The sequence below is a fragment of the Prionailurus viverrinus genome, chromosome A2, assembly GCF_022837055.1.
Source record: "Prionailurus viverrinus isolate Anna chromosome A2, UM_Priviv_1.0, whole genome shotgun sequence".
NCBI lineage: Eukaryota > Metazoa > Chordata > Mammalia > Carnivora > Felidae > Prionailurus > Prionailurus viverrinus.
Window position 1 is genome coordinate 60,867,507 of NC_062562.1, and position 130,375 is coordinate 60,997,881.

General features: G+C 57.3%; 2 protein-coding genes across 3 annotated transcripts; one reads left to right on the forward strand and one right to left on the reverse strand.

Annotated features, from left to right (window-relative positions):
- The first annotated feature begins 12,060 nt into the window (after positions 1–12,060).
- On the forward strand, positions 12,061–22,597 carry YKT6 (YKT6 v-SNARE homolog). The gene is made up of 7 exons (XM_047850138.1): positions 12,061–12,324; positions 14,482–14,564; positions 16,657–16,757; positions 17,710–17,814; positions 18,101–18,166; positions 20,258–20,359; positions 20,994–22,597. Exons 1-7 carry the CDS (start codon positions 12,221–12,223, stop codon positions 21,027–21,029), a joined length of 597 nt encoding a protein of 198 aa, XP_047706094.1. The 5' UTR covers positions 12,061–12,220; the 3' UTR covers positions 21,030–22,597.
- A 1,595-nt stretch (positions 22,598–24,192) lies between these two features.
- CAMK2B (calcium/calmodulin dependent protein kinase II beta) lies at positions 24,193–105,620 on the reverse strand. 2 transcript variants are annotated; one of them, XM_047849385.1, is made up of 23 exons: positions 105,556–105,620; positions 76,291–76,385; positions 60,690–60,749; positions 55,935–55,989; positions 52,781–52,846; positions 47,095–47,167; positions 44,381–44,483; positions 44,207–44,290; positions 42,801–42,895; positions 42,521–42,643; positions 42,053–42,136; positions 41,408–41,450; positions 40,397–40,471; positions 36,212–36,249; positions 36,011–36,082; positions 34,748–34,792; positions 33,326–33,374; positions 31,674–31,754; positions 30,759–30,872; positions 26,643–26,718; positions 26,444–26,538; positions 26,009–26,243; positions 24,193–25,917 (listed from the first exon to the last, which is right to left on the reverse strand). In XM_047849385.1, the coding sequence occupies exons 1-22, from the start codon at positions 105,618–105,620 to the stop codon at positions 26,011–26,013; spliced, it is 1,824 nt and encodes a 607-aa protein (XP_047705341.1). In that variant the 3' UTR covers positions 24,193–25,917; positions 26,009–26,010. The 2 variants fall into 2 exon arrangements, with proteins under 2 accessions (XP_047705341.1, XP_047705340.1); XM_047849384.1 differs by lacking the exons at positions 30,759–30,872; positions 31,674–31,754; positions 76,291–76,385; positions 105,556–105,620 and adding an exon at positions 64,002–64,061.
- Between the last annotated feature and the right edge of the window lie 24,755 nt (positions 105,621–130,375).

The following is a 130,375-nucleotide window of genomic DNA, read 5'->3' on the forward strand; positions in this document are numbered from 1 at the left end:
CAGCATGTGTGCAGGGGCCAGCCCGTGGGAGCTGGGACCCCCCGGTGCCCCCCAACACCTTCCGGAGCAGAAATACCCCCAGGCCTCTGCCTGCCGGGGAAGAATCCGAAGGGAGGATGCGGGCCACCTTTCAGCGGGTTCTGGCTCAAGGATCAGGCACAGAGTTTCCTCCTTCTCATTGCTGTGCAGCCTTCCCCTCGGGGCTGCAGCCCGGAACCTTCCCTGTAGAGGCCCGCCAGGCCATTGCGGGAGGTGATGCCAGCGCCAGGCAGCTTCCTCTGCAGGCCGTGCTGAGCTGAGGTGCCCTCCAGACACGCTTGGCAGCGGGGCGCTCCCCTCGTGTGGCCGGAGGACAGCCCTCCAGCAATTAGGCTCTAGGTGACCGTGTCCCCCTCACACCCCAACCTGCTTTCGGCCCGTACTTCCTGCTCCACCAGGTGTGGAGTGGGGAGTCCCCCCACGGGGCCTTCTGTGCTCCCCGAGAGGGCCCGCACTGCCATGGCAACCAGGAGCAGCTCGCGCCCTCGGCCTCCGCTGGGCTGACAGTCCTGTCATTAGACCTGCCATGCAGAAAACTGGGGCCGATGGCAACAGGCCTCCATCCCCATCACCATGGTGACGGCCCAGCCACACTTGGCCACCTGTGCAGTTCCCAGGGCAGGCTCGAGGGGTCTTCTAAGCCCACATCCTAAGGAGCAGAGGGGACGGACGGGGAGCAGTCAGCGTGGCCATCAGCACCGCCACCCGCCCGGCCACGGAGCTCTGTGACCGCTTCCCCTGCCTACAGTGAAATGGCCTGAGCGGCGGGCCCAGCCACAAGGAGGCCACGGACCCTGGGCGCTCAGCTGGGATGCACGCATCCCCACCCCCACCCCCACCACAGGAGTCAGCCCTGGGATGGGAGCAGGAGGCCAGAGCGCTGGAGCTGCCCCTGCTGCTGGCTCAGGGCACTCACCTAACCACCAGGGCCAACTGTGCAACACCAGGGACACCCAGCTGGCATTTCTGGCCTCAGCCTCCGAGGTCTGGTGTGTTTTACACTCGCAGTGTTCCTCAGTTAGGACTGGCACACTTCCAGGACTCACGTGGCTGGTGGCTACGGGGTGGGACAATGGGAACAGAGCAAAGAGGGGCCAGGACCCAGCCCTGGGCCGCTGGCACTGGAGTCCAGCAAAGGGAGCGAGGAGGAGTGGCCAGTGGTGCTCTCCAGATGGGTGTGTGGCTGTAACGATTTAAACCAGCGCCTCTCCGTCATCATCTGGGCAGTTTCGGTTTTTCCTGATGTGGGTGTTTGTACTGCACCAGGGTCAACACATGCACATACTTCTTCAGGGTGGTTCCGGGAGGCTGAACTGCTAGGTCCAATGCTGTGCGCACTTTACATTTGGGTACATGAGACAGCACTGCCCCCCAATGGCCTCACCAATCCCTTAACCCTTCTACAGTCATTAGGAGTTTGGCTACACACTGGCCCATCCTTGAGATGATAAGCCTCGATAATTTTGTGCTGATCTGTTATCTCCTTGTCATTTAAACTGCCAAGTTTAATGTCTTATTAGTGGTTATTTGCCTTATTTTTTTGTCTTATTAGCGGTTATATGCATGTCTTTCTCTAAGGATGATTTGTTTATATTTTTAAACTATTTTGTTATCGAATTATCTTTTACCTTTCAATTTCTATAAAAGATTTTTATGTTCTATCTGTAATACCTACTAATCCTTTGTTAGATGTGCTGTGCTATCTCCCACAATGTATTGCTAGGTTTAGACTTGGTCAATGGTGTCTTCTGTTACACATAAGTGTTTCCTTTTTATGAATTTCAGTCTTTGCTTTCTTGTTCTGAGGTCCGTGTCTTGTTAAAAAAGACAAGGCGGGGCGCCTGGGTGGCTCAGTCGGTTGAGCGTCCGACTTCAGCTCAGGTCATGATCTTGGGGTTCGTGGGTTCGAGCCCCACATCGGGCTCTGCGCTGACTGCTCAGAGACTGGATCTTGCTTCGGATTCTATGTCTCCCTCTCTCTCTGCCCCTCCCATGCTTGCACTCTGTCTCCCCGAAATAAATGAACACTGTGGGAGATGTAGGAGAAAAACATTGAAGGAAGAGACTTCAAAAGGGAAAGGCTGGAGCAGGTGCAAGGCCTTAGGACACGTTTACACAGCAGCTGCAGCTCGGAAGTTCTTGAGCCATTAATTAGCATTGTCCAGGGCGGGATTCTCCTTCAGCCCAGCCCTGCCTGGAGTCAGAACAATTATCTAGAAATTCAACCTTGAAAAGCAAAACCATTAAGTTGATTACTACACTTGCTTAGCTGACTTTATGCACGTAGTCTTTAGCAATTTCCCTAATAAAAGAGGCTTCATTCTCAGTCGGGGCCTCCTTCTGAGGACCTTCACTTAACTCCATTTTGCTTGCGGACTCTTATTTTGCGATCCTGGCCACATCCCTCCAACATCTGGCACAGCGGGCAGGGTACAGCTTGGCAAAGTCTTTGAGACTACTTTCAGTTTTACAGTCTCGAAGGACCAAAGCGGAGCAGTAGGACAGGTAAGTCCTGGCTTTGAGATAGTGAAGTATGGGAAACTCCCAGTCTCATGATCATGAAGCTTCCTCTAAATTACTTTGTACTTTATTACAAAGTTCAGGAGTAAAAGTAAAAAGGGGAACTTCTGATGAGCTCTGGTACCTGGTTAAAAAACATTGCTATCGGTTTACCCCTTCTGGAAAAAAATCTTTTAAACCTTAAACAATGGAGATTGACTATAAAAACGCTTAGACGCGCTCATCAAAATGGAGACATCATTTCCTTAAAAGTCTGGTCTTTATGCTCCTTAATTGAGATGGCTTTACAGACTTCACAGTCTGACTCAGAACAAGATGCAAGTTCACCTAAATTAAAAACTCATCAAGAAGGAGATGAGTCAGATTTTATATCCGACAGTTTTGAGGACCAGCCTCCTGCTGAGGGAATCAAGATTATAGCACCTGAGGAAAATACTTTGCCAGAATGGCCTCTGCCGCCACCCACAAATGATAATTTGGAGGCTACTGTCCCCCCTTATAATAAAGTATACCCTCCCCCTCCTTTACCTGAGGATACAAGAATTCCTACTCATATTAAACAAAAAACTGCCTGTCTGTCCAGTTACTTTCAATCCTTTTTCTAATAACCGGCCCCACATATTAGTTCTTTCCAAGGAGCACTAGGGCCCTATCATTACACCTCTGGTTCGAGGGTTGATGAAGGCTAAAGAGGAAGGAGATTTAGAATTGATACAACCGGCATCAGAAATATTTCTGGTTACTCTGAACGCTTTCCCACCAAAATGCATAATATCCTAATGGAGGCTATAATGCTGAATGTTCTCAGATCCCCATAAAAATCCTGACAGATCTTAAAATGGCTCGTGCCCAGTATGGCACTGACTCTCCTTATAGGCAGGCCTTACTTTCAGTGTTTGCTGACACCGAACGCTTGATCCCTAAAGATTGGGAAATGTTGGCTAGAACTGTTTTATCCTGTGCTGAATATTTACAATTTATGACTTGGTGGGAAGATCAAGCTAAGATTCAAGGGGAAGGAAACCTTCACGATAATATTCCTATCGACAAAGAACAACTTTTCGGGCAAGGAGAATATTCTCAACTAAGAGATCAATGTGGTATGAGCGATCAAGGGATACTACAACAAGTACAAAATTGTTGTAAGATGGCCCGGCCACGTATAGCCACTCCAGGCAAGGTTACCCCCTCATTTGTAGATGTTAAACAGGGAAATACTGAGCCTTATGCTGACTTTGTAGCAAAATTAAGAGATCTTTTGGCTAAAACAATTCCTCAAGAGGGCCTAAGGGATTTGTCGCTTCCCATTGTGGCCTACGATAATGCTAATTCTGAATGCCAACAAGCTCTTCGTCCTGTAAGAGCGGCTGCTGGGTCCATAGCTGACTATGTGAACACATGTGCTGATATTGGTACCCCACTTTACAATATGAACCTCCTTGCCACCGCTATAAACGGGACAGGCCCTTTTAAACCTAGTATCAAATGCTTTGGTGGTGGAAAAATTGGCCCTATGAAAAAAGACTGTCGAAAAATGAAGGACAAATTTAAAAATGACAGGCATAATGATAATACCAGTACTAATAATCTACCCAAATCAATACCTCCCACTGCTTTATGCCCTCGTAAAAAAGGATATCATCAGGCCAATCGGTGCCGTTCCAAATATCACAAAGATGGGCATCCTCTTCCATCTCCTGATATTGATCAAAATCAGGAAAACTTCTCCCCGGGCCTAGCTCAGGGCCCAACAAACAAAATAAGCCTTTATCAGCAATGTGTCTCAACATCGCACCCGACAGTTTGTGGCTTTACTGGTAACTGCTGTACTTGGGATTGTAGCTATTACAGCTACAGCAGCAACAGCCGGTTTTGCACTGCATCAGACTGTACAAACCACCCACTTTGTACAAAACTGGCGTCAAGATTCAGAAAGGCTGTGAAACAGCCAACGGCTGATTGATAGCCGAATAGAGAGCCAATTATCTCACTTGCAACAAGCTGTTCTTTTTCTAGATCAATTGATTAGTTTACAACGACAGGTAAATCTTCAACGTGATTGGAACATAACCACCTTTTGTGTCACCCCCCACGTATATAATCAGTCTAAGATATCATGGGACCTGATGCGTCGACACCTTCTTACTCAAGGCAACACCTCTGCTGATATAGCTCATTTGCAAAAGTACATCTATGAAACATTCAAAAATAAACTTGAGATGATTTCTGAGATCCTTCTCTGAGATAACTAATTGAATCTTGGAATTGAATCCAACGCATTATATAAAACCTTTAAGCTTTTATGCGATTGGTATTTTTATATTAATCTTTGTCTTATTACTTTGCATATACCTAGTCCGGAGAAGAGGACAGCAAGGAAGCCGAGACTATGCCTCACGAGCCTCCCATCTTTGCCCTCCAGCTTCACCAAAGGAAAGAAAAAGGGGGAGATGTGGGAAGTGCGGGAGAGAAGCATCAAAGGGCTTCAAAAGTGAATGGCTGGAGAAGGTGCAGGCCTTAGGACATGTTTATACAGCTGAACACGGCTGAGGCTCTGAGGCCGCCTAGAGACCTTAACGTTGTCTAGATGGATCCTCCTTCAAACCTGACCCTTCCTAGTGTTATAGAAACCAATTAACTCGAAATTCAACCTTGAAGAGCAAAACCATTAAGTTGATTACTACACTTGCTTAGCTGACTTTATGCACGCAGTCTTTAGCAATTATCCTAATAAAAGAGGCTTCAGTCTGGAGCCCAGGCCTAATTCCAACTCCTGTATGAGAACCTTCACTTAATTGCATTTTGCTTGTGGACTCTTCTTTTGCGACTCCGGCCAGACTCCTTCCAACAAAACATTAAAAAAAAAAATTTTTTTAAGAGCGTTTCCCCAAAGCTTTATCAAAAGATGTTCACTGTATCATTACTTAGGATAGGAAAAGGAAAGGGGAGAGGGAGGGAGAGGGGGAGGGGAGGGGAGCGAAGAAAATTGCTACAAACAGCTTAAGTGTTCAGGAAAGGTACCAATTCAGTAGATTATGATACAGCTGTGAAGTAATCTACAAAGTAGTTTTTAAAAACTGTGTGCATAAAGTGTTTGTAACATTGCAAATGCTTGGAATAAGGTTAAATGAGAAATATCCTCAGTAAACTTGTATCTTAAGCAGGACCTAAATCACCTCGGCTAAGCCCTGGAGTGCAGGCCATTCCTACTGTTCTCTTCCGTGGGTCCCTTATCCAGTGACCTTTCCAGCTGACCACAGCTGGGCTATGGGCAGAAAGCTGCCCAGGGAAAGCCAGTTTATCTACAGAATGGCCAGCAGGGAAGACAGTGATGAACTGAATCATGCAGAACTTTCCTTGGCGGAATTGAGGAGCAGAGAGAAAAGAGCAGTTGGACACAGGGGAGAGGTTAAAAGGGCGTTGAGTCCCCAATGCCATGAAGCGGTGCATCAGTTGTCTATCGTGGTATAACACACCATCCCCAAACTTGGTGTCTTAAAACAGCAATAAAAATTTACCTTGTTCACACATGAAAAAAGAAAAATGTTTCCATCCAAAATTGGAAAAATGTTTTCTCACATTTCCTACTAATATTTTTCCTTTTCTTTCTTTTTTTTTTTTTTCATGTTTAGTGCTTTGTTCCTTCTGGAATTTATGCATGGTGTGAAGTAGGTGTCTAGTATCTATCGGGTAGGCGATCGTTTTCCCACTGATCCGTAATGTTGACGGCACCCCGCTGGCACACTCTGTCATATTTCTCTTCTGTAAGGGAATGGCTTGGCTCTGGCCACCGTGCAGGTGCACCCCTAGGCCACGAGGCCACGTGTGGAACCACAGCTAACCTGAGCCTGGCAGATAGACTTTGTGCTCCTCCGGAACTGAGGACGGACGAGTGAGGACCTGCTCAGAGGCCACTCCCCGCTCTCTTCTCCATCTGCCTGGGAGGTGGTCAGGAGGGTTTCCCCCAGTCTCTGGTTCTGAGACGTGAGGCTTTCTGCCCATGTCCCTCAGGTGTGGCTGCTGTCTAGCTAGCATGGCCCGCAGGGGAGACGCCATGACTTGAGGTGCAGACACCTGTTCCCTTTAGTTTGGATGTTGTCCTTTCTAGTGCACAGGACAAGAATGGGGAGTGGCATCTTGGGGTGCTTTTTTCTGTGCCAGTAACAAATTGTCTGAATGTAAAAGTGGCTCTGGGGACCCTGCCTGATGTGGCCTCAGCTCTGTCAGTCCGCCCACCTGGCAATCAGTCTGTGGTCTGTGGTCACAACATCCCGGCAGAGGAAGGGTTAAGTCTCTGGTGCTGGTTGCCCTTGGGCAGAGAGCAGCCCTTTGTCCTTACCTGACCTGTGTGTCTAGAACAGAAACAGAGTTGCGGTTTCCTACCCCTTGCAGGCATTTTGAATACTTCTTGAGAAATGAAGTGGGGAGTTGGCTAATTAATATATGATCCAAGCCAGGCACGCCAGTGTGACCCTAGGACCCGCCCAAAAGAAACAATTGATAGAAGCCTACACTCGGACGTTTCTGGGACCTCAGGCTCCTGGCGCCCACTCCTCCCTGAGAGAGTACTCCCGGGTGGCCACTCCTCCCCGGCGCCCAATCCTCCCCTGAGAGAGTCCTCCCCGGCGCCCGCTCCTTCCCAGGAGGGTCCTCCCAGGAGCATACTCCTCCCCGAGAGAATCCTCCCTGGGAGAGTCCTCCCTGGCGCACTATCCTCCCCAAGAAAGTCCTCCCTGCAGGCAATCCTCCCGAAAGAGTCCTCCCAGGCGCCCGCTCCTCCCCAGTTTCCCTTTTGCTGCCCCCAGACCTCTATCCTCCCGTCTCACTCGCCCTAACACAGGTCATCATGCTCCCCGCACGAGGCTTTCCTGGCTGCTGTAACTTTAATCTCTCGACGTCCGGTAGGGCAAGTATCCCTTTGCCCTACATTTCACAGCCCTTTCAAATTGAGCACAAACCTTCCGAATCTATTCATGCTACATCATAAAACAATGCGCTGAGTTTGTGGATCCGGGGACTCATTTTAGAGAGGAGACATCTCTGTCCCCAAGGGGAGGCTCCTCGTTCGGAAACACAGTGGGCTCCAGGTCCACTCTGTGCCCTTCAGGAGGTTGTTTTCCTCATCAGATCTCACCCATTTCCTGCTAGATTTATTGCAAAAGAAAAGCGATGTATTTATTAGAAGGGTAATTATTTCACTACTACCGGTTAAAGCGTGTGCTATGCACAAAGCACTGCTGTGTTCAGTGTGCCATCTGGGGAGCCGACCTGGGGACAGCAGGCAGGGCTGACATCATTGCCACTTTCAAATGAAGTCACTGAGGCTGGGGAGGTTGAGGGATGGGGTGCAAAGGGGCAGGACCTGCCCGCTTGTTCGCGGGCTCCTGCTGCTCTCTCTCACACGCACGCGCATTTCTCTTCCAAGCTCAACCGTAAGTTTGCTTAGAAACTACTCTGGGCTCTGGGACTTTCTACAAACCCCAGGCCTTCTCCTGAGGGTCTCAGTCATGGGCTTTGTTCTGATTGGACGGCCTACCCCTGGAAGGCCTGCACTGATTGGCTGAGGCCTCGGTCACGTGGCCATCTGTAAGCCAATTGCTGAGGAAACACGGATGGACTTGTATTGATTGGCTGGGCGCCCACGTGTCACAGTGGAAGGGCTGGGGGGGCGGTTCAGAGGGGGCTGGGGGGTGCTCAGCGTGGGGGGAGGGCTGAGAGGCAGTCAGAGGGGGACTCAGGGGGAGGAGTTGCTCCCTGGGGGTAGGGGGCTGGGGGACACGCTAATGGGAGCTCAGGGGAGGGGGTACTCAACGGGGGCGGGGCGGGGAGAGCTTGTGGGAGCACTCAGAGGGTTGCTCAGGAAGGAGGCGAGCTGGGGGGCTCAAGGGTGCCCAGCGGGAGCAGGGAGGGTGGTTAGCAGTGGGGGCAGCGGGGGGAGCCAAGAGCCAGGTCTGGTGAGGAGGGCTGGGCCTGGTAGTCAGGAGGGGCTCAGGGGGACTGTGGGACAGGGCTTGGGGTCTTGGTGCACCACCCAAAAGGGGGTTCTAGGAGCTCAGTGAGGGACTCACATGGGGCCTCTGGAGGGCTAAATGGAATGGGGCTTCAGTGGGGGCCGGGGCTAGAGGGTGGGGTTCAGGAGGGACTCAGTGGGGGAGGTGGGCCAGGATAGGGTCTCAGGGGCCCCTCAGGAGGTTGGGGTCAGCATCAACCTCACCCCAGCTTTCAGATTCTACCTCATGACGTTTCCTTTGTGATGACTCCCATTCTGCTTTTTGCACTTGGGAGTCCTGCAGACCAGGCTGCTGTGGGGCCCACACTCCCCTCTTGCAGGGCTCCCCCTCCACCTCTCCTTATTACAGATTTTCTTCTACATTCCACACAGGGAGGCCTCACGGTGGTCAGGGCGCCATCCTCAGGAGGTCAAGCCCCCAGCCTAAATGGCCATGTGTCCAGCGTGGGCTACACACCCATTCCTGGCCCCTGAGCTGGGGAGGGGTGTCTCCAGGTACAAATAGAGCTCCTGGGAAGCCCCTGCAAGGGGGGCAGTTCTAAGGGCGCCTGTCCCCCTCCTGATACAGAGGGGGCACCTTTCACGTGGGTTAGTCTCCCACTTAGAAGAGTAAAAAGGCGGGGGACAGTGGGCTTGCATCTGCTGTCTCTCAAGTGCTACTGGCTCAAAATGGTCGTCAGTTGGCACATTTAGGAGTGACACACCCTGAAGGCCATAGGCGGCCTGATCACACCTGTGGCCCCTTCAGGGCTCCTTTCCTGTGTGGGCTGCAGAGGCTCACCTTACATGCACAGTGAAGACAGCCTGGACAAGGCGGTCCGGAGGCCAAGGCTGCTGCCTGGCCAGGATCATGCGCCTGGCTGGCTTTTATCCAGCTTCGTGGGGGTTTCACTGTGCAGCTAAACCGGGTAACTTATGGGAAGGTGGGTGGGCACCTGCCTGCCCAGCAGGAACTCAGGCCCTGGCCTCTTGCCATGGGCACATTGCTCCAGTTCTGTTTGCAGGGAGCTCTTCTTCTAGGGCCCAGTGCATGAGGGAGAGTCTGGACTTCAGAGAGCTTTACTCCCTGCAGGTGCTCAGGGACATCAGCATCCCTTCCCTGTATCTATCCCTGAGGTTTTAGATTTACAGAGCAGTACAAAGAATTCCTGGATACCTTCATCCTGACTCCTTAAATTTACCTTGTGTGCTTTACCCTTCATTATATATATATATATATATATATATATATATATATACTAAACCTTTCAAGACTAAAGTGCAGACATGATGTCCCTTTACCCTAAGGACTTGTGTGTATTTCCCCCAAACCAAGAATTCTCTTACACAACCACAATGATCAAAATCAGGGAATTAAAACAGATACAATAGTATTCTCCAATCTAATGACCTCACTCAGATTTCAGCCTGGCAAATCTCTGCATCCTACAGTCTGCAGGATGCCTTGAACCCATGATAGTCACTCCTGTTTGTCATAAGTGATAACAATACACATAACCATCAAGGTTGTCACTCGTTAAACATCTGTGGCTAGAGTTTGGCATATAAACCTCGCCATTCCCAGCAACATACCTATGGAAAGGGATATGTTCCCAGTTTTACAAATTAAAACAAGAGAGAGACTCAGAGAGGTTAAGGGTTTGGTGGCAGAGCCGGGGTGAATCCAAGTTGGGTGACAGCTGGGGTTGACGCAGTGGAAGGTGGGCTTGCTTTTCAGTGAGACAGATGATGAGGTTGGGGGGCTTGGGAGCCAGGCCTCCTGGGGGGAGAGGGGCTGGGCTGTGTTTGTTGTATGTTTAGTGTTGACATGTGCCTAGAGATTTCCTTAACCCAAGTCATTCTGTGTCTGCAAGGCGATAGTAACGTCTTCCTCTGTTTCGTGAGGATAGAACAAGGGAGTGCGCGGAGAGCACTTGGTATGAGGCCAGCTGTGGGACACCTGCTGTTATGTGTCAAGTGAATACATGTAAGCCTGTGCCAACCAAGAACTGTCCTCCTGGTCCTTTTGAACAACTTTCAGTGTCAAAGAAAAGGGGAGCCAGGGTTTTCTTCAGAAACAGCTGTCACTGTGCCCCCTAGAGGACCACAGTGTCAGCACAGCATCTTGAGACTGTCGTGTGCCCGCATCAGCGGGTGACTGGCCTGGTGTTGGGCAATGTCTGTCCTTGGTATTTTGTACCCAGACGGGGGGATGGGGAAGAGCCCCTTCCACGATCTGCATAGGGAAGAGAGCCAGTGAGGAAGGTGCTGAGTGAGGGGCAGGTGGTGAGACCTTCCTTTAGACACAGAGACAGCCTTCTCCACTGCTTGCCAGGGCACATTTGCCAATGGCTGGAGACATTTGGGGTTGCCAAGTGATGGGTGGAGTGCTACCGATCTCTAGTGGGTCCGAGGCCTGACATGCTACCTACGCTGCACAGGATGGCCCCTGACACCTAGGAAAAGCCCCCAGCATCCAACCACAATATGAATACTGCTGAGCATGTGTAGAGTGATGCTGTCGCTTTGTCACAAGTGCCGTCTCTGTCCCATCATCTCAGACCCAGCTGCTTGTAGCGTAGCGATGATGTAAGTTTGCCATCAGCTTCCAAAGACCAAGGGCCTTTTAGGTGGCCTGCAAGATGCTGATTACAAAATACCATTTAATAAACAAGAAACTGGCCCATGTGGCACCCTCGTGGAACCGCGCCTCACCCATCCCCACCCATCCACAAAGCGTTATGTCGACAACTCAAGCAAAACGAGGTCTTCTAAGTCACTGCACCACACTGCTCCCTAAGTGTGGGGCGGATTTTCTGCTCTTTTGACGTTTCCTCTCTGTCAACGGTCTGCGGCCTATATCAGTGCCCAGACAGAGAGTGGGCAGGCCCGAGGAGCACGTAGCCCTGCAGGTTTGTGGTGACGGGTCCTGTGTGACCAGGGGCAGGAGGAAAACGTGGCAAGGACGTGTTCAGAACCAATCCTCTGAAATGAGAGGCGTGCCTTCACATCCCTGCAGGAGCCTCGAGAAGAAAAGTTTCCTGCCCTTCACTCGAAAGGAGGTTGGATTTACACACTGACAGGAAGGCAGTCCTCCCGTAAATCACAGTCCTTTCTAGGGTCCACAGAGCACTGGCTGCGGGTGCCGTTCCCAGGAGCTGCCCAGGAAGGCTCAGCACAGTCTGGGAGGGAGGGAGAGAGGACCTGTGTATGGGAGGACTCAGGACACCCAGGACTGAAAGGACAAGCTGGAGGGGGCACGACACTTCATGAGAGAAGGGGAGGCCCACGAGGGACAGGGCGGCCCGGGAGGGGACGGGGCACGCCCACAGGGAGAGGGCAGGACACCCCCACAGGGAGAGGGTGGCCCTACACAGGCCGGAGGGGGCGGGGCAGAAGTTCTGCGCTTGCGCCTGGCCCGCACCGCCTGCCTGCACCCTCATCCTTCAGCCTTCGTGTTTCCGTCCGTGCTTATCTGGATCCGGGGCACGAAATCCCTCCGCCGGGACTGGGGCGGCGGCACCCGACCGGAACCGGAAGCGAACCCTGCGCCAGGCGGGGAAGCCGGCGTCGGACCCGTCAGCAGCCGGCGGCGGTCGTCGGGGGCGGGGGCCGCGCTGCTCGGTGCGAGCCGGTCCCGCGGCCGGGCGGGCCGTCCGAGGGCGCGGCGCCATGAAGCTGTACAGCCTCAGCGTCCTGTACAAAGGCGAGCCCAAGGCGGTGCTGCTCAAAGCCGCGTACGACGTGTCCTCCTTCAGCTTCTTCCAGAGGTCCAGGTGAGCGGCCCGGGCGGGGAGGCCAAGGGGGCGGGGTGGGGGGGGAGGCCTGGGGGACGGGGAGAGGGGTGGGGGAGGACGGCGGGGGGGGGGTGGGGAGGCCCGGAGGGCGGGGCTGGGCGGCGGGCCCCGGCCTCCTTGCGAGGAGCGCGACGATGGCCTCTTCCTCGGTCTGGGGACTGTGCCTTCGAGGAATCATCTTCGTTTCGCTGGATAAAAGACTTATGCTATTCTAGAACATTATTCCCGTACTCGCTGTTTTACGTATTCTTGTCGTTATAAAATTATCAGGGGCCTTGGAAAAAGTGCAGATTCCCAGGTTCACACCCAGACGTCCCGAACTAGAGGGTTGGGGCCCAGAGGTCTGTATTCCAACCTAGGCAGCTTGGGCGCCACACCTTGGGAGCCGCTTAGGCTATCTGATGGGCTTTCCCAGCGATTCCGTGGGAAGGTTATTGGTATAATCTGCGTACTCCGTTTTGCCAACGGAGTCACTGAGGCCACGAGAAACCAGCCAGGACTCACTGTGTGCTGCTTCCAGTGGAGCCCTGATGGGGCCAAAGGGTCTGCGCTGAGGATTTGGAAGGAAGCGTGGGATGTGTAGGCCTATAGGCTTCTCCTGTTTCTGGACGCTTTAGTAGCAGGAAACTGTGTTGAAGACACAGCAGACACTTGCGGCCCATCGTGGGCGGGCTGGGTGACTCAGGCACAGAAGGGGAAGGACCCTCCAGGGTCCATGTCTGTGGCCACACGGTCCCCGGGGCTAGTGGACGCTGTTGTCTGGACTCAGAATTCAACAGTTCCTGTTCCTGATGAGAGGGCTTTGCTGGCAGAATCTAAAACCGTTTCTGTTGTTGTTTTGTAAAATGTTCGGCTTGTTTTGGGTCCTTAGTGAAGCACCTTCTTGATACTTGGTTTCCTTTACCGTGGTCTCCATTCTCTGCTTGTCTGTGATGTTCGGTGCCGGCTTCGCCAAGTGGTTCCTTTTCTTTCTCCCGGCCCTTGTCTACGGAGGGTACTCAGAGATTTCAGTGTGGGACTGTGACCTCACTGGTGAGGGCTCCCGGACCGGTTTCTGGTGGCGAGCACAGCTGCGGCACTCTAGGCACATCCTCTTAAGGCAGTGGATGATCTAGCTTTTTCCCATCCTTCCTGCCTCACGATGACCAGACCCCAGGTTGTGAAACCTTCAGATGGTTCCCCTGTTTTTCTGCCTCTGTGTGCAGACTTTTGCGAGAGTGTAACTTCTCCTCTGTCTGGTGACAGTCCTGCTATGAGCTCTGTCTCTGGTTGGTTTTATTGCAAGGACTTCCTTGTTTGGAGACGTCTTTTCTGTGGGATTGTTTCCATCCTATCACTCTCTCAGGGTGATGGAGCAAGTGCTGCTGTGCGCCAGGCATGGTGCTGTGCACTCATGTGACCATCCTAGCGAATCTGGATTTCCTAGTTGAGGCACAGTGCCGCAGGTAACTTGCTTGGAGGTCACACATCTCGAACATGGTGGAGCTGGGGTCCCAGCCGAGGACGTCCACCGCAGGGTCAGAGATCCTCACGCCACATGGCCCCCTGCATGGCAGTCCCAGTCACAGGCTTCCTGTTGGCCCCTGTCCCTCTGGCTGCACTGTTGTCACCTGTGATTCTTCCATTCCGGCCACATCTCTCTGTCCGACGGCCCTGGTACAAATCATTTCCTGGTCTCGGCCAAGCCGTTGTCTCCCAGTAGCCTGGATGACATACCTCGGATGAGCCAGCGCACCCTAGGCCGGGTTCTGTGCCCTCGGCCACATCCACGGTGTGTGTGCATCCTGCCTCAGTGTCTGGCGTGTGCGGCAGCCCACCTGGTTGCATGTCTGCTGCCTCCTGCTTCTCCCTGTGTCCGAGGGCCTCTGCTGACCACAGCGTCAGCATCCTGGAAGCCTGCAGTAGGTGCCCCAGAGGTCTGGAAGTGGGTTGTCTGGCGCGCTAGGAGCAGCAGGTGTGGTGTGAACGGTCGGAGCAATTAGTAACAAAACCACGTTTATCACTTGTAGCCGAGGCCCGGAAGGCAACGAGTGAAGTCAAGAAACACTAGCTCCTTAGTGTCCAAGCTCGGAGGTCACCTTCTGTTGTGCCGGTGACAAGGTGACAGGAGTAGGTAATCTGTGTTATGTTTCTTAGTGTTCAGGAGTTCATGACCTTCACGAGTCAGCTGATCGTGGAGCGCTCGGCCAAGGGCAGCAGAGCTTCAGTCAAAGAACAAGGTAAGAGGACTGCCCCCTCCCTGGTGTGCACCCCATCACGCCTCAGGCAGCCCGTGGCTCTCTGCACACTGCCGGCCTGCCCCTCTTCCCTCCTCTTCCTTCTGCTTGCACACGATGCTGAGCCCACTGCTGCCATCTGAGCCTCCCAAGTCAGTGTGCCCCTGTACCTCACACCTGCTTCAGGTGAGGGTCTGACTCTTGGAGCTGTACGCAGCCTTCCTGAATCCTTCTCTTTCCCTCCAGAGCTGGACACATCTCAAAAAAGGATTTGCAACCAGCCCTGTTGAGGTAATACCGTGTCCTGTGCTCCTTAGGTTTTGGACCAGGAATCCGAAAACTCATCCTGTTTTTCTCTCGGCCAGTATTTTTACTTGTTCACAATTCAGGTTTCCCATGAGAGTCTTCAGGCTTTTATCGTAGAGGCATATGTTGTACAGACCGATAAGGAAAGACAGACGTGTCGTATAGACACATCACGTGAACCTCACTGGGCGGAGACGCCCGTCGCACGGTGCTGCCCTGGTCTTGTGACCTGGAGGCCCAGTCACCATCCTGGTGGTGCGTCTGTTCTGCATAAGATCCTGGTACCCTTCACGACGCAGGAGTGAAATTGGATCATGAACATGGAAATAGTCTGGTTTCCTCAGGCCATGTCTGCCTTCCCAGGTTTCTTAGAGATGTTCCATTTGCACTGGTCCAGCGTCTCCAGTTCTGCGGATGCATGCATTTCAGTTCGCGTTTGAACCTTTCTTATATGGGAGTGCAGACAAAGCCTGGAGAGTGTCGGTGATGGTCCTGTCCCCCACCCCGCTCTCCTTTATCTCTGCCCTTTCTTGATTGCGGAGCTCACGATCTCTCCTTCTCCCCTTTCGTTGTTTTTGTTTGTTTGTGCCAGGGTCTGGTGCTTGAGCGTCTTAAGGACAAGAAGCTTCTTATTTGTCAGCTGTTGCCCTCACATCCCTTTTACTGCGGGGTGTGGTTAGCTGCATCGTCTTTGAATCCTTTGTAAAATGACAAAAATTCATATCCTAGTTAATGAATGTTTTGCAGAAGCTCTTGTACAGACTGTACCTTTGGATAACTTGATGGCTTTGGCACAGGAATCCATAGGCAGCAGGGACTCATGTTTTTGTAGATGGACCTTCCCTCCACTGTCCTCCCCTCTCCTCTCCCTCCCTTACGCCCTCCAGTCCAGCACAGAACACAACAGGCCAGGATTCCCGTAACGAGGAACCTGAGGCCCCGAGAGGTGATATCCTGATTCGGGGACACTTTTATAGGAATGTTTAAATTTTTTTTATATTTATTTTTGAGAGAGAGCAAGAGAGCGTGTGCACGAGTGTGGGAGGGGCAGAGAGAGAGGGAGACACAGGGTCTGAAGCAGGCTCCAGGCTCTGAGCTGTCAGCACAGAGCCCAACAGGGGGATTGAACCCACAAACCGCGAGATTATGACCTGAATGAAGTCACATGCTTAACCGACTGAGCCACCCAGGTGCCTCTCTTTTTTTTTTTTTTTTTTTAAGTTTATTTATTTTAAGAGCAAGAGGGAGAGCAGGGGATAGGCAGAGGGAGACACAGAATCTGAAGCAGTCTCCAGGCTCTAAGCTGTCAGCACACAGCCGGACATGGGGCTCAAACCCACAAGCTGTGAGATCATGACCTGAGCCGAAGTCTGACACTCAATTGACTGAGCACCCCAGGCAAGCGCATTGGGATTTTTTTAAGAAATTGGATGGTATTTGTCTCTTCCGGGGTCTCTTCAGCTTGGAAACAGAATGGAGCCTGAGACATGCATTCCCTGAGTTGCAGGCAGGCCTGATCTAGAGCTCAGGATGGAACTTAGAAACACACCTGGGACCGTGTTGCCTGGGATGTTTTCTGCTCCCCTGGCTTTGCACACTGGGCCCCTGGGCCTTGGCTCGTCCTAAAGCAGACATTGGGTCATGCTGGTGGCAGAGCTCCGTTATGCACTGTTTGTGCAAGCTTCATTGATCCAGAAGGCAAGGGCTCAGCATTGTGATGCTTTGATGATCAGGGCTGAAAACATCTAAGGGCCTCAAGTCACCACATGCGTGTCTGACTTCTCCTCAGAATATTTGTGCCACGTCTACGTGCGAAACGACAGCCTTGCAGGGGTGGTCATTGCTGACAGTGAATATCCGTCCCGGGTGGCCTTTACCTTGCTGGAGAAGGTGAGTTTGCAGTGTGGCTGGACTGGGCTCGGATCGACAAGTGGGGTCAGTGCCCGAGTTACAGGGAATGAAGTAGTGTGTCCCAAATCAACCCATTTTCAGCCGTTTTTTCTTGGCCCTAAACCAAGAGACAGTCTGGCATCCCTTCCCAGTTCTTTCCCTGGCACTGATTTCTGCCTGTCATCCCTCCTGTGTCTGGGCTCATGTCCCCAAGTGCCACCTTGACTCACCCTATCTGCCTCAGCATCACAGCCTACTCCTGGGATGGGCTCTAGGGCCAGCTCTGGCTGTGTTCTTGCCCCTGCCAGTCCTCTGGCCACTCTCTTCCTGCCTCTGCCCTCAGCAATGGTGATCGTGGCTCCTCTGAGCCACACTGGACTCTGTGCCCTGCTCTGTGGCTGCCTCCCCTCCGTCAGGCTGTCCCTGCACACAGTGGGCCCTCCCACCTCCGTGCTTCTGCCCGTGCTGCAGTGATGGGCACTCCTTCCCCACATGGGTCCAGCACCTGTGTGTCCATCAGTCCTTTAAGCAACACTTACCGTAAACCCCTGTTTATGGGCTCTGGCCCCTAGCCTCCCACAGTACAGTGCACTTACAAGCCTGTGAAATCTGGTGGTCACTTAAATCGGAAGGATCCAGTTCCCTTTTGAAGAACTGTTTTAGAAAATGAGAGGGCCAGTACCTTTTCTTCTAGAATTTTATGGCCGCGTCAAAGCAGAAATCTTTAGTTTAAAATTCAGATGCTTTTATCATTCTCCAGATGAAGTTCATCTCAGGCTAGGTACAGTTCGTATTTAATTACCAGAATACTTAAAATTCGAGCTTCAATGTGCCCCTGGCCACTAGCTGTCCTCCTCTTCCTTCCTCCCAGGCCTGCCAGCCTCTCTTGGGTGAGGCTGTCCATTGAAGCCCTGTAGCTGTGGCGGTGCTGATGCACTCTTCTGTCTTGCAGGTACTAGATGAATTCTCCAAGCAGGTGGACAGGATAGAGTGGCCAGTCGGATCCCCTGCTACAATTCACTACACGGCCCTAGATGGCCACCTCAGTCGATACCAGGTAGGGTGTCTAATCGCCTCAAGGAGAGGCCGTGTGGCACAGGAAGGCCGGCAGCCCTGATGGCCGTGGCTGTAGGTGACTCCAGGCAGCCTTGGTGTCGACATCCCTCTGAAACATCCAGGGGCCCACGTTAAGACCTGGAACCTGAGCCCCGCAGCAGGCTTCCATTTCTCTGTCCTGTGTTTCAGCAGCCTGAGGGTTTTTAACTTGGGAAAGTGTTTCTAGCTCAGTTGGGTTGAGCTTTGTTTCCAAATGGTCCTGATGTTATTCTTGGCTCTTCCCCTAGAACCCCCGAGAAGCTGACCCCATGAGTAAGGTGCAGGCTGAGCTGGATGAGACCAAAATCATTCTGGTAAGCAGAGCGGGGGCCAGCATGTCCCAAAGCTGGGGGCAGAAAGCCTGGTGGCCACCGTGCACACCATCAAGGCTTGTTGGGAGTCCTAGTCCAAGCGCTTTCCTTTCTTTTTTTTTTTTTTTCTCCTAATATTTATTTTTGAGAGGGGGAGAGAGAGAGAGGTAGAGCACAAGTGGGGGAGGGGCAGAGAGAGAGGGAGACACAGCATCCGAAGCAGGATCCAGGCTCCAAGCTGTTCGCACGGAACCTGATATGAGGCTCAAACCCACGAACCGCGAGATCAGGACCTGAGCTGAAGTCTGACGCTTCACCAACTGAGCATCCCAGGTGCCTCCCCAAGCTCTTTTCTGAAGGGGGTGTTTGCCCTCCTCTCCCCGTGCGTCCAAGGCCTCGAAGCCAGACTGGCTTAGGCAAGGCCAGGCCTAGCCCTCCTGCCTGTTGTGAGGGGTCCATGTGGAGCACCAGTGTGGTCCCCCACCCCCCCAACGCTCCCCTCTGGCAGTTACTGGTTGTGATGGCCTGAGTTCTGTGGCTCTCCTTCCCTGTGCTGGTGCCTTCGGTACTTTGTCTCCAAGCCCAGCGGGTGCCTCCCTTAAGGGGTGTGGGCTGTGGGGACAGCTGCCGGTGCTGACTAAAGACAGATGTAGGGTCGTCAGGCCCCAGCCAGGAGACCAGGAATTTGCATCCTGCCTGAGACCTCCTGGTTTATAACCTTAGCTTCAGCTTCTCCCGGCACTTTTTTTGTTTGTCTGTTTGTTTTTTTAAGCTTTGATCTGTCTTCGGCTCTTGAGGCATCTGTTTTCACTTCAAGTTTGGTCTTGTGGCCTCTGCCTCACACCTGGTCCCTTGCTTCCTGCCTGCCACCAGTCTGTCCAGCAGACGGTGACCATCGCTATGTCACCCTCTGCTCATAGCTCCTCAGTGGGTCTCAGGACAGCTGTGGGGCCACCTGTAGGCTCCCTGGCACGGCCCCACAGTCTCATGGCCTTCCTTTCCTGCCTGGCACCCCTGCAGGTGCCCCTGTGCACAGGCCTCCAGGATGCCACCGCGTGGTCACTACTTGTTCGTGTGTCTCCTTGACTAGCGTGTGAGCTGTCATGACTGGGGGCTTTTCCCTCGTCCTTATCTCTATACCCCTGACCCCAGTGCAGCGCCATGCTTAGGCCACCAATGCCCAGCGGCTCATGATCCCTGACTGAGTGGATGCAAAGCCCAGAAAAGGTACCCGGGGAAAACCCTGCCCAGACATAAAACTCCTGCCAACACCAGCTCAGCTTTCGTGCACACAGGTGTCCCCTGGGGCTGGACTCGGGTCTGGGCAGGACCCAAGTGTTTGGGACCACGCTTCAAGTAATGTGGTTCTGAGGCTCGGGAAGGAAAGCAAGACATGGCAGTCTTGAGGTGTGTGCATCCTGTACCGCCTGCTCCCCCACGGCTTCTAACCGAGCCCCGGCCCTATTCTGGCTACAAAAATCAGGTCTCTGGTCCTGCCATTCTTCCCTTCCGTGTCTTCATCTGGTTAACTTCCGTGGTGAGAACCTAAGCTGTTCAGCTGCACATAGAGATGAAGCACATTGTTGCTTATTCTTGGGTCTGCGTGTTTCATGCTCGTGTGCCTGGGTTCCTGCCGCTCCCGTTGAAGAGGTCTCCGGGGGCCCTGTGGCCGCTCCAGCAATGGCCATCCGGGCTGGAAGCGAGCCGACCACTTCCTGGTGGCCCCAGGGCAGGGGGCTCTTGTGAGGGCCTTGTTCCTTCACCCCGAGATCAGGTCTGTGGGTGCGGCCGCTCCCTGAGTGCTCACACGTAAACACAGGTCCCTTCAGGAAGGTGAGGCGCAGTCTGTCTGGTGGGAATACATGTGTGTGAGGGCGGGTGTAAGTGACTTCTGGAGCATGCTTGTCTCAGCCTGTGCTGTGGGCACCCCGTGGGACAGTCACTAGGTCCTGTTCCATCCGCAAGTCTGGGACACAGCTGACACATGATAGGGAGGAGCCCAAGGGAGACGCACTCCCCGTGGTTGAGCTTCAGGAGGGACTCACGTCCACCTGCTCTATGAACATCAGAGTGTTCTCTTCTCTGACCCTGCAGCACAACACCATGGAGTCTCTGCTGGAGCGGGGGGAGAAACTAGATGACCTGGTGTCCAAGTCTGAAGTGCTGGGGACACAGTCTAAAGCCTTCTATAAAACGGTGAGCACCGGCCCTGGCTCTGGGCACCCCTCCCTCGGGCTCTATACTGCATGAGCCTTCGGGACGTTCAGTGACACGTGGGGAGAGCACAGGAGGTGGCCGAGGCCTGGCAGCAGCGGCAGGCAGGCTCATCAGGCTCCGCAGGAGGGTGGGTCTGCTCAGCTCCTGGTCCCGCCACTCGCGGAGCATATCGGTGCTCAGTCTTCCCAAAGAGGCTCTTTTGCCTCCATTGTCTCCCTGCAACAGAGGTGCTTTGCTGTCTGGACGGCGGTGGGGCTGAGTTTACACATGGGCTTTCCTGTGAGCTTGGGAGGGGCCTGGCCTGTGGAGTCTGGGGGCAAGAGAGGGGATCTATCCGGTCCTCTGAAGACATTCTCGGTACCACCTCCACACATGTTGTCCAATAGCACCTGGGGACACAGACTGGGCCAAAGTCAGACACTCAGGCTGCCTCACACGGCCTCGCTCTCCCTCCCCCCCACCGACGGAGGCCCACCTCTCTGAGGTGCCCCCAGGTCCTCCAGCCGGCTCAGCAGTCCGATTCCTGGAGCCCCACGGGGCCCCCCGCCGCGTGTGCCCTGGTGGGGCTGCTGGCGACCTCCATCCTCTCCAGCTCCTGTTTGTTTCTTTCAAGGCCCGGAAGCAGAACTCATGCTGTGCAGTAATGTGATAGCAGCGCGCAGAGGCCCCTGGGCCAAACGCCAGTCATTCGCATCAGAACCACAGTCCCTGGAGAAGCAGAGCCACCACGGGAAGACTCTGCACCCCTGGAGCCCTTGGCAGGGACCGAGGGGTCGCAGAACGGCCTGGGGGTGGGGAACATTCAAATTTACATGCCTGGTGATTTTTGGAAAGATGGTTTGAGGCCCCCAGGGATGTATTACTGGGCCAGATGAAACCATAAACTCTTGAGTGACTCACACGGATGCTGACGGGCTCGTCTCTCACCCCTGGGAAGACCCGTGGGCCCCTGACCTGGGCGAGGCCCCCAGCAGGTCGGAGCCAACCTTGTCGGGCCTTAGTCTGCCTTTGGGTTGTATCTGTGCCCGGATTGTTTTAACTCTGTAGTAAGCCGAGGGGAGGCCTGACTGCAGGGCTGGGGGCACAGACCTGGGGCTCGGATCTTGGGAAACCCACTGTGGGTGGGCATGAGGGGTTGGGGCGAGCAGGGTGTAGGCCAGTGCTTTGGGCCAAGGTCCACGGTGGGAGGTGACGGTCACCAGGCTTCACGGATTCTGGGGTACCTTTGCACTTCTGCTGAATTGACCTTTTGCTGAGGGCACTGCCTATCCATCACATTGCACGGAAATGCCTGTGGGGGCGCAGGGCATGGGGGGTCATCTGCCCTGAACTTCAGATGGGCTCTGACCACCAGGTCACAGCAGTATGTGTGGTCTCTTAACCCGTGTTCCTTTGCCTCGCTGGCAACAAGACCGTCCCAGCAACCACCTGGGGCCTGTGTGCCTTAGCAAGTGGCCTTTCCTGTGGCTGCTGTTCCTGGGCACCAACACCAGGTACTGGCCATCCCGAGCCTCCCAATGCCCCATGGGTGTGGTCTGAGCCAGCGCCTCCCCAGCCCGACCCCCGCAGGACCACTGCCTGAGAGCCCGCCCCATCCAGAGGCACAAGCCCCTGCTGTGAGACCTGCCAGCCCCCTCAGGCCCTGCTGCCTCCCCCTGTCCTAAGTACTTCCAGAGGATGCCAGCTCACGATGCACCCTTGGGACCCACTCCCCACAAAGCCCTTCCTGGGGTGGTGTCAAAACAAGATCCCGTCCCAGGGGGTCCTTCCCTGAGCTGGTTCTTGCCCTACCCAGGAGGTCCCACCCACTGCCCTGGCAGCAAGTGCCAGCCCCTGAATTCCCTTGCTTGGGCTAGAAGGTGGGACTTCATGGCTTCTTGACGACCCTGCCCTAATGGGTGTACCTGCCAGCTGCCCTTTTGGCTCTGGGCACTGCGTCGGCCTCTAACATAGCCTGCCCTGTGCAACCCTGAGCGAGGTGCGAACCCACCTGCTGACTGGTGCCCAGGGTGCTCTGACTTCCCCTTAAGGACAGCGTGGTGTCTGACACCTCCAGCTTTGGAGGTGGCTGAGGAGGAGGGGGTGGGGGTGGGTGGGGCCGGCTCACACCTGTGCAGGCGAAGAGCACTTGGCAAAGAGTGTATTTTATAGTAACTGCTACCTAACTGTTCTGTTTGAAAGGTTCTTATCTGGATAAACTTGTCTTCTGAAATTCCACAATAGTCCTCTGCTTTGTTCAAGCCTCAGGGGCCCCTTTCCTCGGGAAGCCGGGTGCAGGGTCCTGGGGCAGTTCCTGTCCTTAACCCCCAGGCCTAAGCTGTAACTCCCTTCACCTAGACCTGTCTAGCAGGAGACAGGGGAGGGGGGCCTGGAGCAGAGGCTAGCCCTGCCGGGACTCCTGGATTAGGGGGACTGGCCTGGGGGGTTGCCCTGCAGCCACAGCCAGGGCCACACACGTGGAAAGTCCTCAAGAGCTGGAGGCGGGCTCTGCAGGCGTGGGGGGGCGTCTGGTGCCTCCCTGGGCACTTGTGGGCCCAGGAGCCTCAAGTCTGGTCCCAGGTTAGGGAATGACCTCAGTGGCTGGTGGTTAGAGGGTCTGAGGATTGTGCAGCCTTGTTTCATTGGTGGCCCTGAGCCTTGCCTTCAATCTCACTTGTGATTGTGGAAATGAGAAGTGGCCTTGGGTTTTGGGGCTGGACTGAGGGCATCAGCTTCTGCTTGCAGTACCTGCTGGGTCACAGGGTCTCCCTGAGGCCCAAGGAGCCTTGACCAAAGCAGGTACCATTTAAAAGTGATGAACCCAAGACTGTCTCACTGACCTCACTTTGTAGTTCCCTGCCCACCCCATACGGGGCGCCCAGCCTGCTGGTCCTGCTCCGCACCCCAGGGCTCAGGGTCCTCAGGGCTGGGCAGGGCCGTGTGAGTGCCCCCAGGGAGGCCTGGCCTGGAAAGCCTCCTCGGATTACAGCTGATAGGTGAGTGGAGCCCTAGATACCGAGTCGGGGACTGGAGTGACTGCCGCTCGCTCCGGGGCCGTGTCCTAGATTCTCTGAGCCCCACTCTTGGAGCCTCTGTGTGTTCTCTGGCACAAACCTTCCTCCTGAGAACACCTGCCGGGCACCAGGAGCTGAAGTCAAGGGCCTCCTGTCCTAGTGGGCAGGTCTGGGGTAGCCAGAGGGGACCCCCTGGGGCGTCCTTCTTACCAGAAGACACACGAGTGGGGAATGTTTGGTGTCCAGAATTGTGAGGCCTACATTTCTGTCCCAGAAAAGCATGAGGCATACAGTACAGACAGGCATTGGCAGGGCCTGGAGACATGGTGTGGAGGGGGGACTGCCCACGTTCGTTTGAGGGTGCACGTGGGCTCCAGCAAGGGGTCTGTCTGGGAGGGCAGAGGGCCAGGAGGCCTGCAGCAGAACCAGTGGAGCACAGACCACAGCAGCCCCAGCCTGCCTGAGCCCAAGCGCATGTGGCCACGCGCTGCTCAAGTGTCCTCAGGCCATGTGGCCATGTGGTCACGCATTCAGACAGCCCTGGGGCCATGTGGTCCTGCTGCCTTGTGCTCAATGCTTACTCAGCCAGCACAGGCCGAGGGCGGGCGTTCCTGGGGGAGGCCCCACGTGGCTTTGCATCCTCACACCACAGGGGAATGGTGGGCAGCTGGTGACGTGTCCCTCCTGAGTGACAGGCCGGGGTCACAGATGATGGGGTAGAGCCCAAGAAGAGCGGGAGTCGGGGGAGGGCACAAGGAAAGGGAAGGAGGGCCCTGGGATAAAGCCCCCAGCTGCAAGTGAAGCCATTGGTCCTGTTTTTCTTTTATTTGCAGTTTCCCGAGACAGAACAAAATAATGATTTTTTTACACTTACAAGGCTCAGAAAGAAAAGACAATGAAACTCAGCAAAAGAGAGAAGAGGAAGGGCCGGCCGGCACTGCGGGCAGCCGGCCCTCCACAGAGCGGGCCGGCCGACGCCACCACACCTCGGACGCCTAGCTAGAGGAGCAGGTGTGGCTTGCTCGAAAGGGGTCATGCAAAAGAACTATCCCCCAGAAAAAATCCCCAAATTATCCCAGACAGGCAGCTCCGTGGAGATGACAGGTGAAGGGAGAAGGGAGGAGGCCCCCAGAGGGGAGGATGGCCGGGCCCCACGCTGTCCACGGCGAGCACTGCCGCTGCCTGAGGCCCAGGGAGCCCAGCGGATGTTTACCCTGTGTCCATGGGTGGGGACAGCTGTCCTGAGCACAGCCGTGGACGGGCAGGTGAGTGTCCATTCTGAGTGTCGCTCCCCACTCTGTGCCCCTCCCTTGGCTTGATTTGTGGGGGAAGATAAAGAAAACCCTTGCTGAAAATGTGAATTAAGGGGGTAGGTGTTGGGGCGCCAGGTCCTGCGTCTCTTCCATCACAGCCCCTGACCCGGCCGGCTGCCCCGGGACCCCGGTACTGCCACCTTACCACGCGGCCCGAGCCCGAGCTGCACCTCAGTGCCCACCAGCACGAAGGGCACCTCAAGATAGGCCCAGCCCGTGCTCTCCTCATCCCTGGGTCCCCATCACACACACGGCATCCTCCCTCAGGCCTGGCCAGGGGTTCACTGTGCCCTGCCCCTTAGGCCCAGGACGGCCCTCCCTCCCTCTCTCCCTCCCTCGGCTCCAGACCCAGACTCCAAAAACACTGCCTGGAAACATCTGCCTGGACCAGTCTCGACCTGGGAGCCCAGAGAGCCATGCACCTGCCTTCTGACCCCTCTCCCCTTCCTGCCTCTTGACCAAGTCCAGAGCCCCTCGTGGACGTGCCAGCAGGGGGAAGGTCGGCAGAGGAAGAGGTGACCCTCAATGGGAGGGAGGCCAGCCCAGGGGCTCTCCTCCCGACAGGGCTGCAGCCAACAGTGTCCTCTCCACAAGTCTGCCAGGCGTGAGGTCTGACATTAAGGGGTGCCTCCCCCGCCCACCAAACCTCCTCGGCCCTGGAGGAACCAGAACTGGAGCCTTGGGCCTGAGGGGGCTTCTTGGATGGCTTGTCGGGCGCCCGGGGGCCGGCCCGGCCTCTGCACTGCTCATCCATGCTGGGGGCATGAGAGGAAAGGAGGGGGACAGCCGTGCTCAGGTTCCCTGGGCCCCAGGTGGCCGACACTCCTGACAGCAGCCATGCACGGCAGGGAATGCAGACACCTGGGGAGGGGCGTCACCTAACACACACCGTTCCTCGGCCCGGCCCCTGTGGACACGTTCACTGCCCCATGGTCCCCAGGGGCCAGGAGCGGACAGACACATGGAGCGTGGGTGGGGGGGTGCCCGTCGGTCCGAAGCCCCACAAATGCCAGTGATTTTTACAGCTTTTTCCTTTTTTTTTTCCCGTTTCATCCAACATCAATTGTTTCTGTGGTTGTTGTCTTGTTAAAAAGAAATCACATCCGGTCTTGGTTTTCTGCAGACACAGGCACCAGGGGAGGAACGAGGCAGACACAAACATGCGACAGGCAGGCCACCTTGGCGGCCGGGCTCCAAACACCGAGTCTGTCCCGCGACGCTGGCCGCGGCTCTGAAAGGGGGTGAGAGTGGGTGGTCAGCCCTGCCCCCAGGGGGGCATGCCCCACCCCCTCGCCCGCAAGGCCAACGCCAGGGACACCCACCTTCACTGCAGCGGGGCCACGGGCGCGCCCGAGCAGTGGAAGTGCACGTTCTGCCACTTGCCGTCACGGCGATGCCACACGCGTGTCTCCTCGGACTGGCTGGTGCGGGGCCGGCCCTGCCCGTCGATGTACTGCGTGAGGCGGATGTAGGCGATGCATGCAGCGTCCTCCCCGATGACGTGCACGTGCGGGTTCAGTATGGTCGTGTGGATGGGCTTGCTGTTCTTGGCGAGCACTATGGCAGGGGGCGGGGACGGGGGGGGGTGCCGCTGGGCTCGGCGCCCTGTGCGCCCCGCCCACCTCCCGTATCTGCCCCACCCGCATCCCTACCACAACGCCCCGCCCAAGGCCTTGTTTCCGCCCGCGCCCCGCCCACCGCCCGTCTCCGCCCGTCTCCTGTATCTGCCCCGCCCACCGCTCGACCCCCTCGCTCACGGTTCTCGAAGTAGAATCTGTGGAAATCCATCCCTTCCACCAGATTGCCCAGGGCTTCAGGCTCGAACGAGGTCAGGCCTGGGTCACAGATTTTCCTGGGGGGCAGACCCAGGTGAGGAGGGGCCCCGGCCACGCCCCGCCCCTCCCTCTCGCCGCGGGGAAACCCACCACCCCCCCCCAGCCCAGACGCCCGGCTCACGCGTAGGCTTCGAAGTCCCCGCTGTTGACCGCCTCGATGAGCTGCTCCGTGATTTTGATCACCTCCTGCTTCCGCGCTGCGGGGACACAGCCGCCCAGTGACCGAGGGCCGCCCCAAGCAGCCCAGCTGCGGGCCTAGAGAAGGGCATCTCCAGAGCCCACCTGCCTCTCCTCCCCGGAAGAGACCCAAATCCGTCCAGATCGGGCCGCGCCCTCCGAGGCCCCCAGTGCCCTCCCCTCCCCCCCCCACCCCCCCACCGTTTCCAAGTCCAGCTATGCTGTGTCACATACAGCATCTCCAGGTGACAGACGTACTCCCTCCGAGGGACCACGTGTCTGGAGGCCAAGGGGAAGCCAAGCCTGCTATAACCCACCCTGTGGTACCCCCCATTCCTGGGCCGCATCTGCTGGGCCCTCTGCAGCTGCGGCACTGGGTCCTGCGTCCTGGCTCCTGCCACCTGGATGTGGCTCACCAGCCCTGCTCCAACCCGTCACCTCTTTAGGAATGTCCACTAAAGGACGAGGCCAGGAAGGCCTGGGGGCTGCAGGGTGAGGATTATGAGCAAAAGCCAGGTTACAGGGCCATGCGGGTCCAGTAGGGAAGTCGAGTCTGTGGGTCTCTTCCTGACTGCCTGCTGGCCTCCACCTGTTCCATCCTGGCCAAGGTGAGGCCCCCCCCCACTGTCCCCCCCACATTTCCCGTCCAGCCAGCGCCCCCCATGCCAGAGCTCTGCCTGCTCGGCCTCTAGCCTGGCCCCCAGGGTCCCCTCCGTCTCTTTACAACTTATTTTCATGCAAACTATTATAAACATATGGAAGAAGTGGATAATAATATAGCCGCACACCCTGCTGATTCAAACCAGCACAACTTTCAAGACAGCTGGGAAGTAAAACCTTACAGGTATACTTGTGAGTGACTGTGTTTCCCTAAATTTTGTTCTTCACCCCCTTCCCCAGAGATCGCCTGTCCTGACGCAGGTGCTTAACACCCTCCATGCAGACACACACCGGAATACACACGCTGTGAGCACATGCGCACAAACATCACGGTGCTCTCTTAAAGCAACAGCGTGCTGATGGTAAACCTCGGATGCAGCAAATGCACTGAAGGCCGGGCCCCCCCCTCCCCACAGGCTCCCTCCCAGCTCTCTGCCCCTGGAGGGGGGCGTCTGTCTGCAGGTCTCTACTCTTCAGCGAGTAGTACCCCTGGGGACAGCACACGGGTGAGCTGACCTGCAGGCCAAGGTCCCAGCGCACAGACTGCAGGGTCTAGAAGGGTGAACGTGGTATCCTGAAGCATGTGCCCACAGCCCTGGAGTGAGACTGCCCATTCTCCTCCCTGCCACCAGCACCCACAGATGCCCACCTGGAGGGTGGACGAGCCTAGGCGGGCCTTGAGTGCTGCACAGGTTCTGGACTGTGAAGACACGAGGACCTCCATGATACCTGAGGTGTTGGGTGCACGTGTCGGCTTGTGTGTCATGAGAGGGAGGGCACGTGTGCACATACGTCACATATGTGCGTGTTCGCATGTATAGGTTCATACGTGCGCTGCCTTGCAAGTTTTTCCTACCTTGACAAACCCTCACTCCAGGCCCAGCTGACTTCTGCTAAGGTCCCATTTCCACCAAACTCTGTGCCTGGGGTCCAGGAAGGTGGGCTGCAGGCTCATTACCCTAAGGCCTCATGTCCACCCGTGTCCACCAGCAAAGCTCTGTCCCTACACACGCCACTCTCTGTTCTCAGTCTTGGGCTCCCTGGGCAGGGCAACATCGGACATTCGGGGTCCTTCTGCATCACCTGGCTTCCCTCTACTTGGGCGTTTCTGCTGCAGGGATGCTATCCACCCTCCCAGGTTCCCGTCACCTTAATGGAGATGGCTTCCCACTGAGGCCCCAGAGCTGGGCACCCTCTGCCTGTGTGAGGATGGCGGCGCCTGCGTGTCCGGACACCCGACACCCGCTAGCCTCCCTCCCCCACAGAGAGCACCCCACAGAGCCCACAGCCAACAGCCCTGCCCCTGGGGCTGAGCAACAGTTCCTCTGTCTCATTCCCAGGGCACTCTGATTTACGGTCACTCCATGCTACAGCAAGTCAACCTGATCTCCCACTTAATGAAAGAGTATTGGGTGTTTTTAAACAAGCTATAATAAAAAAAATGAGAATCCGCAACAGGGAAAGTATTAACAGGAGAGAGTCGGGGCACGGCACAAATTGTGGAGCCTGGTGTATGGGAAACTGCTGCCAACCCATTCTGCAGACAGGGAAGGCGAGACTGCCGAGGGGCTGCTGCCCAGACCCAACCCTGGCCCGTGGGGCATACTGCATGAGGGGCTCCCTGGAGGAAAAGCCTCTGAGCAGAGCACAGTCTGACCATCAGCAGGCGACTCTGGAGATGGGGCTGTGGTGTGTAGGCAAGGGTCTGGCTTGGGAGGGGTGCCAGAGGTGAACAGAACCCCCCACACTCCCTCTGGCTCTCCTCGGGCAAGCTCGCAGGCCAGGGAGGCCAGGCTACTGGCAGAGGGTCTGGGGGGGCCCCAGTGACTCCAGACTGGCCCTAATCCACGTACCCTGGCATCTGCAGAGGTACCGGGAGCGCCAGCCACACCAGGCAGGCAGCTGCACAGGATCAGCCTGGATTGGGTGTAATCCCTGATTATGGAGAACAGGGCCTGGGCCAGTGGGTACCGACCCCATTTACATAGGAACACAGCTGGCAGGCACATTCCAGGGAAGGAGGGGACCCAAGACCCACAGCGGGACGGCCCCTGTAGCCTAGGCCCTCGTGCTGGGAGAGGCAGACAGTGGTCCCAGAGTTGGAGATGGGGGCACCCCATCAGAACCTTGAGAGCCAGATCTCAGCCCAAACAGTCCCTTCTTTGGGCCCATGTGACTCCCGTCCTTCACCTGCAGCCCACCCAATACTCAAAAGAGCCAGGGTGCTGAGGACAGGGGGAAGGGCACATCTAGGAGCTAGGAGCCTGGGGGCATCTGCCCTCAATCCCCCTAGCACTCACCCCTCCCCCACCAGTCCTGCCACACCAGTGGCTGCAGGCCCCTGGCACCCCTCCCTTTGGCTCTGCTCCAGGCCCCTTCCTGTAGTCCCCACCTCTGTAGTTCAAGACGGACCCCCAAGGTCAGCCTGCCGTGCTCAGACCCACAGCACGTCCTGTCCTCAGAGCTGCTGTGCAGACTCCGAAGGCAGGTGGGCTGGGGTACTGTGGCAGGCACCCCCACCCCCACCCTGTGTGCACCTCTCCACAAACCCAAGCCTCAGCTTCTGTGATCCAAGGCCGGGCAGGCCCAGGGAGTGCACAAATGGGGAGTTCTGACCCCTCCCCAGGCTCTGCTGCACACCTACCACAGCCCTGCCCCCTCCCTCACAAGACCCCTGGCCAAGCAGGCCCGCAGAGACCTGCACCTGCCCTCGCCCCTCTGGCAAGTACAGAGAGCTCCCTAGGAGAGCCACTGCTGCCCGAAGGCTGCCCCTGTGCCCCCCGACACTGCTTTGCTTGGCTCCCCCTCCTCCCTACCCTGGCCCTCAGGCCTGGGCTGGGGGTGGGGGAGGTGGGGGGGTGGGATGGGTGGGGTGGGGGCACAGGATCTGCCAGCACTCACCCAGACACTCCCCAGCCATGCCCGGCCCCTGGCCCGCAGCCTCTCATCCGACAGCACCTCCCTGCATGTCAGTCCCTGGGCAGGCTGGGGGGGGCTGTGGCCCTGGGCTGTCATCCACCCCTGTAAGCGATCCTCACGGCAGTCGGCGGACGGGCTGGAACAGTCGGCCCCTCCCTTCCTGCCTGGGGGGGGCAGCCCAGTGCAACACCCCCCCACCCCAGCAACCGACACTGCGTCACACGGGCCACAGATCACAGGCGCGAGCCTCTAGTCCACCCCAACTGTTTCTGATTCTTTCCTTCACGACCGCCCATCTGCAACCACAAACTTGGTTTCTGAGGCCAAATGCCATCTTCATGGGGAACTCCCTGTGCCTCACTTTCTGCCCCCACAAGCTGGCTGCTCCCCAGAGCGAGGGGGCAGCACACCACAGCTGGGGGTCTCGACACCCCTGTGAGCCCCCAGTTGCAGCCAGGGGGCCACTCAAGGTGCTACTTACACGGGGTGGGCGGGGGGCCTGGGAGAGCCGAAGATGGGCAGGATGGGGGGCCCTGGACTTCCAGAGCCCCTGAGCCCCTCTTCACTGTGTTCAGGATGTCAGAGAGCCTGGGGGCTGGGGTGGAACAGACCACACATGAACAGGGAGGAGGTGGGGAGCATGCAGGACAGAAAACTGTGGGCTAATGAGCCAAGCCAGAGAGAATAGGAGACAGAGTGGGACGTAGAGGGGGCATTGGGAACATAGGGGGACAGAAGGGGGAATGTGGAGGAACACAGGGGAATGTCGAGGGATGTGAGGGGTACTGGGGGGTGTAGGGGGATGTGGGAGGACAAGGATGGACATGGGAGGACAGGGAGGGTGAAAGTGGACAGGGGGAGGCTCCAGTAATGCCTGGCAAATGCACCTGTCTGCCCATGGCAGAGCGGTTGCTGTGGGCAGAGGAGGGTGCCCTCCAGGGAGGACAGAGTAAGCAGCCCAGCATGTGGAGAACCCAGTGGAGAACCCACGCGGGCAGGAAGCCCAGGCCTTTTCCTTCTCAGTCCACAAGCCTGTGAGCTGGAGGAGCTTCTGCAATAGCTCCTTGTCCCTAGACTCCCTGGGGCCCGCTGGGTGCTCAGGGCAGGGGGCGCCATGAGGTCACAGTGACTGGGAAGGTCAGGCAGGCGATCCAAGGAAGGCAGGAAGCACAGTGGGACCCCAGAGGGCCCTGCCCAGAGCTCAGGAGACCCTCTGGGGCTGGACCGCAGTGCGGGAGGGAGGAAGGCTCGGAGCTGCTGGAGGAGTTAGTGCCAGACGCCCAGACAGGCCCGGACAGTTAGCCTCCGGCAACCTGGAGGGGGCAGCCGAGGCCGTGCATGGTGGGCGCAGGGGCCGCTGAGCAGCAGGGACAGCAGGCCTGGGAACACTACTTACACAGAGTGGGCAGGGGGCCTTCAGCTTCCAGGGCCCCCGAGCCCCTCCTCGTGGAGCTCAGGATGTCAGGGACCCTGAGGGCTGGCGTGGACAGGAGGCAAAGCGTGAGGTGGGGCAGAGAAAGCAAGGCCCTGCTCTCTCCCGCCCTGGGACCGGTCTCAGCAGCAAGAAGCTGCTGGGCAGAGACCAGAGTGGGGCCTTAGCCCACATGGAGGGCCAGCTGAAGGGGCAGAGGCAGCCAGAGGGGACCCAGGAGGAGCACTGCTCCAGAGAGACAGGGCCTGCAGCAGGGGCCTCCTGATGCAGAGAGAGCAGGGAGCTAACAGGAGGTGGAGATGAGTTGGGGGTGTGTGGTTTCTGAGCTCCCCGAGCCCCTCCTCGTGGAGCTGCTCCTCACTGTCAGGAACCCTGGGGACTGGGGCAGACCTGTCAGGAACCCTGAGGGCTGGGGCAGACCGGTGAGATGAAACTGGAGACAGGTGGGGAGACACAGGAAAGAGAGGACAGGGAGTGGGACGAGGACCCCGGTGGGGTCAGGCTGAAAAGGCCCAGACACAGTTCACAGCGGCCCCAACACCAGGTGGTGGGGTCCAGAGGCAGTGGGGAGGCGGGAGGCGGGGCTCCAGGAGTGCTGGGAGGTGTCCAGACCGATGACCTTCAGTGTGCGGGAGTCTGCCCTGTTTCCTGGGGCTGTGGGGGTCCGGGCTGGGAGGAGGCTGGCCAGGCCAGGCTCTGCCGGACCCTCCTGCAGGCTTGGGCCATCCAGGCCCCCACATGGCCAGACAGAACGGCAGGCCAGAGTGTCGGGGAGGCCTCCGTGCTGACGGTTTAGGCCTGTGTCTGTCTGGAGAAAACACACAAACAGCCACTCTCCCTTCATCCAAGGGCCTATGCTCCCCTCTGTTTTCGGGTGTCACTGCATCCCCCAAACTGATAGAATGGCCGGCCATCAGGCCCTGGGGCAGCCCTGAGGGGTGTGTGAGCATGTGGCTGAGAGGATTAGGTGGTCTGGCGTGGCTGGGACGCCACATCCCCTCCCTGGGGATGCTGACAAGGTGAAGAGCAGAAGAGGGGTGCCTGGGCACACAGGGAGGGCGCTCTGCCGCCCTCTGAGGCCCAGGCATGGTCACTGGCCTTGCACAGAGTGGAAGCCCAACCCACCCACACAAGTGGTGGAAAAATCCAAAACCCAGAATAAGCCCCCTTGTTGGTTATCTACTTATCAACTACCAGCTAAGCAAGATCACAAATATAAGGGAATTTAACAGAAGTTGAGCAAATTCAGCTCTCAAGGTGTTCCCCACAGGAACCGGTCCTCCGCAGGGTGGGAGGACCCTTGCTGGTCAGGGCGCCAGGGCCGGAGACTGCCCCGGGGCCGGCCCATCTGCCAGCACGCCCTGGTCAGGCTCCCGCCGACACACCCGCTCGCAGACGCCCCGCCCCCACGGCTCACCCACCAGCCACCTCGCGGGCGCCCCGCCCCCATGGCCCACCCACCAGCCAGCGCCTCGCAGACGCTCCACCCCCTTGCCGGCGCCCCGCCCCCCTCGGCCCACCCACCAGCTCACGCCTCGCAGATGCCCGCCCTTCGCAGACGTCCCGCTCTCCACGGCCCACCCACCAGCACAGCAGAATGCGTGCGACACTCGTACCTTTTGTGTCTTCGTCCTCTATGGTGGTGTGGGTGCTGTCCGACGACTCCTGGGGACACACAGGGACGCAGGAGGTCAGGACGTGGCCTCCACGGGCCCTGGAGGTGCCCTCCCAAGGCTGCGGGGCCCCAACCCAGAATCCCCAGGGGCAGGGCAGGAGCTTCGTGCCGGCCCCCAGGGGTCACCCATCCCCTGGGCTCAGCCACTCACGTCCCCAACAGCCCAGGGACGTGACTGCGCCTTCTCCCGACAGCACACGCCTGGTAGAAAGACCCTGTGCTCAGGGTAGAAAGACTCTCTTTAATAAGCCAGGAAGATGGGCCCTTTAAAACTCCACAATACTGGTGAAGAAGAAAGGTACCCACAGCCTGTGCATTTTGGCAGACAGGGTGGGAAGCTTCCAGAAGGCCCTCAAGAGCCTTGGCCCGGCCCAGGCAGAATGGAGCTGCACCCACACCTCCTTCCCAGGAGGGGGCCGCCTGCCCCTTAGGCCTCGACTGTCCAGCATCACTCCTCAGCTGGCCTTAGAGGGCAGCCGGGCAGCCCCACACCTGGGGGCTTGCCGCCCTTCAGATAAGAAACCAGGTGCTGTTCACCTGTTGCGCAGTTCCCAAGACGCTGGCTTGCTCCTCAGAAAGAACCATCTTAACGGAGTTCTGGAGGGCCCTCTCTGGCCCCCTGACTGAACACACTGCTCTGGGCCCTGCCCAGAAGTGGGGGGTCTGCAGCCTGGAGGACCAGATGGTTGTCTAGAGCCCCTTTGCAGGGAGAACAGGAGCCTCTCACCCCAGACACAGGGTCCAGGGACACCGGTCCACAGTCACAAGGCAGGAGTGCACCCAGGCCCTTCCCAGCACCTGGAGTCTGGCTTGGTCCCCCTGATCCCGGCCCACAGCCAGCGTGTGGGGGGCCCTTTGGGGAACCCAGGCCTGGGTATGTGCGTGTGGGGGTGAAGGGTGCTGGTCCTAGAAACAGCTCAGCCGCCCACGTCCCTCCCACCACCCTAGAGCCAGCCCCTTCTCTGGCCCGGGCAGGCAAGGTGCCTATGCAGCAGAGATGATGTCAGAGTGGGAGCAGAGAGGAGGCAGGCTGCCTCAGCAGGAAGCACAGGGGGCACAGAGGTGAGCAATGGGGGAAGCCAGGGGCGTCTGAGCTACTCCCTCTCCCAACCGCCCCTTCTCCCCTGGGACCTGCGTCTGAGACCACCCTGCGCTCCTGGCCCCTGGCTGCCCGGCGGACAACATGAGACGTAGACCTTGCTCTGGGCCTTGGGCAGCCCCAGACTTGTGGGGCTCACTGTACACCTGCCCCCCTACTCTCAGCACAAGTGCCCCCCAGGGGTCACCGTCCCAGACATGCCCCCCGCTGGCCTGCCTCCTTCCCGAGCACAGGCTCCTAAGGGGGGACGGGGTGCGGCAGTACCTTGATCCCGTCCACAGGGTTATGAATGACGGTGGTTTGAGGCTCCTACAGAAGAAGGAAGCAGAGGAAGGAAAGAGGGAAGTGAGCAGGGCAGGAGGGGGTAGGGGAGGAGGGCAGCGGAGCCAGGATGGCAGGAGGCGGAGCGGGCTGGGGAGGCCAGGGTGGGCCCAGAGGTGGGCAGAGAGCAAGCGTGTATGCCCACGGAGTGTGGGAGACAGCATGGGGGCCCCAGGCAGGAAAACAGGTCCTCTCCTCCTTTGGCTGCCCCGGCATGGTGGGGGCACGGTTTTGAGGATGTCATGGGGGTGGAGTGGCACATGGGATGGACAAGGTCTGAGACGGGGCTGGCTGTGTGGGACCCTCCCCTCCTGGACTGAGGCTGCCCCCACGTGTGAGATGGCCATCTGGCAAACCCAGCCTTCCTGTGGGCATGTGGGGCTGGCTCCCAGAGGTGGGCCTGTGGCCCATGGAAACACCACACGTGCTCTGAGAAAACTCAACCTGTGCGCCAGCAAGCCCCAACAGGCCACCGTGGGCACACAGCTCCACCACAGCACCCCTGCTCCACCAGCTGGGGCGTCCCCTGGGCAGGATCCCCCAGGCAAGGGCCAGAGCCAGAACCCCCGGGCTTCTCCCTCTGGGCAGCCACAGGCCAGCACAGCCACGGATGTGCATCTCCCTGGCCGCTGGGGGCCTTGTGGGCCACGGCCTCTGATGGGAAGGTACCCCGGCTGGATCTCCACCAGGGAGACTGCCAAGGGCTCCTGTCTCCCTCAGATCACTGAGTGGGCTCCAAGGCCATGACCAGCCTCACCCATTCTTTCCCAAAGCCCCCACGTCCTGGACGGCGCACCCATGCAGCACCTGGGAGGTGTCTTCCCGGCAGGCCACGCCCCTGCACAGTGTCTGCCTGGGCACTCTGGATGGGCCTGCCGAGGGCGGAGGATCAGAAGTGCCCTCCACCCTGGGCCTCGCTTCACTGGCCGCCTGAAGGCCTCTCATTGCTGACTCAGAGTCCACCCGGGCGGGAGGCCGGGCCAGTCCCTGGCACCTGAGGGAGGCTCCCGAGCACAGCCCCAGGACTGCCTGAAAGGGGCTCAGCCCTCATTTCACACCGAAGAGGCAAAAGGGGCTGGAGGACCAGGCGTCCACCAGAGACAGGGCGGGGCTGGACCCCACCTTCACCCCAGGCCTCTGGACAGGTGGCCACCACATGGCCGGGGTGCGAGAGGGCCGGAAGCAGGGGGCTGAGGGGCTCAGTACCAGGGCGGCTGGAGGGAGTGTCCCCTTAGGGCTGGTCACAGCTGCACTGTTTTTGGTGCTGTTCGTCTGGGGCTGTGGAGAGAGGAAGAGGAGGTTAGAGGGACAAGGGGAAACTGCCTGGCCTAGAGGGAGGCCCTGCAGGGCGGTGGGGTAGGGCCAAGCGGCAGGGTCAGGGCTCCCCCCAGGGCCTAGCGCACTCACCTTCACCGCATCTGCTTTCTTGTTGAGTAAGCTCTTGGCTGCTGCATGAGGACAAAACAGGCAACATGAGCAAAGGGCCTGGGGCCAACACCACCCAGCCCTCAGTGTGAGGTGACCTTAGGGACCGGCCAGGCTCTGGGGGCCCCCAAGAGCAAGTGGGCAGGTGAGTGACCCGAGGTCCTGAGGCAGAGTGGCTTCTGTGGCCAGCAGGGACACAGCAGGCCTGTGGGCCATCCTGGAGGCCCGCCCAACACCCTCATCCCCAGGACAGGTTCCTTCCCCGGGCCATGCACCATGACCCTGCAGGACACAGAGATCCCCCCACCCACCAGGGCCCCGCCCCAGGTAGGAACACAGGACAGGGCACCAGGGTGGGGTGGGAACATCTGTCTGCCCTTCTCTGTGTTCTTGGGCAGGGGTAGTGGGCTGTAACTGGCCACCCAAGCAGGGAGGGGCTCGTCCCAACCCCAGGGGCCTGCCTGCTCTCAGCCTCCTGGCCCCTTCTCAGCCAACAGGACTCGGGCCCCTGGCTGTGCCCCCACCCCCCGGCTGAGAGCACCCAAGGGGCTGCCTCATTCTTCATGAACCAGTCCTGGCCTTGCTCTGGCAACATCGGTGCCAACACGGGCCTCTCTGTCCACGCCTGAGGACCCTGGGCTCTGAGTGGGTTCAGCAGGATGATACCCTTGGGGGAGGGTCCCATGATCCCACCACCTGTAGGATGCTGGGCAGGTGGCCTGTGTCACCCCACTTGACCCCACAGAGATTGGGGCAGACTAGCCCTCACCTCACTCTCTCCTGTGCGAGCCCACCCTGCCCACATCTGCGCTCTCCTGAGTGGTTAGTTTTGATGGTGGAACCTCGGAACACAGGAAGTCAACTTACCTCACAGCAAGGGAAAGGTGAGGACAGAGTAGTGAGGAAAAGAAAAAAAACAGGATTCGTATGGTCAGGTCAGGGTCCGGAGTTCGGCCCAGGACTCAGCCTGGTCCTGCCCACCCCACCCACGCTCCCCGGGGGCAGACGCCGGAGGGGTAAGGTCCAGGGTGGTCAAGACCCCCGCCCCCCTCCCCCCCAGCCAGCCCTGAAGCGGAGCCGCCAGCTCAGCGGGACCAGGGTGGTCCCCAGTGGGCCTGGCCCAGGACCCCTCGCTGCCAGGAATGTCCCCAGAGGAACGCCCACTCGGGGCTGTGACATCAGACCCTGTGAACGCTTGGGCCCAGAGAAATGCAGTGGTTCTCAAAGTGGGGTCTCCATGCCAGCAGCATCAGAACCACCCAGGTCCACCCCAGACCTCTGAGGGGGGGGGGGGGGAGGTGGGTGTGGTATCCGTTCAGTTGTCATCTGTCGTGGAGGATCCTAACTCTGCTTCACTTTGAGAACCACCGTCAGGTCCCCAGTGCAGTAGCCAAGGGGGATCCCAGGCCTTGGGCCGCTGCCTGCTAACCACCTTCCTCTCTGCAGTCATCCATCGCTGCCCTCTGGGCTCTGGGCAGGGACACAGGTGACTGTGCTGGGCCAGAGGGCGCTGTGGGGCTGTTGGAGAGCCACCCTGGGTGCAGTGCCTGTTCCTGGCCCTCCCCCCACAACCATCCTTTCCTCCCCCAGGATCCAGGGAGCAGCATTGCACCACAGAGCCTGCCTCCTGGCCCAGCTCTGTGTCCGGTGGTCCTCATTCTGTGAGAGGTGTCTTGGGGTCCCAGTAAGCGAAGGGACAACAGGCCACCCCTTTCGTTGCCCCCCAGGCCTGCCTGCTCTGCGTCTCAGCCTCCCGATCCTGGGGAAGCTGGATCAGAACTGTGTCCTGATGCCCTGCCAGCCGAGACCCAAGAATGTCCCAGCACCAAAAATGCCACCTTCTCGGAGCCACTTCCTGCGGCAGGGATTGGGGAGGGGTGGGCCAGCCCTGCACACGGAGCCCTGGCTCCTGACCTAGCGATCAGCATGGCCCCCTTGACCCACACTGACCTCAGCAGTCCGCTCCCTTGACCCCCCACCCCTACCCCGGCGTCCAGTGCGCAGGCAGAGCCCAACTCCTCTGAAGTGGGAGTCATGCGGGGACCCCTCCTCCTGGGCCCACCAGCTGGGGGCGGGTCTCCTCCAGGGGCCAGGAGAGGAAGGCCCCCAGCCCCTCTGAAGGCGCACGCATCAAGGCAGGTGAGCAGGCAGGCAAGCTGACCCCGCACCCAAAGTTAAGCCAGGCCCTGCGGCACCCTGTGGGCTTGGCATCAGAGCGGTGCAGCCCAGGGCTGGCTCGGCGCCCTGAGGAGATGCGGTCGGCACTGCCCCCCACCACCACCCCCCCCCCCGCCCCGAAGCCAGGCCCTGGGCGGAGGCAGATGGACACCCTGGGACAGACCTGGGTCTTACGAGGGTACTCCCCTCAGTCCCTGACTCAGTCAAATCCCAGACTGTGCTACTCGACACGGCAACACCCATCCGGGGACTCGGACGGCTCCACCAGGGCCCGGGCTCCGGAAAGCCCAACAGCAGACACCAATCCTCTCACCCAGTTCCCAAACCCTGCCCCCAGGAGCCACCTCTAACCAGCGTCTGCGAGTGTGGGTGCAGCATGGACTGGAGCTGTGCCCTCCCTGGAAGCAGCTCCTGGAAGAGTTCACGGCTCCACCCAGATCGGTTCCAGGTCCTCGTCAACCCCCGTTTACACTGGCACTCGAAAGCACAGGCTGTTCCATCTGTGCCACGGGGGCCTGAACTGGCGCCCCAGAGCCCTGATAGATACACAGAGACCTTCTGGCCCACCCACCGGGGGTCCTCAGGCCAGGCCACGGTTACCCCCTCCTGCTCCCTTCTTGAGGAAGGCCAAGACACTCCCATGAGCCTCAGCATCTGTCTCTACAAAGACCCCCAGGGCTCCTCTGGCCCAGGTGCTATGTCCCCCAGGGGGCCGCCCCCATGGAGGGGCAACAGCCTCGAAGCTGAGACCCCCCCAGCCCAGTGCTACTGGCTGAGCTGGGCTGACCTAGCAGGGGGGCCCTCAGCCCACAGGGCGGGCCCAGCCTCTGCCCCGTCTGCACACCAGTCACCCGGGACAGCCATGCTGGGCTCCGTCCTCATGCATTGACCGCACCCGGGACACAGCGGCCCTCGGCGCCCAGGGCACTGCACATGCACACGGCCTCATGCGGTGCACATCCACTGCTGGCAGGCGGGCTGCAGGCAAGGGCCCTCGGCAGAGAGCAGCCAGAGGTCTCACTCGCTGTGGCTGGACAGCAGCTCTTCCCCAGGAGCGCCTAGGTTCCCTGCTCCCCGCTCTCCTCCCCTCACCCGCTCTAGAAAGGCTCTGGACATTAAGCCAAAGACATCCTTCTGGGTAGGGCCTCGCCTGCTGGACAGGTCTGCTCCACTCACAGGAGGGGCACGGACCCTCCTTCCCCAGGGCGGCCTTCCCCTGAGCATCCCATGGGGTGGTGGCTGGGAAGAGGGGCCCTCCAGCTGGGCAGGCAGGGCTGCACACCCGGCAGGGGGATCTTGAGGCAAGAGCTGGGGTGGACGGGGTGGGGGGTGAGGCCTCCACCCCGCCCCAAGGCAAAGCACAAGGCAATGGCAGGACGCCAGGCCCCGCATCTCCATCCGGGGAGTCCTAGGATCGGCCCTCAGCTGGCTCCGTGCACCCTAACCCTGCCCACCCCCGGTTCACGCTGCTCCAGCAGCAGGTCCTGGGGTCTGCCAGCCCTTGGGGCTCTGGCTAAGGTCACAGCTGGGTGGTCGGGGCTGGCCGGAGCGGGTGACAGGGCTCGCGTGGGGCAGGGTCTCTGCCTCAGTGCCTTTTTCCCTGGGGCCCCCCATTCAGGGTTCGGACCCAGCAGCAACCCTGAGGTTTCTTATGGGCAGTCAAGGTCACTGGGAACGGGGGTCTTGACAGACAAGTGGGGAGAGAGATCAGAGAGCAAAGGGCTCTGACCAGAGGGGTCTCCTGACCCCCAGACTCAGGGGCCAGGACCAAGATTCAATGAAATGAGTGTGGGCGGAGGCACGGCTTAGGGGTCACCTAGCCCGGCCCCTCCTTTAGCAGGTGGGGTCCGAGACCCTCCTGTGGGACCTGTGCACAGCGGGAGCGGGGGCTCCCGGGGCCTCTGGGGTGGCCCTGGAGGCCCAGCCGGCAGCTGCGTGCAGCGAGGGGGCTGCGTGCCGACAGGTGGGACCCTGGTCAAGAACATCTACCTTGTTCCACCAGCCCCATGGTGGTGCCGGAGGCCGCGGTGGACATTGTGGCTGGAGCGGTGGTCTGTCTGCCCACTGTTAGCACCGGGTTAGAGACGAGGGAGGGGCGGACACAGACGGGGCGGGCAGGGGAAGGGAGGGGGAGAGACAAAGGAAGCAGAAGAAGATTAGAGTCCACGGTTGGGTGGCGAATGGCTCCAGAGTCCCGTTCACAGGAGAGTGGGAACAGGACCCAGACCAAGTGACAGTTGGAAAGCGTCTGCCTCCTTTCTCCTTAGAAAACCCCCGCGGGGGCTTCTCGCACCCACTGGGCGGGTGTGCGCACAGGACAGGTCCTATTAGTGTTGGTGTGACAGCATGCCCCCCCCCTTCCCTGCAGCAAAAGTAACAGGATGGGGTGCTGAATACAAACGGACAAGAACAGACCCCAGACGCTCCCGCACCCGACGACGCGGGCGACAGACAACCACAGGACAGCCAGAGGGTGACCTGCCCCTCAGGGAGACGCTGTGCCCAGCGGGCCTGCCGGGGCCCCTGGCCTTGGGTCGCTGACAGACCCCCTAGAGCAGCCGCACGCTCCCAGCCCCACCCACCCTCAGTGCCCCAGGTGGGCGGCCGCCAGCATGTCCAAAGCTCAGCAGGGAGGTCCTGGGCTCTCCTCTCCCCTCCCACACACAGAACGGGTGCTCAGAGGGTCAGGACAACAACGAGGCCACAGAGGTGCCGACCAACACCCGGACAGACACACAGAGCTGTGGCCCAGGTGGCAGGCAGCTCAGACACTGGGGCGTCAGGCGAGGACACAGAGACCCAACACGCAGGGACGGGGCCGAGTGGGGGTGGAGGGCGGACCCCGGGGTGTCGCCCATGGAGCCCAGGCCTCGCTGCCCTCAGAGGACAGAAGGCCAGGCTGCTGAGCAGTGGAGGAGAAGGGCCACCAGGGTGAGAGGGGTGGGCCGTGGACCACAGGTCGGTGGTGAGCCTTCTCTTCGGGGCGAAGACTGTTCTCACCTGAGAAATTTCTCGTGGCCAGCATAGTGGTGAGGATGGCACCCTGGGGAGAGACATATAGCTGAGACCAGGAATCCCAGCCCCGACCTCAGGCTCTGGGTGCCCGGGCAGAGTCAGGGTCACAGCCTTGTAGACACAAGACTACAAAAGTGCCAGCTGCATGGCCAGGCCTCCTTCTTGCAGAGCTGAGACAGCGGCTGCCCACTGACCACAGCCCTCCTGCCTGCAGTAGTGCTCCGGGGAGACCCACGAGGGGCTGGCCTCCCACAGGTCAGCCCCCTGCCACCTCCCCCCGACCCCCAGGCACCAGCTAGGGTGCTCTCCTCACCAAGCCCACTAGGGTCTGCGGCTGGCTGCTGGCTCACACGAAAGCAAGCAGCAGCGACCAGTTGCACAGCATGCCCTAGGGGGCACCTGGCCCACGGGCAGGCTCTGTGCACCTCCAGTGTCACTGTCATGTGGGGGCTGAGTCCACCTGGCATGTCTGGTCTGGGGTGGTGCTAAGGTCACTGGGACCCCTGTGCCTCCCCTTACCAAGCCAGCCAGGACCCCTCTGGCCTCTCTGAGCCTGGGGCTGTCGAGGGCAACACCCCCGGGGTGGGGGGGTCAGCAGGCAGGGGCCGGGGGGACTGGGCCGGGTCTCACCTTGAGCTTTCTTCGGGCATTGAACTTCTTCAGGCACTCCACAGTCTCCTGCCTGTGCATCATAGAGGCCACAGTGGAGCGTTGCTGTGGAAAGAGGGATGTTAGCTTTGCACCTGAGGCGACTTGAGATGGGGATCAGGGAGAGGGACAACAGGGCCGTGGCACCTACGGGGGCCAGCAGGAGGCCATCCATCCCAGCTGCTGCCTGGCCCCAGTGCATCACCCCTTACAGCCTGCCTGCCCCCACCTCATCCTCACCCTGCTGGCACCCCAGACGGCTGTGTCCCCGACCCACGGCCCCCTGGCTTGTCCCTTGTCAGCCTCCACGCCCTGTTCCCTTACATGAGGGACGGGGCCTCTCTACCCCCAGAGCCCAGTCCTCCCAGAGACTGAGGCCTGTGCCGTGCCCAGCAGACCAGGGGGCCTGTCAGAGGTAAGGAGCGGGGTCAACGCGCTGGGGACACTTACGCAGACCCACGGGTGCTTCAGCGCCTCGTGTGCGGTAATGCGCTTGGCGGGGTTGATGGTCAGCATCTGGTTGATGAGGTTTTTGGCTTCAGGAGTGACCGTGTCCCACTCGGGGGATGGAAACTAGATAGAAAGCAACACGTGGGAGAGCCTGAAGCCCCCACCCCAGGCAAAAGCCCGAATTCTCCGAGGAATCTCATCCAGGTCATGATTCTGGGGAGCAGGTGGTCCTGCCCATTCCCTGTCCCCCTCCCCGACAGGGCGGGGTCCCAGCACTCACATCGTAGGCCCCCGCCTTGATCTGCTGGTACAGCTTGTGCTGGTCCTCGTCCCAGAAGGGCGGGTAGCCCACAAGCAGTATGTACAGGATCACCCCTGAGCAAAGCAGAGGGCCGGCCTCAGGCTGCCGCCTAGCCCGCAGCCCCTAACCCTGGAGCCCTCGCCCTCTCCCAACCACTCCCAACCACCGCCCAGCCCCACCCAGCCCCCGCCCCCACGCAGCCCCGCCCCCAGCCCCTACACCTAACACCCGACCACGCAGCCCCGCCCCCAGCCCCTACACCTAACACCCGACCACGCAGCCCCGCCCCGAGCCCCTATCCCCGCAGTCCCTTCCCCGCCCCCATGTAGCCCCGCCCCCAGATCCTACCTCCAGCCCCCCAGCACCCAGCCCCTACCCCTACAGGCCCCCGCCCTAGCCCCCAGCCCCTACGACCACGCAGCCCCGCCCCCAGCCCCCAACCACCACACAGCCCCGCCCCCAGACCCCCGCTGCCCCTACCCCGCCCCCAACACCACGAAGCCCCGCCCCCAGCCCCCCTCACCAACCCCGCCCACCACCACGAAGCCCCGCCCCCAGCGCCTACTCCCAGGCCCAAACCAAGTCCTTGCCCCCACCCCCTATCCCTGCAGTCCCCAGCCCCTGCCTTCGCCCCCGAAGCCCCTGCCCCCCAGCGCCCACCACCACGCAGTCCCACCCCAGCCCCTAGCCCCACCCCAAAGCCCCCGCCCCACCCTCGAAGTCCCTGACCCCAGCCCCTACCCTCAGTCTCCACCCCCGCAGACCTCCAACCTCAGGCCCCCACTCACTAGGTCCCCCACCCCCGCAGCTTCCCGGAACCCCTCAGCCCCCACTGGTGCCTCACCCCCAGCTCCCCACTAGGCAGCCCCGCCCCCACCCCACACTCCCCAGACCCCACAACCCCTACCTGAGCCCCGCACCCAGCAGAGCCCATCCCTGTGCCCTTGGAACACAAGTGCAGTGACACGCCAGTCAGGGCACACTGCTCTCCCCACCAGGGGACAGGGGGTCAGAGGCCCAGCTCCTGCACTTAACAGCTGCGGTGTCCTTGGCCTTGGCTGCGATGGGGACCCTGCCCGGAGCCAGTGAGCCACATGAGGGCACTGGGGTCCTCAAGTGCCCCCCCCACCCCTGAAGTGTCACCTCAGGTGCTCAGCTCTGCAGGGGATCCTCAGGCAGCCCTGCCAGAGTGGCCTGCACAGCCCCCTACCCCTCCAGCACCCTGCCATCCTTGCACTCAGGCCTCTCACTGGGGAGGTGGGCTTCTGTGAGTGGGGAGGGGCCCCCTGGCTGGGGGCAGCCCAGGGGTGGGTCTGGCACAGCCCAAGTGGCATAGGCCCATGACTTCCTCCCCGAGGCCCCACCCACCCACACGGAGGTCTCACCGCACGCCCAGATGTCCACCGGCTTGCCATATGCTTCCTTGCGCAGGACCTCTGGGGACAGGTAGCCTGGCGTGCCAGCGAACCCTGCAGACAAGGAGGAGAAGTGTGAGGGCTGAGGTGGCAGCTGACCCCCACCCCACCTCCACCCCCACCCCAGCCCACCAGGACACTCACCAAACCACGCCTGCTGGTCCCCCTGCACCTCGATGGCCAGGCCGAAGTCCGCCAGCTTCACTGCAGCCCCTTTGCACTTGCTGGCCAGGAGCAGGTTCTCAGGCTGCAGGGAAGGCGACGAGCCAGTGGGCGTGTGGTTACACCCGGGGCGTCACGGAGGGAGCGGTTTGCAGGCTGCCCTGTGGGGGCCACCCCGGGCGTGGCTGACACCCTGTGACCTTCCCGGGGACAGAGGGCAGTGGGCTCACACCCAGGGAGGCGACCGTACTAAAGGCACCCTATGAGTCCTAGCAGGCAGCATCCCCACCCCATGCCCCCATCTGGGAGCTGAGACACGGTGGGGGGCTGCCTGAGGATGGTGACCCCAGAGGGCACGGAGGAGGACCACGGGCCCCATAGCCCGGGCACCTCGGAACATCAGCCCACCAAGTCCCTCTGGCTTGGTTGTCCCACTCCCCGCCTGCCTGGCCTCAAGGAGCAGCAGCCTTGCTCAAGCTGAAATGACATTCGTCCCCATCCCACAAGAGCACCAAGGGGGCTGCCGTCCTTGACTGCGGACACATGGCCCGAGGGCCCAACAGGGTCCCTGTACACTGAGTCCTGTACACAGGGCCCCTCCCGTCCTGGCCCGGCCACCTCCCGCGGTGGTAGCCTCTGGACTTCCCCATCGGTGACCAGGCCAGGGGCTCCTGGGGCCCTCAGCCCCCTCCAGGCCACCCTCCCAAAAGGCAGGCCCACTGAGACCACACTGCCATTTCAGGGTAAACACCACCCACACAACTGTGTAAACTCTGCTTGTAACCCCTGACGTGTTAGATCGTGATAAGAGGCCCTTGGAACCCATGAAGGATGCTGCCCTGTGGCAGGAACCAGGGACCCTCTGGGCTCCATCCCTACAGAAGACACATGACGGGGACATGTGGCCCTGCCCACCCAGCACAGCCTGGAGGCCCCTGAACACCTTCATTTTGCCCACGTGAGCCGGGTAGGAGACCCCCCCACCTCCTCCTGCATCCACATGAAGCAGTCTGAAAGAGCAGGGGCACAGCTGTGGCCGGCCAGGGGGGTTGACCTGAATTCCACAGATCAGAGAGAACAAAACTGCACTCCTGAGAAGCAAGACTTAAGTGAGCTTGGTCTCAGGGAAGGGCTGGGGATCCTGGGAAAGGAGGGGATGCAGCAGAGCCCCGCCCCCTGCAGTCCCTGTGCGCTCTCCTCCCTCCCTTCTCCCCGCCTTGGCTGAGAGCAAACCCACCATGGCAGGGCCTCTGGGGCTCTGTCCCAGTCAGGAGACCAGGAGGCAGGGCCCTCTCCAGAGGAGGGCACTCAGCCCTTCACACGTGGCGGGAGGCTGAAGGGTGCTGTTTGCCCCCGGGGTCACAGCTGTGCTGTGGGGAGCATTACCGTGGCCCCAAAGATAGCTATGAATCATGAACAAGGTGGGGATGCATGCCTCCAAGGGATGCTGCTTCCCACAAAATACGGTGACAGAGGGGAGACTCATGACAAGGCAGGCCGGCAGCGCAGGCACAGAGGGCCACAGGACCATGTGGGACATGCAGAGAGGGGGTCCTGAGCCTGCTCCTGGCGGGACCTCGTCCCCAGAGCAGCACCGCAAAGATCAGCTCACACACACACACACACACACACACACACACACACACCCTGGTAGCCCAAGGAAGGTGTGACCCCGTTCAGTGTGAGCACACATCCCATGGGAAGGCTGGTCTCAAAGGCCACCTGGGGACTCTCTGCAGGAATGACAGGCCCACGCCCACCCCCACCCCAGAGAAAAAGCCAACAGGAACACAGCTTGGACAGACTAGGAGGCAGGGGAGGAGGAGGGGGAGGAGGAGGACTGCTGTTCCTCCTGAAGCCGTGCTGTGCCCTGCAGGTGACAAACCAGTTTGCCTAGAGCTGAGCCTGGGGCAGCAGAGACTTGCAGCCTGGGCTGGACATTGGCAGAGAGCAGGGAGGCCGGCCCCTCACCCCCTGCTCCCTTGGCATCAGCCCTACCTGCGTGCCCCATGCCAGGTCTGAGCCTCACCTGGAGCCCAGAAAGAAACACCCCAAGTAGACATAGGCTGATTTTTGACACCTGCCCTCTCTCAATCCTGGAGCCTGGAGGGGTCTGGAGGGACGTGTGCAGACACACGCATGCATGCACACATACACACACCTTTGTGCTCACACATGCATGCACACACACACACCTTCATGCACACACACCTCACACACATGCATACGCACACACGCCTTCACACACACACACATGCCTTCATGCACACACATGCATGACACACACACTTCACACATAGCTTCATGCACACACACGTATGCATGCACACACACGTCTGCATGCACCCACATGCATGACACACCTTCAGGCACACGCCTCACACTCATTCACACACACACCTTCATGCATACACACCATCACACGGACACGCATGCACACACGTGTGCAAACACACGTACATGTGAGCACACGTTTCTCCTGCCTTTGTGCACACATACTCACATACCCACACAAGTACACACATGCACACCTGCACACGTTCTCACACACATCTGCTCATGCACACACATACGTGCACATGTCCCCCCACACACAGCATTTCCTGGCATGCTCACTGCTCCTCCGGGGTCTCCTTTTGCAAGACATGCAGGTACAGACAACAGACACCTGGCACAGAGCAGGGTGGGGGACTCACCTTGAGGTCCCTGTGGACGACCCCCATTTGGTGGCAATGGAGAACCGCCTCCAGGATCTGCTGGATGCAGTGACTGTGGCAAACAGCAGGGTAATTAGTGAGAGTGGCCTGAGGGGTGGGCAGGTGTGCATGGCACTGGGGTGGGGTCCCCTGCCTGGCCGGCTCACAGGGAAGCAGGGAATCGAGATGTTGCCTGCCATATGAGAGAGGAGACGCCAGCCAGAAGGGGGCCTCTGGGGCTCCTGCCTCACCCCCACAGGTCGGCACAAGGCATGGCCAGGCCCCCTTCACCCCTCGCCCTGCCTTCTCCTCTGACCAGGCTCACGGAAGGGACACTCAGAGGAAACATCCCTGTTCTGGGGGCACCTCCCCAGGCGCAAGCCAACCGAGCCTGACCCTGAGCCAGTGGCCCCTGAGAGGGAGGCCAGGACTGAGCCCACACCCTGTCAGGCAGGCTAGCAGGGGGAGAGGAGGAGAGGGCCTCGCTCTGTCCCGGGCGGTGCCAACACTATGGCCAGTTGTTCAGGTGTTGGAGCAGGTGCTGTTCCAACAGCCCTGAACATCCACACGGCTGCTGGTGGCTCAACTCCGTAGCAGCCTGGGGGGGACGGAAGCTCTCCTGGCACAGAGGCAGCCCCAGCTCTGCCCGGAGCCCCGAGCCAGGGAGCAGTCTGGGAGGACTGGCTGGAGGGAGGGGTCAGGGCTGTTCTCAGGCACCTTGGACACCTGTGCGTCAGCAACACCGCTGCACACCAGCCCCAGGGGACCCCGCCCCCCTGCCTCTGTGCACACAGCACCTTGAGACCTGGGCCTGCCTGCTGCCCCCAGATAGCCCCAGGTGTCCGGACAGTTTCCAGCTGCCCCCAGAGCCAGGCACAGGCCACCGGGAGCCTACCGCCCAGGGTCTCAGTCACAGCCCCTCTGGGTGGGGGTGAGTGAGGGATGCAGATTGCCTCAGAACGCCCCCTGCCACGGCTGGACCCTGACTGAGGGTCAGCTGGAAGGGTCAGCTCTGTTTTCCTGACAGCAAACTCAGAGACGGGGCAAGGGACCAGATCTGCCCCTCACATAGCTCTGGCTACCTCTGGAAACCATCTGCCAGCTGCATAAAAAAGGAAACTTGGGTGTCCTCCTTGCAGAAGCCAGGCCCTTGGACCCCCGATGGTGACAGGTTCCTGAGCTTTGTGGGGGTCAGAAGAAGCCAGGGCCAAAGCTGTGGGCCACAGCCCCCCTCCCATGTCCTGACTCTCCTGCCCTTGTGTCCTGGGGCTTCTTGTCCCTATGTCCTGATACTCCTGTCCCCATGGCCCGGCCTAACTCACTCCCAGAAACTGCCTCCTTGTTTTTGTGACTCACAAAGCCCTCATCTGCCTGGAGCAGTCCCCTGTGACCCTCATCCCTGTCCTGGTGGCACCAGGCCCACATCCAGCCACCACCAGACCCTGTTACTGCAGCCATGGGCTCAGCCCCCATGGGCTGACCTCCCACTGCAAGCTCATCCAGGAGACCTAATCTGCTGGCCAGAGCTTAACCTCTTCTGAGGTTAAGGCACGCCACCAGCACTTGCCACTGAGGCCACCTAGCCAGGGCCCAGGCAGGGGAGGACTCTGCCAGCCTCCAGAGACCTGCCACCTGGAACGTGTGTGCACGGTGCTCGGCCGCAGGCCCCCAGACTCCCGCACGCTGCAGCACCCACTCGGGGCGAGGGAGGCCCCTGCTAGACTGGCCCCATCCTGTGTTGCTGCAGCTCGGCCTTGGCTGTGCGTCTGTGTGCCCAGCTGTGTGCCCTGCCCTCCCCCAGTGCCCCAGCTGAACTTACAGCCCACAGCAGGTGTTTCCTGGGCCCCTGGCTGCTCCTGCAAGCCCTGAGTGACCTGGCTTCAAGCTCAGACCTCTGGGATCACTGCTTGTCTCGCTTGGGGTCTGGCCCATCTTCCACTTTCACCCTCGAGACCCTTCCTGGATCTGACCCTGGACAACACCCTGTGGACTCCCCCATGCTGGTCACCCCCCTGCAGCCACACGGCGGCTGCGTCCTCTGTGTGAGTGTCTCTGCACTACACTGTGGCCTCTGTGACAGTAGAGGCATGGCCCTTTCCTCTGCACTGTGTCCCTCGCCCCATCCAGCAGAAGACATTCCAAAAACATCTGTTGGAACCACGGGTCCATCTGCCATAGGACAGATGGATGATGTTGGCTCGGAGGGGGTAGGCTCACCCCCTGCCCTCCTCCTCATCCCCTCTTGGGGATGCAGGGTCCAAACCGTCGCCAGAGATGTGAGACCACAGCGCCTGAGCTGGCACAGTGTTTGTGTCACCCCAGGACCATCACGGGTCTGACTTGGCCATGTGGCTGAAATCAAGGCCTACAACTCAGGACAGACCCTGCTCCAGGGGCTTCACAGCCACCCTGATGGAGAAATGGAAGGGCAGGAGTCCCGGGTGCTCAGGAACCAGCTGGCTAAGCACACCGCGTCCCCGAGAGAAAGCTGTGTGGGGCCTCCCCGCCCGTGCGGCCGTGCCAGCCAGTGTCCAGGACCAACGTGGGAGCTGCCTCCACGGCCTGCAGACGCCCGTTCTGGGCAACCCTGCCCTCTCAGGGTTTCCGGGGACCACACACCGGCCACCTCACCACTCCCAGCTGAGACCATGGCCGTGGCGGACATGAGGTCACCTGGCCAGTCACGAGGTCCTGTCTGCCTCCTGCCTCGGCTCACATTGTACCATCTTCCTCAGAGGGCTTTTCTGTGGTCAGAGCTGTTCTCAAGTGCATTCCAGATGCTGGCAGAGTCCTGGCCGCTATATTCTCAGGGTCCGGGCTCTGAGGTCACCCCAGCTGTGCCCTTGCCACGCCCCTCCCCTCGGGAGCCAGAGTCCCAGGGGCTCTCATACATCTCCCAGGAGCCACACAGCTTTTTAGGCTTTTAAAAGCAGGGTTCTAAATGTTCTGAACTTTGCTCTCCCTGCTCTGAAAAGAGATCCTTCAGTCCCCCACAAACCACCAAGTCAAGATCTGACTTCCTCCCCGAGACCAGTCTCTGGCCTTCTGGATTAGCAACTCCTCCCGGGCTCCCGCCTCCTGCAGAGACTGGACACATTACAAGCCCCCGGGGACGCTGGGCTGTGAGCAGCTCGGCCCTGGAGGTCCCCGGAAGGGCTGCCAGTTAACTTGCTCGGGGCTGGAGCTCCGTGCCCACCCCATGCGGCTGGCGTCTTGGGTCCCCGGCCCCTTTCGGTGGCGGGTCCCCCGAGAAAGGCAGTCGACACCGCCGCCCTCCCAGGACGGGAGCTTGCCTCAATCACGTCTGCCACAGTTCCTGACGATGCCCACGGGTGGCCACCACGTGGACGTCCACGCCAGACTCTGCCAGGCCCTCCTGCCCGAAAACAAAGCAGCAGCACAAAGGTCAGGCGCGGGACACCCCAGGTCAGTGCAGGGCCGGTGCTCCCAGGAGAAGAGGCAGCTGGAGGCGTGTGGATTTTATCAGTGGGGCCAGCCGGAGGCACTCCCCAAGTGTCCCCTGCCCCCCTCGTCCCCTCCTCATAGTTGGGCTATGAGCAAGGCAGGCTTTGTGAGAGACACCTGGGCACCTGTGGGTGGGGTCTCTTCTGGGCCGGTTCCAAGGGGCCCCTGACACAGCGGAGCCCTCCACAACAGCATCCCCAAGAACACCTGCCCTCCGATGGGGCAGGAGAGGTCCACAGGAGTTGAGGGGTGGGGCTGATGGCTGGAGGAGGTGTTGGAGACGAGGCCAAGAGGCAGGCAGCAGGGGCAGGTAGGTAAGGGAGGAGGTCTGAGGCCACAGGTGTTGGGGGGCCTGGGGTATGGGGTATGGGGAGTGCGACCTGGGGTATGGAGTGTGGGGCCTGAGGTGTGGGGTATATACTGGGATGTGGGGTGTGGGGCATGGGGTCAGGGCCTGGGGTATATGCTGGGATGTGGGGTGTGGGGCCTGGGGTGGGGGTCCTGGGGTGTATGCATAAAGTGTGGGGCGTGGGATGTGTGCACAGGGCACGTGCATGTGCATGGGGTGGAGACATGGGTGGGCACAGGGCACGGGAGGAGGGCACAGTGGGCAGGCTAGAGGGATCCAGGGGCCCCTAGCCAAGATATGGCTGCAGGCCATATCACCCCTCGGCCACGACTGTCCACTGCGGAATGCAGGGACGGGGCCAGGCCCCAGGCAATAGTGGGTGCTGAGGCCAGTGAAGGCATACGACCTCCCTGGGAAAGCCAGGCGGCACTGGAGGCAGAACTGGAAGGCAGTCCTCCTAGACCTTGCGCTGCCCCAGGGGGTGGGGGGTTGAGACCTGGTCTGGGGACAGCCTGCTGGGACCCTTCTGTCCTAGCCCCAGAGCCCCTCCCGCCCTGGCAGATGCCAGGACAATTGGGCCAGCAGGCAGGCACCCACACTTGGGAATTTCCCGCCCGAGCTGCTCTGAGGACAGGAGCACGGCTCCACTTCCTGCTTTTCTCGAAAGAGGGAAACGAGGGCTGCGTCTTCCTGCTCCTGAAGGGGATGGGCAACTCCCAGGCCCCTGGGCTCCTCAAGGAGCCTCCAGAAAGTGGCCTGTGCCCCGCCCTCTGCCCCTGGGCAGTCTGGCCAGAGGGGAAGCCCAGCCCAACCCTAGCTGTGACTGTGCCAGACCACCTGCCTGCAGCCCCTGGGGTTTTGGGGGGACCCACTCGCACCTTCTCACCAAGCCCAGGCCGTCACCAACGGGCAAGGTCGCCCATGGGTGCACAAGCAAGTCACAAAAAGCTACTTTTAAAAATAACATTCATTTTCTTGAATAGAAAAGTAATACATGTTCATTAAGGAAATTTTTAGGAACAGACAACACAAAAAATTAAAAATAAAAATCATCCATAGTTAAGTCCACGGCCTGGAGATGGGCACCGTCCCCCTTTATCTCTGTCAAGTGAGTGTCTCCTGACCCTGGCAAGCAGGGTGGGCGAGTGGCAGGGGAGCGGCCTCAGCACTCTTCAAGCTGAGATGCACAGTCAGGGTTCAGGGGGCATGCGGCCACCAGCATGGGCCACAGCAGGTCACGGGGGGGGGGGGGGGGCACAGCCTTGCAGGGAGGAGGGCCCTGCGGTCCCCACCCGCGTGCCCAGATCACGGGGCCCCTCACCTGCTGTGCGGGCTGACCCCAGCAGGAAGGGCTGCCAGGGGCTACACGGAGGCTTCACGGGGAAGGAGCCAAAGTCCTTCCGTCCCTCCACACGGGGCCCTGGCTTGCTGCCTACCGCCCCTCGAAGGAGAGCCTGCAGATGTGTCCCGGAGGCTCCATCCTCCCCTGCTTCCCTTCCTGTCTGCGCCCCGGGGAGGACGGCACAGAAAGGGCTTCCTGCCTTGTCTTTGGAGAAGCGTTTGGAAACTGCCCAGCTCCTGGAGGAAGGCCTGCTGGGTGCCAGCCGTGGGCCACGGGCAGGGAGGGCATCCCGGGGAGGCCAGGAGGGGCCATCGTCACACGCTGCCGTCCGCTCTCTCCCTTCCAGCCACCCAGGGAAAGCACCCACTCTGTGGGCCCACTCCTACCCCAGCAGATCTGGACTCCAGCCACGCCTCCGCTCTGCAGGAGGACACGCTGACTGCCCCCTGCTCTTGGAACCTGCTCAGCCCGCCTGGTGAGGCAGGGCTGGAAAGAGAAGAGGGTAGGGGGAGTGAGGGCTGCACACTCACCTGGCATCCGCCTCGCTGTAGTACTCTCTGGCCACGATGTCCTCGAAGAGCTCCCCACCTGTCACCCTGCAGGCAGAGCACACACAGGTCAGTCTGGAGACCCACTCACCCTCATCACTTCCATTGCTGTCACAGCCGCTGATGTCAATTCCTCTGGCTTGTCCTCCTCCTCCCCCTCCGCCTCCACCTTGTCCTCTTCTGCCTCCTTCCCCCTCCTCCTCCTTCACCTCATCCTCCTTCTCTTCCTCCCCCCTCCTCCTCCCCCTGCCCACTCATCCTCTTCCTCCTCCTCCCCCTCCTCCTCTTCCATCTCCTCACTATCCCCCTCTTCCCCCTCCCCCCCCCCTCCATCCTCCTCCTCCTCCTGCCCCTCCCCCACCTCCTCCTTCTCGTCCTTCTCCTCCTCCTCCCTCCTAGGAGGATTCCACTATCACCACTTCCACCTTCACCCTATTGTCACCTAGGACTGACAGCTTACCGAGTCCTTATACGTGGCAGGATTTGACATTCGCAGCCCTGCTCCAGGACACAGCACAATCATGCTCAGAAAACCGAGTCTCAGATATCTAAGTGGTGCTCGCATAGCGGGCAGCACAGGAGTTTGAGCCAGGCCTCTGCAATATTCCCTGGGCTTTGTGACTCTAATTCCAGGCCTGAAGAGATCTGGCTCGTTCCTCACGTCCCCCAGAACCAGAGATGTGTCTCTTCACAGAGCAAGGGGCCAGAAGAGACTGTGTGTGGACCTGGCCTCCTGGTGGGTGAGACCACAAGGTGTTCAAAGTCTGTCTAGGAAGAGAGTGGGATTTCTGCCCACACAGCCACTGTCTGCGTGTCCCTGCTCAGCGACTGTCCCTCAGGCCCTACTATCGGGATGAATACCCAGACAGCAGCCACTGCCTGCAGAGCCTCTGGGAACCCAGAAAGATGCCAGACAACCTGGGGTCTCTTGGGCTGGAAAACATGGTGTGGGCAGAAAGGTAACGACAATGGGGTGAGGGACACACACACAGGGAGCAGGGAGGAGCCATCCCTGGGTTCGCCCGAGCCCCTCACCCGGCTCAGCAGGCTCTGAGTCCATCAAAGGACTCTGCCCAGGCTTCCCACCCTCTGCAGCCACACCGGCCCTGGGGGCTGTGGGCTCTCCATCCGCATTTCTGCTCTCATCGGGGCTCGTCATTGTGCCCAGTGCTCAGGGCTGTGGCCTGTGGCAGGGGCACTGCTGGAGGGGTGACCCTGTAATGGCTGGGCTCTCCTTTAACAGTGGAGAAAAATGAAAACAGGACATTGCTGGGTGTTAGCATGGCCCCACTCCAGCTAGACGCCTGCCTCGAGAGCCCACTGGCCACTCCAACGACTCCGGGAGTGGGAGCATTTAGGGCCCCACTCTGCCACCAGGAGAGCCTGAGACTCAGAACCGGTGACCACCTAAGGGAGGCAGAACCCCGAGAACCCAGGAGAAGCGACCTTGTTATCTCTCCACACACATGGCTCACAGGTCAGGCTCTGCAGACCCAGAGTCTAAACACAGAGCAAAGGCAAGAAAGCCACCAGGTACCGGCCAGGACCCAGCAGGAACACAGGGAGCCACCCTAGGGAGCCTCACCCAGGGCTGGGGACAGGCCCTCTGAGTCCCTGTGTCCACTGGAGCCTATCTGTGCTGATGGGCACCTGGGGCCACGTGTTCCAGGGCCACAGGGCAGGGAGCTGGTGGCTGGGGCGGGGGGGGGGGGTGGCGTCTCACGCTGTCCAGAAAGGACCTGATCCAGAGGCCGGCATCCCCTCCTGTCCTCCCTTTCTGCAGCTGGACAATGTGGCTGATTCTGAGCTGTCCCCAAGGCCTTGGTGACATTCCCAGGGTGGGAGTGGGGAGACCTGTCAACTCCTGAATCCGTACGGCCTCCAAACTTGGGGCCTCCTGAAGGTGATGCCAACCCAGGCTCGAAGTGCTTCCCCAATTCTGGCACCACGGACCTGTCGAGGGTCTGCGGTGTGATGGGGGGGTTGTGGTGGGTGCTGGCAGGGCCTGCCCCTATTCTTCCCTGCTCCCGCCCCGCCGGCCCCAGAAACAGCTGCCTGAGGCCCAGGGGCATCCTGGGTGCCCCAGAGCAGGGGCTTCAGCAGGGTCAGGAACCACTGCAGGCTTGCAGACCACAGAGGTCTGTGGGGCAGGCATGCGGGGCCCAGGCCCTTCCCCTACCCCACCCCCCTACAAACACCAGCCAAGTGCTTCTTGCTGGCCTCCCGTCGTGTGGGCCAAGAGATAAGAACCTCTAACATGTGCATGTGCATGCACACACATGCAGTTACATACACACGCACATGCACACACATGGATGCCGTGCCCTATTCTCTCTCTCCTTATCTGCTCCTGAATCACACCCACCCACCCGTCTGCCACCAGGGCCTGGGCAAGGCCACCCCCCCAGCCCCATGGCCTCTACATTCCCTGCAAAAGAGGCAGGTGAAGCCGGCTGGGTCTGGGGCACACTGGGGTGACAGCAAGCCTGCCCCCTCTGCAGGGGTCACAGGACAGACTTCTGGGACACAGCCTCAGCCTGGCAGTGGCAGCTGTGTCCCCAGCCAGTGCTAGCCACCAGGGGGTACTGAGAGGTAACCAAGCCCCTGCAGGGACAGGAGGACCCAGAGGAGGCTGAGAGCTCTCAGGCCCATCTGTCCTTTGAGGGAGGAGCAGCTCTCTGCGTGGAGGCACCCTGGCCATGCTGCGGTCCAGAGGCCACTAGGGGCCGCCCACAGCCTATGGCCCCTGCCCACCCAGGGCCCTGGTCCCCAGACACAATGACTCACAGACGCTAAATATAGCTGCGCGGTGGGAGCTGTCAGGGATGAGGATGAGCTCACCGCTCCTAAATGCAGCAGGAAGCGAGAGGCAGCCAGAGCCCCAGAAGCCTCCCCTCTTGGCCACTGGGCACGCACACACGTGCACACATGGGCTTACGGCTGCTGTACGCCCCCAGGAGGACCCAGCGGGCAGACGCCCCCTTGCGGGACCCGATGGTGCAAACAGGAGGCAGGGATGCTGGCGGGAAGGGAGGGGCCCGGGGGTCGGGGCCTGTCCTCCAGGGGCTGGGGAGGCCTCGGATCCCACCCCAGGAGCAGCCGTGGGGTGCCCCCCCCGCCCCCAGCTGGCACTTACAGATCAAAGACCAGGTAGTGGAACCCCTCTTCAGAGATGCTGTCGTGGAGACGCACTGTTGGAGCAGAAGAGGCCATGAGGGGCTCACCCAGCCTGGGACCCGCCCTTGCCACTGAGCCCCCCTCCACACCTGCCCAGACCCACCTCCCGCATGGAGGAAGCCCACCCGTCCTGACAAGGGCCTGGATTCCCCACAGCCTGAGGCTGGGGCGCCCGCAGGTGGGCAGGCTACAGGGCAGAGCCCAAGGGCATCCACGGGGCCACTAGGTGTCTGCTGCCCCCTTTCCCCTGCCAGAGGGAGACTGAGGCCCCTCTCAGCAACCCCCCACTCCTGCCTAGGGTGCACACAGTAGCAGAAGGGGTGGGGCCACAGGGTGGAGGCTCCCTGGACCGGGCCCTGGAAAGGAGCCATTCACAGGGGAGGTGCACAGTGGGGCCCCATCGCCAGCCTCTCGGGACAAGCTCGGGGAGCCCCACCAGGCATCACTGGCCAAAGCTCAGGCCCCGGATTCAGGCCTACCCCTCCTGCCTGGTCTGCCCCGTGTGCTCCCGGCCCGAGTGCTCCCGAGCCCGGGGTGTGCTGGCCAGAGGGCCCACTAGCGTTTGACGGGCGAGCTAGAGAGTGGACAGCAAGTTAGTGCTTCTCAGCCCAGGCGTCAACCACTCTATCCTCTCTGTCCAGCTGGAGATGCACAAGCACTGAACGGCACACATTTCTAGGAATGGCTCATTGTGGACACGGCCCCTTACATGCCAGCTTCTGCCTCTGTGCTCCGGGAGCCTGCCTCGTGCAGACGCCACTCTCGGTGGGTGCGCCAGCCTGGGAGATGCTGCACAGAGAGGTTCAACTACCAGCTGGGAGACACACAGCTCCCGAGAGGTACACACAGCTCCCAGCAGTACAGGGACTGGGGCGTGGAACCCCGGGAGCTGCTCTCCTCTCTTGGCAGGGCAGGCCAGTGGTGCTCAAAGAGTGGGGCACAGCACCTTCCCCCAGGTCGCAGCCCCTCCCTCACGCCCCTGCTGCTGCCCTAGTTCCTGACAGCCTGCAGGCCTCCTCTCTCCTTGGTTCCAATCCTCCCAGGGCCTGGCTAGGCCGTGTCTCTGTGCCAGGAAGCCCGAGCCGGCCGCGGCGGTGCTGACAGGGGCCAAAGCCCAGCACCAAGAGTGGACTCCGGCCCAAGCAGTCGGGGTGTCCAGGCCCTGGGGAGGGGGGCGGCTGCCCTCCATTTCAGGCTCTGTGTCTCCGCTCAAGGTCCAACATCCAGCCTTTTCCCCTCCGTCCTCACCATACTCATGAAGCCAGGTCCTCCAGGGCCCATGGCCTCCGCCTGCTGCCTGGGCTCAGTCACCCTTCCCAGGGACTACGGGGAGGCCTCGGGCCTCCACTACGGGGAGGCCCCTGCTGACCTCCCTCCCGCCCACACAGCAGCCCAGGACCCACTCCACCAGCCTGCCCTGCTTCTCCACAACACACAGCAGAGCCCTGCTCACTGCACCCTCCTCCCCAGACCCTTCTGTGAAAAAGGCGGGGTGAACAAGAGCTCACCTATTCCTGGCGTGGACTCAGCAAGGGGCCTCCTGAGCAGCCGCCTCTGCCCCCCACCACCCCCACTAAGCTCCAAGTGGAGAGAGAGGCCTGGGGGCCCCTGAAGGCAGCGCCCACTGAGGGACATTCCTGGGGTCTTTCTTGTCCTTCCCTGGGGGGGGGCAGGGGTCCATAAAGCTGGGTGCTGCCCCCCAGTGCCGCTCAGAGGGGGGTCCCGCCTCCTTGCCCAGGAGACACTGGAGGGGCTCCGTGTGGAGTGCAGACTGTGTGCACATGGACACTCTTTTTTTAAAAACATTTTTAATGTGCAAAAATATTTTAATGGTTTAGAAAAATCAGACTGATTTGTGACAGAACTAAGTAAAGAGAGAACCGTCACTGAATCCTCTTAAAAACAGCAGGTAAACAACACTGAGCAGGGTGCACGGCGACAAGAAAGTCGACGGCATCTAGAAACTGTGCTTGGACATGGAGGGCCGGGGGGATGCACCCAGAATGCTCCCCTCGCTGGGGCCCGGCACCTACAGACCAGGGGACTCTCAGGGGGTCCCGCCACCCTCCCAGGCAGGCTCTGGACCCCCTCCCTAGACCCCTGTGCTGTCTGAGGTGGGAAGGCCCAGCCCAGATGTGTAACATCATGAGCTGCGGGCCCCAGGATTCGGACCCTGGAAACCTATCTCCTCCCCCCTGTCCAGGCAGGGAGCCCCCACAGCGCACTGTCCTCCATGGCCCCCACCTGCCCAGATCAGGGGTGAACCACCCAGCAAAGGAACTCAGTTCTAACCCCAGAAACCAGGTCCGAGGAGAGAGGGTCAATGTGCAGAGGGGAGGCTCTCTCCCTTCAGCCTTCCCCCAGCCTCCCCAAAGCCCCCAGCTCCACAAAGAAGGGCCTCAACACTGCACCTGCTCTCCACCTGACTCATCCCAGGGCCTGCTGGGCACTCCCCACTTTACAGATGGGGAAACTGAGGCTCCTTCCCTCTCCTTCCCTCCCCTGTCCTCCCCACATCCTGGACACGACTGCTCCCTGAGTAAGTGGGCACAGGAAGGGGAGCCCCTCTCAGAGCCCCTGCCCTGCACCTGGCTTCCCCTCCCAGGGGCCAGGGGCACTTCTGTCTAGGGTGGGGCTGGGCAGACCCAGGCCAGGGAGCAAGGTGCTCCCCTCACCTCCCCCTGGAAGTCTGTTCCACTACCCCTCAGAGGGCCTCTCCCCAGTCTCAGCCATGCATCTACCTATTCTGGAATGTTCCATCTGCACCCCAGTGTCAGCCCTCCATCAGCCTGTTCTGGAATGTTCCAGATGAACCTGTCTCAGCCTTAACTCCCTGTGTTCTGGAATGTTCCCATGGCAGCCAGTCTCACCCTGTGTCTGTCTGTTCTGGAATGTTCCCTCTGCACGCATCTCAGCCCGGCCTCCCCAGTTTCTGGAATGTTCTAGCTTAACCTGTCCTGTCTCAGCCCGGCCTCCCCCATGTTCTGGAATGTTCCCTCTGCACCATGGGCTCAGCTCTGACTCCTCCATGTTCTGGAATGTTCCCTCTGCACAGTTCTGCCCTGTGTTCTGGAATAAAGCTGCTACGAAGACTTCCGGGACTGATCAGGAACAACATGGGGCATCTAGGCAGGGCAGGGCGACTTCTTGTGAAGTGTCTTAGAACACCAACCGGAAGAACACCTGGGTCCTCCCTTCTTAAGAGGGGATTCGTGAAAATTGCTCAGAGTGGCGACCTGCCCTCAGCTGGTGCTCAGAGGATGCAGGGGAGGCACTGGCAAGGAAGGGGTGTGGGTAGAGTTGGCAGGGTGGTGCTATCTACCAGGAGAACGAGGACAGAGGGAGAGAAGTGCCTGGCATCTGGCCCAGGTACACAGAGGACAACAGCTGGGGTGGTGGGAGATCGGGCTGAAGCCCACCACTCGCCCAAACATCCCCTACCCTCTGTCAGTGAGAACTGGGCTGGGGTCCCTGTGGACGCCTGCGTCACAATCACTTGACAGGCTGGTGAAAGTCCCCATTCCTGGGCCGCCCCAGGCCCGAGTCAGGCTTCCTGGTGGCGGGGCGGGACCCTGCATGCCAGTGGGTCCAACACACTCACCTTGAGAATCTGGAAGTAAAAGCACACGGGCCCAGGCCCAGGGCTGCAGGAGCCCATGGGCACAGGGGCACAGGGGCTGCCCGGGAAGTGGGGGGATTTGCCTCCCCACCCCTCCCACTGGTCCGGGCCGGCTGGAGAGACCCAACACCCTGCAGAGCCACAACCAGTGGTGGAGGGCCCCCAGGACGAGCCCTAAGGCCTGGCGAGGCTTCCTGGGGCCTCTTGGGCCTCCACAAGGCTGAGGGCCTGGTCTGGGGATGGTTCCCAAACTGGCTGCCCCTCACTACCTGCTGTTCTTACAGAGTCCTGGGCCCTGTCCTGGAACAACTGAACCAGAATCATGGCAGGAGGGGCCCAGGACTCCACCCTGACAAGCTCCCAGGTGTCCCTGAGGTGGCACACCCAGAGTCCCCTCCGTGCCTCCTGGCTGTATCCCAGAGGGAGCTCCAACTCCCTAAAGGGCCAGACTCGGGAAAGGACAGGCAGGTGCACACACATCCCTGCTCCACAGAGCAGCAAGCAGAGGCCACACTCAAGCCACGCTGGTGAGGGAGTGGTGGTCGAGTGGCCAGCTGACTCCAGGGTCTGCGGCCCCTACAGCCATACCACTCACGGGGGACGTGATCTGGGCTTGCAGGGCAAAGGGCATCCGTTCCCCCAGGCTCCCGGGGCTCTGCGCCCCTGCTGGGATCAATGCCCCAGGTCACAGCACCAGAGACCTGCAGGGGTCTGCAGCGGTTCTCCAGAACCAGACCTTGGACCTCGGGCCAGGACTGCGCCTGCTATGGTCTCAGAGATGTTTGGCTTCCCAATGTTTTTCTTTTTAATCAGGCTGCCTTGTGGCTCTCCTGAAGCCACAGAATGTTCTTACCAGAATCACACACAACTCAGGGTTACAGAGCGAGGGGAGGGGACCTGTCCACGCAGAGCTCCTGCAAGGGACTGCCCCGAACCCCCAGAATCTGACGTTTCCAGGGGCCTCAGGGTAGGACATGTCTATAGAGAAGGAAAAGGGGACCTTCTGGTGACTCTGCAAGTCCGATCGTTGGGGGAGGAAGGCTGCTGGCTGGAGGAGCAGAGAGGGGGGTCCCGGCCCCTCAGGGGGCTGCTCACCAATGTTGGAATGCTTCAGAAGGCGGCAGATTCGAGCCTCTCTCTCCAGCTTCTGGTGATCTGGGGACAGAAAGCAACACAGTATAACCTTGTGCCCCAGCAGCCTATGCCCGGCACTGCAGAGACGGCCGGGTGCCGGACATACTCTCGGTGGCGAGGACATGCCACCGCCTTCTGCCCGCAGAGCTGACGTGTCAGGTTGTGCCCCTGTCCCAGCAGGGGTCCTGTGGCAGCGCTGGGGCAGGAAGAGACTGCCAGGTGTTTCCAGCTCGAGGCTGTGGGCGGAGGCGGGAGCCCCAGGTGGTTCAGGAAGAGAAGCACGGAACTGAGGGCACCAATTTCATCCCTCACTTGTTTGTCCTAATTCCAAACTCTGCGGAGCCTCCACTAAAGTCCAGTGTGCTCTTCAGCGGCGGCCCTGGGGCTGGCGGGGCGACGCTGTCCACCATTGGGGTCAGCGTGGGCCTCGGCAGGATTTCGGGGACCATCTGGGGCTGCACAGATCCCCAGAACACAGGCCCGGGACTGTGATGGCCAAGGTGTGTTGACGCTGCCATGGCAGCTGAGTCCAGGCCCAGGGGGAGCTCGCCATGGGCAAGAAGCAGCCAGAACGAGCCCCTGGGAGCCCTCCCTGCCCACCCCCCCAACTCACAGCCAGGGCTTCAATTCCAGAGGCTGCCCCTCTAAGGACTAGGCAGTTCATCAGAAATGTTCTATTTCAGGGCGCCTGGGATTCAGTCCATTGAGCATCTGACTCTTGGTTTCGGCTCAGGTCACAATCCCAGGGTTGTGTGATCAAACTATGAGTCAGGCTCCACACTGAACGTGGAGCCTGCTTAAGATTCTCTCTCTCTCTCTGCCCCTCTCCCTCAATTGTGCGTGCTCTGTCTCTAAAATAAAAATAAAGTTAAAAATAAAAATATAAAAGGGCGCCTGGGCGGCTCAGTCGGTTAAGCATCTGACTTCAGCTCAGGTCAGGATCTCGCGGTTCATGGGTTCGAGCCCCACATCGTGCTCTGTGCTGACAGCTTGGAGCCTGGGGCCTGCTTCGGATTCTGTGTCTCCCCCTCTCTCTGCCCCTCCCCTGCCTGCGCCCTGTCTCTCTCTCAAAAATAAACATTAAAAAAATAAAAATAAAATAAAATAGAAAATAAATGTTCTATTTCAGACAAACAGACGTTACCAGAAAAAATTTTAAAGTTAATGGAGATTTCAATAGCAAAATACTGGAAAAACCCATGTTTCCGTTGTCTAGAGAATGCAGCATCAATGTCGCTACAGTCATACAACACACATCAACATGTGCACACCACCCCAACACCAGGCTGAGTGAAAAAGCCACTTATAAAAGAAGACCCACAATGCACTTTTATTCACCGAGGTCAACACGCACAGGTCACTGGGCACACATGTGTGGCCTAACCGTCAAGAAAGGCAAGGGATTTCCAAGTTCAGGATGGCAGCTGTCTCAGTGTGGGACGTGACTGGGGAGGGGGGGCCGGGGGGACCAGGGGTCCTGACCCCCCCACTCCAGCCCTGTACATGCTGAGCCCCTCAGAGCAAGAGTCTGGGGAACACACGACCATGCCAGACAACTGCCTGATTCACCAGGACTCCAGGCAGCACCCGCCTGCAGGGTGCAGTTAACGGGCTAAGTACACAGGGTCCTTGGAGGCAGGAAGGCCGCTGTGCAGGCGTCCTCAGACCTGCCAGGCCCTGGGCCATGCGACAGTGGGGAGCCGGGAAGGGCAGGACAGTCCTGAATGCGGACACACCTGCAAACACGCAAGTGTCTTTCCTGAGCAGGACCGTCATGCCCGCAGACAGACACCTCTGGCAACAACTCAGGTCCAGCCGGCCCTCCCCTCTCCCAGCACTCAAGCCTCCAGAGATGCTAACACCGTCCTGCCCTGCCCACCCGGCACCCACCTGCCCGGCCGGGCGCCCAGCCCTGGGACGACGCTGGCGGAACCATAGGGACAGACCCTGCCCCCCACTCCCTCCCTCATGTCCACACCCAGCGAGCCCTGGTGGGAGCTGAGCACCTACCCACAGACAGCGGGCACTGGAAGCAGTCCAGGCATCACCACTGGGGGGATGAATCAAACATGCTTGTAACAGAACACACGCAGCATGGATTCCACTCCCCAGTCTGTGTGTGGCTCAAAATGAGGCAGCGATAACAGAACTGGGGCTGGGGCTCCCTGGACCTGAGGCCCACCTCTGGAGGGCAGCGGGGAAGGGGCTGTGGCCACAGCCAGGAGCTTGCTCCCCCTCAGGCCAGTGGGAGGGCTGACGGGGGCTGGGGGGCATCATAGCTTTGTGTTGTCTTTCATAGGGTTTTCTTTTTCTTTTTTTTCATTTTGTTTTTTTACATTTATTTATTTTTGAGAGACAGAGAGACAGAGCACAAGTGAAGAGGGGCAGAGAGAGAGGAGACAGAATCCAAAACAGGCTACAGGCGGGCTCTGAGCTGTCAGCAGAGAGCCCGATGCGGGGCTCGAACTCACAAACCGTGAGATCATGACCTGAGCTGAAGTTGGACGCTCAACTAACTGAGCCACCCAGGCGCCTCTCTTTTTCTTTTTTTTAAGTGTATTTTATTTTGATAAAAACAGAGCATGAGCGAGGGAGGGGGACACAGTGAGGGAGAAAGAGTCCCAAGCCGGCTCCACACTGTCAGCAGAGCCTGACATAGGGCTTGAACTCATGAATGTGAGATCATGACCTGAGCCCAAACCAAGAGTTGGACGCTTAACTGACTGTGCCCCTAGATGCCCCTATAGGATTTTCTCTTAAGTTACTATGCTGAACATTTTTCAAACCTAGAGAAAAGCTGCAAACAGTGAAGTCCTCAGAAAATACACATTTGTATAATTGGTCCTTCCATGTGCACACGCTTACTTTTTCTGAGGGTTTGACAGAAGCCACATTAGGCATCCTTTTACCAGGGGACACAAGATGTGCACTGTGTATGTGTAAGAGCAAGAACGTCGTGCTGCATAATCTCGGCGCACGCACCCCGTGCACACCCCATGCAGCAGGTCGAACGCCGGTGCAGACCTCGGCTCTAACCTACAGTCCACATCCTGGTTTTGCCAACTGTCCCAGTAATGTTTGAGCTAACCTCACCTCCCAAATGTGGATGCAGCTCAGAAGCCAGTCCACGTGTGGGTGGGCCAGAGCAAAGCTCGGGGCAGAGAGAGCTCGGGAGGGTTAGGGTGGTGGGAGCTGGGGCAGTTCCCTCTGGAAAAAAATGCCAGATTTGGGTCAGACATAAAAATCAGGAGGAAAATGCAGGTGGGAACCCACCTGTGGGAAGTAGGTAACTCAGAGGCTGCATTTCATTACTGAAAGCTGTCTCCAAGGGCAAAGCTCCATCCACGAGACGGACTGGCTCCCGGGCGCATCTGGGCAGATAAATTATTTGTGTGGCCAGGAGAGGAAGCTTGCCTGCCCGGGCCCACATGCCAGCGGTCCACCCCATGGCCACAGCAGGTGTCCGACCCTCCTGGCTGGCCCCCTTCAGGATCAGGTCAGCAACACGGGGCCAGAAGAGGCCTGATGCCACGCCAGTGACAACACGCGATGCAGGAGAGCCCCAGTGCGCATGCCACATCCAGTCAGTAACAGCACGGCCCCCCAGGAGGCAGAATTACGGGCTTATAGTCTCCCCGACATCGACAACGATCTTGTTACTTTCATAATTAGGCAAAATATTGTTTTTATAAAAGGGTTTGATCCTGTTTCCAACGGGCACAAAGCCACTAACGCAATGAGGGCACATCGTGAAAACCGGCCATGGAGACACCCACCCTGAAGTGAATGGACCGTCCAGGACAGGCAGGCAGCCGTGGGAGAAAAGCCAACCCCCTAACCCTGCCCACGGCCCTTGATTTCTTCCCACAATGTTGGGAAAGTTGTTTCTTACCTTCCAGATGAATGTCCTAAACCCCATCTTGGACATGGGGACGTGAGTCAAATTTAAGCCAGTCAGGTTCACCAGAAGCCCAGCCCGGCTCTAAACCGTCAGCTGGAGCCTTGAAGGACACCTGCAGGCCATCCCTCCTGCAGGCAGCAGGGTGTAGGATGGGCCAGCAACCCTGAACCAGCCCTGAGATGCCCTGCCCAGGGCCCTGACCCCCTCCTGACCATGCTCACCGCAGGGACTTCCTGGCCGGGCAGACAGCAAGCTACCCCAGGAGGGGCTCACTAGGCACCGGCCAGGGCTGTGGGGCCTGCAGCATCTGAGTGACCAGGCCAGCCTTGAGACCAGGCACAAAGCTCGACAGGGTCCCCCCAGGGCTGTGGCCAGGTGTCCTGAGTGTCCAGGGCACCCGGAGTTGCCCTGAGGCCTAGCACCTGCTGCTTGGAGCCCCACTGCCTCGGCCACAGAGGTTAACAGTTTGTTATGGAATGACGGCACATATCACAGAACAAACACAGTACCCATTGTGCAGCTTGTGGGTTGAGAGAACCCCAGGAATCCGCCCCACTGACACCCCACGCGTCCGGACCATGGAGTCAGTCTTCCATGTCAGACTCGCCTGCATCAACCCCACGCATGCACCTCCAGGAACTGCACTTTGAAGTCATGTTCCAGGGGAGGGTCTGGGGGTGACTTCTAAACAGGATGGGGACAGAAGGGGGGCATAGAGTGAGGGAATAGGCCAAGCTCCCCCAGCTTCTGGGAGCCCCAGTCCCTCTGCCCTTTTCCCACCTGAGGACCCAAGGCCAGCTCTGACTGCATCCTGGGGACACACACAGCTCCCGGGTCACAGGGAGCAGGTGCAGCAGTGCCATGAGCCCTGGGGACAGAGGAGGCCCTGATGCCACGTGCGAGAGTCTTGAGGGGGACCCCACACCAGAGGGAGGTTCTGGAGGAATGTGCGTTCGTGGGGCAAGATGCAATTCTCACAGCTTCTGACGCGGAACCCTGCAGGGGACTCCTGGGCTCAGCCATCTCACCTTGTAACCGCTCACACGTTCTACGCGGAGACAAGCCCAAGTGCGTGCGGGCCAGTCCTGGAGCGTTTGCTCCCATGAGGGAGGGCACTGGGCTGCGCTGGCAGAGGAGGAGCACCCCAGCAATGAAGCACAGCGTTCCTTCACGTCTGTGGGAGAGCGAGTCACACAGAGCAAAGCCAAACCGACACACTGACTGGGCAGTCGTCCCCTGCTGCCGGCTGCCCAAAATCCAACGACACGGATGCCAGCCCCCTGGCTGATTCCACCGCGCCCTGTGTGCCAGGCCCGTGCTGCCCCTGTGGTGCCCCCGAGCTGGGGGGCTGGGGGCCAGGAAGGGGCAGGCTGCAGCGGAGCCCTGCACACCCCACTCGGGGACAGCAGATCCCAGACCCCAGCAGCCCCCGGGAGCGAGGAAGAGGCGGGGGCTGCTCAGGGCAGTCACTGGGCCCTGCCGGGGACCCACCACCATGAGGGAGATGGACAGGGGCCCCAGGGGCAAGAAGAGACAGGCGCCTGCCACACAGCCACACTCGGGCACTGCCTGCGCCGCATACACGACGGGCCTTCACCGTTTCACAACAGCACCCCGAGGAATGGCAGTGGGGGACTGAAGCCAGCTCCCCACCCACCACATGGCCCTGGCCATGGCACACACCAAGGACCCCAAGTGGGGACTCCCCATGACAGGGTCCCCCAGGAGGGATCTCTCCAGGTGGGGTCTTCTCCCCCAGGCAGGGGTCCCCCCAAGGTGGGGGCACCCCAAGCTGAGGGTAGTGGGAGGGTGCTCCCATAGTGGGAGAGGACATTCGTGGGCCCCGCAGTGTGAGCAGCAGTCAGGGTCCAGGAAACAGGTGCACAGAGACACTCAGTGTCCCCAAGGCCAGGACTCGACTCCAGGCTGGGGGCTCCTCAAGGCCCCCTCAGGGACGCAGCCCCCCAGCCCTGACACCATCCACCATACTTCCCGCCCCCGCCCCATCCCCACCTGCTCCCTGGCTGTGGGTGACTCAGAGCAGAGATGGGGACGCAAGGAGAAGGAGGACAGGAGGGACGTGGGTGGGCGCCTGGCCCCTCGCCAGCTGCCAGGAGCAGCAGCAGAGCTGTGGCGGGCAGAAGGACACCCGCGAGGCAGTGGAGCGGGTGGAGGAGGGATGGAGGGGGAAACGGGCCCACCTGGCGGGAGGAGCTGCCAGCAGCCTCCCCAGGCTTGGCCCGGGACGGATGAGGCCACCTCTTGGGAAGTAGGGAACAGCTGCCAGTCGTACTAGATGGAACATGAAATCCCACAGGGAAAGTCTACACAGCCCGGCAGGCAGCGGGGGCTCAGAGGGCGGCTGCTGGACCCCCAAGGACTCCTGGGACAGGACAGGCAGGCTGTGTTCACTAGGGAGCCCCGCCAGCACAGGGGTCCATTGGCCTCCTTGGCCCCCCTCCCCCCGCCTGGAGGATGGCCTGGGGACACAGGGACAGCAGGGCCAGGAGGCTGGGACATGTCTGGCTGAGGTCATAGGCCACAGCAGCTGCTGCCCAGGATGCTCCACCAAATCCAGCAGCTCCTGGACAGAGCTTGTGGGGATCTGTGTCAAGGTCAGGCCCCTGCCTCAGGGTCACCATCCACTTCTGCATGGACACAGGAAGGTCCACCGAGGTCCCAGGAAAGGAACATGGCCCGCCCTTGGGCTGTAGAGTGTGGGAGTGTGTGTGTGGTCTGGCCCCAGAGGGAGACACGGAACAGTGCTGGGTGGGGCACACATAGGGGTGGGCAAAGTCACGGGGCTGCCTTGTTGGCTGGGGGCCATGCACCAGCCAGAGACAGAGCCCCCGGGGAGGATGCTGGGTGCTGACCACCTCAGGTGACTTGGGGGGAGCCACAGCCTTTGGTGGGGGGAGCAGCTCCCTGGTCGCACCCTGCACCCAGCCTGGGACTCCGCAGGGCCTGGGGCTGCTCAGTCTTCTGCTCCCTCCAGGGCAAACCAGCAATGAACCCAGACCAGTATCACCAAGCTGGGGGACTGCCTGTGTGCCAGCCTCTGGTGGCCACGGGGACGTTGGACCTGGGGCCCTGAACCAGGCCAGGCCTCGCTCTGAGCCCATTTCCTACGTGTGAAAAGGGTGGGGAGGTCCCAAGAGAGGCCTCGACAGAGAGGAGACCCCAGCCCACAGCCCCCACTTCCACCCCTCCCCCATCGTGCCCTGCAGAGCTGGGCACCTGGGCTGTTTTTCCCACTTCCCTCCTCCTGCCCCACCAAAGAAGACATCCTGGCAGGTGTCCCCGTTCTCCTAGCCGGTGGCTTCTGTTCTTGGGAGGCAGGAAAAATGTGTGCCCCAGGGGACTGGCTGCACTAGGCCCTGGGACACCTTTGGGAGGCTCCTCCCCTTCACTGCCACCCATCTCCACACCTGTACTATCACACCGCAACAGGGAACTTTCTAGAACCTCGGGAGGCCCACGGATACCCACATCACACATCACTCTGCACACAGGCCAAACAGTGTTCCAAACATCAACCCTGGAACTCTTGTGTCCTAAGTTCTCAAGGTCGCGCGCACCGCGGCCAGGGAAACTGGGCCGGCAACCCAGTGGCTCTGAGCCTCTGTCCTGGGCATTCACACCTCCAGAGTCCCTGGGAGGGCTGGGTGGCCTGGGGAAGGATGTGTCATGGAAGATGGGTGAGTTCTGAGCACCTGCTGACACTGGTGTCTCCGACCTCGGCCTCGTCCCGGGAACAACATCCCATCGGCTGTCGGGAGGACACTGCTTTCCGGGAGGATTCAAAGTCGGGGCTTCCACAGCTTGGGCCTGCTGATGGGACTCATGGGGCTGGGACACATGAACAAGGCAGCCAAACCCAAGAGGCCTCGCAGGGTCCTGCTGGTCCCCCCCAGATTAGCATCTGCTGTCTGCTCTGCACAGACCCCTGACTCTGCCGGGGGCTTCCCACAAGGTAGGGCTGCTACAGTTGCCCCAACTTTCAGATGGGGTGTGGGGCACAGGGAGGCTGGGGGTGCGGCTGGGCTGCACAGGGTGGGGGGCTGGAGCCTGAGCCTGAGTGGGGGCAGCAGCAGCGGAGGGCCCCCCACCTCGTGGTGTTTCTCGTGATGGTGCTGCCACCATGGCCGGGTACCGGCAGAGTGACAGAGATGAAGAAAGCTCCCATCGCAGACTTCTGTGCGTGTTTTGTTTTAAAACGGCAACTGGGCACCCAGCAATTAGTATGCCAACATCAGGCAGCTGCCCCACCCCGCCAGGGCGTCCATGCCATCCTGCAGCTGCCATGGGGACAAAGACAAGCCACCGGGCCCCACCCACATGGCAGCACTAAGGCCTCTGAGATGTTTGCAGGCCACGTGGGTCCGTGTGGCAGCTGGGCCCCCAGAGCCCACCCTCCCCGCCTTCAGCTGGCCCCCCGCTGCACAGAGGCCTTCCTCACTCCTTCCTCAGGCTGGGGGCCACCACCCAACAGGAGCTGCAGCCAAGCTGTGCAGCAAGGCCAGAAACTGAGGCCCCAATGTCCAGTGTCACCTAGCTGTGGGCTTCCTGCCCCCTCTGCTCCCAGGTGAGGTCTCCCCGCCCCACGGCCACTGCCCCAGGCAGGCCAGGCACGGTGCCCTCCTACCCTCTGCCAGAGAATAATTATTCACTTAGAAGTTAACCATGTCCCACAGCGGGGACCGGGGACACCCCGTCTCCTGTCACTGCGAAGCCTGCCTCCCACAGCCCAGGCCGCTCACACTGTTCCCAAGTGTGCCCCACACGCCCGGGTGACATGCAATGTCCCCCCTGGGCTCTGAGCCACTGTAATATAGGCTGCCGTCTGCCTGACCGTCCAGTGTCAGCATCCTGTTTGCTTATGCCTATGACCCTTGGGCAGGGCCCCCACCCTCACCAGTAGTGACTTTCCTTGGAATCCTCAGTTTCAGTGACCATGAAATGGGTCACTCTCAACTTCCAGAACAGTAGGGCATGGTGACATAGGAGCTCCCCAGTGACCACCTCCTTTCCTGCTTCCTTCCACAGCCTGGGGGACCGCAGGTGCTATTGGGCAGGGTCTCATCACAGCCCACCCCCAACAGCACCTGTGATGCTTCCTGGGCACCACCCCGGGGACGTGCTCTCGACTGTGAACAGAGGCCGAGTGCCTTCCACACTTGGGCATGGCCCCAGACACTGCACAGCTCGCCCGCCACCGTCCTGCTCAAAGGCGAGGCCCAGACTCTGCAAGGCCTCTGAGACCCGCTGAGCTGGAGGGTTGGGGCCAGAAGGCTGCGGCCACACTGGCCAGAAAAGGCCTTTCTGACCCTGCACCCACCTCCAGGGGGCTCTTGGTGCATGTGGGGTGGGCAGGATGGCAGTGAGGACCCCTTCAGATTTGGGGAGCGGCAGACAGGCCTACAGCCCCTCCCTATAACCCCGGCCAGCCTCCTCACCCTCTCCCAACCCTCCACAACCCAAGGGGGGTGAGCCCTGCGACTGCCTGACACCACTCAGGCCTCAGGTCAGCAGGTCCCAAAGCCCCTGGGATGGACTCAGCTTTCACAAAGGCAGCCATACCCCAGAATCACTGAACCCCAGAACGAGCAGGAGGGCCAGGCTCTCCACCTCATCACCTGCGAGGCCCCAAGAATGGGCCAGGGTGTCCAAAAGGACCCCCACTGGCACAGCCTGGCCTCTACACCTTGTCTGCTCCTGCCCTGGACCCTTCTCCCTCCTTCCCGCCCCCATTTTTCCAAAACTCTGACTTCACCTACTCAGTTGATGAATTAATCACAAAGACCTATTCTTTCAACAGCTCTGTTTAGTATTGCCTGATGAATCAGAGAATGTCCAGTTAAATTTGAATCTCAGATAACCAACAAGAATTTTTTAGCACAAGTACGTCCCAAATTCAGATAAACAACAAATAATTTCCTAGTGCAAGCCCCATTCAGTTTGGGCTGAGTTTGTATTCAGTTTTTCATGGTCTATTTGAAATTCAAATTTACCTGCTAAATCTGGCAACCCCGCCTGTCCCCTCTCCTCCTCTGACTCGGGAATGAGGGTCCCCTGGCCCCAGGTCCTCTTGCTACTCCCCCCTCACTTGCACAGGGGGCTCCCAATTCCGCATTAACCCAAGTCCCTGCAACAGAACTTCAGGAGATGGGGCTGTGGAGGGGGAAGGCCCAGAGGAGAGCTCCTCCTTCCCACCCACCCTCCAAATCCCTGGGGCGACCCTCTACAGCGCAGGGTCCCTGGGGAATCCCCACGTGAGGGCAGACTTGGCTAAAAGTTGGTTGGGAGTCTGGGACATACTTACTCTAAAAAAAATCACTGTGTATCTGCAATTGAGACCTGCTTAGACCGTGAGACCCGAGCTCAGCCCCTGGCCGGGGAGGAGCCTGCGGACCCGGGCTGAGTGGAGCGGAGGGGGTGCCCGAGGGAGTGCTGGGTCAAGAGGCCTGAGCTGAGGGAGGAGGCGAGAAAGCTGTTCCCGGAGCTGGGAAGGGGAGGGGAGAGGATAGGGGAGCAGAAGGGAAGGGAGGGGTAGAGCCTGACAGAGGGTGGTTTGAAAGGAGGGAGGGGGGGCCTGGACGAGGGGAGGGGAGGAAAAGGGAGGGAGGAGAGGGTAAGGGAGCTTGGGTAGGGAAAGGGAGGGAGGGGCTCCGGCCGCGCATGCTCAGTGGCCCCTGCAATGCGGCGCCCGTGCCCGCGTCCTGCGTTAACCCAGTTCCACCGAGTCTCGCCGCCTGTGGGTCAGGGGGCCCGGCGGACCAGGAAAGGCTAAGGCAGGAAAGCCACGTTTCTGCGCCGCCCCCCGCTGTGCAGAGTGGCCCTGCGCCAGTCAGGCAGTCAGGTTTCCTGGGGCGGGGGGGGGGGAGGAGAAGGCAGCCCCAGGGGACCCAGGCAGGGAGCTGGGGGTGAGCGGGGCATCAGCTTGGGGATGGGAGGCCCAGAGGTGAGCCCTGATCACCTCGGTCCCCTCACCTGTGAGGTCAGCCCCTGCCATGAGGTGAACCCCACCTGTGAGTCCCACCCCACCTGTGAGGTCGGCCCCACCTGTGAGGTCAACCATCAGCCCTCCCAGCTGGGTGAAATCTGAAGCTGCCAGTGCCCCAGGCTCTGCTCATCACAACTGTGTTACTGAGCAAGTCTCTGCTTCTATGGGACTTGGTTTCCTCATCTGTGGAACGGGGTGCCCACCCCCGACCTCAGGGGATGTGGAAGGGCACTGCCGAGCCACGTGAAGACTCACTACTGCTGAAGGTCAGGGAGTAACAGCTGCCTGGGCCCCAGTCCTTGCAGGGTCGTTCCTCCCCCACGTGCAGCCCCTGCCCGGGGTCACTGCTGGACACCTGCTCCAGGGGGGCTCAGGGCTCAGGCGCACGTGGTGCTGGCAGTGAGTTGGGGGGAGGGCCCACAAGACAGGTTTTGAGGCTTGTGTGCCCCATGATCTCACCCCAGCCAATTCACTTCCCTCTAACTGCTTTTGTTAACCATCCTGTAACTGCGGGCTCAGCGCGTTCGGACCCTCCAAAATCACGTACATAACTTGGGTCTTTGGCACCAGCTGGGTGTCATGCCCAGCGACCCGGCGAATCTGGGCATTGTCAGTTCCCGCACAGGGGCCGCTTCTGTGTCCAGGGCCTGCGCTCCTCCTGGCCGCTGCGTGTGGCCGGCTGCTTTGCTATCATCAGGAGCCTCGGAGGACCGGGGCTGCTCCAGCAGGAGATGGAGCCCCCCCACACTGCACTGCACTTGAGCAACAGCGGAAGGAAGGTGGGGGGCGAGGCCTCTGGGTCCAGTCTCTCCCCCCTTCCTCTCCGCTATGGGCCCCCCGCCCTGTCCCTTCCTCCCACAAGGACAGCAGCTGGGCACACATTTCTGCTGTGGTCTTCCTAGCAATGGAGCTGGCCACCTAGCAGGGTGGGGGCCCTGGCTCAGGACATTTTCTGTGACCTTGTGACCCTGGGGGGCACAACCACAGAGTGACAGCCAGGCCTTGCTCTGCCCCCACCTCCCCACCACCCTTGGGTTTGCCTCAGAAACACACTGCAACTCAGACGTCCCAAAGGCACTTGCAGGTGTTCTGCAAGTCTGGACTGACCAGGGGCCTCCCGTGCAGACCCAACACGTCAGCAAATGCCCTAGACAACCCCCACCCCAGTCCCCACCCAGCCTCACACCCAGGGGACTACCTGCCCCCAGCATAGACTGTACATGTGCCTCTTCAAATTCGCCTACCGAAAGCACATGTTCCTTCCACCTTTCTGGAGTGCTCACCACCCGCCAGGCCCTGGTAGGGACACAGTACTGAACGGAGTCCCTGCCCACAGGGCCTGGAAATCTTGTGGGAAAGACAGCTGTAGCATAAAAAGCAGGGTACCTGGGTCCCGGACTCCACTGGAGAAAATGTCATCAACAAGAGTTAAGCAGATAGAAGTTCAGGAAAAGCATTTCCAGAGAGAACACACATGCAAAGGCCCAGGGGTGCCTGGAAACACTGAAAGCAGCCAAGGGCTGGAAGAAAGCTCTGGGGAGGGAGGGAGAAGACAGGGCCAGATGGCAGTGTCAGGCCAGGTGAGAACTTCAGGCTTTCTGGAAGCTGGCCGCAGGAGCTTCACGGAGGCAGCAGAGAGGTGCAGGGAATAAACCAGCCACAAGTGCCCTCCAGGAGTGGGGAAATGCCCACAGGCTTGGGGGTTTCCAGGGCAGCTTTGTGGGGCCCTGGGGCCTGCAGGCTGGGTGGGCAGACCTCTGACCCGGAGCGGGGCTAGGCAGAGAGGGGAGGCCTGTGCCCACAAGCTCCTTCCAAGTACCTTACATCCAGCCAGGAGCAAGCACACACCGGTTTCATCCCTGTTTTATGGCTAGGGAAACTGAGGTATAGGGTGGGCATGTGCTTCCAAGCCCAAGCCCATCACTGCCCCACACAGGGCGCAGACCCTGTCCCCTCACCCCTCCCACTGCCCCTCAGCTAGGAAAGCCAGGAGGGGCTGGGGAGGATCCGAGGGTGCCGAGACCCTGGTACCCGGGAGGCAGCCACTTGTCTGCAGACTCCTTTTGTGCCAGAAGAATGTGCTGAACACCATGTGCAAAGTGACAGGCCGTCTGGGACGTGCTGTGAGGTGGGGGTGTGGGGCTACAGATGGAGCTGAGAGCTGACAAATGCTGAAGTTGGGGGATCATTCTGTCACTTTCTCTAGATTTGGGGAACGTTTGAAATTTTCCATAATAAAGAGTTAAACAGGAAAAAAAATTGACCAAGACCTCCATGGTACCGGGCGACACAGAGTAACAAGCCCCCCCTTCCTGCCAGAGAGTGGTTGTGAGGGAAGACAGGACGGGTGAAGGCCAGCCGCTCCGATTCCCAACGGCCCTGTCCCCCGCTGCCCGTCCCCAGCAGCGCCCAGCGAGGACACCGGCCCGACGAAGGGCACCAGCACCAGGCCGGTGCTCGGCTCCACGGCCGCACCGGACATAGAGGCAGAAAAGCAGCTGTCGGTCAGGAAGGGGCCAGCAGGCTCACTGCAGCAGGGGCAGAAGAATGAGCAGTGGTGCTTGCCCAACACATGCTGGATTTCAGGGTTCTGCCGGTCCTGACCCTCTCTGTGTGTAGAGCATTTTGCAGGTATAAACCGCGGGTGGGGCGCTTGGGGAGCTCAGTAGGTAAGTGTAGACCAGCTCAGGTCATGATTTCCTGGATCGTAAGTTCAAGCCCCACATCGGGCTCTGTGATGACAGCTCAGAGCCTGGAGCCTGCTTCGAGTTCTGTGTCTCCCTCTCTGTCTGCCCCTCCTCACTCATGCATGCGCTCTTTTGCTCTCTCAAAAATAAAATACAACATTAAAAAATAAACACACAAACCAGGGAGTGTGAAGGTACTTTAGAGGAGCTGTGTGATTCCATAGAAATATACCCACGTGCTTTTCTGCTTGAGCCTCACAAACTCCTATTCATCCCTCGAGACCCTCCCCTGTGCCTGCACCCAACACAGGCAGTTGTAGTGGCTTCTGTGGATGTGTCTGCTCAGGGCCAGGCACGTGGAAGGGGCTGAGTAAACCTAATGGGTGAGTGAGGGTCTCCCTCACTAGTCTGGGGGACATCTGAGGGTGGGCTCTCTCCTCCCATCGTGAGCTAGAACAAGCCTGTGTTCCGCCTTAGAGACTCCACACGTGCAGACATATCCCCCAAAACATAGTTAAAGCCGGCACCCCACCAGCACCCCCACCCAGCGTCGGGGAACACAGTAGTAACCGCGTTCAGGAGGCACTCGCAGTGCTGTCTTTAGCATTACCATTACCGCCATGGTCCAAACATGGGGGCTGAGCTGTGCAAGCATGCACACCCCAGGGCTGCCCTGGCCCCCAGGCCTCATGGAGTCACCCCCTCCGGGCCCCCTCGCCACAGCCAGGCCCACGGGAGGCAGTCCCCCAAGCAGCTCCCCAAGGGGCCTCACCATCAAGGGATGGTCGGGACCTTTAGTTTCTGGATCTGCCCAGAGCTTCCCCACACGGTGCTCAGACCCCAAAACAGGCAGCAAACACGGAGGACGTGGGACTGACCCCGGCTGGGTGCCCCAGGCCCCTCACCATGAGCGGGGACAGGAGCGGGGACAGGAGCGGAGGCAGCAGAGAGGTGCAGGGAATAAACCAGCCACAAGTGCCCTCCAGGAGTGGGGAAATGCCCACAGGCTTGGGGGTTTCCAGGGCAGCTTTGTGGGGCCCTGGGGCCTGCAGGCTGGGTGGGCAGACCTCTGGTCTGGGCTCAGGTGCCCACTCCTGGAAACTCTCGGGCCCGAAGGCCTGGTACACAGCACAGCAAGTACACAACGTCTACACGCAGCTCAAAATATGGCACTAGGTCACCCGCTCACCCCACTGGACTGTCCACCGCAGAGCCCACGGACTGAGGCAGCTCTCAGCCCCAGTTCCAGTAGGGACTCAGGCCAGCACTGAGTACACTCAGTGCCCCTCTGGTCAGAGAAGGAGCCTGTGTCTGGACACTAACTGGAGGTCCCCTGGGAGGCCAGAGAGCACCCCAGGGGCCTCACTTGACTCTCTCTCCACCCAGGTGTCACCCGGCCTCCATCTGTCTGGCCCTGGGGTCAGAGGACCCAGAGGACCCCCATGCTGCCACCTCAACAAAGGTCCTTCGGGGGTCCTGCCCAGATCCCAGCCCCTTGCTCCCTTTGGGGCTATCTTTGAGTCACCTGCCCGTGTGCTACTCCACGACTTGGACCTCAAAAGAGCAGGATTCTGTGTGCCCACAATGGGCCGCCACCCAGCAAGGGCTTGGGGTGTGCAGCGTGGGTGGGATGAGGCCATGTGCCCGGGGTCAGCTGCAACCCAGCACCACTCCCCGCTGCAGGCCCAGAGCATAGCCCTGCCCAGTGCAGGCAGACGGCCCCCTAGTGCAGACGACCTGGAGGGATCGTGCTGGCAGCCGGGTCACTACAAATCTTCAGGCCACCGAGGGCTCCCACCTCCAGCTCTCCCTGAGCCCCCAGACCAGGGTCAAGGTGGGATCTGGCGTGAGGGTACGGGTCCCTCTCTCCGCCCTCCCGGGCGGGAGGCACCACTTCATCCGGCCGAGTTCTGTGCCTGCGTGGGCCCGGCCCATGCCAGTACAGCCCACGCCTACACGGCCCACGCCTACCTCTGGCTGACAGCTTCTTGGTGTTGATGATCTTTGCTGCGTACTCATGACCAGTGCAGAGCTTGACACAGCGCCGGACCACAGAGAAAGCCCCCCTGCAGAGAAAACGGGGGACACAGGCAGGAGAGATGATTAATCTCCCTGTGAGCACCCTGCACCCAAACCACAAAGCCCTGCCTGGGCAGACATCCATTTGAGGAAGAGACACCAAATGGGTCTGCCCTCTTTCCTTGGCGCCAACCTGACAGGGACCCTTTCCCTGGCCTGGGGGACACCCCGGTGTCCTTCAGGGTCAGCTGGGCTGAGGGCCTGCCTGGGGCCTCCTAGCATGCGCCCTCAGGCCCTTGGCACCAGACCGGGGGGCCCAGTGAGTCCTCCCCAGAGCAACCAACTGGCCCCACTCCAGGCAGTACAGCCGGCACGGGACTCATCGAAGGTTTCAGAGAGAGGGAGGAGCATCGTGTCACTGAGCCGCACGGCTGGAGGACAGGGCCCCTCCCTGGTCCTCCACCTCCACCAGGCCTGTTACACAGAGCAGGAGGGGGCCCAGCGTCAGGGCTGAGAGCCAGAAACCTGAGAGAGCTGGTTACCACTGCGATGCCATCTTGAGAGGCCTGAGGACCAGCCACAGACACTGCCCCTGAGAGGAGGCGGGTCTGCCAGAGAGCAGACAGCCGGTCTGGGTCCCGTTAGAAGGTCCAGTTTTTAAGAACGCTAGACCAGGCCTATGAGCCGGGGCCAAGGAGCCGGAACAGGAAACGACCCGGGCGGTGTCTCAGGCCAGGTGGGTGGCCACTGGGGACGGGCGGGCGCACCCCTCCGCTGTCCTCCCCACGAGGCCCGTCAGGCATGGGACCCCAGGCCTATGCAGCCAGATAAATCCACTGCCACCAAGCCCCCGGTTCTGGGTGATGCCCAGGCAGTGTCTTAACGAGAGAACGCTCTTGCTACACAACAGTCCCCGCATCTATGGCTTCCTTCCGGCAGCTGCAGTTACCCACGGTGGGCCAGAGGCAAATACTCCTCCCAACACATGGTCAGGTCAGCAGCCGCCTCATGCTGTGTCACAGGCCTGTGACAGTCACCTCCATCACCGCCTCACGGGGCTTTTTACCCCATTGGGCCGGCGCGGAAAGGGCGTGTGTGGTGTCCACACGGCTTTCTCACAACGTGTTGTCACACCAGCCTCCCTTCACCATCCTTGCTGTGTCCCTCCCCGAAGCTGACTCAGAAGTGCAGCGAAATCACAGACGTGCGCTCGGGACAGACACTGTGTCCACAGGGCTCAGAACTACACACGATTTCAGGCGTCCTCTGGGAGTCTCGCAACCTACCCCCGCTGACGAGGGAGGACTTCTGTGACCCTTCTTAAGACAAAACTTCCTTAGAACGTACTACTGGTTTCCTCGGAAAAAACTAAATAGTAGGACACGAACCCTAACCGAACGTTTTCTTCACCACCCAGACTGTCATAAGCAACGGTGGCACTTAGGGCCACGTGTCTGCTTTTTCAATGTCTGCCCAAGAACCGGGCAGTGGCTGCCCTGGGGGGCAGGCAGGTTGGGGGACACGCACTATTCACCCCACACTCTCTGCCCCTGTGATTTTCCTCACTACATAAGAAAAAATATAAGGAAAGGATGATTATTTTGACCCACAAAGGAGAATAACCGCCAACTTCCTGCCGCCCTAGCTTCGAATTCTACTCTGGGCTTCCTGGCCACACCGCATCACCCTCTCTGAGCCTCAGTTTCCCCATCCACGTAAGGAGTGAGAAAAACTCCCGGGGCTGCCTGAGGGGTGAGAGAGGCATTGTGTGGCCACCTGCCTGAGACTGCCCTGGGCTGGTGCTCACCAGCCTCGCCCCCTGCTGGCGCCTGCACCAGCCTCCTGCTCGGAGCGATAGCATGGCGTCTGTGGACCTGGGCTGCCATCGGCTTGCCCGGACAGGGGCTATGCATGCCTCTGTGGACAGTCAGAATTTCCTGGGCCAGAATGGGACCTCACAGCGCAGGCCTACCCCCAGCCGGAAGTTGCCAACAACCAGATGGCACGTTTATGGCAAGCCGGGGAGGCCCCCAAGGACAGAGGAGGGCTCATCCTGGGAGCAGGGCCGGACCCATCAGGCCCTTCCCCCAACTGCTGCCCAGACAGGGTAAGCACAGGAATGAACAACAGGGAACCAGCAATCCTCCCGGCATTCGGCAGAGTGTGCATGAACAAAAGGACACAGAGCCAGCGCGAAGGGCTCTGGACAGTCAGCTATGCAGACCTGCCCGAGACTGCCCTCCACCCCACGTCCTGGGGGCCTGCGTCCCTCCCATGCCAGACAGTGCTTTTCCTTCCCAGAAGCTCTACACCTGGGACAGTGAGGGCTTGTTGTGAGGCCGAGGGCAGGTGGGCAGTGGACAGACGCCGGACATGGAGGAAATGAAGAGGGCAGCAGACATAGTGCTTGCAGCAGGCACTCAATAATCGAGCTCATGGGGAGCTCATTAGACACAGGCCTTTTCATCCTGATGTCCTGCCCGCCAGGTGTGAGGAGGGCACCGCCTGAAGCCCCTCTGCGGGGGTCCTGATGCCCAGACTAGAGAAAAGTTCTAGAAAGAGCTGCCCCCATCCCTCTCTGCCATTGGTCATCTGCACCCCAATGCCCATCAAAACCCACTGCAGGACAAGTGGCTGAGCCTGGGGCTTGGGTCTCCAAAGGTAGATGCCGTGGAAATTGGCGGGAGAGGCCAGCCAGGTGCTCACGGCAGTCCCCAGGCACGGAGGGAGAAGCTGGCAAAAGCAGGGCGCGCCCAGGGGGCCGGTGTGGCCGCAGGTGACTACCGCTCCTTGGGCTTCTGGTTATTGTGGACCTCCAACCTCTCCACCTCACGCTAAGCATTGGCCCCTTCACCCTCAGCTGTCCCTGCAGAACCGCCTGAAACCGCTCCTCCCACATGAGCCACCTTCCCTCCCTGCCCCTCTGCTTCCCCTGTCCCCAGCGGCTCTGCCAGTGGGTCCCAGGTGTTGAGCTGTCGCCAGGAGTCCCCCAGAACCGCCAGTACGGAGAAGCATGTAGCATGTGCCGTTTGGGCCACCTGCTGTGGGCCCCAACATCCAGCTGAGGCCCGCAGCCTCCTCCCTGGGGACTCGTAGCAACATCCCACCAGAAGAGATGGCGCTGACAAAGGTGCTGACAAAGGTAGGGTTCGTGTGCGCTGAGCTCCCAGGATGGCCCCGCGGTAACCCGGATTTTTTGTGAGCCTTGGAACCAGCAAGGACGCTAAGCACGTTTCCTTTTCTAATTAGCCTCGCGTGATTTTCAAAAGCCCCATAACAGGGCTTGCTGCCCTGGGCCTCATGATCTGAACGCTTTATTCCACTCACTTTAAAAAGTGAGTTCAACAGCAGCCGCCAGGCCTGTTATGCGGCAACCTGGAGGTTCAGAGCCAGTCCCCCACCAGGCCCTCCTCACAGGCCCCACCCTCCTGGCTTCTCCCCACAAGCGGCACTGGCAGCAGCCTGCCACGGGGGTCCCGGGGCCACTGGACGGGCAGCACGGGAAGACCTCACCTGGATGCGGTGCAGGACCCGCGGCCCCAGGACCGCCAGGTCTGTGCCTCTTCGGGATTAAAAGGCACGTCCCGTCCTGTGCTGTACGGGGTGAGGTGGGAGGTCTGCCGGGCCCCTCACGGTTTGATCAGGGGCCCCACGGCCTCAGCCCCTCAGAAGACGCCCCCCATCCCTCCCCAGATGCCCCCGGCCCGGTCTCTCCCTGTCGTTCTGGGGGCCGCCCCTTCCGCTCCATCTGCACAGCCAAGCGCATTCAGCCCCGGGGCAGACCGCGGGGGGCACAACAGCAGGGGGGGGGGGTGCAAAGCTCGCGTGTGGCCGCGCGGTCTCCACCGCCGGTCTCCCGACTGTCCCCACCACACGCCCGCCCCAAATGCCACCGTGAAACCTGCCGCCGACGCCGCACCTGCAGGGAGGAACTTGCCCCTCCCAGCCCTGCCCGCCTGGCACACCAGCTCAGCTCGCACCCCGCCCCTGCCGGCCCCGCCCGCCTCCCCCCGGCCCCCTCCACCCCTAGGGTCCTTGCATCCCTGCCCCCTCCGGCCTCGCCCGGTCAACTTCTCCCAGTCCCTCCGCCCCGGCCCCGCCCCTGGAGGTCCTGCCCCCTTCCGTCCCGCCCCTGCATCCCCTGCCCCCTCCGACCCCGCTCCTCCACCCCAGCCCCGCCCGCTTGCCCTGCACACCAGCTTAGCTTGCATCCCGCCCCTTGCCGGCCCCCCCCGTGTCGTCCCCTCCACCTCTCCCGCCCCTGCATCCCCTGCCCCCTCCGACCCTGCCCCATCAACCTCGCCCCGCCCCTCCGCCTAGGCCCCGCCCGCCACGACCCTGACGGTCCTGCCCCCTTCCGTCCCGCCCCTTTCGTCCCCTCCGGCCCCGCCCCATCAGCCTCGCCCCGTCCCTCCCGCCTCTGCATCTCCGCCCCCAGATCCCGCCCCGTCAACATCGCCCCGCCCCTCCGCCCTGGCCCCGCCCACCAACCCTGCACACCAGCTTAGCTCGCACCCCGCCCCTGCGGGCCCCGCCCGCGTCGTCCCCTCCACCCCTCCAGCCCCTGCATCCCAGCCCCCTCTGGCCCTGCCCCATCAACCTGGTCCCGCCCCTCCCACCCCTGCATCACCGCCCCCGGGCCCCGCCCCGTCTACCTCGCCACGCCCCCTCCAGCTTCGCACACCAATTCAGCTCGCACCCCGCCCCTGACGGCCCCGCCCCTGCCAACCTTCCCTCCCCTGTCTACCTCGTCCCCACCCCTATCGGCTCCATCCGCCCCGCCCCTCGCCTCTGCCGGGATCACCCACCCCTTCTGTGGACCCCCCCCCGCCCACTTTCTGGGCGGACACTGCGGGGCCGCGGCACCCCCTCTCTGCTCCCCGCTTCCCGGGCCACTCCCTGTCCTCGTCCGGTCCCGCACGAGGCTCATTTGCGGGGCTCAGTGGTGGACGGGTGTCCCCGGGGCCTTCCCGGCAGCGAGTTTAGCCACGACCCATGTCCCCGTCCTTGGAGGGGCCGCCGCACCCCGGGAGAGTCTCACAGTTTAGAGCCGAGAAAAGCCAATAGCGGCGGAAGCACTTGGCTGGTCCTGCAGCTTCGGTTGCCATCGCACGTTAATAAATGGGTGTTCTGGAACCTTCCTGAGGCTGTCCCAGTCCATCCTGTGCGGCCCGGCCTGCCCCAGGCAGGCTCTGCTCGGGGGCGTCGGGGCCACAGCTGGGCCCACCGACACAAGTCGGGGAGGCCTTCACCCCTTCATTCCCGTTCACCTCCATGATCAGCTGCTATTTAATTCGTGTGTTCTCTCAACGCTCTGTCCCACCTTTGAGTGACATGAGCTCTTGGGGATGAAGGAACAGAGGTCCCCTGATATTTTCAGTCTCCAATGAAGCAGTTGGGTGGCAAACAGTAGCTTCTACATGAAACAGACGACTGGGATTGTGGTTTTTATGTATTTTCCTGCCAATAATAATAATGAAATATGATCCATGCTCATGGGAAAAATGGAGGCAACAAGATGTTAGAGACCAAGCAAACCGCCTCAACTTAGAGGCCAGGAGGGTATGTAAGCCTCCCTGCCTGCCCGCCTCCCCGCCAGCCTCCCCTCCGGCCTCCCCGGCCCTGGGGTTGGAGCAGTGAGGAGATGGTGCTGGTCCCCGACAGGACTTGGGCAAGCGTGTGTCCTGCTGGCCTGGGGTCCTGCTGTGGGAGTGATGTCCAGGGCCGGGCCCATGAAGGCTGCCCACCCCCCAGCGTCAGGCTGGCTCTCAGGGCCCTGGGGACTGCGTTCCTCTCTTGTCCAGGGAGGAAACGGGGAAGCGGGCCTGAATAAGCCTGGCTGCAGACCAGTGTGGACAGCATCTCACTCTATTTATGAACACCCATGCCCCCGCGGCCTCTACGGCACCCACACCAGCCACGTGTGTGAGCGCCTGGGTGGTGTACCGCCTTCCGTGTTGACCTTCACTGCACACACCATCCCCACTCTCTGACCTAGATCATGACTCCTCTGAGCAGAGAACAGTCCTTCCATGGAGACAGCGCCTCCTCGACTGGCAGGCATCTGGGACGTTTCTAATGTCCTTCCTCATAAATGGGCTGCTGCGGACACCTCGGTTATCCGCGGAGAGTTTCTTTCCAAAGGCACAACAGCTGGGTGAGTCACAACCCACAACGACACAAGTTCTTGCCATGGTCCCAGTGTCCAACCCTGGCGTTTCCCAGGCCCTCGGAATCCCAGCTGCTCCCAGCCCCGAACTCTGAGCCCAGGTAAGATGCTAAAGCTATGCCTCGTCCCTACCGTGCTAGTGTCCTGGAGCCGCCTTAAAAAAGCACCACAGGTTGGTGGCTTAAACAACAGAAATGTATTGTCTCCAAAGGCCAGAAGTCCAAGATCAAGGTGCTGGTTCCTCCTGAGGCCTCTCCCCAGCTACCGGGGGTTTGCTGGGGACCCGGTGCTCCCTGGTTTGTAGAAGCATCACCCTGATCTCTGCCTTCATGGTCACGTGACATTCTCCCTCTGTCCAAATTTCCCTTTTTAGAAGACACAGTCATATTAGATGAGGGGTCGTCCTACACCAGGGTGCCTTCATCTTAACTAATCACATCTGCAACCACCCTATTTCCAAACAAGGGCATTTTCTGAGATACTGAGGTTAGCATTCCAACATACAAATCCTGAGGACACACAATTAATCCAACACACACACATGCTGGTCCTTGACTCTACCTTATGGAGTCTGCCACTGGGTGCACCGGGCAAACGTTTCCCAAATTATGTCCCTCAAATATTAGCTCCACAGGATGTTAACACATGGTAGGTACTAGGGGGGCTCTGTGGGCAAATAGGTTTGTGAACCAGTATGTTAAAGTGTTTTCCTTCCTCCCTCCCTCCTTTCTTTCTTTTTTATTGCAGGACTTCTCAGGGCGTTAGTATGGTCATAATCTGTACTGTGAATTTCCAACTCAGGAGTATGAGACGCAGCCTTTCCCTGACTTATTTCACCACAGAATCTTTATTCAAAAAGTCTCATGAAGGCCAGGACTGGGGGCAGAGGAACTTCTAGTCTAAGGCCTCCATACTGACCCCTTTCTGAAACCCTGTGTGGCCCACTGAAGTCCAGCAACAGAAGTCTTCTGAAAGAGTCCATCCACAAAGAAAGAAATGGCGGGGACATGGCAGAAATGCTCCCCGCCAGCCAGCCGACGCCCCCAGCCCACCTGCGGACACATACCCAAACACGCTTCACTTGGGAGTCTTGTGGGCACATCTCCGAGTCAGAACCCTGCAGGGCCCCCTGACCACGTGTGCTGCACGCCCTGACAAGATCTAGCTGTAAGTAAGCACAATGGTAACTAGTCAGCGGAACTTTCTACAGTCGCATCAAGTTCGCACAGTCCTACACAGATGATGAGAGCCTGGCCTTGGCACGTGTCCATACTGCTTGATTTAAGTCCCATGGCTCACACGGCCACCCTCAGCACTTCCCAGACCCACCACCCCTCCCCACCACAGCTGGGACCCCTTGGGTCCCGGTCGTGCAGGCTGCAGACATCCTTGAGGAGTCTCCTGAAGGGCTCAGGCAGCAAAGCTGACGGAAACAAGAGGGTGAGCACCAGCCCAGGGATGCGAGGAGGTCTGAAGTGGGAGGAACACCCTGGGATTATTTAATGGGGCAGAATTACTCTGGGAAGATGAACAAGTTCTGGAGACGGTCGGTGGTGGTTATGCGATGCTGTGAATGGACTTAGTGCCGCTGAGCTGTACATTTAAATGGTTACATGGTACACTTTATGTATATTTTACTACAGTGAAAAAAACAAGGGGAGAACACTAAGCCACGCCCACGCTAAACCACAAAGGCAGGAGTAGCCATGTTAATTTCATGCAGAGCAGGTTTGAGCAGGACAGTTACCAAGATAAAGAGGAGCATCACACAATGATAAGAGGGTCACTTCTCTAAGAACGGATAACAAGCCTTAATGTGTACACGCCCAAAGAGAGTGAGCCAAACCACGTGAGACAAACACTGAATGAACTGCAGGGAGAAGTCGATGAATCCACGATTATGGCTGGAGACTTCAACACCCTCTGTCAGAAGTGGACAGACCCAGGAGCACCTGGATGGTTCAGTCCATTGAGCATCTGACTTTGGCTCAGATCATGAACCCATAGCTCATGGGTTCAAGCCCCATGTCGGGCTCTATGCTGACAGTTCAGGGTCTGGAGACTGCTTCAGATTCTGTGTCTCCCTCTCTCTCTGCCCCTCTCCCCACTCAGGCTCTGTCTGTCCCTCTCAAATAAATAAATAAGCATTAAAAAAAAAATAGGTAGTAGACAGACTCAGCGGGCAGAAAACCAGGAAGGCCATAGCTGAACTCATCGGCACCATCACTAGACTGGATCTAAGAAGGCTCTATAGACGACTTCACACAGCAACAGCAGAACACACATTCTTCTCAAGCCCCCGTGAACATTCATCAAGACAGACCACATTCTAGGCCACCAAACACACCTTAACAAATTGATAAGAACAGAATCATACTAAGAATGCTCTAAGATCACAGTGGAATTTAACTAGAAACACAGAAAGATAGCTGGAAAACTCGACAAACACATGGAGATTAAACAACACACTTCCAAAACTAACAAGGGTCAAAGCAGAAATATCAATAAAAAATATTAAATATTTTTACTAAATGAAAAATGAAAGAAAACTTAACAAAATTTGTGGAACACAGTAAAAGCAGTGCTTAATGGAAATTAATGTCATTGAATGCATATATTAGAAAAGACTACTTAAAATAAATAATCTAAGCTTCCACCTTAGGAAACTAAAAAAGAAGACCAAGTTAAATCCAAAGTAAATAGAAGATATAATAAAAGAGCAGAAATCAATGACATTGAAAACAGGAAATAGAGAAAATCAATGAAACTAAAACCTGATTCTTTGAAAAGATCAAATCGATAAGCCTTTAGCCAGGATAAGAAAAAAAAGAGAGAGTACACATTACTAATATCAGGAATGAAAAAGGAGCCAACACCACTGACCCCACAGAAATTAAAAGGATAGTAAAGGAATACTAGGCCCACAAACTTGGTAACATAGATGAAATGGACCAATTCCTTGAAGGACATAGTCTGTCAAAACTCACACAAGAAGAAACAATCTCAATAGGCTTGTATATGTCACAGAAATTGAATCAATATTTAATAACCTTTCCAAACAGAAGGCACCAAGCTCAGGTGGGTTCACTGGTGAATTCTACCAAACACTTATGCAAGAAGTTATACCAATTCTTTACAATCTAGGAGGGGGGGGAGGGGAGGGGAGGGAAAGAAAAGAAAAGAAAAGAAAAGAAAAGAAAAGAAAAGAAAAGAAAAGGAAAGGAAAGAAAAGAAAAGGAAAGGAAAGAAAAGAAAAGGAAAGAAAAGAAAAGAAAAAGAAGCAGAGGGAATATTTCTTAACTCATTCTGTGAAGCCATCATTACCCAAACCAAAAACATTACAAGAAAAGAGAACTATAGACCAATAACTCTCATGAATACAGATGCAAAAATCCTCAACAAAATATTAGCAAATAGTATCCAACAATGTATGAACAGAATTAAACACCATGGCCAAGAAGCATTTATCCCAGGTATGCACGGTTGACTGGCTCAGTATTTGAAAACCAACTAACATAATCCACCACATCAACTGATTTAAAAGGAAAAATCACATGATCATATCAATAGATGCAGAAAAAGCACTTGACAAAATACATCCCCATTCACAATAAAAACTCAGCAAACTAGGAACAGAGGGGAACTATCTCAGCTTGATAAACACTGTATTAGTTCAAAATGTCACACAGTCTGGGTGGCTTGAACAACAGGAATTTATTTTCTCACAGTTCTGGAGGCTGGAGGTCCAAGATCAAGGTCCAGCAGGGTTCGGTTTCTTACGTGAGCTCTGTTCTCTTGACTTGCAAGTGGCCACCATCTCACTGTGTGCTGACATGGCCTCTCTTCAGTAGGTGCACATGGAGAGAGAGCAAGTGAACTCTCTGGTGTCTCTTCTTATAAAGACACTAATTCTATTAGATCAGGGACACACTCTTATGACCTCAACTAACTTTAATTGCCTCCGAAAGATTGAAATACAGTCACATTGGAGGTTAAGGCTTCAACTTATGAATTTGGAGGAGCAGGGCACAGTTTAGTCCATAGAAAGCACCTACAAAAAACCTACAAATAACCTCAGACTTTTGGAGAGAAAGTAGATACTTTTCCTGTAAGATCGGGTACAAGGCAAAGATGTCCCTTTTTATCACTCCTTTTTAACATCATACTGGGAATCCTAGCTAATACAATAAGACAAGAAATGGAAATAAAATGTGTACAGACTGAGAAGAAAGAAATAAAACGGTCTTTTTTTTTTTTTTTTTTTTTTTTTGCAGATGATATGATTGTCTGTGGAAGAAGGCCCCCCACCTGGACAAGAAAAACCGTCCTGGAATTAACAATTATAGAAAAGTTGCAGGAAACAAGATTAATGTACAAAAGTTAATTGTTTCCCTACATACCAGCAATGAGCAAGTAGAATTTGAGATTTAAAACACCATACCATTTACATTACTACCAAAAAATATACTTGGGTATAAATGTAACAAAATATGTATAAGATCTATAGGAGAAAAATCAACACTTTCATGAATGAAATCAAACCAAATGACAGGGATAACCAATGTCCATGGATAGGAAGACTCAATACCATCAGGATGTCAGTTCTTCCCAACTTGACCTACAGATTCAATGTAATTCTTATCAAAATCCCAAAAAGAATCAAACCTGATACTAAAGTTTGTAGGGAGGCAAAAGACCCAGAGTGGCCAACACAAGATCAGAGGAGAACAAAGTCCAAGGCTGACACTACCTGACTTCAAGACTTGCTACGAGGTTGCAGGAATCAAGAGAGTGTGTTTTGGTGAAAGAATACAAAATGCATCAACGGAATGGAATAGAGAGCCCAGAAATAGCGCACACAAATAGAGCTGATTCTTGACAAAGGAGGAAAGGCAAGTCAATGGAGAAAAGACTGTCTTTTCTTTTCTTTTTTAATTTTTTTTAACGTTTACTTATTTTTGAGACAGAGAGAGACAGCATGAAGGGGGGGGGGTCAGAGAGAGGGAGACACAGAATCCGAAACAGGCTCCAGGCTCTGAGCTGTCAGCACAGAGCCCGACGCGGGGCTCGAACTCACAGACCGTAAGATCATGACCTGAGCTGAAGTAGGACGTTCAGTCGACTGAGCCACCCAGGCGCCCCAAGACCGTCTTTTCAACAAAAGGTTCTTCTATAGTCTGAATGTTTGTGTTGCCCAAATTCACATGTTGAAATCTTAACTCCCAAGGTGATGGTACTAGGAGGAGGGGCCTTTGGGGGAGTGATTCGGTTATGAGGGTAGAGCCCACATGAGTGGGACCAGTGTCTTAGAAAAGAGACCCCAGAGAGACCTCTCCACACCTTCCACAGGTGAGAACACGGGGAGGGCACCTGTGTAGGAAGAAGGCTCTCAGCAGACACTAAATTTGCAAGCACCATGACCTCGGACTTCCAGCCCCTAGGACTGTAAAGAATAACTTTTCATAAGCCCCCAGGTCATAGCAACTTGAACAGACTAAGGACTGGAACACACACACACAAATGAATCTAGAATAGACTTTACACTTTTCACAAATATTAACTCAAAATGGATCACAGACCTAGATGTAAAAGGCAAAATGACAAAAGTCCTAGAATATATCATAGGAGAAAATCTAGGTGACCTTGGGCTTGTCAATGACTTTCTCAGATACATCACCAAAAGCATTTCCAAGAAAGAAACAACCAACCAAACAGGGTTGGTTAGGATCAGAGCCTCCTGCCCTATGGAAGTGAGGGAGATATCAGATGGGCCAGAGACGAGAGGAGGAAACACATCGGGTGCAGACTTCTATTCCAAATACACAAGGGATTCTCTTCTTTCTTTTTACTGTTTATTTTTGAGAGAAACAGAGAAAGAAAGAAATTGAGAGGTGGAGAGGCAGAGAGAGGGAGACAGAATCTGAAGCAGGCTCCAGGCTCCACGCTGTCAGCACAGAGCCCAAACCCATGAACCGTGAGCTCATGACCTGAGCCCAAGTCAGCCGCTCAACCGACTGAGCCCCCCAGGCGCCCCCCAGGGAATTTTTTTAAGTTTCTTTCTTCCTTCCTTCCTCCCTTCCTTCCCTTCCTTCCTTCCTTTCTTTCCTTCCCTTCTTTCTTTTCCTTTCCTTCCTTCCTTCCTGCCTGCCTTCCTTCCTTCCTTCCTTTCGTAATCTCTACATCCAACATAGGGCTTGAACTCACAACCCCAAGATCAAGAGCCGCGTGCTTTTTTGACTGAGCCAGCTGGCTGCCACGAAAAATACGCAAAGAATTCTTAACATGCAACAATAAGCAAACAAACAATCCAATTGAAAAATAGGCCAAAGGCAGGAGCAGACACCTTGTCAAAGAAGACAGAAGACAGAAGTCAGCATGTGGAGATACCCCACAAACATGTGTCGTCAGGGAAACGCAAATTAAAACGACAACAAGATTGCACTTCATGTGGATCAGATAGCCCGAGATCCAGGACCCCGACGACGACACCCAATGCTGGATGCCAACCAGCAGGAACCTCGCACGCTGCTGGCAGGCACACGGCCTGGTGCTGGCACCTGGGGGACAGTTTGATGGTTCCTCACAAACTAAACGCACTCTTCCCATGGGACCCAGCCCTTGAGCTGCTTGGTATTTTCCCAAAGGACTGAATGCTACGTCCACACAAAGACCTGCCTGTAGATGTTTACAGCAGCCTTATTCACAGTTAGCAGAACGTGCAAACAACCAGGACAGCCTTCAGCAGGTGGACACGATGCACTGTGGTCCCTCCAGACAGGAATGCTATCCAGCACCGACAAGAAATGAGCTTATGAGCCATGGAGACCTGGAGGAACCTGAAATGCGTATCGGGGAGTGAAAGAAGGCTCCACGTGTGAGCCTCCATACCGTGTGATTCACCAAGAAGGCATTCCGGAAAAGGCAAAGTTATACAAACGGTAAAATAATCAGTGGTCACCCAGGACTCGGGGGGCTTGGGGAGAGCAGAGGGCCTGACGTGCAGTCACGACGCTGTGGAACTGTACTGTGACCCCACCCCTGCGCCATCCTGTACACCTGCACAGAAGCAAACACCCCAGAAGCCGCAGACGGTAGTAGTGACATAGCAATACTGGTCACCACCTGTAACAAGGAACGTGACCTGGGGCCACAGAGGAGGTGGGGTAGGGGGCCCACCTCCCATCCACGTTTCCTGTAAACCTAAAACTGCTCTAAAAAGTACAGTCCTGAGGCGCCTGGATCGCTCGGTCAGTTAAGTGTCCGACTTTGGCTCAGGTCATGATCTTGGGGTTCGTGGGTTCGAGCGCTGTGTCAGGTCCGTGCTGACAGCTCAGAGCCTGGAGCCTGCTTTGGATTCTGTGTCTCCCTCTCTCTCTCTGCCCTTCCCCTGCTCACACTCTGTCTCTCTGTGTGTCTCTCTGCCTCTCTCTCAAAACTAAATAAACATTAAAAAATATTTTAAAAAGTACAGTCCACTGATTTTTTAAGGAGAAAGAGAAAACAAACTATCTTTATGACACGGGGTCAGGGAGGGATTCTCCAACCACATGCAGAAAAGCTTATGCCACTGACCAATTAGCCTCATGTCGGAGCCTCAAAACCCCAGCCTGGCCAGGGACCCCCACAACACGAGGAGGCAGGGTGCTATGCAGGTGTCACAGACTCCCTGGTGCAGGCAGCACCCTGGGCCCCCCCACATGTGCACTGCCCTCTACAGTTCTGGGCTCCCAGGACCCTGCACTGGGTGGGGCTGGCTGGGGATGCGGAATGCATTGTTTAGGTCACGGCACCGAGAGGCAGGGGCCAACGCAGACCCCCACCCGTCCTGCACACCCACCTCTCAGGTGCCCTTTGCAGGCTCAAGAAGGATGGGGGAGGAGGTGGGCTTGGATGTGCTGGGGGATGGAGCCAGAGAAGCTGAGTCCTGGGACCAGAGCCTAGTAGGGCAGCCCCGTGACCAGCACACAGGAGGGGCCCTGAGCCGCCCGGGGTCTCTCGGGGTCTGGCTCACCCCAGCTGAATCTCTGGAACTTTACGAGATGGGTGAGGTCGCACTGGTGTCTCTACATGCCGGCCGCACAGCAGGCGTATGAACACCACAGGGATGGACCACACTGTCACCTGCCCCACCTGGCCCCAGTGAGCGCTTGCCAGGCAGCCTGCAGCGGGACCACAGGAGCGGCGGGGCCCCCTCCGCACACCCCAAGTGCCACCACCTGACCCCGTCGTGGACGGCCGAGAGCAGGGGCTGTGGCCTCTGTCCACCTGCGCGGAGCCTGGGGACTGGCGGGGGCCCAGCCGGGAGAACCGTTGGTGTACCCGAAGCCCGAGTGGGACTCGAGTGAGGTAACACCAGCTCTCGTGTGACGGTGTCCGTGCCTCCACGGGCTGCAGGGGCCGCCGGCCCCTTCCCTGTGCTGCCTGCCTCCGCCCTCGCTCACCATCCGTCGGACTGGAGCCGTTTTCTGCGGGAGCTGCTTCCGTTTGAGGGCAGCACCCCCTCGCCACACAGGGCTCTGTGTCCCCACCTGGGAAGCAGGGTCACACACTTGGGAGACAAGTTTTGTTCTGTCCCCTAAAGTGAACTCGGACGCTTCAAGGACGTGCCTGTGTCTCCCCTCCCTGCTCCCTGGACCCAGACTGCGGGACTCCAGCCACCCCGGAAGCCGGTTGTTGGCTGGAGCCACCCGGCAGCGACACTGGGACAGGACAGGAAAGCCCATCCAGGCCTGGGGACACCCACACCCCTCCCCACATCTGCTCTGTGAGGACCAGGGAGGGCGGGAGACTGCGGACAAGGGGGTCCTGCCTGTGTGCCGAGGGTGAGCCCAGCCGTCCTTGGGGAGCACCAGTGACCACTGGGCCTGAGAACGGCCTGCACACACTGGCTGCCGGACCCCCGCTCCCCAGTTGAGTGCAGCAGGTGCCAGGCAAACCCCTCATGGCCACAGTCTGAGGGCCACTTGTCCTGAGTCACCGACACTGAGGACCATGGACATTCCTGGAACCTACACTCTTCCTGTTTCCCGCTAGGAGACGCCGACTCGGAGAGAGGGCCCTGGCCCGACAGGAACACGCACCCCACCCTTGCTCCCGCCACACACGTGCCCTGGACAAAGCCGGTGGCACCCCTGGGCCCCCACTTTCCCCAAGGCTCGGGCAGACGGCACAAGCCATTTCACCAACGACTGGAAACACTTCCATGTTTTAAAGCAAGAACATATCACGGGAAGGAAGTAAATACCAAGTTACTCATGAAGCTCTCAGAACAGAGTGGCTGTGGAGGCGCGACCTGGCTTGGGTCTTGGCGGGGCTCACCTGGGGGACTGTGGGAGCTGTCCATGGCCTCTCCAAATGGGTTCTCAGGGGGTAGTTTGAGGCGGGGTGCGTGGGAGCCCCAAAAGGCCCTCCCCCTCAGAAGCCAGGTACAAAAGGAAAACTGCAGTGGGGTATGTCTACCAGGCCCCCCAGCCAGGGTGCGTCCACCATCTCTGCCCTCCACAGGCCCCGAGGGAGCAGGTGCAGGTGGCCACCCTGCCCGGGCAGGTCGCTTCCTCAGCCCAGGGGGTTCCCGGCACTGCCTGCCTCACCGCAGACACAGTTCTCCAGCGTCACCTCTGTGCTAGGCACTGTCCCGCAGAAGCAGCCACCAGGCCCCGCCGAGGAAGGAGGGTCTCACCCAGGAGCCGCTCAGTCCTCTCTGGAGCAGGAGGTTCAGACAAGGAGTTGCTCGTGCCTGCCTGGCTGCAGGCCTGGGGCCTGGGTCAGCCTGCCCACCTCTCAGAGGGCACTCCCAGCCCTGGCCCACCCTGGTTGTGCCCCCACCTCCCTCCTGCACGCCCAGGGGCTGCCCCAGAGCACGCCTGAGCTCAGCTCGGTGCACCCACACCTGCCCCCCTCCTCCCCGGACAGACGTCTGTGTCAATGCCCCGTCAAGTGTGACCGAGGACAGATGCAAAAACCCACTTGGACAAAACAGGACGGCTAGATTCACACACAGCCACCGTGGTATCTCCCCACAAGATGGCACCTGGGACCTTCTTCTGGCCGGGGCTCCACAGAGCAACCTTCAAAGGCAGCTCTTCAAAGCCACAGCCACCCAGCGACCTAGCGCAGGCAGTTGGGGACAGGGACAGAACAGAGTCAGACCGGCAAGCCTGGTCTGCAGTTACTGCCAGGGCAGCTCGTAGAGCAGCCGTCGGAGGAGGGGCAGGAGGTCAGGGAGGCGGGGTCTCAGCTGCCTTGGGGCATGCATGGCCTGCCGTGCATCACACACACATCAGCATACGTCACACACCACACACACTTCCCACACGCTTCCTACACGCTTTTCACACACACATCACATGTACACCATATGCACAGCATCCATCACACGTACATCACATGTACATGCACCATATACACATCATACCCCTACACACACACATCACATGTACATCCGGACAGCAGAGCACCGTCAGCCTTGACAGAGGAGGAAGCCGTGTGCACAAACAAGGGGTGAAGGTAATGTGGAGAGAGGGTGTGTGTGTGTGCACGAATGTGTGAGCATCGTCAGCCTTGACAGGAAAGGATGCTCTGACACTGGAGAATTTGATGCCGAGTGGAAGGAGCCAGACACAGAAGGACACGCGCGCTGGAGGGGTCCACTTACGTGGGGTCCAGAGAGGGGTCCAGTCCACAGAGACAGAGAGGACATGGGGTTGGTGTCTAATGGGGACAGAGCCTCCTTGTGGATGGAAAAGGTCCAGGGATGGACGGTGGTGGTGGCCGCACACAGCGTGGATGTGCTCACTGCCACTGGAGCGCGAAGGTGGTGAGGTGGGGGCCCTGTGTCGCATGCACGTCCCCACGCACCTGGCGGGAACGCGGCCGAATCTCTGGGAAATCATTAAGAACAGAGAGAACCTGGTGCTCGTAATGCTCTCATCAACACCAGGTTTTGAAGAAGGGTCTGTGCAGTAACCTGGGCCTCTGCACACAAACATCTGGAGACAGAGCTCCACGAGGGTCCAGGGTGGCGGACCCCTCCCTGGGAGAGCACGCCCCGCTGGCCCTTCCTTGGTGTGGGCAGATGAGGGGCCAGTCACGCTGCAGCGGGGCGTCCCGGAGGCCCCCTACCTGGTGCTGAGCTGTCCCCCCACAGCCCCCGCGGAAATGCTGGGGTCACCAGAGGCCTCCGGAGGGCACGTGGGGGACCCCGGGGAGGGCCCAGCCTGGGACGAGTGGCCACGTGGCTGGCTCCCCCCAGTCTGCTGCCACAACCAGGGGTCTGACATGACCCTTCCACACCCCGCCCTCCCCACCCAGAAATGTCCCCCTCCCACCCCTGTGGAGCCCTGCACCCCCTTCACTGTGCAAAGCCTGGGCTCGGCCCTGTCCCTGCTCTGGGCCCAGGACCCCTGGCGGCAGAGCCTGGAGCTGGGCAGGGGGCCTCATGCAGACCTCACCCCCATGGGGACTGAGGCTGAAGGCCCCCTGTACCCTGAGATGGAACAGCACAGAAGATGCAGACGTCCTGCCGCTCAGCACAGAGGCAGGAGCCCCGTGGCCAGCCCTCCACACTCCCTGCTCCCTTCTGAGGGGTGCTGAGGACCAGGGGTGGGGTGCAGAAGGCGGGGGGCCCTTCCAGGGCAGGACGGGAGAGGGAGGAGAAGGGACACAGGAAGAATCTGGGCCCCGGGCCCCAAGCCGATCAGCCACACTGGCAAGAGCCTGGCCTCTAAAGGAGGTGCAGGAGAGGCCCCGCTGGGTGGGAAAGAGGTGAGCATGGACAGGGCACCCCTCATGACACCTGCACTCTGTCAGGGCACCCCAGCCGAGGCCCTGCTCCTGGAGGGCTGGGGGTTCCTGGACCCTCCGTGCCCAGGCAGGCAGGGGTCACACCCATCCCAGAGGTGGGGATGGAGGGGGTGGGGAGAAGGGAGGAAGGCGGGGCGCAGAGGGAGAGGAGCGGGGGCGGGGGAAGGAGCAGGAGGGGAAAAGGCAGAGAGAAAGGAGAGAACCCACTGAGGACTGACCCAGGTGGCAGATGTTCAGGAATAATAGGACCTGGGGGCTCGGCTCCCCGTCCGTCTGGCTCCAGCCCTCCCATCACCACCAACCCTGCTGACAGTCTGTTCCCCTCTGCCGCCCACGCCTGTCAGCCTCCCTGCTACCAGGGGAGCCTTCCAGAACCAGGTGCGTGGGCCTTGTCCCCTGTCACGCTGCCACTGTCTGCTGAACCCGCCATGGACCAGCACCAGCTGGGCTCCGTCTCAGAGACAGAGGAAGAGGCGGGTCTCGCATTCTGGCCTCTGCCCCTCCTAGCCTCCACCCGGGCCTCCACCCTCTGCTGCCTCCACAGGCGCCCTGGCGGGGGAGCGAGCGGGCAGGCCACGGCCCTGCCTCTGGCATCACAGCGACAGTGCCAGGGAGCCGCCAGCCAGAGCCACTCTCACTGCTAATCTTACTTCTCAGCGATTCGAGTGTTGAGAGCCAGATGCTAGACTTCTTTTCTTTTTCTACATCGGTTTTATTTATTTTTAAACATCTTTATTGAGATATAATTCATGTACCAAACAATTCACCCACTTAAAGTGTGTAATTCAATGGCTGTTATGGCTGTTACTATATTCACAGAGGCGTCCGTCCGTCACCGCAGTCTATAGGTTACAACAGCGTCAGCGGCCGCCCCCCCCACCCCACGCCCGGGCTCTGCCCTCTGTGCCCACAGAGCTGCCAGCTCTGGAAGCTTCAGGTAAAGGGGCGTGCGTTCTCAGCATTCGCCCAGGTAGGACCGTGTGTCAGCGGTTATGAGAACTCTTCTGTTTTTACTTCTGAATGACATCCCAGCATGTGGATAGGACACGTGTTCCTTACACATTCTGAGGGACATCTGGGCTGCTCCCACGTTTTGGCTCTTAGGGACACTGCTGCTGTGAGCAAGGTTCCGTGCGGACCTGCACTTCCCTGGCTCTTGGGCACATTTCCGGGAATGGGACATTTTGAGGACCCGTTTTCCATAGTAACTGCACTATTTTGCATTCCCACCGGCCGTGAATGAGGGTCCTGACCCCGCATCCTGGCTGGTGCATGTTCTTACTTGCCTCTGTGGGCCTAGCCATCCCAGGGGAGCGAGGTGGTACCATCGTGTTTCCCAAATGACTATCTTTGCGTGCATTTCTTTGGAGAAATGTCTACTCAGGTCCTTCCCCACTTTTTGACTGGTTTGTCTGTCTGCCTTCTTACTGCTTGGTAGTGTGTTCCTGGACTATGCTACATACGAACTCATCATCTGATGAGTGATTCACAAATACCTTCTCCCATTCCATCCTGTCCCTTTCCTGACAGGGTCCTCTGAAGCACAAAACGTTCTCATGCTGATTAACAACAATTACCTATTTTTCTTCCATTGCTTGCGCTTTAAGCATCATATCTAAGAAACCATTGCCAAACTCCAGGTCACGAAGATTTACTCCTGTGTTTTCTTCCAAGAATTTTATGGGTTTGGCTCCTACGATTAGGTCTATGATCCATTTTGAGATGATGGTGTCACAGTTTTAGGTAGGGCTCCACCTTCACATTTTTTTGCACATGGATACCCAACTGTCCGTTTGCTGGACAGTTTCCCCACTGAAACGTCTTGTTGCCCTTGTCAAAATCTAATGACCACAGATGCGTAAGTTTATCCCAGAATCTCAGTCCTATTCCACGGATCTATGTGTTTGTCCTTATGCCAGTACCCACACCATCTTGGTCGCCGTGGCTGTATAATTAGGAGTTTTTTAGGTAATCTCTACCCCCAACGTGAGGCTCAAACTCATATCCTCGAGACCAAGGGCCACTCACTGCACCAACTGAGCCAGCCAGGTGCCTCTAGTTCTAAAATCAGCAAGTGTAAGTCCTCCCATATCATTCTTCCTGTTCAAGATTGTTCTGGCTCTTTCTGGGTCTCTCCTTGCATTTTTCTATGAATTTTAGGAGGATTAGCTTGTCGATTTTTTTTAAGGCAGCTGGAGGGCGCCTGGGTGGTTCGGTCAGTTAAGCATCAGACTCTTGATCTCAGCTCAGGTCATGATCTCACAGTTCATGGGATTGAGACCCACGTGTCAAGCTCTGTGCTGAGTGTGGAGCCTGCTTAGGATTCTCTCTCTCCCTCTCTCTGCCCCTCCCCTGCATGCTCTCTCTGTCCTCCTCTCTCTCTCAAAATAAATAAATAAATTTTAATAAATAAATACATAAGTAAAGGCAGCGGGAACCGGGACAGGTGTCACAGGGAATCTGTCAGTCAACTTGCAGCATCCCACCACCTTATCAATATTCAGTCCTGTAGTTCACGAACATGAGATGTCTTTCCATTTAGTGGGTCTTCTCAAATTTCTTCAAACAGTGGTTGTGATTTTCAGCGTCCAAGTTCCTGCACTCCTTTTATCGATTTATCACTAGGTATTTTGTCCTTTTATATAATATCGTGAAGGGAATTTTCCCAACTCCTAATTTTATTTTGAGACCAAACACTGCTAGTGTAATAAAATATGGATTTTGTATCTTGATCTTGCAACTCTGCTGAATGCAAAGAGACTCTCCCAGGACTTCCTTGGGCAATTCTGTACGCACAAGATCACGTCATCTGCAAATAAAGATACGCTTACCTATTCCTTTCCAATATGGGTGCATTTTATTTCTTTTTCTTGCCTAACTCTCCTGGCTAGAACCTCCCGTAGCGTGTTTAATAGAGATGGAGAGAGCAGACATCCTTGTCTTGCTCCTGACCTGAGCTTGACCTTGGGACAAAGCACTCAGTCTTTTGCCATTAAATATGACAGCTGTGGAATTTTCATAGATGCCCTTTATCAAGTTGAGGACATTCCCGTCTATTCCTAGTTTGTGGACTGTTTTTAACAGGAAAGAATATTAGATTTTGTTGGATACTTCTCTGCATCTACTGAGATGGTCATATAATTTCTTTGTTTATTCTATTAATATGGTGTATTGTGACCGAATTTTGTATGTTGAACCAACCTTCCATCATCCAGGAATAAACTTTCCTCACTCATAAGGCATAACCTTCGTCTATGCTGCTGGATTCATTTTGCCAGTCTTTGGTCAAGGATGTTGGATCTACATCCACACTGGTCCATGGTTCTCTTTCTTGTGGGGTCTTTGTCTGGTTTTGGTATCAGAGTATTACAGGTTTCATAGAATGAGTTGGAAAGAATTCCCTCCTCTTCTGTTTTTTAAATGAATTTGTAAAGGACTGCTATTAGTTCTTATTTAAATGTCTAACAGAATGCCTTCGTGGGACATTTCAGAATTTCTCACCTATTAATGAGTCTCTGTCATTTTCAGTTGAGTCAATTTCAGTTGCTGTGTCTCTCTAAGAATCTGTCCATTCCATCTAGGTTATACAACCTGGCACCCAGTTATTCATGGACTTCCCAGCATCTTTTTATTTCTGTAGGGTCCATTGTATTGTCCCCTTTTTCATTCCTGATTTTATTTATTATACTTTAAAACATTTGTTTTTAAAAAAATTTTTAAATGTTTATTCTTGAGAGAGAGAGAGAGAGAGAGAGGGAGATAGAGAGTGAGTGGGGAGGGGCAGAGAGAGAGAGGGGGAGAGAATCTGAAGCAGGCTCTGAGCTGTTGGCACAGAGCCCAACTCAGGGCTCAAACCCATGAACCGTGAGATCGTGACCTGAGCTGAAGTGGGATGCTTAACCAACTGAGCCACCCAGGCACCCCTCATTCCTGATTTTAGCAATGAGTCTCCTCTCCTGACTGGCGCTCCTGAGTCTCTGTAATTACCCCCAGGGCACATGTACTGGTCACCTTCCACCCTGTCATGTCATGTGTCTGTAACTTGCCTCCCCCACCAACAGCTCCACAGCAGCAAGCGCCCTCTGCTCACTATTGCCGCCCCAGCGCCAAGCGAGCACCTGGTGAACAGGCACGTGTGCGGGCACACTTCCTGAATGAATGAGTCAGAGGAAGGGCAACAGAAACCAGGAGAACTACAAGATAAGTAAGTGAATGAGCTTGAAGCTCTAGACCAGCACTGCTCTCATGGCGGTCTCTGCCTACGAGAACCCGTAAGAACCCAAGACGTGGCTGGCCCCAACTGAGGCGTGCTGTAATGTAAAGTCCACGACAGATTGCAAATGCATAATATTTCTAAAAATGTAAGATACTTCACAATAACGCCTGAATTGCTTATATGTTGAAGTAATGCTTTGGACACACTGAATTAAATGCATCTATCATTAAACTTCCTTGCACCTGTTTAAGTACTCAGGGACATTTTTAATTACACACATGACTTATACCTGTGGCTCCAATAGTTTGTTTCTTCTAGAGAGTGCTGCTCTAGACAGATAGGACCAGGAGTAACATGGTTGAGTGTACAGAGAACAGAAGGACAACTCCACACCCACAGTCATAGAGCCAAGGGAGGGAGGAGGGGCCTGGGCCCGGCCTCAGGTCTGTGTCTGTGCTGCCCACCCGACAGCGCTGGGACCTTGTCCCCCTCGTGTCTGCGTCAGCTGGGCTGGGGTGTGGCCCCCAACATGCAGCCGAGCCGGGAACCACCGCTCTGGTCTCTCTTTAGCAGGTGCACCCTTAACTAGACCAGCGCTCTTTCCCCAGAAAGCGCTGGCCAGATGGCCTGGCTCAAACCAGCGACGCTGAGGACCAGGCTGCACCTCAACACACAAGAACAAGAGCCACACGAAGAACTTTATCAAGACGTAGAAAGAACACAGCAAAGCTGTGGCGTCAGCTCTGTGGCAAGCACCTCAGAGACGCCTGCCCTGCGGCCGCACCTCGCCAGGTAACGAGACAGGCGGCCACTCGAGCCAGGTGTCTGCGTGTTGCTGAAGCCAGCGGCCCCTCCTGCCTCCACTCGCCTGGGAAGGAGCCGCAGCCTTCAAGGCTGTTCCTCTGGGTGCCTACTGTGTGCCGGCACGGCTCTCGGTCCTGGAATATGGTCCCGGGTGACACAGAGGCAGGGGTGCCCTCAGCTTCTCTCTGGAAACAGGCACCAGCCTGGACGGGCTGGACCCCGGGGAGGGCGTTACATCGGAAGACATAGGCCCTTCCGGCAGGACAGTAACGCTGGCGCCTCCTTCCGCCGTCCACGCCCCCGTATGACCACGTGGTTACATTTCCTCCACAAAATTCTCTTCCATCTTCGCCCAGCTATTGCCAATCTGTTCCAGAATTCAACAAAAGCCTGTATCTGCCTTCACAAAGAACCCGAGCCTTAGTTACGTCAGGACCCTCATGTCCACGCAGAAAGAATCACGTCCAGGAGCCGCAGCCACTGACCAGGCCAGCAACCCTCCAAACTAGGAGGCGAAAGGCCCCGGGGTTTGGCAGCGAGTAATGCCACTCTGACATGTTTTTATTTTAAGTAGATTCAGATTTTTACAGGAATAAAATATACATTTCTATGTAATATGCCAATATGATAATTTTCGGAAAACCAAGTTGATACATAATGTATTTTTATGTTTCGACACTAACAAAGTGACACGCAGCTGTGAAAGATGCTTTAAAAATCAGATTCCATTTTTGTGGGAGAGAAAGAGGGAATTCAATTTTGTGAACATGTATTTGAAATCTCCAGAAAGGCCACATCTCTTGCCTTGAGCCCGGGAGGTGGCCTTGGAGAGCAGAGGGGGGCACGGGACGTGTCCAAGGAGCAGACAGCCTGCTCATGTCACCTCCGCCTGGACTGTCCTGTTTGGCACCTGTTAAATCCCGGGGGGACAACAAGGACTCTCAGGGAACAGGGCCTTTTTAGGCAGAAGAAGACATATGTGTCTCTCCTGTAGGCGCTTGGGTGATTCTTCAAGTAACAAGAGGAGAGGAATCTGTTCTTGGGTTCTTTTTGAAGAGTAGGTGACCCTTGTTCTGATTCATGCACAATGACCGTGCCCTCCCCCCCACCCCGCTAAGCTTGGGAGCCCCGATTTCAAACACAGGGCCCTCTCATCCCTCCGTCATGCCCGTCAGGAAACCGCACCCTCCATGTTCAGGGCACTGCCAGCCCCGAGCTGGAGGGAAACAGTGACTCGGGTCAGCATAAGGTGTGAGGGGCAAACAGAACGCAGAATCACATCTATGGTGATGCCATCTGTGTTTTAAAATCAGATATACGTGCGACACGTGTATGCGTACACATATGTAGACATGTGCACAGCCCAGGCTCCTGGGGGCACGGAGGAAAGCGGGGGTAAAAGAGTCACTTCTCCTGCACACACTCATGTATTTCTTCTCTTCATAAGACGATACTGCCTTTGCAGTTTGTTTAAGAAAATAAAATTTCAAGCCCTGCTGGTCCCAAACGGGGGCAGAGTATCGGATGCTGTGGGACCAAAGGAAACAGTAGCTTTTCATAAAGGAGCCAGGGGGCACTGCTTGTGCTGGAAGAACAGCCTGCTGAGGATGGGCAGCATCCTGAAAAGCCGAGGGTCAGAGTAGACCACAAGCGGCCCTGAGTCAGCCAGTGGAAAGAACCGAGCAGGGTCACGAGCTTCCACGGGGAGCAGAAGGTGGCCCACCGCCTGGATCCCCACCCGGGCCCTTGCGGCCTCCACCCGCCTCGGCTGTGACGGGGGAAAGGTCGCCGCACCCACCCTTCGCACGGAGCTGGCTGATGTCACAAGCACCACTTCGCCACTGGGCCTGTCACCAGGAGAGAAAGTGCAGGTAGCGAGCGCGTGGTGTATTCTTAGCTCCCAGCAAAGTAGGTTATGGTATAAAAATACCGTTCAATAGTAACCAAATGAGCGTCACCTTCATGTGCGTCTTGCAGCAACCTCAGCGTGTGTGACTTCTTTCCTAAACACCCTTCACTAAGGGTGAGACTCCAGCTCCGGGCCCAGTTCACTCACCCCTCCCTCAAACGTACAGTGGCCAGGCCTGGCACTGAAGGGGCCTGGGGCCCAACTGTAGCCTGAGGGCGGGGGGGTGCTGCCCATGTGTGGGGGTCTGGGCTGGGCAGCAGGGGAGGAGGCTCATGAGCAAAGGCACTGAGGCTGGAAACGCTCACCGGAGGGCGTGAGAGAGCAAACATGTCCTTCCTCCTCCAGGGAGCCCACCTGGCTTCAGAGCTCAGGAGACTCAGCCATCCGTTTGCTCTGAACGTCCTGTCTATCCACAAACCTGCTAGCGGGTCACTTGCTGGTTGAGAGTGTGCAGAGGAAGGCCCGCTGGTGGGGGCGGGGGAGTGCACATCCCAGGACAGGGGCTGCTCTCCACTGCATGGGGTCAAGGACACACCAAGGTTGGCTCTGGGCCTAGCAAAGTTCAGGGGGTGCTGGGAGGAGTGGGGAGCCCTGGCCTGGAGACCGGGCCTTCCTCACCGCTGGGACCAGCCGCCCATCCTCCCTGAGCCATGTTTCTGTGTCTGTAAAATGGGGCGGGAGGGCAGCTTCCCACTCAACTCGAATCGGGGACATGCACTTGGGAGGTGGCTACAAAGGGGCCACCCTACCCCACCAGGTAGTGGCCACCCTACCCCTCCAGGGTCTGGAGCGTCCAGACCCTGAAACCAAAACCTCACGGCAGCTACTTCTACTTTTTCTGGAGAGATCGCTCGTATTTTAAAGAAGGTGACCCCCCCGCAAAGTGGCAGATTTGGGAGCCCGAACACAAAATACCTCTTCCTACCCAACCACCCGTCAAACAGCTAAGATCTGCCAGTGACAAGCGACAGCATGCCAGGGGGGGCTAGACACACAGGGGGATGTGGAGAGTGTGGCCGGGACAGATCCTACAGAAGCCCTCCCACCAGCAAACTTGCCGCGGGACTGGACAGAGAGGCCACTGGGAGCCACGCAGGCCTCCATGCAGAGGGTAGTGGTTATGACATGCCTCCTGCCAGCAGCCATGGCCAGTCAACGCATCAGTGCGACAGGTGCCAGCAGGCCCAAGAGGAGTGAAAACACGTGTCAGAACTGTTGTGGTTGAGTTAAAACACACCAGACAATACTATGCGTTAGTCGTGGGCCTTATACCTGAGTGTAAAGGAGTGAGAAAGTTGGGAAGGATAAAATCCAGATATGTGACTGTGGTTGGAGAACAAATCCCACTTCGTTTGTTTTCTACCTTTATTGAGACGTAATCAACACACAACCTCGAGTGAGTATACGGATCTGGTGCCCAAGTGTGTATCAGGGCATGACCCCTGCGTTAGGCTAACACAGCCGTCACCTCACGCAGTTACCATGTGTAGATTTTTGAAGATCTCCCGTCACACCAGCGACCTGGTGGTTACCTAGAATTGCCGTGCCTTTCCATGAGATCTGCAGAACTCACTTGCGGTTACGGAACACACACTTGTAACGTTTTCGATTCTCGCACAGGTGCTCGCTTTATTACTCCTGGAATTTTCCTCAATTTTTAAAATATACACTAACACTGTTTTAAAATTTTATATTTTAAAATATAAAACTAACACTGCATCGCTGCCAAGGGTTTGGAGACCCTGCTGTGTGCCTGCCTGGGGCCCCTGGCTCAAGGGGGCTCTTAACCCAGGACTCAGGAGCCCTGGCCCAGTGTGGCCACCTTGCTCAGCAAGGCAGGTCAGAGCCCCAGAAAACAGCTTGTCTTGGTCCTCAGATCCCCAGGCCCCCAGGGAAGGATCCTGAGCACAGCCGGGGAGAAGGGCAGACAGGGAAGGGGCCGGAGCAGGGAGGGGAGCGGCAGTGGCCACGTCACCAGGCAGCTGCGGGCCTGTGGCCCGGTCCTTCCTGGGCAGAGAGCTCAGCGTCGTCCGGTGCCAGGGGCTGCAGCTTTAAATAAACTTGGAAGCATCCACCTGAGGCCAGGAAGAAGCACCAACTGTGCCCTGGGTAGGCGCTGTCAACAACCGGCCAACATGGCCGCCTGGACCCCAGCCCCCCTGCCCCCTGCAGCCACCCCTGCACCTGCTTGGCCTCCCTTACCCAGGATGCCCCAGCAGGGCTGTGACAGGCCCTCACCAGGCCCGGTGCCTAAGGCACTCCACGAAGGAATGCTGGGCCAGACTGAAACCCTCCCAGCCCCAGAGGGTCGGCCCAAGGTCCTGGGGTACATTCCCTTCTCCTCCCAGGCACCTGCCCCCCGCCCCACGACTGGGGTGCTTCACCCACTCACTCTCCAGCCCCCTGGCTACACACCACGGCAGCCACGTGGCTCCTTTCTGGAAGCTGCTCCAGGTGGGGTGGGGGGGCTGGCCTCCACTGTGAGGTCCCCTCGGCCCCTGCCCAGGGCAGCCCAGAGACCTCCATTTCCCGTGTGGACGTGGGCGGCAGTGCCCAGGATAATCCGTGGCTGCCGGAACTGCAAGCCTGGAGTTGAGGGGGGCCAACCTCCACAATGCCAGGCCCTCAGAAGCCACAGAAAAGTGCAGGGGTAGGCAGAGCCAGCTTCGGTTTGAGGAGAGGGGCCCAGGGGCACTTGGTTCAGGGTCCATGTGCTCTAGGGCCAGCACAGAAAAAACGAGAAAGTCCCCCAGAAAGGACAGCTTCCTCCCACCGCCCCCCTCTTCCTGGGAAAACAAGCCCTCTGAAGACCCCCTAGCCTGCTGCCTCGGCCCAGCTTCTTCCAGGCCTGTGTTCAGGGCCTCAGGACTGCACACGGTGGGTGTGCTGGACCCTCCCTGGCCCTCTGCCTCTGCTCCGCTCTCCAGGTCCACCAGCCCCAGGGGCCGGGCACCCAAACAGCACCCACAGGACAGAATGGAGTTTCTGGGCCTTCAGGGCATGGCCTTGCCCCCCAGGGCCAGGCCAGGGGTTTCCTGGCCTGGGGTTTCCTCCACCCAGCTGACCAGCCCTCAGGCCTGACCAGCAACCTCCCCCACATGCAGGGAGCACCGGATAATCAGCACAGCCCCACTCTCTTCCCAGATCAGCACCTACAATCATCAACCATCGACACCCCTCACCAACACAAGCACCATCAGGAACCCTTTTCAGAGAAGGATCTGCCTTTGGATGTGTAAGAGGAAACCTCGCCAGCGCCCCCACCACGCGGGAGGGCGGGAGAACGACGGAGGAAGATGGGGCTCTGGCCGCGCGCGGGGCTGGAGCCTAGGGATTCAGGAGTTCCGGAGCCGGCCCAGGGAGGCCGGCTGCAGCCACCCTGATTCACCCCGGGCGGAGAGCAGCCCCTGGGGCACCCCACCTAGAGTCCAGGGGCACCCCACCTAGAGTCCAGGGACACCCCACCTAGAGTCCAGGGGCCACCTGTTCCCCAGGGGTGAGGCCCCACCTGAACCGAGCCTTCGAAGCCCCTCTCCATTTTACCCACCCCCACCCCCACACGCGTGTCAATAACTCTCCAAAATACACCCTCCGCCTACTTCGATGACCCTTTAATCAGGGGGCCCTTCAGGCTCCCCACCGCACCCCCTCATCTCCACCCCAGGGATCCGCCAAGCTCCCCAACCTCAACCCCTCGGCTCCCCTGCCTCCTCCTTCCAGAAGAATCTGGGGGAAAATCCTCCAGACCCGCGACTCCACGGGGGCCCCACGGCAGAGGCCGTTCCCACGCGGCCCGGAGCGCAGCGGGCACCCCCAGCGCGGATGGAGCCACGCGGAGGAGCAGACGCCGAGCCGGTCTCGCCGCCCCCGCGCCCGGCCGCCGGGTGGGGGGTGGGGACAGCGCGGCCCGCGTCGGGAGCGACCCTCAGGCCAGGGCCGCCCCCTCCCCCGCGCTCCAGGCCCCGCGGCCGCCCCCGCGCGCCGCTCCTCTCTGACCTCCTGCCGCCAAATGCGTCACGTCTGCCCGGCGCTCCGGGGACACCTGCTGCCGCCCCCGCGGCGCCGAGCTCCGCGCCCTGAGCGCCGGCCTCTGGCCGGGCGGCCGCGCCGAACAGGGCCGGGCGGAGCTGCGCGCGCCGAGGTCCGGCAGCCTGGCCCGGGGCCCGAGGGGTCGGGGCCGCGCGGGGCCGAGCGCCTCGGGCCCCTAGCCGGGAGGAGCCGGGGGCGCGCGGGGCCGCAGTGCGCCCAGAGCCGGCGGCGAGGAGGGTCCGGGGGTCCGGGGGTCCCTGCCCGGCCCGCGCGCGCCGCGGCTCTTACTTGCCAATATCCTCGTAGAGCTGGTACTCGTCGGTGAAGCGGGTACAGGTCACCGTAGTGGCCATGGCGGCGACAGACAGGCTCGGCGTGCGCTGTGCTGCGCTCGGGCGGCGGCGACTCCGGCTCCCGCTCGCGGGCACGGCGGCGACTCGGGCGCGGGCGCGGGCGACACCTCGGCTCGCGGCGCCGGGCGGGGGCCGGGCTGGGCTGCGCCGGGCGGCGAGCGCACGCGAGATCTGCGCGCTCCGTCCCCGCCAGGAGCGCGCCGCACACCTACGCGCGGGGAGCGCGGGCGCGGCTGTCACCGCCGCCGCCGCCGCCGCCGCCGCGCCCGCCGCCCCTGCACGCGCCCTGCACGCGTCCTGCACCCGCACGGCTCCCGCGCCCTGAACACGCACCCGCACCGCTCCCCTGCACCCGCACCACTCCCCTGCACCCGCACCCGCACCGCTCCCCGAACCCGCATGGCTCCCCTGCACCCGCACCCGCACCACTCCCCTGAACCCGCATGGCTCTCGCACAGCTCTCCTGCACCTGCACCCACACCGCTCCCCTGCACATGCACCCGCACTACTCCCCTGCATCCGCACCGCTCCCCAGCACATGCATCCGCACCACTCCCCTGCACCTGCACCACTCCCCTGCAGCCGCACCCACGCCCTCGCCCCGCACATGCTGGGCCCGCACCCAAGTCCATGCACGCGCACACACAGGCATCACAGGCCACCCAAGCCAATTTCTCTGTTCCCTGCGGAGATCCCCCCTTGAACACACACAGGAGACTGCACACAATGGACCCTGTCCTCTCTCTCCCCCGAGTGCCCACCTCACCCCGGACCGCCAGAGGGAATTCAGACGCACCTGGATGGACGGGGGACACGTATGTCAGCCTCCACAGGGCTCGCTCCTTGCACACCCAGGAGGAGATATTACGGGAACCCTCCTGTCCTGTCTGCACCGCTCGTGCACTGCACAGTCGTGCACCCCCACCCGCAGCCCCCACATCCCAGCCGGGCAGAGCTGCCCAGGGGGCCTTGCACACCAAGCAGGGTGGGGGATGAGACGGTGCCTGCCGGCTGTCTGTTTCCCGTGGCCCCAGGCCCCTCTCCTTCACTCCCCGAGGACTGGATGCAGGGGTGTCCCAGCGCAGGAGCTGAGGCGGAGGGCCGGGGAGTCAGGGGAGCAGGGCTGCAAGGGCAGTAAGTCAGGAGGCCTGAGAGTTCACAGCTCTGTGTCCAGTTAGGGGGACACATTCTCCCCTCTCAGGACTAGTCCACCTGCCTGCCCCCTTCCCTGGCCTAGAAGAGGGTCCATCCTGAACATGACCCTGGAACAGAGGAGGAGGAGGGAGCAGGAGGGAGGGGCAGGAGAGGCCGGGCTGACCCCATTTCCACAAACCAGCCTCCCCTAGGGTCACACCCGGCCTGCCCTCTGGAACCAGGCTCCAGGGCCAGTGGAGGACCCACCTGGCTGTGGCACCCACCCTCTAGTGAGGGGACAGAGGCGGGGTCAGGCCTGGGCAGGCCCTGAGGATAGAAGTTTCCAGCAGCTAGCTCTCGATGTAGGTCAGGCAGCTGTCCTGATCTGAGCTACTTATGGTACCATGGGCTCCCCAGGCAGAGGCTGTGGGCCTGTCCTGCTCGTCTCTGTCACCCTGGTCTGTGGCTGCCCCAAAGCCACAGTAAGTGTTTCCTGAGTGGAAGATCGAATGAAAGGGTTCTGGGGTGGGGGCAGCCGGGCCCTGGCAAATGGCTGTGAGGTGGATGAGCGGACTGGCAGCCAGTCCCTGTCCTGGGGAGGTTTCTAGACTTAACTGGCACCCAGGAGACGGCCAGAGGCCAAGGAATACTCTGGCAAGTGCCCGGCTTAGAGCAAGGGACCCTGTGGGGAGGGTGGTCTGGCCTTGACCTTAGCTATGCCGGGCAAGAGGGGAGACCACTGGCATGCCTGCAGCTGCCACCAGCACATGCTGGGCGCCTAAGGGGCAGCTGCCCCCTCTCCTGGGCAGGGGTAGGCTTGCTTGTCCTGCGGGCACATGCTGAGCCGGGTCGCATCCTTCTGGACTCTGGAAGGAGAAGGAGGCAGTCCCACACAATAGAATACAATTAGCAAAACAAACAAAACAAAAGTGCACCCCTCTCTCCAGGCTGCAGGCAGACCCTTTGTGCTGCCAAGGTCACACATGCTCCTGGCAGCAGGCCAGGACAAAGTGGCATTAAAATCATGATGACAGCTAACATGGATTTGTTCACAGGTTTTACATGTGCTATCTCACCAAATTCTCAAACAATCCTGGGAGGCACATACTATTATTATCCCTGTTTTACTACAAGGGACGGTGGAGAGACAGAGGTAAAGTAACTTAGCCAAAGTCACACAGCCAACGAGGGGCTGGGACTCAGCCCCCACTACCCTGCCAACCTTCTCTTGTCTTTTGTTTTCACACACATGCGCGCACACACGCAGACACACGTGTGCAGGATACAAACACACACACGTGCGCACACACACATGCACATGCACACGCACATGCACACTTCCTGCAGCCCCAGGCAAGGGCACAGCAGCATTCTGGGCTGTCTGTTTTGAGGTGCCTTTTGCTGGTTGAGGACCAAGTTTCCACAGAAGTTAGGGTCACTAAAGGGTATGATTTAAGGCCCCTCCTCTACCCCTGTTAGCAACCGGGGTCCCCCAGGCAGCCCCTCGCCTGGGTTGGAAGGTTCAAGGCATGATGTGGAGCAACTCGGAGGAGGGCAGGAAGGACAGGAAGGGCAGGCTAATGAGGGCGCTGCAGGGGGGATGACTGCTCTCCACCTCCAGACTCAGAGAGCTCCTCCCCAGCAGAGTAGAAAGCTGGAAGGGAGAAGGGCTGTGAGCCATGACCCCTTCTGGAGTCCCAGGCCCCAAAAGCCCTCTCATTTGGCTCTGGCCTCCCAACCCTCCTCCAGGAAGGGCCCTCTTCAACCCGCACCCCTGCATCATCTCTGCCTCCCACCTTATCCTCTCTCACTGGCTTTCGTCAGCGAGGAGGGCTCTCCCTCCCAGGTGGCAGCTGGGGCGGGTGTGGGGAATATCAGTTCTGGGAGGTTATTGTTAGGACAGTCACCATGGCAACAAGCATCACATCTGCAGAGCCAAAAGTGCTGCACATGGGGCTCATTCTCCCAAGGAGAGACACAGCCTTCCCTGTCCTCCTCACCTCCAGGGGCTGATGTCACTGCCACCACCTTTCCCAGGCCCAGCCATCTGCCTGGAAGAGTAGGCTATGGTTTCCCAGAAGAAGCCACTAATCCATCAATCTCCAATCACCTAGCCCTTGACATGGCAGCCAGTGCAAGACACTGTGGCAGGCATGTGGAAGGGTGATAGTGATGATGGTGGTGATGGTGATGATGATGGTGGTGGTGATGGTGGTGGTGATGATGGTGGTGGTGATGGTGATGGTGATAATGGTGATGATGGTGGTAGTGATGTTGATGGTGATGATGGTGAAGAGTGATGATGATGATAGTGATGATGGTGATGATGGTGGTGATGATGGTGGTGATGACAGTGATGATGGTGATGATGATGGTGATAATGGTGATAATGGTGATGATTATGTTGGTGGTGATGGTGGTGATGATGATGGTGGTGATGATGGTGATGATGATCGTGGTGATGGTGATGATGATGGTGATGATGATGATGGTAGTAATAATGGTGATGATTATGTTGGTGATGATGATGGTGATGATGGTGGTGGTGATGGTGATGATGATGATGGTGGTGATGATGGTGATGATGATGGTGATGATGGTGACAATGGTGATGATTATGTTGGTGGTGATGGTGATGATGGTGGTGATGGTGGTGGTGATGATGGTGGTGATGGTGATGATGATGGTGGTAATAATGGTGATGATTATGTTGGTGATGATGATGGTGATGATGATGGTGATGATGGTGGTGGTGATGATGGTGGTGATGATAATGATGGTGGTAATAATGGTGATGATTATGTTGGTGATGATGATGGTGATGATGGTGGTGGTGATGGTGATGATGATGGTGGTGATGATGGTGATGATGATGGTGATGATGGTGATAATGGTGATGATTATGTTGGTGATGATGGTGATGGTGGTGGTGATGGTGGTGGTGATGATGATGGTGGTGATGGTGATGATGATGGTGATGATGATGATGGTGGTAATAATGGTGATGATTATGTTGGTGATGATGATGGTGATGATGGTGGTGGTGATGGTGGTGGTGATGATGATGATGGTGGTGATGGTGGTGATGATGGTGATAATGGTGATGATTATGTTGGTGATGATGGTGATGGTGGTGGTGATGGTGGTGGTGATGATGATGGTGGTGATGGTGATGATGATGGTGATGATGATGATGGTGGTAATAATGGTGATGATTATGTTGGTGATGATGATGGTGATGATGGTGATGATGGTGATGATGGTGGTGATGGTGATGATGGTGATGATGGTGATGATAGTGGTAACGGTGGTAATGGTGGTGATGGTGGTGATGATGACGGTGATTATGATGATGGTGATGATGGTGGTGGTGGTGGTGATGGTGGTGATGATGAAGGCCATAGCTACAATTTACAATGTACCCACTACATGCTAGAAACTTCTATAGTTTCAACACCCACCACTTCATATAAACCTCATAGCAACCTGGCAAGCTATGGGTTATCATTGACCTCCTTTTACAGATGAGGAAACTGAGGCACAGAAGGACTCAGGTGACACAGCTAATCTGTGGCAAAACCAATATTGTTGCCCAGACCGCCTAACTTTATAGCTGGCACCTTTAAGCACTACACTCTGCTATGAGTGACTGTGGGCTTGTTCATGTGGCTACTGTGTGCCAATTCTGTGCTTGGCTCTGCCCAAGCACTGGGTCACCCTAAGGAATGAGGTAGACAAGGTTGCTGTCTTTGCAGGGCTTACGCCCAAGACCAACAAGAAACAAATAAGAAATGTGGCATATAAGTAAATTCAAAACAAAGTGATTTGCTAGACTGTGACAGAGCGGCAAATTCAGAGTGTGCGCCCAGGGAGGGCCTCTCTGAGGAGGTAAGGTTTCAGCTCAGATCTGAGTGACAGAAGGAATGAGGGGAAAGGGCACTGCAGGCAGAAGCAGCGGCCGTGCAAAGGCCCTGTGGCTGGAAGCAGCTGGTGTGTTCCAGGAATGAAGGTGAAGAAGAGGGGCCGCAAAGGTCCCCACCCCCTGCCGTCTGTCCATCTGCATCTTCTGCCCAGCACCTGAGTCCTGCAGAGGAGCGCAAGCCGTCTACGTGACTCACAAGCAAAGAGACAAAGCTAGCTGGTAAGTGGGCAGCTCACATGGGCAGTCTCCTTGGGCCTGAACAAAGGTTCCACCCAGGGACACAGGAACACAGACCCTCCAGACTCCTTTCTCACTAGGCACCCAAGCACGAGGTGGGGAGCACCATCTGGCTGAAAGACACCATACTGCCCGGGCACAAGTCATCAGGGAGCACGCTGAGCACACACCTAGAAGGCTCCCACTGAGCACATTTCCAGGCCAGGGCTTGGCCTTGTTCCTGCCACATCCCCAGCACCCTGCTGAGGCCTCTGGCTGCCTGGGCCCCCTCCCCGGCCCCCAGCAACTGGCACCTCCTGCCCAATTTCCTCCTGGGCAGTGTCACTGCCAGCCTCAGATATGCCTTGGGCCCTGGGCCCCAGAAGGCCAGGCATCATCCCAACCCAGTGCTCCTGACCCAGTGTTGGGCTTGCACAGTATCCCCATTGACCAGGCCTGCTCAGGCCAACGGGACCAGGCGACATGATACCAGTGCCCTAAATGGCCAGGAGGGGTCAGGGAGTCACTCCTGGCCACTGTTCCCTCACCGTGAACACCAGGGACGCGTTGTGGGAACTGCCTCCGGGCGTGAGTCAGGCCCCTCCTGTACCCACCTGCCCACCATCTTACCCTCAGGCCCAGAGGGCATGACCAGAGGCCTGGGGTTCCTGGCATGAACCCCACATGGCATGACCCACGTGGATCAGCCTGGGGCTTGTGTGGCACAGACATCCACTCCCCTCTCCCTAAGCAGGCAGCCATTCTGGTGCTGGTGGCTGCTGGCCTCCATGGAGCCCCTGGGGGACCCAGGCTGCACCCCAGCTCTCTGCTGTAGTGCTCTGACATGGAGATCTGGCCATCACATCTGGATAGCCAAACAGAGGACAGACAGTGGACTTATCAGCTTTGTCCAGAGTCTAATCACATGACTTCATTCAGCCACAAAGGATGCTGGGAAAAAGTCTTGACCCAGCTGAGCATCTGTCCTTGAAGAAGAGGGGAGCTGTGTGTTGGGGACCAGGGGTGCCCCCACTGCCTGGCCACGCGTCCGCCCAGAGGACATCAGCGCTGCAGACAGAACAGGGCCGTGGCACAGCTGGCTGGGCCCGGACCCGGACTTGGAGCCTCCTCCGCTTAGGGTTTACTAGGAGTGACGGATGCCATGCACGAATGCGACCTGGCAGCCATTTCGGAGAAGTGTTCACCAGTTTCTTCGAAAACAAAACATGGGAAGGAGGGGAAAGTGGGTGATGGGCATTGAGGAGGGCACCTGTTGGGATGAGCACTGGGCATTGTATGGAAACCAATTTGACAATAAATTTCATAATAAAAAAAATAAAACAAAACAAATACGCTCGCTTGGACCCACTAATTCCTCTCTTCGGGATTTACCCAGAAGAAACAAAAAACATATGTCAGGAAAAAACCCAAAATTTGTATAAAAATGCTACAGCAGCTCCCCTGGGAGCAGCCGCACTGTTAACGCCATAAACATATGAGAAAGAGCAGCTCGGGTGAGGCGTGGGGACCACGTCTGAGCAGAAGCGGCTGGACAGAGAACACATCACTCCAGAGCGGAGCCACGGCTGTTGAAACCACAAAGTGGCTGTGCCCGCAGAGGCTCCGCGTGGCCCGAGGGAGTGTCCTGGGATGGTGGATGTGCTCTGGGTTTTCGCAGTGGACACGGCTGTCACAAATCTAGCAATGGCACACTTAAAATGGGTGCCTCCGTCCATCAGTGTAACTTGCACGTCAGTTGCATCGGTGTCACTGGTGCTGGTGTCCCGTTCGGGGACATGAGGGGACAAAGTAAATCCCACGGAATCCTAGAGAGGCAAGCTTCAGTGACAACAGTGGATTACAGTAAAAAAGAAATAACTGAAGGAAGCCGAGGAAACCCACCCTGCAGAAAATTAAAACGTCAGACGATGGAAACCACCAAACACCCGCACGACGGGACCCACGGGAAGCCGCAACACTCCGCACGAGACAACACGCAGCCCCAGAGGAGACAGGCCAGTTCGACCTCCCGGAAAACAAAAAATAACAAAATAACCCCAAGAAAGGTAAAGGGAACATGTACTAAAGACCAGATAGAAATTAGTGAAATGAAAAGCAACCCAGAGCAGTGCTTGGTATCTAGCAATACCAAAAGCTAGATCTTTGGGGGAAAGAAAGGTTTTAAGATTTTATTTTATTTGTTTAATGTTTATTTATTCTTTGAGAGAGAGCGCATGCACACAAGTGGGGGAGGGAAAGAGAGAGAGGGAGACACAGAATTCGAGGCAGGCTCCAGGCTCTAAGCTGTCAGCACAGAGCCCGACGCGGGGCTCAAACCCATGGGCTGTGAGATCATGACCTGAGCTTAAGTTGGGCGTTCAACTGACTGAGCCCCCCAGGGGCTTTATTAAAAATAAAAGATTTTATTTTTTTAAGCAATCTCTACACCCATTGTAGGTGTAGAACTCACAGCCCCGAGATCAAGAGTCCTCATTCCTCTAACTGAGCCAGCCAGGAGCCACTGGAAAAAAATTTGTGTGAACAACAAAAATACATCTTTGACAAGTCTGGTCAATAACAAAAAATAAGCCCCAAAAGGAGGTAGAAAAAGGGGGACAGAAGCAAAATAAAGAGATTATAAAAGAGCACCGGGCACAGCATGTTACCAATAAATGGAAAAACATAGTTGAAATGGAAATTTTTCTAGGAAAATATAAAATTACACACACTGACTCAAAAAAAGTGAAATGCCATAAAAGAAACATAAAGGCTGTGAACTCTGCACAATAAGAATGCTTTCACTTATTATATTTTTCAAAAGTGAAGAGTGTCCACGAGGGAGCACGAGCGAGCAAAGCCAGCAGCCCTGACGAGGGAGCGACCCAAGCCAGGCCCGCGAGCCCCTCTGTCCAGGTGCCCCAGGACTTCTTCCTGACATCGAGGGCACTTCTCCTCGGCGTTCATCAGTGTTACTTACGCCCACGAACCTGGGAGAACCCCCATTCCTGCCCCCATGCCCTCTGTCCACCTGTAGGGCAACTGACCACAGCAAGGGGGTCCCTGCAGCCCAGGGTGGGGGACATGCCAGGAAGTGAGCGGGGTTTTGTAGGATGTGCTGGCTGAGTCCTGGGTGCCCGTGGGGGCTCAGTTATTCAGGGTTTCAGAGGAAAGAAGGATTTGTAATAAAGACATGCACAGAGGTGCTATTTATAACCAAGAAAACTGGAAACAACCCAAATCGCCCCCGCAGGGACTGGCCTGGCAGATACACAGAGGAGGGGGAAGGAGATGCCACGTGACTCATGGGGAGGGGGAGCTCAGTGGCGACAAGAGCCTGGTGCGTGGGGAGAGCCAAATATAATGCAGTTTGCACACAGCGACCATAATTATGGGACACTGCAGGCATGGGCTCATTTACAGGTGTCAGGCCAAGGCCGCGGGAAATCAGGGAGCAACCCCAGGGTAGCCCTCCTGTGGGTAGGGCCTCTGCGAACGAGGGCTCCAAGAGGTGAGCCAACAGCAGGAAGGGGGTGTGAGGGGCCAGCTGTCTGCCGAGGGCTCCCCAGCCCTTGCCAGGCCCGCGGGACGTTTGTACAGAGCCACCTGCCCAGGGCTCCGAACAATGGACACAGACTTTAAGATCACAGGCCTTTGTCCAGAGATGCGATGCTCACCTCTGAGCTCACCGCCTCCTTCAGGGGAAATGCGGGTGCTGGGCCCCCAGGAGCAGGAGGGGAAGTGACACTTCAAACCCCCTGTGAAGTATCACTCCCCCCACCCTGTCCTGCTTGAATTATCCTTCCTCTGAGATGCTCCACACGCTCTGACTGTCTCCACTCAGGGGCCTCCCGTGCTTCTGGATGCTCATCCATCAGTGGGTGGAGGGAGGTGCAGGGGGACCCCGGGCCTGGCCCTACCCTGGCCGCGGCCCCTGCCTCACCTGCACCACACCCCCCACCTGGCAGGTGACAGCACTCAGGGCTCCCACACAGCACAGTCACAAGAGGAGGGCTCCCTGAGGGAGGTGACTACCAAGTCCCTCTTCACATGGCTGGAGGGCAGGACCTCAGCCGGGGTGTCCACAGACGGGCCTGTGGGCCTGGGCCCTCACGACAAAGCTGGTCTAGCTGTGGTCACCCTGGGTCAGCCACCCTCACACGACCACGGCTCCTGGGCCTGGTGGACAGCGGCAGCACACCCCCCTCCCCCTGACCCCGGCCACCACCGATCAGGCCTTTATCATTGCAACCAGGTGACTGACCTTTGCGGGACCCAGGGTCTCCCCTTCCCCAACCCTCCCCTGCCCCTGAGAGAAACGGGAGTCACACCCCGAAAACTGCATATCTCCCCTCCTTCACAGTGTTGACATTAATGATGCTAGTAACAGCTACCATCATTGGCAGGGGCTAGAAGGGTCCATTTGGAAGGGCACCTTGGAATCAGGGCTTGGACGCCACACAGGTGAGTATGGGCTGCAGGGCTGCATGGGGGTGGCAGGAGGTTTATGGTGGAGACACCAGGTTCGCTCAGGGATGTGGAGGGACAGGAACCGTCAGAGAAGGGGTGGAAGCCACAGCCTGGTGAATGTTGCCAGGACGGGAGGAAAACCAAGTGGTGGGTCTCCAGGGAAGCCGGCCCGGAGGGGAGGCCTGAGAAGGGGCAGGCAGAGGGTCAGGGAACAGGACAGACGCCACCCCGAGAGCCAAGGCTTGAGGCAGCTCTGGGCAGGGAGGTGTCACTGGGTGGGGGGCCAGTGGCTGGGGAGCAGGGGGACGGGGGGGGGGGGGGGACGCAGCCCTTTCTCCTCTGGGAAGAAGCTGATTGGTGATTTCCATTTGTGGAAATTATGGCTTCACTGGTAGCCGCCCAGCCCTCCCACCATAACCTGGGCAGGATGTACGACACCTGCTCCCAGGCCTGAACACCAGACGGTGCCAGGCTGGAGGACCCGAGGGAGGGACAGCTTACAGCAGCTGGGCTTGACAGTGCACAGAGCGCCGGGCGCAGAGGTCACATGGACCCGATGAGGCAGAGACCAGACTTGGGGCCGTGGAAGGGAAGCAGTGGGTATGTGTGGGGCAGGACACTGGGGAAGGAGAACTTAGGGATGGTCCCCAAACCACACGTGGGGATCCACGAGTCCTCAGGTGTCCATACACAGCACGGAACTGGGTTGTGCCAAATTACAGGGCCCGGGAAACACCTCAGATTTTCTGGGATCTGCAATAACAAAGCACAAAGTCAAGCCTGAACAAGTTCAAGGTCATCAGCCAGTGGCTGAACTACCTACAAAAGCAAGTCAACATTCTTCAGAAGAAGTTAACAGAATCTTGCGTTTCACAACATATTAGCCGCCATGTCCATGCTTCAATTATTATTTTTTTAATGTTTATTTATTTTTGTGACTGAGAGAGACAGAGTGTGAGCAGAGAGGGGCACAGAGAGAGGGAAACACAGAATCTGAAGCAGGCTCCAGGCTCCGAGCTGTCAGCACAGAGCCCAATGTGGGGCTTGAACCCGTGAACTGAGAGATCATGACCTGAGCTGAAATCAGACCCTTAACTGACTGAGCTACCTATGTGCCCCCTTTTTTTTATTTTTTATTTTTTAAATCAATTGCACTGTTCAACTAAAATTAATCACTAGGGGGACACCTGGGTGGCTCAGTCAGTTGAACATCTGACTTTGGCTCAGGTCATGACCTCATAGTTCGTGAGTTCAAGCCCCACATTGGGCTCGCTGCTGTCAGTACGGAGCCTGCTTCAGATCTTCTGTCCCTGTCTCTCTACCCCCTTCCCCACTTCTTCTCACTCTCTCAAAAAGAAATAAATCTAAAAAATAAGTAGGGGCGCCTGGGTGGCTCAGTTGGTTGAGCGTCCAACTTCGGTTCAGGTCATGATCTCACAGCTTGTGGGTTCAGGAGCCTCATTGGACTCTGTGCCGACAGCTCGGAGCCTGAACCCTGCTTCGGATTCCGTGTCTCCCTCTCTCTCTCTGTCCCTCCCCCACTCATGCTCTGTCTCTGTCTCTCTCAAGAATAAATAAAACATTAAAAAAACATTTTAAATAAATAAATAAATACATACATAAATAAATAAATACATAAATAAATAAAATTAATCACTAGGTATACAAAGAAATAGGAAGATGTGATCCCCAGGCAAGACAGAAGAAGTCTACAGGAACTGAGACACTGACCCCCAGTGACCCGCATGCTGGCCTTAGCTGACTCAAAGGCGGCTATATAAACGTGCTCACAGAGCTGAAGAAGCTATGGTCTCATTCAGTGCATTGATGGGAAATGGCAGCCCCCAAACGGATCAACAGACATGACCTGATATGCAGATTAAGAAGTGCACAGGCTGAGTGGACCCTCAGAGACCTTGCGGAACAACGTCACAGGGTCCTCTAGGAGTCCCCAGAGGAAGGGTGTGAAACTGAGGCCGAATAAATATTTGAAGACACAGTGGCCAAAAAACCTTCCCAAATTTAGTGGAGAACCTGAATTTACACATCGAATAATCTGCACCAACCCTGATTAAGATAAATATGGAGGGAACAACAGACACGAAGTTCCGAAAACCAAAGAAAATTCTGGAAGCTGCCAGAGAGAAAAGACATATCACTCACGGGAGCGGTAAGACTTATGACTTGTCGCCAGAAACAGCAAAGCCAGATGACGGTGAAATGGAACCACCAAAGTGCCCCTTAAATTCTCAGCCAGCAAAAATGTCCCGAAAAAAACAAGGTTGACATAAAGACATTCCTATAAGTGAAACTAAGAGAATCTGCTGGTGGGACAGCAGCAACACAGCCCAGGCTACGGCCGAGCCCTGGCTGCGGGAAGGGCTGAGGGTAGACGAGCAGGCAGGGGTGAGGCACAGGCACCATCACCAGAAGCAGGACGGAGCCACATCGCGGCATCACCCCTGCGTCCCTGGGAGGAAACACGGGGAAGGAAACCAGGACTCATGCGCTGGGTGGCTGGCCCCCACCGCTCACGCCCTGCTGGTGGGGCAGTGGGGTGCTGGGCTGAATGCTGAGCCAGAGGACATTATTCAGGCCACAGCAAACCTGGCCTGGGGTCAGCGGAGCAGAAGGCAATACTGGAGCGAGACCGATGCCTGACGTTCACAGCCGAGCCGCGTTTACACAGGAGAGGACCCTTGTTCCGCATGAGGGCATGAAGGAGTAATGAGGCATCGTGCCCACAGCCCACTGTCAGATGTGTCCGAAAAGTATGAACCCACGGAGAGAAAGACGTGTAAGGGAAGCGCAGTCGCGTGCTAACTTCTGGGGCTTCGGCGGGAGAGGAGCTCTCTGCTGTTGCAACTTTTCTATGAATTTGAGATTATTTCAAAATAAGACATGTGATTTTTTACATGTTTATCTATTTATTTGGGGGGGCAGAGAGACAGAGGGAGAGAGAATCCCAGTCCACGCAGGACTTGATCCCACCAACTGTGAGATCATGACCTGAGCTGAAATCAAGAGTCAGAGCCCTCCAGGTGCCCCCAAAACAAGACATTTAAACATTTTTTTCAATGTTTATTTATTTTTGAGAGACAGAGAGTGAGTAGGGAAGGGGCAGAGAGGGAGACACAGAATCCCAAGCAGGCTCCAGGCTATGAGCTGATAGCACCCAGCTCGACACTGGGCTCGAACCCACAACTGTGAGGTCATGACCCGAGCCCAATTCGGATGCCCAACCGACTGAGCCACCCAGGTGCACCTTAAAAAGCAGCAGCTTCCTTGGGGCAAGAAGGAAGAAGAGAGAAAGCCCACAGGAGGGTCGTTCTTTTTCCTGAGAGCTAACGTCTGTACAGACAGGTGCCCGGGTCACCCACCCTCCTCCGCCCGCACAGCCCAGCGTGGCCTGTTCACGGGGCAGACAGTTGGGGCTGCATTCGGTCTGGTGTCTGGCTTTTCCTCCTCAATGCTGTGTCCACGATACTCGAGGGTTCTGTCGTGCCACTAGTCTTCTGGCCCCGTCCTGCTCCCATCTCGGGGAGCACCGTGTGCATTTCTGCCGGCGAGTACCTAGCGGCGGGATTTCAGGGTGGCCAGGTATGCGTTCGCCACCCCCTTTCGCGGATGCGGCAGAAACCTCCCAAAGCGGCGATACTGGGTCTCGTTCCCACTGCACGGTGAGAGGGTCTTGGGGGGTCCACGCTGGAGCTGGGGGAGAGCCAGCCATGCAGCCAGCGGCCTCAGCCTTCGCCTTCCCATAACTCGGGAGTGACCACCTGCTCGTGGACCATCTGGGCCTTTTTGTGACATGAAGCTCGTGTCTTTCCCCCAATTTTCTCCCGGTTGTTTGTCGTTTTCTTATTGATTTGGACAAATTCTTCACATATCCTGGATCAGAGTCCTTTATCACATGTGTGTGCTGCAAATATTTCTTCCCGCTCCGTGGTTCACCTTTTCACCTGCTTGCACATTATTAATAGTCTTTTGGAATACAGTTCCTAATTTCGGTGGGACTGAATTCACCAGTGTCTTCCTCACTGGCCCTGTGCTGTGGTATTCAACGTGAGGGGCTGCTGTCTGCCCACAGATCACAAAGATGCTCCCTTACGTTTTTTCCTACAGTTTTATTGTTTGTGCCTTCTATTCTATGACCCTGATGAATTAGGCGCGTGTGCATGTGTGCACGCGTGTGTGTGCGTGCATGCGTGTGTATGTAGTACTGAGTAGGCCTCAAGAACTGTTCTCCACACACAGATTTAATTTGCCCTGCAATAATTTTGCACAAGATACTTCGTCCCCCAATTTATAAGCAAGTGTTAATTTTTCCCCACGTGTGTGGGCCTGAATCTGGATTCTGCTCCATCGGTCTGTTGTCTATCCTTGACCAAGCACCAAGGCCACCTTGGACAGTTACTGTGGCTTTGCTGTGTGATGCCTGTAAGGACCCATCCCTCAGCTGGGCTGCCCTCCTCCCTCCTCGTCCTGCAATTCATTGTATCTGTTCTCTGTCCTTCACGGTATCAGGTAGATCCTAGAATCAGCTTGCCATGTACACACACACACACACACACACACACACACACGGTTGTTCTGGGGGAGCAGTGTGCATGAAATTAGCTCAGGCTGTAGAGAATTAAAAGTGTTTCCTTATTGCATCTTCCAACCCACAAGCACGGTACACACCCTTCCATTTATTTAGGTGAGCTTCAGTTTACTTTGATTTCATGATTTCCTTTGAGTTCATGATTTCCTGTGTGGACGTTTGTCTTTGTTAGATTTATTACTGGGTACTTGTTTTTTTTTTTTTTTGGTATTTGATTTTTTTTAAATATTACTATAAATAATTCCTTTTTAAATTTACTTATTTATTTTGAGAGAGATACAGAGAGAGCCTGCCACCAGGGGAGAGGTAGAGAGGGAGAGAGAGGAAGAGAATCCCAATCAGGCTCCACACTGTCAGCACAGAGCTTGACGTGGAACTTGAACCCACAAACCATGAGAACATGACCTGAGCCGAAATCAAAAGCTGGACGTTTAAGTAACTGAGCCATCCAGCCGCTCCTACTATAAATAATTCTTAACGTTTATTTATTTTTGAGAGAGACAGAGACAGAGAGAGCGCAAGCCAGGGAGAGGCAGAGAAACAGTGAGACAGAATCAGGAGCAGGCTCCAGGCTCCGCGCTGTCAGCACGGAGCCCGATGCAGGGCTTGAACCCACGAACCGAGAGATCATGACCTGAGCCGAAATCAAGACTGAGCCCTCCAGGTGCCCCTGATTGATACTCTTTTGAAGTTCCTGCTGGTCACCCTAGCTCTCTAAGACAATCTTTGTGCTCTGCCTGGAGGGGTTCATGGAGGTTCTTGAATCAGTGGACTGACAACACTCAGTTGTCTTTAAAATTCTCAGCCATTATGTCCTCCAACATTTCTTCTGCTCCAGGAAGAAATCTTTCTTTTCTGGTTTCTTTCTGGGACCTCAGAACTTCTCAACACGTCCCACAGACCTTTGTATTTTCTCTCTCTCTCCCGTCTCCGTGCATCAGCCTTGAGATTTCCTCCAATCCCATCTTAAAACCACTCATTGTATTCTAAACATAAATCATTGTGTTTTCAGCTCTAGAATGTGTTTTGTCTCTAGTGAAATTCCTCATCATACTATTTTCTTTAAAATAGTAAAGATGTGGGGCGCCTGGGTGGCTCAGTCGGTTAAGCGGCCGACTGTGGCTCAGGTCATGATCTCACGGTCTGTGAGTTCGAGCCCCGCGCCGGGCTCTGTGCTGACAGCTCGGAGCCTGGAGCCTGTTTCAGATTCTGTGTCTCCCTCTCTCTGACCCTCCCCTGTTCATGCTCTGTCTCTCCCTGTCTCAAAAATAAATAAAAACGTTAAAAAATTTTTTTAAATAATAAGATAAAATAGTAAAGATGTGCCTGGGTGGCTCAGTCGGTTGAGCTTCCGACTTTAGCTCAGCTGATGATCTCACGGTCTGTGAGTTCGAGCCCCATGTTGGGCTCTGTGCTGACAGCTCGGAGCCTGGAGCCTGCTTCGGATTCTGTGTCTCCCTCTCTCTCTGTCCCTCCCCTGGCTAATGCTCTGTTTCTCTCTCTTAAAATAAACATTAAATTTTTTTAATAAAATAAAATATTAATAGTAGTTACTTTATAGTCTGATAACTCCAGTATCTGTGTCATCTGAGAATCCACCCCCTGTTTTCTCTTGGTGCATCTAGTAATTCATAATTGAAAGTTGGATATTGTCCATGAGAAATTACAGAGACTTTCTCCAGAGGGTCCACTCCGTCCATCAAGCGCAGCCAGGTGTGGGCAGACTCCCTCAATCACGACCATCCCTGGGGTGTAGCTGTCCCTGGGTCCCAGCTCAGATCCTGAACTCCCATTTTTGTCTCTTCATAACCATGCAGTTGGTGAAAACACCACTCAGCTTTTCACCAACTATCTTATTAGCTTCTTAGCCTCGTCGCACGTATTTGATATGCAGGCAAAGGCTTCGGGGGAAAGGCGTGAGTTTGGGGCATCCAGCCTCTTGAGTTCTGGCCGTTTCAGCCTTATAATTAATTCTCTCTCCTCCTCCATGAACTTGCTGAGGCTCTGCTGGCTCCTTTACCTGTTAGCAGTGACAGCCCAGCCTCAGCTTCCTGCCTCTCTTCCAAGTCAAGAATCAGTAAACATCTGAGGGGTAGGTAGATGGTGTGTGAAAAGTCTGCTCACCTCCCTCTGATTCTCTTTTCTCTGGAGACATGGCTCCTCAACAAAAAAAAATTTAATGTTTATTTTTGAGAGAGAGAGAGAGAGAGAACCAGCAGGGGAGGGGCAGAGAGAGAGGGGGACAGAGGATCCAAAGCAGGCTCTGAGCTGTCAGCACAGAGCTCAATGCGGGGCTGAAACTCACAAACCGTGAGATCGTGACCTGAGCCACCCAGGCGCCCCTTATCTAGATTTTCTAGTTGTTCTCTGTTGAGGCAGTGATCTGCCCAACTACTCCACCATAACTACAAGTGGAAACTCAAGGAAGGCTCATTTCATAGATGGCACAAAATCAGATGTCTGTCTAGAGTAAAAATAATAAAAATAATGATGACAGCTCCACTTATGGTTTCTTTACTATGTAACAGACTTTGTGCTAAGTGCTTACATGTGCAGTTTGATTTTTGCAGCTACCTCATGAAAAAGGTAATGTCTGTTCCCATTTTACAGATGTGGAAACTGAGGTTAGAGAGGTAAATTAATCAGTACAGGGCATCTGTCTGTTCCCAGGATCCAAATACACAGAAAAAGAATTTAGAAGTTTTTTTTTTTTTATTGTGATAAAGCAATATGTAACATAAAGCTTGCCGTTTCAACCACTTTTAGGTGTACAATTCGGTGGCACTAAGTACTTTCACAGTGTCATGTAACCACCACCATCTATTTCCACAACATTTCTATTGCCCCAAACAGAAACTCATCACCCCCTACCCTCCAGCCCCTAGGGACCTCTAACCTACTTTGTTCCTATGGACCCGTCTGTTCCAGATACTTCAGAACCACACATTTGTCCTTTTGTGTCTGGCCTATTTCCCTCAGCATAATGTTTTCAAAGTTCATCCATGACATAGCAGGTGTCAGAGACATATCCCTTTTTATGGCTGAGCAATGTTCCATGCACGTCCACACTACCTTTTCTTTATCCCCTCATCAGGTGATGGGCACTTCAGTTATTTCCACCTTTTGGCTGCTGTGAACGACCGTGGGTGGCTATCAGCTGGAGACCCTGTTTTCAGTTCATCTGGATACATACCTAGAAGTGAAATTGCTGCATCATAGGGTAGCTTGGTGTCTAACTTCTAGAGGAACCACGACACTATTTTCCACGGCAACCATCCTGCTTCACATCCCCACGAGCAATACATCCCTGATTTCTCCACATCCTTGCCAACACTTGGTATTTCCCTTTCTTCCTTCTTTTAAATACAGCCATCCTGGGTGTGTGACGTGTATCATATTGTGGTTTTCACATCTTTCTATTCACTGATGGTACTGAGGACTTTTTCATGTTCTGATCGATCATTTGTGTACCTACTTTAAAGAAATATCTATCGGGGCACCTGGGTGGCTCAGTGGGTTAAGAGTCCAACTTCGGCTCATGTCAGGATCTCACGGTTCGTGGGTTCGAGCCCCACATAGGGCTCTGTGCTGACAGCTCAGAGCCTGGAGCCTGCTTTGAATTCTGTGTCTCCCTCTTTCTCTGCCCCTCCCCCACTTGTGCGCTCTCTCTCTCTCTCTCTCTCTCTCTCTCTCTCTCTCAAAAATAAACATTAAAAAAAAAACTCTATTGAAGCCCCTTGCCAATATTTTAGTTGGATTGTTTATCTTTTTATTATTGAATTGTAGGACTTCATTCTCCATTCTGGATACTAAACCCTTACTTTTTTCCATTCTATATGTTGTATTTCACCTTCCTGAAAATGCCTTTTTGATGCACAAGAATTTAATTCTAATAAAGTCTAGTTTGTCTAGATTTTTCTTTTCTTGCTTGTGCTTTTGCTGCCATATTTAAGAAGCCATTGTCAAATCCAAAGTTATGAAGATTTATGTTTTGTTTTAGGAGTTTCATGGCTTAACTCTTACATATAGGTTGTTGATCCATTTTGAGTGAACTTCTGTGTGTGGTGTGAGGTAGGGGTCCAACTTAATCCTATGAAACAGGTGGATCCACAGGGGCAGAAAGTAGATTAGTGGTTGACTAGGCCCACAGGTCTGCGGGGTGATAGGAAGTGACTGCTGATGGGTGTGAGGTTTTGGGGGGTGAAGAAAATATTCTAAACTTAGACAGTGGTGATGGTTGCATAACTCTGAATACATTAAAAATACTGAACTGTACCCTTTCAAATGGTGCATTTTATGCTATGTGAATTATACCTCAATAAGGCTATTATTAAAACAAACAAACACAACAGCTGGTGGCCCGTAGGAGGGGACAGGCCCGGCTGCCCTCTCATGGCCCCTGTGGCTGCCGGCCAGGCTCCTGCACCAAACATGCGGCCCAGGCCAGGTTCTTCCTCCTCCTCGGGGCCACATGTTAGGTAATAAAGGGTCTCTTTCATGAATTTTCCTCCCACTTTGGCCCCAAGCCCAAATGCTGCTGTCAGCCAGTTTTTCTGGCAAATCAGTCCCAAGCGTGAAAGAGGCCACAGGCAGCAGCCTTGTGCCCCCCTCTCTCCCTGGGGGGGGGGGGGGGGGGGGAGGGGTGTTGGGGGCGCCAAGCACCGGAGTCGCTGGATTCCCAGATGAGGCAGAGGCCTGGCTTAGCCCAGGTCCTCTCTGTGGAAGGAGGGGCTGGGACTTGGTCTGTCCCCTGCCATGACAGCTGGCAGGTATCTGGGTGTGTTCCCACTGGTGGTGGGCATGGGCTGGCATGCTGACCAGTCCACCTGGGGTTCCAACGGGGACTTGAACATATAGATTTGTGGGAGGCTTCTCAGGAGCCCAGATTTGCACTGGTCGACCAGATGAGGTGTCTCTGGGGATGCTTTTGTGGGCGGGGGCTGGTAAGTTCTCTCTGTGCAGAGCACAACACGGCCCCTAGACATCAGAGGCCACAGACAACCCGCTGCCTTCCTGCATTCAGAGGGGCGGTGGCTTGGGCAGGAGTCCGCATCCTACCACAGCACTGTTAGCAGGGCCCCAGAGGGGTGGCCTTGGTGGCCTTCCCAGGAAGAGGACGTGGACAACAAGGGCTGAAAAGGAGGAGAAAACAGGCATCGGGTGAAGAGTGGTGGAGAGACCACATACTGCCCCTGGCACACGCTGGCCCCCTGGGTGTGGCAGAGGCCCTCCTCACCAGGCCCCGAGGGCACAAAGCCCTCCCAGCCCCAGGCACAGGACCCAGGCTGGCCCCGTGTCCTTCATCTCACGCACCTGCAGCTCTCCATCTGTCCATCTGGATTCAGCAACGGTGCGGCTGCTGCAGACCGGCCTTGGATTTACCTGCAGTCACTAAGATGCCCCCACGTGCTGCAGCCAGGTCAGCAGTTCCCGGCCTTTCCACTCGCAGCCCACGAGCATCTCAACCTCAGGGGCCCCCACCCACTCCCAACCCCCTCGTCTGCCTCCCCAGGGCTCCCGGCCCACGGTGCTACCCCTCAGTGCACTTTCCCCGCTCATGTCCACCCTGCTTCAGGGGTCAGGCCCTGTGCAGAGGCCACAGTGACCAGGTGAGGGCAGGGGCGTTTCATCCCAGAAGGTCCCCTCAGTGGGGTCCCCCTGCCCCCTGCCCACCCACCCAGGCCCTGGCCCCTCCAGAGTCTGGGTATGATATGTGCCCCTGTCCGTCTGTCTGGCGGGATAATAACCAGGATGTCCCCATGAAAGGTGACGTGTACAGGACCTGTGTCCCTGCGCCCCCTCCAAGGCCTGCGCCTGGCTCCCAGGAAAAGCCGTGCAGCCAAACTCAGCACAAAATGGCAGCTTTGGGGTTGAACTCTACCTAGCAACAAGATCAGCAGCTGATGTTGCAAACTTATTTTTATCTCCGGGATGAACGGCTAAAAACCGCAGCCTCCTCCTGTACCACCTGGGGACCCGCCCCCCAGACCCCGCTCCACCCTCCCTTCTCACTTGCCGGGGGGTCTCTGAGCCCCAAAATGGGGGGTGGGTTCTCAGAGCCTCCCGAGTGTCAGCCCCAGGTCCCCGCCCTGCTCGCCTCCGCATCTCAGTGTCTCTGCACTTCCCATCCCGTGTCACCACAGCCCTGACACTTTGTCCTCCGTGGGGAAGGGATTGCGGGCCTGGGGCCTGCTCTGCACAGGATGCTCTGGACCACGTCCGCACTCCACTGCCGCCCTTCTTGCCACCTTCACAATGATGCGAGCCTGCCTGCAGCCTAAAGCCTCCTTGTAGGAGCCGTCCTGGTTCCTGCTTCTCTAGAGAAGATACTGGGAGCTTCTAGTTCTAGAAGAGGGCGGGGCACTCTCTCCAGCTCCTCCTCCCTGGATGCAATCCAACAGACATCACAAAGACCCTGAGATGGAAAAGAGACAGCAGACGAGCCAGGGGCCTCAGGACTGGAGAACCGGGTGCCATGTGTTGCTGGGTCCCCCACATAACCCAGGCTGGGCACAGCGGCCTGCACCTGGAGCTGCCATCCAGCGTCCACAAAACAGACAGAGGACAGGAGAGCTGCTCTCGGGGGGTGGGGTGGGGGGCAGGGGGCAGCATCCCGGAGCCCTGTATCCCCGGTGCTGAGTGAAGCCAGGCCCAGCAGCACTCTGAAAAGCAAACACCAGGACCACAGCCCATGAAAAGAGGCCAGAACCTTTGCAGAGGCGAGGAAGGGGGACTGCTTTGCTAAAATAGGAGACTGAAACCAGGTCAAGACTGTCCTCACTAGCAGCCAAAATATCCAGGATACAAGAGAAAATCCTGCATCACCCCAGAGCCAGGAGAGCACAGTTTGAGTGAGGAAAGACAACCCACTGATGCCAAGGCCAAGATAAATCAGACACTGGGGTTACCACACGAGGTTCTAAAGCAGTCACCACAAAAATGCTTCAACAAGGAAGTATAGATTCTCTGGAAACAAATAAAGAAATAGAACATCTCAGCAAAGAAGTTTTTTTGTCTTGTTTTGTTTTGTTTTGTTTTGTTTTGTTTTGTTTTGTTAGAGACTGGGAGAGAGAGAGAGGGGGGCGGGGGGGAGAGAGAGAGAGAGAGAGAGAGAGAGAGAGAGAGAGAGAGAGAGAGAATCCCAAGCAGGCTCCATGCTCATTGCAGAGCCCAGTGCGGCACTCGATCCCATAACCCGGGGGTCATGACTGGAGCTAAAATCAAGAGTCAGAGGCTCAACCAACTGAGCCATCCAGGCGCCCTACAGTAAAAAAGCTGTATGTTTCTTCCTTATAAATTAAAAAAAAAAATGTTCTATAAAAAATTAATAGAACTGAAAAATGCATTAACCAAGTTAAATAACTTGCCAGATGGACGCAATAGCAGAGTAGAGATGAGAGAAGACAGAACCAGCAAACTTGAAGGCCAGACCAACACGGTTTACTCATCCTGAACAACACAGAGAAAGCAGACTGAAAAATAAGGTGAAGAGAGCCTCGGAGACTTGTGAACAATAACATGAGACCCACTTTCATGTCATCGGAGTCCAGAGGATAGGGAGACAAAATTGGGGGGGGGGGGGGGCAGAAAAAAAATTAAAGAAATAACATCGGAAAATGTCCCAATTTTAACAAAAGACATAAACCTACAGATTCAAGAAGCTGAATAAATCTCGACAGGAAAAGCCTAAAAAGATCCAGACCCAGATGCATTATAATTAAACTTCTGAAAACTGGGGGCACCTGGGGGGCTCAATCAGTTGAGCATCTGACTTCAGCTCAGGTCACGATCTCGCGGTTCGTGGGTTCGAGCCCCTCGTCGGGCTCTGTGCTGATGGCTTGGAGCCTGGAGCCTGCTTCGGTTCTGTGTCTCCCTCTCTCTCTGCCCCTCCCCCACGGTGTGCATGCTCTCTCTCTCTATCTCTCTTTCTCAGAAATAAATAAATAAAAATAAATAAAAATAATAACCTTCTGAAAACTGATGACAAAGAAGAGCATCTTAAACCCCGCCAGACAGAGATGACAAGTTCTGGCAGAGAAGCAGCATTCAAATGGTGGCGGCCTTCTCACCTACAGCCACAGTGGTCAGGAGCGTGTGGCCCGGCATTCCTTGAGTGTTGAAAGAACAGAACGTCAACTGCACACTCCACCATCAGTGAAAGTGTCCCTGTGGAGTGCAAGGGAAAGAGAGACCCCCCCCCAGATGAAGAAAAACTGAGTGAATTTGTTGTCGTCAGACCTTTCTTCAGACAACGTCTCACGGAAGGTCCACAGACAAGTCTTCACGGGAAGAACGATGGAAAGGGTGGAAGTGGAGGCAGACAATAGACTCCTTCGTTCGTTCCGTGAATATTTGTAATCATGTCTTATGAAGCAAAAGTTTTCTCACCATCTGATATGCCTCAATGTAGATGAAACGCTTTAAAGTTTTGGAGGATAAAGGGATGTTAACGGAAGTAAGGTTTGTACACTCACTCAAAATGATGGCAGTCCTATATGTCTATGGGAATGCCTACGCAATCCCTAAAAAACTATACAAGGCGACATATATTTAAAAACATGACAGATACTCTGGAAGGGAATTGTAAAAAAGGCTCAAGAAATCTGCAGGCCAAGAAACACTAAACAGAAGAATGAGATGCGGAGAAAACAAACAGGAGGCAAATAATAAAGTGGCAGAGTCTTTATTCACTTAGCACTAATTACCTTAAACGCACGTGGTCTAAATACACCAATTAAAGGACAGGTTGGCAGAATGAATAAAAACACGACCCAACTATATGCTGCCTCTGAGGAATTCACTTCAAAACAGGCCAACAGTAAAAGGCTGGGGAAAGATACATCATATAAATCTTAATCAAAAATATTATTTATGTCAATACAGCAGAAGTGGCTGCCTTATGTTGAGGTAAAGTAGACGTGAGAGCAAAGAAAATTGCCAGAAACAAGGACCAAGCCGATCTACCCAACAGCCACAACAGTCCTGAATGCGTGTGCACCAAACAACAGAGCTTTTGAATCCATGAAGCAAAACCAGGAGGGTGGAAAGGAGCTGACAAATCCAGTTAAAATTGGGGACTTTCAGAAACTGACACGACTACAAAATCAAGAATGCACCATGATATGGCAGAACTGAACACCATCAACCATCAGGATCGAATGATCTGTGGGACACTCTCTCCACCCAGCAGCAGAATACACATGCCTCTCACGTGCCCACTGACACTCACTGACATAGACCATATCCTGGGCCCGAAAACAAACCTTGAGAAATTTAAAAGAATTGGGGTGCCTGGGTAGCTCAATAGGTTAAGTGTCCAGCTTTTGATTTTGGCTCAGGTCATTATCTCAGGTTCGGGAGATCTAGCCCCACATCTGGCTCCCCACTGGGCATGGAGGCTGCTTGTGATTCTCTCTCTTTCTCTCTCTCTCTCTCTCTCTCTCTCTCTCTCTCTCTCCTCTCCCTCCCTCACATTCATGCTTTCTCTCTTAAAAAGAAAAAAAGAAATGAAATCACACAGAGTATGCCCTCAGACAATAATAGAATTAAAGTGACACCAATTAGAGAAAGACAACAGAAAAATCTCCAAACACTTGCTTGCCAACTTAACAACACATTTCTGAAAGAGGAAATCTCAAAATTAAGATAAGTAGAAATGAATGAAAAAAAAAACCCCAAAAAGTGAAAGCTGCTGGGTGCAGCTAATGCAGTGCTGACAGAGACATTTATAGCATTATGCTTACATCAGAAAAGATCTTAAGCCAATTACCTAAGTTCCCACCGCAAGAAACTGGAAAAAGAGCAAAACAAGCTCAAAGAAGGCAGAAGGAAGAAAATACAAAGATGGAAGGAATCGATGAAATAGAAAACACAGAAACTATAGAGAAAATTAATGAAACAAAAAGCTAATTCTTCAAAAACAAAAAAAAAAAATCAATAGAATTAATAAGCCTCTCCCAAGATTGATAAAGACAGAGAGAAGACACAAATAACCAATATCAGGAATAAGGTGGGATATGACAGACCCTATGGCCATTAAAAGGAGAATAAGAGGGTGGTGTGAGCGCATTAACTCTCATAAATTGAACAACTTAGAAGAAATGGACCAGTTTCTCAAAAATTCCAAACCACCGAAAACTCAGATGAAGTAGATAACCTAAATAGTCCTATGACCATTAAGAAAGAAAGAAAGAAAGAGAGAGAGAGAGAGAGAGAGAGAGAGAGACAGAGAGAGAAGAAAGAAAGAAAGAAAGAAAGAAAGAAAGAAAGAAAGAAAGAAAGAAAGAAAGAAAGACACACAAAACCACAGACAAATCTCTTGTCAACTTCTACACATAAAAAAATCCTCAATAAAATATTAGCAAATTGAATTCAGCAGGGTATAGATCAAATGTGAGTCATTCCAAGTAT

Excerpts from the sequence above, each read along its gene's own strand:
- YKT6 (XM_047850138.1), top strand. The coding sequence starts at position 12,221 with ATGAAGCTGTACAGCCTCAGCGTCCTGTACAAAGGCGAGCCCAAGGCG. Across the intron at positions 12,325-14,481 it reads AGCTTCTTCCAGAGGTCCAG|TGTTCAGGAGTTCATGACCT; the intron begins GTGAGCGGCCCG and ends TATGTTTCTTAG. Across the intron at positions 16,758-17,709 it reads CCTTTACCTTGCTGGAGAAG|GTACTAGATGAATTCTCCAA; the intron begins GTGAGTTTGCAG and ends TCTGTCTTGCAG.
- CAMK2B (XM_047849385.1), bottom strand. The coding sequence starts at position 105,620 with ATGGCCACTACGGTGACCTGTACCCGCTTCACCGACGAGTACCAGCTC. Across the intron at positions 52,847-55,934 it reads CACTACCTGGTCTTTGATCT|GGTGACAGGTGGGGAGCTCT; the intron begins GTAAGTGCCAGC and ends CTCTGCCTGCAG. Across the intron at positions 26,539-26,642 it reads GGGGACTTCGAAGCCTACGC|GAAAATCTGTGACCCAGGCC; the intron begins GTGAGCCGGGCG and ends TCTGCCCCCCAG.